Genomic DNA, 121,896 nt, shown 5'->3' on the forward strand with positions numbered 1-121,896 from the left:
TTTCCCTTAACCATTGAGGTCTGATGAACTCCCTCCTCTAGTGAAGGAAGGTAGTGAGACTGATTACCAAACACCTGGGCAGCTAGATGATGACTGGGTGGCTGGAATTGAGGACTGGATATAAGGCTGCCGACGCCCTTCTTCCTGGCTGGTGATTTTCCTGCTGGATTCTTGGAGACCAGTCTGATTCCTGCGTCTCAAAACTAAGTTTTTCTGCTCTGCTTTGTACTCTTCAGTTTTGTTTTTGTTTTGCCTTGTTTTTTGGGAGTTCTGCCATCCCCGGCCGGGGGTGAGCTGAATTCCATTTTTGTCTCTGATCTGTTGATCTTTTGCTCTGTCTTCAGAATATACCTGAGTGCTGATATGGAGGAAGAGAAAAAAGTGATCCAGCTGGAGACGGAGGCAGCTGCAATTTACAAAGCTTTATTGGACAACTTAAAAAATGTGTTGGTTCTGTAAAAATTTCTTATAGCAAACACCAAGCACACCAGTGAGGAGGATCAACGCGTTTCAACTAAAAAATAGTCTTAGTCATGATCTGACTAAGAATATACCTGAGTGCTGATATAGTCTTTTGAAGCCTAGCAACTTCAGGGCCTGTTTTTCCTATCAGTCGGTTGGCTCATTTTGATAGGGTTTTTGCGGATGGCAGACAGCAGCTTTCCTATCCTGTCCTATGTAGTTAGCTTGGGCCCCATCATTTGCTCAACCTATCTTTCTATCTGTGTTAGTGTTTTTTTATCTTCTTCACCGTCATTATATGTTGGGGGCTGCCTATTGCTTTGGGGTCTGCTCTGGGGCAGTTTAGTTTTTCCCCTTTCTGTCTTTAGGCTATGTAGTTCTCCGGCTGTGATCGAGGGGTCTAGGGCACCGTAGGAACCCCCCACGGCTACTGCTAGTTGTTGTGGATAGGTTCAGGGGTCTGCAATCCGATAGCTGCCAACCTCTCTGGTTTTTCTGGACTTAGCTGGTATTTTGTTTTTTCCTCCTTCGGTGACTCATCATAACAGTCTTCTTTCTTTTCTCCATGCTCAATGTGGTACACACAAGGACACAGGACAGAGGTTGAGTCAACTTTAATCCATGTCACCTGGCTGCAAGTGTGATTTAGTTATTGCCAACACCTGTTAGGTGCCACAGGTAAGTTACAGGTGCTGATAATTACACAAATTAGAGAAGCATCGCATGATTTTTCGAACAGTGCCAATACTTTTGTCCACCCTCTTTTTTATGTTTGGTGTGGAATTATATCCAATTTGGCTTTAGGACAATTCTTTCTGTGTTTTTTCATTTAAGACAAATTAAATGAAGATAATAATACCAAAGAATTTGTGTTTGCAATCATTTTCAGGAAGAAACTGAGTATTATCTGACAGAATTGCAGGGGTGTCAATACTTTTGGCCACAACTGTATATGTGAGAAAGAAAACGTTCCGTAATCTGGACAGAAAAACGGACGAGTGCTATGCGAATGCCATGCGGTTTTTTAACCACAACATCCGTTTAACATCACTATGTCATGCGTATGCAATCCGTATGTGATGCGTTCTTCTCAGGAGTTAAAAATGCCAAATTATCCTTGATTAGTAGGGAATTGCACTGTGCAATCTCTATATAAACCTCTTTAGCAACATGTGTGATACTGAGCACATCCATATTTTCTTCAGGATTGATTTTTGATCCCTCAAAAGGAATTATTGCTGCTAGGAATCTCAGTTTAAATACTACTGAGGTGCTTTTATTTAACGGGGTGTTATCCCGGGAATATGAGGTTGGCTATTCACCTGTTTTTGCTCCGAGTAGGCAGCAAAGATTTTGGGTACATCCACTACTCACCCTGCGCCCTGCCAGAGAGCATTTTGCAAGGCTCTATGAACATCTTTATTTTTTTCTTTATTTTTTTTATATAGCGCTAACATATTCCGCAGCGCTTTACAGTTTGCACATATTTTGAACACTGTCCCCGATGGGGCTCACAATCTATATTGCCTATCAGTATGTCTTTGGAGTGTGGGAGGAAACCGGAGTACCCGGGAGGAAACCCACGCAAACACGGGGAGAACATACAAACTCCTTGCAGATGTTGTACTTGGTGGGATTTGAACCAACTGAGCCACCGTGCTATCTAAGAGGTCATCCTGACAAATTTATGGCCTACACCAGAAGGTCACTGAAGATCTATGACGTATTACCCCGGAATACTGGGAGCGCATTGCAAATGGGATCTACCAGACATGTAATTTCCCAAATTGTCCGGGGGCTTTAGATGGTAAGCACATCCATGTCAAGAACCCGCCGAACTCAAGGTCCCAATGCTAATAAACATTTTTTTCGGTAGTGCTGTTGGCCTTAGTTGACAGCAGCTACAATTTTATAATTGTAGATATTGGGGCCTATGGAAGAATTGGAGATTGCAAGATCTTCATCGCTTCCTTAATGGGTCAGCGACTTCGGAACAAACAACTGGTTGAGCCAACCCCACAGAATCTTCCGGATTCAGCTGGTCAGCAATTGCCTTTCGTGATTATAGCTGATGCGGCATTTCAGTTGACACAATATGTCATGAGACCTTTTCCTTGGCGTATTCTTGACGTCAAATCTTTAATTACAGACCTACTCGGGCACGGCGTCTGGTAGAATGTACCTTTGGCCTTTTGATCTCCAAACGGAGGGTTCTGCTTAGTGCCCTCCAGTTAAGTGAACAAAATGTGAACTGTGTCATTAAGGCCTGTGTAATATTACACAATTTTACACGTAAGCACGATTCGCCTGTGTCAGTGGATGCTGAGGGAGGATTGGCTAACAATCCTGGTCCAATTTCACAGGTTTTGGAGAGAGAGAGAGAGAGAGAAAAAGAGAAAGAGAAATTTTTTTTTTTTTATCTGGCACTCAGAAAGAATTTCGGGTTAAATTAGTGTCTGGAGGATCCGCCAGAGAAAAAAACCTTACAAGCTCCGTTTTGAAATCTTTGAGGATTGTGACGGACAGCAACTTTTGGCAGATCCTCAAAAAAAACGGATGCAACGGACAGCAATCCGTCACAATCCGCCATTAATGCAAGTCAATGGGGAAAAAAACGGATCCTCAAAAGAAAATTGAGGATCCGTTTTTTTTCAAAACCTGGCGGATTGTGACTGATTGTAAAAAACTGAAGTGTGAAAGAGGCCTAACGGATTACTTTCTGACGCCTGAGGGATTCATACCCTGGCAAAAAAATCGTACCATCTGATGGGTAAAACATTCTTTGTGTTGATTGTTACTTTAATAGTTTAATTTATCAAGATATGTTTTATAATGTAAGGAATGCACACATTCTGAATTATTAAAGCAAAACTCACATGCTCTGTTGTTAACAAAATTTCACCTTTACTTTTGGCAATAAGTAATAAAGAACAAAAACATCCTTTTTTGGAACAATGGAAACATATTTGTCTTGGTATAACATATCAAAAACTTATAAATCTATAAAAGAATGTTGGGATGTGGAGGGGGAGGGTGGTGTATGGGATGTTTGGGTTTGTGAGGCTTGTTGTGCGGTTGAAGGCAAAGGGACATTGATTGCCTGGGTGGGTATATGAGGTGAGTTGATGGCTTCACGCTTCCGGTGGTCCATATGCCCAACCAGGAGCAGTTTCAGAATGCCAGGATGCTCTTGGTCTGCGATGGCCAAAAGGCCCTTGCTGTTGTGCTCTTTGATGCCAACCTTCACCATGGCTATAAACATCTGAAGAGCTTGTTTGGTGCCCATGGTAGTACCGATCACTCTAAAAATATCAGGGAGCAGATGATGGCTGCATTTGTGGGTATGTGGATGCATCGATATGTGCTGGCCATGGACTCGATGTTCAGGGGGTTGCGGATGGTCAAGGTTTGTGGGATGACCTCTGTGAATAGGTTGACCAATGGTTTAATTATGGTCTGTCTGAGTATGTTGCTCAGTTTATGAAGGAAGATGTAGGGAGGCTGCTGATAATGGATCTGGTGTGGAAACAGTGCTGTCTGATAATTGTGTAATATTTTGTGTTTGAGCACTTCTTACTATATAGTCAAAGATGTGTTGTGGGTTATTTGGCGGGATGGCAGCATGAATAAGGTGCAATATGGCAGCTTTAGTGGGCAGCTGTAATTGTTGAGGAATTTGCCTTAGGTGCTGCGCCAAACTTCGGCCAAATGCTTCCTCACCATCCTCAGATATTGTGCGGGAAATGTAGTCCAGAACGCGACTGTCAACCTGACGTCGGATAGCTACACTTTGTTGCTCTCTCCTTCTTCTTAATCGCCGCGGAATTGCTGTCGCTTGGGGGGAGATATCAAGGGCCAGGGTTGGGCTGCTGCTTCTTGCATGCTCCTCTTGATCGGTCAGAACTTGAGCTTGGGATACAGGAATAGGCTTCTCCTCTGCAGATGGGCTAGGAACATCGTCCTCTACTGTTACTGCTGCTTCGCGTTTGGACTGGCCAGGCTTGGCCTCAGAGGCTGGGTCACCTTCCGCTAAGTTAGATTCCGTTCTATAAAGCAGACACATATTACAAAATGTTTTGTATGGGCAAATTGGTTTAACTAAAATAAAATTTGACAAAGTCTTACGGTCTTAAATCCATGACTGGTGCCAAAAAATTCAGCTGGGACATATATATATATGGCCTTTTTTTGCCACCTCCTGCACCACTTTTCTGGTGAAGCTGCCGCTCCCTCCTGTACTGATCACGACAGCTTCGCCATCTGCGTTGCGCATCATTCACTAAAAACAAACAAAAAAAGGTAGGGACATATTCAAAATGCTAATGCCAAAATCCCAGACAACAAAAGAGCATACAAATTACGCACCAAATGACATTATAGAGAGCACTTGGCCAGACAATAAAATACATCACAGGATAACATTGCTAAAATCTTTAACATAAAACAACAGGACGACAAGAGTGTCCTGCCAGCAAACTAAGTTTGAATGATAAAATAGGGCAGGTACTAAAAGGTGGATGGTAACAATGGTACCAATAGCTTGCATTGAACATTCAAACAACAATGTATTAAAAAAAGGGCATATGTTGCGGCCCCCGTCGCGCACCCTCATGCTCACCGTCCAGCGCCGCAGCAGCTCTCCTTTCTCGTGGCTGGCTCTCCCTGTCTCTTCTTATGATCCGGCGGTGCCCTGACCCAGTAGCACCGCCGGACCAATGGGGGCCAGTCCTCGGGTATTTCAGGCCGCCCTCCCATAATGGAGGCGCCTGATAGTTGTTTGTGCTATCCGCACGCTAGGCCCCCGTGCCCCTGCCCTGTGCACTGCGCCGGTTCTCATACCTTCCTGTGCTTCTATTGCAGTTCTGCTCCGGTCCTATGTGCTCCTGCTCTGTCCTGCCTGCCCATGTCCTGATTCCTGCAGTCCTACTCTGGTCCTGTCTACCCGTGCCTGATTCCTGCAGCCTTACTCTGGTCCTGCCTGCCAGTGTCTTTGTTTCCTGCTGTCCTACTCCAGTCTCCATGCGAGGCCTACGCCTTTCCTGTGCTCGTGGTATCAGGTCCTCTGTCTCGCTCCAGGCCATTCCGAGCCGTCCCTCTTGGTACCGGCTGCCGTGGCATTCGAACCCCTGGGCCTGCTCCTAACGGTCCCTGTATAGGGGTCGGTTCCACCAGGTTGCTCGCCCGGGGCCCCTCGGTGCCACGGTCCAAAGGGTCCACTCCTGGAAGCCCGCTTGCCTAGCGTAACGCTAACAGTACGATCAGGCCATGGATCCCGCCGGTGCTTCTGCTCCCGCTCAAAAGGAGTTGCTCTTTTTGTGGGAGAACCAGGGGCGCATCATGTCCGTAATGAAATCCATGGAGACACGCTTGTCAGCTCTTCAGGCTACCGATCCGGGAAATGCTGCTCAACTGGCCAGTCTCAAACAGGAGCTGGGCCAGCAGTGTGACGCCCAGTCTCATATCTTGACTTATATGGCCTCTGTAGATAATCGTTTGGTGGCTCTCCAGTCCGCCGCCGCGGCATCTGCCGCTCCCCCCGGTCCCGCTTCTTTTCCCTCTCCTTGCCTTGCCAAACCACCCCGGTTCAATGGCGACCACAAACATTGCAGAGGGTTCTTAAACCAATGTAGCCTTCACTTCGAACTTCTACCTAACCAGTATCCCTCCGATAGGGCCAAAGTGACCTTTATCATGTCCCATCTGGAGGGGGAGGCCCTGTCTTGGCTAAACCCTCTCTGGGAGAGGGATGATCCTGTGGTTTCAAACATTCCGGTCTTTTTGGATACTTTTCGTAGGGTGTTTGATAAGCCAGGACGGGTAGCCTCTCTTACTGACTCTCTTTTCAACCTCCACCAGGGCGCCCTCATTGTTGGACAGTATGCCATCCGGTTCCGCACACTGTCTTCGGAATTGGGTTGGAATAATGTGGCACTGGTAGGAGCATTTTGCTGTGGGTTATCGGGCAGGATAAAGGATGAGTTGGCGGGTCGGGATACTCCCACCACTCTCGAGGATCTCATCTCCTTGGCCACTCGCATTGACCTCCGGTTTCAGGAGCGCGCGCGGGAGTCAGCTAGGGAGAGGAGACCCACCAGACCAACCCCATCCGCGAATCGGTCCTTTAGTCCACGACCAGCTGGGTCCACCCACACTCCTCCTCCCGAACCCATGCAGGTTGACCGTGTCAGGTTGGCTGAGTCACGTCACAGAGAGAGAGACGGGCGAAACGTCTATGTCTCTATTGTGGAGGAGCATCGCATTTCATCCGTTCTTGTCCTGAGAGACCGGGAAACTCCTCTCAACCCCTCACGATGTCTGCTCTTTTGCTTTCAGGGGAGAGACGTGGGTCCGAGGTGGCCTACGTGGATTCGGGCTCGGCAGGTAATTTCATCCGGCGTGAAGAGGTGGACAAGTACCGAATTCCCGTGGTTACCCTAAAGAATCCTCGATTAATTGCTTCAGTTGACGGCAAACCGCCACAAGAACCCATCACCATGGTCACTGAGGAGGTTGATTTGCAAGTCGGCGCTCTCCACCGTGAAAGAGTGGCTTTCTACGTGCTGCCTGATTTTTCTCACGCAATTCTGTTGGCCTTCCGTGGCTACGGACCCATCAGCCAGTCCTCGACTGGTCGTCCGGGGAGGTATTGCGCTGGGGACACTCGTGCCAAGGCCGGTGTCTGAACCCTATTCGTCCTGCTGCTCCCGCACGCCCACCTTTGGAGCTCTCGGGGATGCCCTCGGCCTATTGGTCCTACGCAGATGTCTTTGACAAGAAGGAGTTAATTCCCGGTTCCACCCTCCAAGGGGTAGAATTTACCCACTGTCTCCCGCAGAAACCTCAGCCATGTCCGAGTACGTCCAGGAGAACCTCGCCAAAGGATTTAAATGGAAGTCCTCCTCTCCCACAGGAGCCGGTTTCTTCTTCGTCAAAAAGAAGGACGGTTCGCTGCGCCCGTGTATTGACTGACTATAGGGGCTTGAACATCACTATCAAGAACAGGTACCCCCTTCCACTCATCCCGGAGTTGTTTGATCGTCTCAGAGGGGTGTGGATTTTCTCCAAGTTGGATCTCAGAGGAGCCTACAATCTTATCAGCATCCGTGCAGGCGATGAATGGAAGACCGTTTTTAACACCCGTGACGGTCACTATGAGCACCTGGTTATGCCCTTAGGTCTGTGCAACGCTCCCGCCGTGTTTCAGGAGTTCGTCAATGAGATCTTTCGGGACCTTTTGTACTCCTGTGTGGTAGTGTACTTGGATCACATCCTTGTCTTCTCCCCAGACCTTCCGTCTCATAAGAGGACTGTCCGCCTGGTTCTTCAGCGTCTTCGGGAGAATCGTTTGTACGCCAAAATGGAGAAATGCCTGTTTGAGCAAACTTCGCTACCATTTCTGGGCTACATCATCTCCGACGCCGGACTGCAGATGGATCCCGAGAAACTGTCCGCCATTCTCAAATGGCCCCGCCCCGTCGGCATAAGAGCTATCCAACGCTTTCTCGGATTCGCCAATTATTATAGGCAGTTTATTCCGCACTTTTCGTCACTTACCAAGCCGATCTCCGCCCTTACCCGTAAGGGGACGAGTCCAATTCCTGGACTCCAGAGGCTGAAGAGGCCTTCTAGTCACTAAAACGGGCATTTTCCATGGCTCCTGTGTTGTCCCGTCCTGAGAACAGCAAACCCTTTGCGCTGGAAGTGGACGCATCCTCGACAGGTGCCGGGGCTGTAGTATCTCAGAAAACCTCCTCTGGTCGCCTACGCCCTTGTGGATTCTTCTCCAAAGCCTTCTCCCCATCCGAGTGCAACTACTCGATTGGCGACCGTGAACTCTTGGCCATCAAATTGGCATTGGATGAGTAGCGTCACCTTCTGGTGGGAGCTGTCCACCCGTTTGTTATTTACTCGGACCACAAGAACCTTGCCTACCTTCAGTCCGCCCAGAGACTTAATCCTCGGCAGGCCAGGTGGTCCCTGTTTTTCGCTCGCTTTGATTTTGAGCTCCATTTTCGCCCTGGGGACAGAAACACCAAAGCCGATGCTCTATCCAGTCTTCCAACCGTCCGAGGTTGGGGAGAAACCATCTCACATCATCAAACCCACGAAGATTATTACCGTGGCACCACTGAATTTGCTTTCTCCACCCCCAGGCAAGACTATCGTGCCTGAGAATACCAAAGGAAGAGTTCTGCTTTGGGGGCATTCCTCCAAATTGGCAGGCCATGCCGGAATTCAGAAGACTCTTGTCCTCATATCTCGGCACTATTGGTGGCCAACTCTCCGCCAAGATGTGGCAGACTTCGTTGCCTCCTGTCCCTCATGCGCTAGGAATAAGATACCACGATTGGCCTGCTGCTCCCTTTGCCAGTTCCTACATTACCTTGGGAAAACATTGCCATGGACTTTATCACCGATTTGCTCCGCTCATCCGGTTGTACGGTGATTCTAGTGGTGGTGGACCGCTTTTCCAAAATGGCACATTTTATCCCTCTGAGCGGGCTTCCTTCTGCGCCCGGATTAGCTAAGATCTTTATCCATCAAATTTTTAGGCTTCACGGCCTACCTCAACGTATTGTATCTGACCGAGGAGTCCAATTTACTTCCAAGTTTGGAGAGCACTTTGCAGACTCCTGGATATATCCCTGGATTTCTCATCCACCTACCATCCGCAGACCAACGGGCAAGTAGAGCGAACTAACCAAACGTTGACTGGATATCTTCGTTATTTCTCCAACACCCACCAGAACGACTGGGTTGACCTGCTTCCCTGGGCGGAGTTCGCCTACAACAATCATACCGGCGAATCCTCGACCAAGTCGCCGTTCTTCGTGGTGTTTGGCAGACATCCCGGTATCCTTCTCTCTGTAGCTCCTGCCTCCGAGGTACCTGCAGGCCAACTCCTTGTCCCAAGAATTTTCTGAGATCTGGTCCGAGACCAACACGGCACTCAAGAAGGCCAGTGAGCAGATGAAGAATCACGCAGACAAAAGGAGATTAGCTCCTCCGCCGTTTCACATCGAGGATAAAATCTGGCTCTCATCCAAGTATATCCGGTTAAAATTACCCTCTTACAAGCTGGGCCCCCGGTACATCGGCCCCTTTGAGATCCTGGAACGTGTCAATGAAGTCACCTACAAGTTGAGGTTGCCTGCTTCGCTTCGAATCCCGAACACCTTCCAGTTCTCACTCCTGAAACCCGTGGTACTATATCGGTTCCATCCCTCACCCTGTTCCGCTCCTCAGCAGGTGGGCTCCGACAACACCTTCAAGGTAAGAGATATTCTCGCCATGAAGAGAGTCAGAGGGAGGACCTTTTGTCTTATTGACTGGAAGCGTTTTGGTCCTGAGGAGAGGTCCTGGGAACCCTGGGAAAATATCAACGCTCCCCGCATTATCGGGAGATTTTTTGCCAATCGCAGCAGGGGGCGGCTAAAGGGGGAGGGTACTGTTACGGCCCCCGTTGCACACCCTCATGCTCACCGTCCAGCGCCGCAGCAGCTCTCCTCTCTCCGTTGGCGGCGACGTCCTCCTCAGACCGGCCCGCGGCCTGTGAAGTCACTACAGGTCTTGCGCATGCGCCATAGGCCACGGCTGGCTCTCCGTCTCTTCTTATGATCCGGCGGTGCCCCGACCCAGTAGCACCGAAGGACCAATGGGGGCCGGTCCTCGGGTATTTCAGGCCGCCCTCCCATAATGGAGGCGCCTGATAGTTGTTTGTGCTATCCGCACGCTAGGCCCCCCGTGCCCCTGCCCTGTGCCGGTTCTCATACCTTCCTGTGCTTCTATTGCAGTCCTACTCCGGTCCTGTGTGTTCCTGCTCTGTCCTGCCTGCCCGTGTCCTGATTCCTGCAGTCCTACTCCGGTCCTGTCTACCCGTGCCTAATTCCTGCAGTCCTACTCCGGTCCTGTCTACCTGTGCCTGACTCCTGCAGCCTTACTCCGGTCCTGCATACCAGTGTCTTTGTTTCCTACTGTCCTACTCCAGTCTCCATCCGAGGCCTACGCCTTCCCTGTGCTCATGGTATCAGGTCCTCTGTCTGGCTCCAGGCCATTCCGAGCCGTCCCTCTTGGTACCGGCTGCCGTGGCATTCGAACCCCTGGGCCTGCTAACGGTCCCTGTATAGGGGTCGGTTCCACCAGGTTGCTCGCCCGGGGCCCCTCGGTGTCACGGTCCAGATGGTCCACTCCTGGAAGCCCGCTTTGCCTAGCGTAACGCTAACAGCATAATGGCAAATGTGGCAACAAGTACAGACTCAAAAGACTACAAATGACCCAACATGATATGAGGGTGCTTTTTTGAAGTTTTGTATGGGTGTAACAATAAACATTTTCTAGTACAGTTAAAAGTAATGGCACTTTAAGGCTGTATGCCCACGTGGCAGAAATGCTGTGGAATTGTCTGCAGCATTTCCACAACTCCCCGTCGCGGATAAAACACATGCGGAATTCGCATGCGGTTTCCTGCAAAACACAATCGTTTTGCAAGCGTTTTTAGCTTGCAGAATGCTTGCGCTTTTCCAAGCGATTTGACGCATCGCTTGAAAAATTGATTGACAGGTTGGTCACACTTATCAAGCATGGTGCTTGACAAGTGTGACCAACTTAGATAGAATGTTAAAAATAATAAAAAAATAGAGATATACTCACCCTCTGTCAGCCCCAGGAGTTCTCACACGACCGCTACGTCATCAGAGGTCATTCGCGCAATGCATCCCTGGGAACGGAAGTTGCTGGCAGCGCCGATGAGGGCCGGGAGGACTCCAGGGGCCGACAGAGGGTAAGTATATCCCTATTTTTTACAGGAATATAGTACCCAGGGCATAGAGGAAAGTATCCTCTCCTCCAGACCCTGGGTACCATCCACACATGAAGCGCTCACTTTATGCATGGTGGGCATAGCTACATGCGTAGAGTGAGCGTTTCAATGCAATCCTATGGCTGCCGAATCGCCGTGATTCCGCAGAATTAATGGACATGCTGCGGATTTTACCGCTAAGCGATTCCGCAGCGGAAACTTCCACACTATTGGCACAGCAACTGTGGAATCCCATAGGATTGCATGGGGCTGCGTTTTGTTAGCGTTTTTAAGCGTTTTCGCAGAGGCAAAAACGTGGCGGAAACGCTTAAAAAACCCAACGTAGGCACACAGCCTAAAGCTGCAAAGGGAACTTGTTTTCTGTGTTCAATCAAAATCTATACTAAAACAAGGCTCTTTTAAAAACATCTTCTACATATCTAAAATTGCTAATCGGCTCTGTCACAATCCACCGCGGCCAGAAGCTGTGACAAAACCGGCACCGCCATATTGGAACACCCAAGTTATGGGTATTCCGATATGGCGGCAGGGATTCAATGAGCGGTGCGGGATTCAAATCTCCCGCCCCACCGGCTGAGCCAATGAGCGGTGCTGCGCGGGATTTGATTCAAATCCCACGCAGCACCGCTCATTGGCACAGCCGGCGGGGGATTACATACTTACCTGACTGAGAGGAACGTTGCCATGGCGCTTCTCTTCTCACTGGAGACAGGGGCAGGAGTGCGGTGTCGGAATCGCGCATTTGCAATGTGCCTTCAGCAATATGGCACCGGACAGCGCGGTATGGGCATGCGGGTACTCGGGCGCCACACTCCTCCCCCGGCAGAACGTGACAGCGCTGGAGCACAGGGAAGAAAGGTGAGTATAAATGTTTTTTGTTTTTTTTGTATGTGTGCAGTTTAATAGGGGTGAGAAGACCATACATATCAGGATAAAGGGGTGAGAGGACCATACATATCAGGATAAAGGGGTGAGAGGACCATGCATACCAGGATAGGGGATGAGAGGACCATGCATACCAGGAAAGGGGATGAGAGGACCATGCATACCAGGAAAGGGGGGTGAGAGGACCATGCATACCAGGATAAAGGGGTGAGAGGACCATGCATATCAGGATAGGGGGTTCAGGGACCATGCATATCAGGATAAAGGGGTGAGAGGACCATGCATACCAGGATAGGGGATGAGAGGACCATGCATACCAGGAAAGGGGATGAGAGGACCATGCATACCAGGATAGGGGGTGAGGGGACCATGCATACCAGGATAGGGGGGTGAGGGGACCATGCATATCAGGATAGGGGGGGTGAGAGGACCATGCATACCAGGATAGGGGGGTGAGGGGACCATGCATATCAGGATAGGGGGGGTGAGGGGACCATGCATACCAGGATAGGGGGGTGAGGGGACCATGCATATCAGGATAGGGGGGGTGAGGGGACCATGCATACCAGGATAGGGGGGGTGAGGGGACCATGCATACCAGGATAGGGGGGGTGAGGGGACCATGCATATCAGGATAGGGGAGTGAGGGGCCATGCATACCAGGATAGGGGGGGTGCGGGGACCATGCATACTAGGAAACGGGGGTGAGAGGACCATGCATACCAGGATTAGGGGGGTGAGGGGACCATGCATACCAGGATAGGGGGTGACAGGACCATGCATAGCAGGATAGGGGGTGAGAGGACCATGCATACCAGGATAGGGGGGTGAGAGGGCCATGCATGCATTCAAATCCTGCGCGGCACCACTCATTGGCTGAGCCGCCCGCCAGAGGATGTTCATTTCACCGCACTCCTGATGCCATAGCATCGGGCCTATTTCTAGTAAGAAATAATAAAAATAACACTTACTCATTCCCAGCTGCACATCCGGGGCACTTTTGGCATAATTAGGAAACAATTTCCGACATATATATGTCCACGCTGCGTCTTTTACATTTCTGTTCGCATATCTGGCGTCTCGTGGATCCCACAGTTCAGGCCTCTGTTGGACGAGGATCATCAGCATTTCGACGTTAATTATACGTGACATGGCGAAAGCTTCACACCACTGAACTCCGCGGCGGTGGCGGCTCTCATGGAACGCTCTCAGACTGGATTTTAAACTGTCCCTCACAACACTTCCCTATGTGTCACTTCCTTGTCATGGGTTCAGTTTTGTGCTGTTTTTCATATTTTAGGTACCCCGATGAAAAAAGAAAGACGGACGGCGTACGTCACATGTGCACGGCGCTGCAACAACGACACTGCGCCAGGCTGGATAAACAAAAGAGGAGCCACCAACGCCGCCTGCGATCATCGGGGCGACTGTCCGGAGACCACAGATTACTGACCGGCGTCCCAGGCCCCGGACTTTCACACCAATAATAATTGTAAAACTAAAAATGGAAAACTGTTAAAAAATATATCTGTATATGTAGTGCTCAGCCCCCACTTTATTGGCAGTCACCTAATCTCCATCTATTGCAGTCGCCTCCATCTATCGCAGGTCTGTCATAGTCATAGTTTTTTTTCCATAGGGGCCCTAGAGAGCTCCGGGCCCGGGTGTGATTCCAGCCCCTGCACCCACGATGGTAACTGGCCGGCACAGTGTGTGTAGGGAAGGACTCGGGTGCCCGGGCGGGGGGCGGCGCTGGGCATGCCGGGAAAGCGGACGCCGCCATCTTCGTCTTCCTGTCAGCAGCTGAAGGAGACTGTGCGGTCATGAAGCTGATCAGCGGCGCCCGGTTCCTCTCGGTAAGGACGGGGCTCCGTGTTATCGGCCTGTACACACTGCGGCCATGGCAGCTGCTAGGCATATGTACTGGGGTGTAGGGGAGAAGGGCCGGTGGTCCCTCAGGCCGGCACCCCCGGTGTGTACGGGGAGCAGTGCCTGGTGACTCCCGGTGACAGGCGGCTCTGCGGCAGCTGCTGGGGGCTCCGTAGTCCCGTTCCTGTGTGTGACTGTGGCGGGGCCGGGGTGAAGGTGACCCTGCTGTCCTGTGTGACATTACATATGGCCTCCAGGAGAGCCGGGGGGGACTACTGCTCCCTGCGGAGCCGGGGAGGGGGAGACTACTGCTCCCTGCGGAGCCGGGGAGGGAGGGGGAGACTACTGCTCCCTGCGGAGCCGGGGAGGGAGGGGGAGACTACTGCTCCCTGCGGAGCCGGGGAGGGAGGGGGAGACTACTGCTCCCTGCGGAGCCGGGGAGGGAGGGGGAGACTACTGCTCCCTGCGGAGCCGGGGAGGGAGGGGGAGACTACTGCTCCCTGCGGAGCCGGGGAGGGAGGGGGAGACTACTGCTCCCTGCGGAGCCGGGGAGGGAGGGGGAGACTACTGCTCCCTGCGGAGCCGGGGAGGGGGGGGGACTACTGCTCCCTGCGGAGCCGGGGGGGGGGGGGTAACTACCCAGCAGCTGTTACTCCCAATCTGTATTGTTTTCACAACTTGTGATATTTTTTTCCCTTCTGCAGCAATAAAAGTGACTGCACTGATCCCTGATTACAGTCTGTGTGATGGCAGCAGCTGCATTAACAATGTTGCAGCCTCTGGAGCTGGAATCTCTCCTGAGTTCAGAATATTAGTGGCTTATCCTTAATATCAGATCTTGGCAGGTCCGCCAGGCAGTGGTCTTATCCGTGTTTAGCTGTGATATCGGTCACTCTTACTAACCAGATGACATGTAGGTGTACAAAGCCGGGAAGAGGTGGCCAGGACCCCTCACTCGCCTGATCGGGGGGGCACACTGGAAGTCCAGCAATATTATGTCAGACCTGTCGTCTGCTTAATCGGAGAGCTGCATAACATGGTGGCGGCCCCCCAGATTGTTGCAACAGTGTCACGTGTTAATATCATTTTTATAATAAAAGCTGCAGTGTACGGCCGGATTCACACCAGTGTATTTCCCAGGCCGTATACTGAGCACACAATGCCCGGCCTGGCATCAGTCTGTGGCGCTGTAAGGTCAGGAGACCTGCAGTCAATCTGGGCCTTGTGGTGTGTGTACGGCCCGGGAAATAGTGGTGTGAATCCTCCCAGTCTTCTGCATGAGCTCAGGCGTCTTCCATGTGTATAAATTGCAGGTAAGGCCTCTTTCACACTTCAGTTTTTTGTGTCAGTTAAAATGCGCCAAAAAGGTGGAAAAGCGGATCCGTTTGTAACTGATGTGAACGGATGCCACTGGATCTGTTTTTTGACGGATCCGCCGAATTTTAAAGGAACCGCTGCCCGGGAAGAGGGGAGAGAGAGAGATTTTTTTTTTCATCCGCCAGAAAGGATTTCAGGGTTAATTTTCTCCCTGACTTCCTTTCTCCAGGCATGCGCAATGGAAAATGCAGATCCGTCCAGGCATACCGGCGGACACAAAAAAATTTGGCGGATCCGCAAAAAAAGGATCCAACGGATGGCCATCCGTCAAGATCCACCGGTAATGCAACTCAATGGGGAAAAAAACGGATCCGCCAAAAAAAATGGCGGATCCGTTTTTTTCAAAAACTGGCGGATTTTGACTGATGGTCAAAAACGGAAGTGTGAAAGAGGCCTAACAATGAAGAATAAAACAACTTGGTTTATAATTCTTTTCTCTCACTTCAGTGGGGGGCACAGGAGACCATGAGTGTATGCTGCTGCCACTAGGCAAACTCTTTTTGATCCTATGTTTCCCCCTTGTAATAATACCTGTCCTCTGGTGCTGGTGTTGGTGGGGATCGGGACATTGTTACATCAGGTGATCCCTGCGGCTTCATTCTTCCCGTCTTCGGACAAATCCCAGGTATCCAGATCCATGAGCGCTGCTGCTCTCTCGCTTCCTCTTGGATGTATGTGACTTGTCCAAAGGCGGGGAGAGTTAAATGTATTATATTATAAAGAGATTTATTATTAAATGTAATATTACTTTCACACATTAGAAGCTTTCCAGCGACGCCAAGTAACTATCGCTGCTCTTTCTTCTAGAGACGGCTGTACTCTGCAACAGCAGCCGCAAAGTCAGAAGCTGCAGGAGGAGTGCGTCTTCTGCCCGAGGAGCTCGAGGTAAGTTCTTGGTGAGGACGTGTCGGAGTTTGACTGTTGGAATATGCTCTGTGTAGGGTCTCTGTAAATACCAGGCCTTCGAGTGTCCGCTGTTTGTGTTCCCACATACAGTAAATTGGTGTCTAGTCAGATCCCGAAGATTATTACGTATTCGCGTGTTATTGTGCTGCTTCTGTATAAAGTTGTCTGTTTTACTTGGGTTTTTACAGATCACAAAGTTGCCAAATGGGCTGGTAATTGCGTCTCTAGAAAACTACTCCCCGGCGTCTAAAATTGGAGTATTTGTGAAGGCTGGAAGCAGATATGAAAGTGGCAACAACTTGGGTGTTAATCACGTGCTCCGCCTGGCGTCAAGCCTGGTAAGGTTTACTTTAAATTGGCTTAGTGTGATTTAGGAACCATGCAAAAACATTTTGGCCTGCATACACTAAGATTTGTTTTATATTGCAATATGTGGAAGTATATACAGTGAAACCATAATGGGAAAAAAACATGTCAAGATGGAGTGAAAGGTCTTTTCCAGCTTAATCTCTTCCCCTGTGGGAAGGAGCAGTTTAATTGTGTTCTATTTTTTTTCCTCCTTACAGACTACAAAGGGAGCCTCTTCTTTTAAAATAATCCGAGGCATAGAAGCTGCAGGCGCAGGATTAAGGTTTGTATTCAGAATTTGTAGTTATTCCCCAAATTGAAATTTATCACCTCTCTTTTTTGAACCAAAGATTTTTTATTATATTCAAATGCCGTTTACATTACATGCAGGCAAAAGCCTATGCAAAATCCAGAACATATACAAAAAAAAATATACGACATTCGAGTTACCCCCCTCATAAGAAAGCCCCCCCCCTCCTCCCTCGCCCCCCCAGCCTAATTGCCATAAGACATTCTCAATAAGGTTGACTCTACTGCAACCACTTAGACCAAAGTTTTTCAAAATGCACCTCTTTGTGTCGTCGTCTATAAACTCTTCTAACCGAACTACATTGTTCACTCGTACAATAAATTCCCCAACCGTCGGGGGCTCGGCATCGATCCATTTTTGTGCGATCAGTTTACGGGCAACATATAAAAGTTTTGCTATAATTGGCTTATATGCATTTCCCACAGACACTTCCTCCACATACCCCAACACACACGTTATGGGGTCCCTTCCCACTCCACATTGGTATATCTTCTCAATTTGTTCAATAACCTCCCCCCAATATGAAGAGAGTCTTGGGCAGGACCAGAGCATGTGTAACATTCCCGCGGGCTCAACTCTACATCTTGGACATTCCGCATTGTCCCTCAGGCCCATTTTTTCCATAAGTTCCGGGGTTTTATACGTTCTATGTATGATGTACAGCTGCGATATCCTACCCGGTTCACTCAATGAAAGTTTGGGTATATATTCTAATATAGTGTCCCATATTTCATCTTCTATCTGTCCCACTTCCCTCTCCCATTTAGCTTTTGCCTTTAGGGGAAACCTAATCATGTGGGAGTACAATAGGTCCCGGTAAATGGTGGAAATAACTCCCCTCGTACCCCCAGACGCGCACACATAATCCAACACAACATCTTTTTGTACCGTCATATGTGTCATATGTTTCTGTGCCTGGAATGCATGCCTGAGACCGAGGTATCGAAACTCCCCGCTGCTCGAGAGCCCAAACTCCTCTTTTAATATAGAAAATGGCTTGATTTCCGTCCCCTCCAGTAACTGCCACATATATTGCAATCCTTTCCTCTCCCAATCACCAAAATCCTTCAATTTACACAGTTCTGATAGGCTTGCATTATCCCAAATAGGCGTGTATGTCGTCAATTCCCCAATTCCTCTGAGACTCTTAATATTTTGCCATATTTTATGCATTAACCTAAAAGTAGGTAGTCCTTTTCCATGACTCACAAAGCATCCCGCCTCCAGACTCTGTATTAATATTTTTTTATTGGTCAGTTGGGCCAAAATTTTTCCCATAACATTTAAATTTCCCTCCTCTTGCCAACCTCTGAAGTGCTGCCCTTGCGTTGCTATAAAGTATATCCATGGGTTTGGTGCCGCCAGCCCTCCTTCCTCCTTCCCCCTTTGGAGCACTTCCAGTTTAAGTTTTGCTTGTTTTTTCCCCCAAATTAGTTCCCTAAAAATAGTATTAATTTTATAAAATCTTCTCTTTGGGATCCACACCGGGGTATTATGGAGAATATACACCAACTGAGGCATCATTATCATTTTAAGTAGGTTCGTCCTCCCTACTATTGACAATACTAGTTTACACCATGCTGTCATCTTAGCTTTAAGTTTAACTAATAAAGGATCCAGGTTTAATTCGAGAAATCTAGATATAGGCATTGATACCCATATTCCGAGGTATTTAAATTCATTAACTACTTTCAGCTGTCCATCCACCCCACCTATATGTGGACATCCCAATTCCCGGTCAATCCCCATGATACATGATTTGTCCCAATTAATTCTCAATCCGGAAAAGGATCCAAATCTTTCTATAAGGGCCATAACCTTAGTCAACGAATCTCCCCCATCTTGCAGAAAAAGGAGTATGTCATCTGCATATAGGGCAATCGTTATCACCTCTCTAATAAGATAAATACTGTCTGATCAGTCAGTGTCTGACTTCTGGGACCCCCACCAATTCTGACGGGGCTCTGAAAAGTTCAGGCTACTTAAAGGCGGAGGGGGTTTCCCCAGTGTACAATTTGCACCGATCACAAAGCCATCATCAATCTTGCAGACAGGTGATGATGACCAATGTTGGGAGTAACCTTTACAGCTTTGATGCAGGGGGGAAAAATGTCTGTATGGTAAATATGAAGCAAGTTACCTGCAACAATTGTCGGGAGCCTTTCATATTCGTAATTGCTCCATGTTGTGAACTGCAGTTGACAAGTGTAAATCCTTATTTACACTTTTTTCCCTCTCTATTTTGTATCCCTGTGTCCATCCTTAAGTCAATGGGGATTCATTATTTTTTTTCCTTATGAAATAATAACTTTTATATAGCGCTACCATATTCCGCAGCGCTTTACAGTTTGCACACATTTTCATCTCTGTTCCTGATGGGGCTCACAATCTAAATTCCCTATCAGTATGTATTTGGAATGTGGGAGGAAACCCACGCAAACACTGGGAGAACATACAAACTCCTTGCAGATGTTGTCCTTGATGGGATTTGAACCCAGAACCCCAGCGCTGCAAGGCCACCGTGCTGCCCACTGAGCCACTGTGCTTATTGTTAGGCAATCCCTACATATGTTGTGGCTGTGGAACAGCCGTGAGACATGCAACCGCGGGGCCTCGTACATATTATTCAAAGACACTCGGTTAGCACGTGGGTACGCTCTGATAACACCTTATCCCAGCATGTTCGCTCATCACTGGTAATGAGGCTTCTGTAGAAGAAGCCATTACAACTAAGAAGAAAAAAAGCTATCACTTGGTGACAGGTCTTGATAGTGTTAGGAATCACAGAATAATTGTTTGGATGTCTATTTTGCAGTGTAACATCTACAAGGGAAAACATGGTGTACACCGTGGAGTGTCTGAGGGACTATGTGTAAGTATCTCTTCCGTTCTCTTTGCCATGCCCTCCTGACCCTCCTTTCAATGGTTCAGGGGAAGGGAGATGCATAGTAGGAAATTTTATCTAGATATTTTACTTAACATGTATTTTAAAATGCTCACACTTGACACACAGATGATTTGTATTTGGAATGAGTGTAAAATATTTGTCTTTATTTGCTCCAGTGATACCGTAATGGAATATCTGATTAATGTCACTACGGCCCCTGAATTTAGAAGATGGGAGGTGTCGGACCTTCAAGGCCGAGTAAAGAATGATAAACTTCTGGCTTATCAGAACCCTCAAGTCGGTGAGTAATTAGTCTGCCTCTAATTACAGAACATTTACCACAAGTGTTGTAACAATTTGACCTCATTAATGCATCCATTTTATTTCATATATGAGAAAAACGGACCAAATTTCATCAGCGTTTTGACAGTGTTAACTTTTTTTGACGAGAGAAAAAAAACAACTGATTCTCCACCTTCTATCTAACAGTCCATGAAAATTTGACTGCACTCAGATGGCATCTAAGTGCTGCTTGATTTTTATTTATTTTTTTCCACAGACCTATAAACTTGCAGATGATTTGATGATTTTGAACCCACAGTCAGATCAAAATCAGACATGTCTCCACGATTTTGCATTGATCATTTGGTCTGTGGAAAATTACAGACATGTGAATGACCCCATTCACTATTACGAGTACAAGTGCCATCCTAGAAAAATTTGAATAGCGCTCGTAAGCAAAAAAAAAAAAAAAAAAAGAGGCTTACACTGTTGTGGTCCGTCATAAAATTGGCACAACTCTATGTAAAAACATAGGAGACATTTTCTGTATGTTAAAACATGAAGAGTAAGACCTTTCGAACACTGAGGGCAATTGAACTTTGCTGTAATTCCCATGTATTTATTGCACGGACATACTTGTTCTGAATTTCTGAATACATTTATTCTCAGGTCTCTTGGAAAACCTTCATGCTGCATCTTACCGCAATACACTTGCTAACTCCTTGTTTTGTCCTGACTACAGAATTGGAAAAGTGTCGCCCGATGAGGTAATGAATGTCTGTTTATAAATGTTGTGAAGTTGGTGTGAAATGTATAAATAGATCGTGGCATCTAAGAACCCTAGAGATTTTTTTTTTTTTTTGTGACCTGAACCATTGATGTACGGTTGTTTTGTCTTTTGCAGCTGCATCAGTTTGTACAGAATCACTTTACAAGCGCAAGAATGGCCCTGGTTGGACTAGGTGTGTATTAATGGACGTATGGCACAAATCAGGTTATGGCTATGTTCACATCTCAGTTCTTGCTGCTGTATAAAGAATTTCCTCCCCTATACTTCTGACAGAAACCTAATGTACAACATGGATTACCATGGAAACAAAAAAATTATGTATGGCATGTGCTGCAAACTGCGCTTTTCTATACAGGGAGAAAAAGGTGTGTGGACCTCGCGTATACCGAAAAGTGCCTTGTTGGCTCATGTTAGTCAAACCAATACGTGAACAGAGTTCTATAAAAGTATTTTCCACATAAATGTGGAATCTGACAATATATCAACTTTTCCCCTCTTACACTAACATTGGATTAGATTGCATAAAAGAGTTTACGATTGCATTTGTCCCTCATTTTGCTAAGCGCCTCAACTTCTAAGACAGAGCAACACAGGAGTACCCAAAACAGCAGCAACGCATGACCAAGATAAACTCCTCAGTGCCCTGCGATCATGTCCCGGGAAGCCAATGGGAGCTGGTGACCGTGAGCATCAGTATCAGCTCTGTTTATACAGGAGCGATTGGAGCTTAGTTCTGGCACCTGCTGATACCATGTAACACAGCTCCTGGGCTCCCGCACTCATGGATACCATAGCACTGAAGTACCCACACAGGATTTTTTGCGTTAGTGGGTAAGCTTGGGACCTAAAGCAATATATCAATTCCTGAGGCGTCTGCCTTTAAAACAAAATCCATATGTTGCCACTTGAATCAATTAGAAATAATATGACCCATACGCAAAAAAGGCATCAAATAATTCAGCGAAAACTTACATTTTCTGCTGAGAAAAGGGCGACAAAACCTATAAAAAAAAATTTGTATGAACTTACTTTTACAGTGCAAAATTGATATTGTCCTGTTATAGGTGTCAGCCATTCGGTCCTGAAGCAAGTCGGAGAGCAGTTCTTGAACATCCGAAGTGGTGCTGGTGTTGCATCTGTGAAAGCTCAGTATCGTGGAGGTATGTGTTTGCCTGCTGATGATTTACACTTATTTTCTCACTCTTTGTTTAGTACTTGTTGAGTAATGCATTTTGCCACCCTTGGTATTTTGTCCGGAGCACTCTGCCTTATTGTCCATGTATGTATTCTCTAGAAGTGTCAAAATAAAGGACGAGTTTAGCCAGCACTTGTATAATATTTGGACCGGCATGAATACATCTGACAGTTTGAAGCAAGTGATAACTATGCCGATCATAAACCGTAAGCCCTCGTGGACATGTGGACTCTGTATACGACCTATGCTTACTGCTGCCATGCTCAGTTAGCTGCTGTATGTGGAGCTGTCTGCGACCAAGGAAGAATACTTTAAATATATGGCATCTGATGGAGCAAAGCTTTTGTTCTTTATCGTCTTATTGGGGGACACAGATTACCATGGGTGTATGCTGCTGCTGCTAGGAGGCTGACACTATGCAAAACATGAAAATTAGCTCCTCCCCGGCAGTATACACCCACCGACATGCACCAAGCACCTCAGTTTGTGCTTAGTGTCTGTAGGAGGCGGACCGGGATCTTCCCAGATCCGCTCTTAATAATACCCTTTTTTCTTTTAGGTTTTTAGTCGAACCTTTTAATCTTATCTCTTTATTTTTCAGGTTCTCCGTCGGGAAACAGGGTGTAGCTATCACCCTGATTTCCCATATCATGCGGCTGAGCGAGCAGTGTGGTTTCATCCACATCGCACCTCTCCGTACCGCAGGCAGGACTTTGGCCCTATCACCTTCCGGTGCTATTGGCTGTGGACAGGTGGCTGGTCCTTGCCAATCCCCCTCCTCACCCCTCTCTCTGGACAGGGCTGAGAGGAAGACGGCGGTCGCAGGAGGTCTACGCCGTCTTCTGCAAGATGTGGGCATAGAGGATTCTCTCCAGCGGCTTGCCTTATCTCCGTGGGCCCCTGTGACATCCTCTTCAGGGACGTCAGGTAAGTGCCTGTACGATCCCTTCAGCCCTGCATCATACCCAGAGATACATCGGCAGCATCTAGAGAACTTAAATCTCCCGCCTCTCTTCCCCTGCCTGCCGCGCGCCGACCTCTCAGTCGCGCGTCCCACTCTCTCTGCACTTTCAAGGGGACAGGTCATTGAACATAGGGGGAGTCGTCCTCCCTCAGCCATAGCAAGTATCCTACCGGCACTTATTTTGCGCTTTCCATCGGTACAGGCAGTACGGGGCTGCGTCGTCCTGGGTCCACTTTCACTTTCGTTCCGGCGCCCTCAGCGCGCTCCCTCCCCTGTTCTGAGCGCGCTTTCCTGCGCGCCTTTTTCTAGCCCATCACAGGGCTCCTTTCCTTTTGATATGCCAGCCTCCACCGCTTTTGTCCAATCGCAGCGCGGCCGCTAAGCTCCGCCCCCCCTCCCTTCCTTATCGGGTGTTTCCTGGATTCTCACTCCTCTTCCTGCGCTGCTTGGGGGACACTTCTGTGTTCGGCTGCTTAACTGAATCTGGGTAGGCTCTACACTGAGGCGCAAATTATCTCCCCTCTGCAGTTTCCTCACGATCTACTGCGGTCTCTCAGCGCAGTTTTACTTTTGCCCAATCCTTCAAGGGATATCTGCTTCAGGCCCACGGCTACTCATTACGCCTGTGCGCGCTGTAAAAAGAAGTGGGCTTCGGGTCGGCCGTCCCCCTTCTGCCCGTCCTGCAGTCCTTCCGCTATGTCTGCATCCCAGGAGCACGCAGAGTCCCTGGCTGAGGACGCTCCACCTCCCCCGGAGTGGGCCATTGTAATGTCTCGGACTGGACTAAGGTTTCTCAGTCTCTGGTCGAGGTCTTAGAACGACTTCCACAGCTATCTACTGCCACCTGCGCACCGACCGCCTCTCAGGGTGAGTTGTCCGCTCCTGACCGCGACCTTCCGAGAGACAGACAGGGCAGGAGCTCTAGGAAGCGGGCTCTGTCTACTTCGTCCTCTAGCTCGCAAGGTCCCTCTGAGTCTGCCAGGTTTCATTCTCCTTCCTCCGATGACGACCCTAGGTCTGGTGATGACTCGCAATCGGAATCGAGTTCAGAAGCAGACAACGTTTCTAAAACACGGGACATGGTCGATAGTCTCATTTCGGCTATTTTTCAAACCCTTAAAATTAAGCAAGATAAGGCTCCCCCTCAGGAATGCTCTGTACTCCTTAAACGAGCAAGACCTCCGTCTCGGACCTTTACCAATCACAAAGAGTTCGATACTACCTTGGCCAAACACTGGGAGCGCCCTGAGCAACGTTTCTCAGGCCGCAAGTACTTAGACGTGCTGTACCCTTTTGAGGCAGACCTGCTCACAAAATGGGCCAAGGCTCCCGAGGTGGATCCCCCAGTTTCCCGCATAGCCTCTAAAACGGTACTATCCCTACCATATGGGGCATCGCTTAAAGATCCTACGGACAGGCAGATCGAATCTCTGGCTAAGTAAATTTTTGAGTTATCCGGGGCCTCCCTCTGTCCTATTTTCGCATCCGCCTGGGTAGCGAAAGTCATATCCGCTTGGGCAAAAATCCTTTGCAGGGGCATATTGGCAACAGCTCCTCAGGACGAGTTGGCAGATCAGATTAACCATGCCGGTAAATACCTTTTGGACGCGGCCGTGTGCGTAGCCAGGGCTAATAGCAACATAGTAGCTATACGCCGAGTTCTTTGGCTAAAGTCATGGAATGCGGATACCTCTTCAAAAAAGTCCCTTACTAATCTGCCATTCCACGGTTCTAGGCTCTTTGGAGCCAAGCTGGACCAGCTAATCTCGGATGCCACTGGTGGTAAAAGCACTTCTCTTCCCCAGTCCCGACCAAGACGTTTCTTTAATAGAAAGGGTTTTCGGCCATTTAGGCCTTTTCGTCCCTTCTCGTCCACGGACAGATCTGCCCAGCAAGATCGCTCCTCTGCCACTAGAGAGCGAGAACAGAAAAAGCCATCTTACAAGCCAGCTCCCCGCTGGAGATCTAGAGGACAATACTCCAGTTCTTCAGGCGCCAGTTCTGGCAGGTTTTCTTCCAAGTGACCGGTCACCCCCACCTGGAAGTTCTTCCAGGGTGGGAGGCAGACTTTCCTTTTTCGTGGATGCTTGGCTGTCTGTTGACGACGCTTGGGTCAGAGAAATCATCTCATCCGGATACAAGATCGAATTTGCTTCCCCCCCCCCCCCCGAACAGACGCTTTTTCCGGTCTCAGCCTCTGCGACAGCGGTCCCAGACTCCGGGGTTTCTGCAGGCCATTTCCTCCCTTCTTTCCGCCGGAGTGGTTGTTCCCGTCCCCCCCAAACGAACGGTTTTCAGGGTTCTACTCAAATCTCTTCGTAGTCCCGAAGAAAGACGGCTCCCTTCGTCCAATTCTGGACCTCAAATTGCTCAATCGCCACATGAAGATTCTTCGTTTCAAAATGGAGTCTCTTCAGTCGGTGATAGCCTCCATGGAACCCGGGGAATTCCTCTGCTCTGTGGACATTCGGGACACCTATCTGCAAATTCCGGTTTGTGTGCAACATCAGAAGTATCTTTGATTTGCGATTCAGGGAGATCACTATCAGTTCACGGCTCTTCCTTTTGGCCTAGCTTCCGCTCCCCGTGTTTTCACGAAGGTGATGGCGACCTTCATGGCCATCCTTCGCTCCAGAGGGATCCTCATCATCCCTTATCTGGACGATCTTTTGATCAAAGGCTCGTCCCGTCAGGACTGCCTTCAGAGTCTTCAGATAACCCTGGACATTCTCTGCCGCCTCGGTTGGCTAGTCAACAAGGAGAAGTCCATTCTGATCCCCACTCAGCGTCTGACCTTTCTGGGCATGGAATTCGACACAAATCTAGCCCGGGTTTTTCTTCCGAGGGGAAAAATTTGCGGCTCTTTCCAAGGGCATCAGAATTCTCAAGCGACCTACCCCCATTCCCATTCGGTCCTGCATGAAGGTTCTGGGGAAGATGGTGGCTTCCATGGAAGCAGTATCCTTTGCGCAGTTTCATCTTCGCCCCCTCCAGCTGTCTCTGCTTTCAGCCTGGGACAAGACCACGATGTCCTTGGACCAGCCTATTCTGCTCCCTCTCAGAGTGAGGCAATCTCTCACTTGGTGGTTACTGCCAGTGTCAGTTCTCCAAGGGAGGTCCTTCCTTCCGCCTCCGTGGCAAGTCATCACCACCGATGCCAGCCTTTTAGGATGGGGAGCCGTGTTCCATCAGAAAGTGGCCCAAGGACGCTGGAATCCACAGGAGACTCTTCTCCCAATCAATCTTCTGGAGATCAGAGCAATTTTCCTGGCCCTTCTTCACTGGCAGCCTCTCCTCTCAGGCAAGCCGGTCCGTATTCAGTCGGACAACGCCACGGCTGTGGCGTACATAAACCATCAGGGGGGCACGCGCAGCAAGTAATGTCAGAAGTGGCCAAGATACTCCGCTGGGCAGAACGTTACGTTCCGGCAATCTCCGCCGTTCACATTCCAGGGGTGGAAAATTGGGCGGCTGACTTTCTGAGTCGTCAAGGCCTAGCGTCAGGTGAATGGTCCCTTCACCCCACAGTCTTCAATCAGATATGCCACCGTTGGGGCACCCCGGATGTCGATCTCATGGCATCTCGGATGAGCCACAAAGTGCCGCATTTCTTAGCCAGGTCCATGGACCCTCTAGCCGTCGCATGCGACGCTCTGGTAATTCCGTGGTCCCAGTTTCAACTTCCTTATCTGTTCCCGCCTCTGGCCTTGATCCCACGAGTAGTCAAAAAGATAAAATCAGAAGGCGTACCAGTGATTCTAGTCACTCCAGATTGGCCAAGACGGCCTTGGTACGCGGAACTGGTGAACATGCTCGCGGACGTTCCCTGGAGGCTTCCAGACCGTCCAGACCTTCTCTCGCAAGGCCCCCTTTACAACGAGAATTCTCAGTTTCTGAGTTTGACGGCATGGCCGTTGAGGCTGCGATCCTGAAGGAGTCAGGTCTGTCCAGTCAGGTTATTCAGACTATGATCAGAGCCAGAAAACCAGCCTCTTCCCACATTTACCATAGGTACTGGAAGGCTTTTTTCCATTGGTGCGATGATAAAAAAAGTCTTTCCAATGTCCTTCTCCATTCCATCTATACTTGGGTTTCTCCAGTCTGGTTTAGATGCGGGTCTGTCCCTCAGTACCCTCAAGGGCCAGGTCTCCGCTCTTTCTATCCTCTTCCAAAGAGAGCTCGCTTCCTTACCGCAGGTCAAAACCTTTCTCCAAGGGGTCTCCCATGTGGCTCCTCCTCATCATTCGCCGATAGACCCGTGGGATCTCAATCTCGTCCTTAGCAATCTCCAGAAGGCGCCGTTCGAGCCTATCCAGGACATTCCCTTGTCCCTTCTCTCGTGGAAGGTCACCTTTTTGATTGCCATTACATCCATCAGAAGAGTTTGAGTTGGCAGCCTTGTCATGTCGTTCCCCTTACCTGATTCTCCATCAGGATAAGGTCGTCCTCAGGCCCGTTCCTTCTTTTCTTCCAAAGGTGGTTTCCTCTTTCCACATCAATGAGGATATCGTTCTCCCATCTTTTTGTCCGGCTCCTTCTCACCCACTTGAGAAGTCTCTCCACAAACTGGACGTAGTTAGAGCCCTGCGTGTCTATCTCGCCAGGACCTCTTTTCGTCAATCCGATTCCTTGCTGGTTATCTCTGAAGGTCACCAGAAAGGACTTCCGGCATCCAAATCCACGATCGCTCGCTGGATTCGTTCTACCATTCTGGAAGCGTACCGACTTCAGGAAAAACTGCCCCCTCCGGGAGTAAGAGCTCACTCCACCCGGGCTGTGGCGGCTTCGTGGGCAGTTCGTCACCAGGCTTCGGCCTTGCAAATTTGCAAGGCCGCAACCTGGTCGTCCTTGCACACCTTTGCGAGGTTCTACAGGGTTCATACCCAGGCCTCGTCTGACGCAGTTGTTGGTAGGCAAGTTCTGCAGGCGGCGGTGGCTCACCGGCCGACCTAAGCCTTTCCGATTCTTTCGTTCCTTATTGCTGTTCCCGCCCTTGGGACTGCTTTGGAACGTCCCATGGTAATCTGTGTCCCCCAATAAGGCGATAAAGAAAGATGGATTTTTGGTTCTTACCGTAAAATCTCTTTCTTGGAGCCTTCATTGGGGGACACAGCACCCTCCCTGTTAAGTTGTACCGTGTTGGGTCTTGGAGTCCCTTGTTGGGTTGGTACATATGTTTAGAGTTTTCTTGTTGCTTCTCCTACTGCTTTCTCACCAACTGAGGTGCTTGGTGCATGTCAGTGGGTGTATACTGCCGGGGAGGAGCTAATTTTCTTGTTTTGCATAGTGTCAGCCTCCTAGCAGCATACACCCATGGTAATCTGTGTCCCCCAATGAAGGCTCCAAGAAAGAGATTTTACGGTAAGAACCAAAAATCCATCTTTGTTACTCTTAGGTCTGTGCAGAAGCTCTCCTATAACGTTAGCGTTGCCAGTGTTATGTGCACTAGACCTAAGGCCACTTTTACAACAAAGTATATTGCATTTTCTGTAGTTGTCAGCCATGACTAGGCGAAGAAGTTAAGCACAGGAAAACTTTAATGGAAACACTTGCACTTTTTCTGTATGTTAGACCTATTCCTGATTTTTGCTTGCAATGCTAAATACTGATGTTTTACAGAACCCTTAATCTGTGGCTGCAGGTCAAGAATATCGATCTGATCTTTTCCACCAGGTGAGATCCGAGAGCAGAATGGAAGTGATCTTGTCCACGCTGCTGTTGTTGTGGAAGGAGCAACTGTCGGCAGCCCTGAAGCCAATGCATTCAGTGTCCTGCAACAAGTCCTGGGTGCAGGACCCTACATCAAGCGGGGAAGCAACACCACCAGCAAACTGTCTCAAGCCGTATCCAAAGCTACTAATCAGCCTTTTGACGTAAGTATAAAACTAAAGACGTGGTGTTAGCTTTGTCATAATGAGTGATTTGCTTACTTTATTTTATTTTTACATCCTTTAACCCCTTCACTACCAAGGGTGGTTTGCACGTTAACTACCGGGCCAATTTTTACAATTCTGACCACTGTACCTTTATGAGGTCATAACTCTGGAACGCTTCTATGGATCCCGGTTATTCTGACATTGTTTTCTCGTGACATATTGTACTTCATGTTAGTGGTAAAATTGCATTCAAATAACTTGCGGTTATTTGTGAAAAAAACGGAAATTTGGCGAAAATTTTGAAAATTTCGCAATTTTCCAAATTTGAATTTTTATGCCCTTAAATCACAGCGATACGGCACACAAAAAACTTAATACATAACATTTCCCACATGTTTACTTTACATCAGCACAGTTTTGGAACCAAAATTTTTTTTTGTTAGGAAGTTATAAGGGTTAAAAATTGACCAGCGATTTCTCATTTTTGCAACACCATTTTATTTTTAGGGACCACTTCACATTTGAAGCCACTTTGAGGGGTCTATATGATAGAAAATACCCAAAAGTGACACCATTCTAAAAACTGCACCCCTTAAGGTGCTTAAAACCACATTCAAGAAGTTTATTAACCCTTTAGGTGCGTCACAGGAATTTTTTGAATATTAAAAAAAAAATGAACATTTAACTTTTTTTCACAAAAAAAATACTTCAGGTTCAATTTTCTTTATTTTACCAAGGGTAACAGGAGAAATTGGACTGCAAGACTTATTGTGCAATTTGTCCTGAGTACGCTGATACCTGATATGTGGGGGGGAACCACTGTTTCGGCGCATGGCAGAGCTCAGAATGGAAGGAGCGCCGTTTGACTTTTTCAATGCAAAATTGGCTGGAATTCAGATCGGACGCCATGTCACGTTTGGCGAGCCCCTGATGTACCTAAACAGTGGAAACCCCCCCAAGTGACCCCATTTTGGAAACTAGACCCCCCAAGGAACTTATCTAGATATGTGGTGAGAACTTTGAACCCACAAGGGCTTCACAGAAGTTTATAACGTACAGCGGTACAATTAAAAAATCATATTTTTTCCACAAAAATGATCTTTTCACCCCCAATTTTTAATTTTCCAAGGGTAACAGGACCCTAAAAGTTATTGTGCAATTTGTCCTGAGTACGCTGATACCCCATATGTGGGTGTAAATGACTATTTGGGCGCATAGCAGAGCTCGGAAGGGAAGCAGCGCCATTTGACTTTTTGGCTAGAATTGAGATCGGACACCATGTCGCGATTGGAAAACCCCTGATGTACCAAAACAGTGGAAACCCCCCAACAAATGACACCATTTTGGAATCTAGACCCCCAAGGAACTTATCTAGATGTGTGGTGAGAACTTTGAACCCCCAAGGGCTTCACAGAAGTTTATAACGTACAGCAGTACAATTAAAAAATCATATTTTTTCCACAAAAATGATCTTTTCACCCTCAATTCTTATTTTTCCAAAAGTAACAGGACCCTAAAAGATATTGTGCAATTTATCCTGAGTACGCTGATACACCACATGTGGGGGTAAACCACTATTTGGGCGTATGGCAGAGCTCGGAAGGGAAGCAGCGCCATTTGACTTTTTGGCTGGAATTGAGATCGGACACCATGTCGCGTTAGGAAAGCCCCTGATGTACCAAAACAGTAGAAACCCCCCACAAATGACACCATTTTGGAAACTAGACCCCCCAAGGAACTTATCTAGATGTGTGGTGAGCACTTTGAACCCCCCAGTGCTTCACTGAAGTTTATAACGTCCGGGCGTGAAAATAAAAAAATCGTATTTTTTCCACAAACATGATCTTTTAGTCCCCATTTTTTTATTTTCCCAAGGGTAACAGGAGAAATTGGACCCCAAAAGTTGTTGTCCAATTTGTCCTGAGTACGCTGATACCTCATATGTGGGAGAAAACTACTGTATGGGCACACGTCGGGGCTCGGAAGGGAAGTAGTGACGTTTTGGAATGCAGACTTTGATGGAATGGTCTGCGGGTGTCATGTTGCGTTTGGAGAGCCCCTGATGTACCTAAATAGTGGAAACCCCCCACAAGTGACCCCATTTTGGAAACTAGACCCCCTAATGAACTTATCTAGATGTGTGGTGAGCACTTTGAACCCCCCAGTGCTTCATAGAAGTTTATAACGACCGGGCGTGAAAATAAAAATATCGTATTTTTTCAACAAACATCATCTTTTAGTCCCCATTTTTTTTATTTTCCCAAGGGTAACAGGAGAAATTGGACCCCAAAAGTTGTTGTCCAATTTGTCCTGAGTACGCTGATACCTCATATGTGGGAGAAAACTACTGTATGGGCACACGTCGGGGCTCGGAAGGGAAGTAGTGACGTTTTGGAATGCAGACTTTGATGGATTGGTATGCGGGTGTCATATGCGTTTGGAGAGCCCCTAATGTACCTAAACTATTGAAACTCCCCACAAGTGACCCCATTTTGGAAACTAGACCCCCCACCGAGCTTATCTAGATGTGTGGAGAGCACTTTGAACCCCCAAGTGCTTCACAGAAGTTTATAACGCCTGGGCGTGAAAATAAAAAAAACATTTTTTTCCGCAAAATTATATTTTTGCCCCCAATTTTTTATTTTCCTAAGGGTAACAGGAGAAATTGGACCCCAAAAGTTGTTTTGTAATTTGTCCTGAGTAGGCTGATACCCTACATGTGGGGGTAAAACACTGTTTGGGCACATGGCAGAGCTTGGAAGGGAAGGAGCACCATTTGACTTTTTCAACGCAGAATTGGCTGGAATTGAGATCAGACGCCATGTTGCCTTTGGAGAGCACCTGATGTGCCCAAACAGTGGAAACCCCCAATTATAACTCCAACCCGAACCTCAACACACCCCTAACCCTAATCTGAGCCCTAGCCCTAACCCTAGCCCTAACCCTAGCCCTAACCCTAGCCCTACCCTAACCCTAGCGGGAAAATGGAAATAAATACATTTTCTTTTAGTTTTATTATTTTTCCCTAACTAAGGGGGTGATAACGGGGGGTTTGATTTACTATATATGGCGGTTTTTATGTTTGGCGGCTGTCGCACGCTAAAAGACGCTTTTTATTGTAAAAATAGTTTTTGCATCACCACATATTGTGAGCTATAATTTTTCCGTATTTTGACCCACCGAGTCATGTGAGGTCTTATTTTTTGCGGGACGAGTTGACGTTTTTATTGGTACCATTTTCGGGCACGTGACATTTTTTGATCGCTTTTTATTCCGATTTTTGGGACGCAGAATGAACAAAAACCAGCGTTTCATGAATTTCTTTTGGGGGGGTGCGTTTACACCGTTCCGCGTGCGGTAAAATTGATAAAGCGGTTTTATTCTTCGGGTCAGTACGGTTACAGCGATACCTCATTTAGGTCTTTTTTTATGTTTTGTCGGTTTTTTGCAATGAAAACTATTTTATATAAAAAATAATTATTTTTGTATCGCTTTATTCTGCGAGCTATAACTTTTTTATTTTTTTGCGGATGATGCTGTATGGCAGCTCGTTTTTTGCGGGACAAGATGACGTTTTCAGCGGTACCATGCATATTTATATGCGTCTTTTTGATCGCGCGTTATTGCACTTTTTGTTCGGTGGTATGATAATAAATCATTATTTTTTGCTTCGTTTTTTATTTTTATTTTTTAAGGGGTTCGCTAAAGGGGTTAACTAATGAGACAGTTTTATAGGGCAGGTCATTACGGACGCGGCGATACCAAATATGTGTACTTTTATTGTTTTTGGTTTTTTTTATTTTGAAAAAATGGATTTATTGGGGAATATTTTTTTTTTTTTTACTGATTTATTTAGCGATTTTTTTTTAATTATTTTTAACACTTTTTTTTTTTTTTTTTTTACTTTATTACCTTGTCCCAGGTGGGACATCACTGTCCTGTGACAGATCGCTGATCTGTCACATCACAGATCACTGTGACAGATCAGCGATCTGTCACAGGCACTGCTGCAGACTTCCTCATGCCTGCGCTTTGCAGGCAGTGAGGAAGTCAGCTCCCTGCAGGCCCCCGTCGCCATCTTGGATCCGGGGGCCTGTAGGGAAAGAGACCCCCGCAGCAGCGCTGCACATTGCGCTGCCGTGGGGGGCTCAGGGAAGCACGGAGGGAGCCCCCTCCCTGCCGATGCTTCCCTTTAACCCCCGGTACACCGCGATCGCGTTTGATCGCGGTGTGCAAGGGGTTAACGTGTCGGGGGCGGTCCGTGACCGCCCCTGACACATTGTGCCGGGTGTCAGCTATGATAATTAGCTGACACTCGGCCGCGATCAGCGGCGCTCACCACGTGGGCGCCGCTGATCGCGATGACGTAATATTCCGTCCATGGTAATTAGGTCCATGGTCACATGGACGGAATATTACGTCAATTGTAGGTAAGGGGTTAAAAGCTTAGAATTTTTTCATTATTGCTTTTGTCCGTTCGTCTCTGTTATGAGAGCCATAAGTTTTGTGTGTTTTTTTTTTTTTTTTTTTTTATATATATATATATTTCTGTCAACATAGATTTTTTTTTTTTTTTTTTTTTCTTTCTGTGCACTAGTTGTACTTTTGCATGACACCACTCATTTTACTATACAAAGGCTAGTTTCACACTAGCGTTTCCTGGAGCTGCGGAGGGATGTGCACGGCTGCCGTGAAGCTCCACCCACGTCCACACCTCCTCCGGTCAGCTCTGCCTATGGGCACATGACGCTGCATGCGACCTGCGTACACCCTATCTTTAGCATTGGGTGCGCAGGCCGTGCGCAGGTATGCGTTTGCTGGCGCATGCGTCGTTTTGACGGTGCGCCGATCGCACTAAAATGCAACACTGTGTGTTTGGCGCAGGTCGGCGCACCATCAAAAGGACGCATGCGCCGGCAAACGCATGCCTGTGTACCCAATGCTAAAGATAGGGTACGAAGGTCGCATGCAGCGTCATGTGCCCATAGGCGGAGCTGACTGGAGGAGGTGTGGCCGTGGGTGGAGCTTCATGGTGGCCGTGCGCATCCCTCCGCAGCTCCAGGAATCGCTAGTGTGAAACTAGCCTAAGTAATGGAAAATGGGAAAACCGTTCCAAGTGCAGTGAAATTGCAAAAAAATGCAATTTCACATTTTGCTTCTTGGGCTTTGTTTTTATCTTGTTTATTGTGTTGTGAAAATGACCTGACATCAGTTTTCATGGTTTTTCCACAATTCCAACTGTACAATTTCAGCTATACTAAACTCATCCGATTTATTTTGGTGGTGAGAAAAAAAAAGTTAAAAAATTGAAGGCAGATTCCTGATATTTAACATAACTAGCAATCTGCCTGGTATGAATCGGCCTCTGCTCCTGAGCTGTCTCCATATTTTCTTGCGCAATATATGATGAATATTTATGCCATGTGGCGTTAAGGCTTTAAACTGGAGTGGGAGATCTAGATACAATTTTGTTTTGTGAATCAATTAAGCTCATTTGTATTAGATTTAATTTCATTTTTTTTTTTCTGTAGGTTTCTGCATTTAATGCCAACTATTCCGATTCTGGACTTTTTGGAGTTTATGCTGTATCTCAGGCAGCCGCAACAACAGATGTAAGCAAAAAAACAAACATTAAGTGTTGTTGCTTAGTGGTTGTCCGGAAGTTTAACTTTGATCGTTTTGTTTTTTGGCATAAGTCATCAATGTCTGACCAGTGGGGGGGGGCGGATGTGCAGGACCCGGCTGCGGTCACTATACAGTCTGAGCTGTGCAGTGCAGCTCTGAAACTGAGTAGTTCTGGCCGACACCAGGAACAGCTTAATGGCGGGGATGCTAGGTGTCGCACCCCTATCGATTAGTGATGGGTGACTAGCAACACTGTTCGGGTCTCCCGAGTATTTTGGCGTGCTTGGAGAGTTAGTTTTCGTCGTCTCAGCTGCATGATTTGCGACATGTAGACAGGTTGAATATATGTAGGAATTTCCTAACAAACAGGCATTTCACACATGTATTCAAGCTGGGGAGACGATAACTAAATCTCCGAGCATGCCAAAATACTCGGAGACCACCTGAGCATGCTCGGGGAGACCCGAGCAACAAGTATACTCGCTCATCACTACTATCGATCAAACATTGACCTAACCTAAGGATAGGACGTAAGTAGAGTTGAGCGACTTTGGTCGGACCGGGTTTCATGAAACAAAATTTGTTTCAGATGAAACTGGTCCGACTAGGGCAAAAAAAGTCGGCGTTTCGTCCGAAACCCGACCCCATTGCAAGTCATTGGGAAATAAAAGTCTGCATTGAGTGGATGACATTCATCTGCTCAATGCCGACTTTTATTCCCCATTGACTTGCATTGGGGTCGGGTTTCGGACGAAACTCCCCGACTTTTTTTTGCCCTAGTCGGACCAGTTTCATCTGAAACAAATTTTGTTTCATGAAACCCGATCCGACCAAAGTCGCTCAACTCTAGACGTAAGTATTCAAGTCCCAGATAACATTAAAATGTTTTCTGTAAGGCCGCATTCCCATGATGAGAATTTGGAGAGTTTTCAGACCTTCTGCAGCATTTCTGCACGTACTAGGTAAATTAGATTAGCTTGCTTTTTCATTGCGTTTGATTACGTTTTTTTTTTTTACATGCGTTTTTATCACATTTCTGACCCTTTATTTTTTGTCTTTTCTCTATCGCTTCATTGGGGGACACAGAGACCATGGTGTATGCTGCTGACACTATGCAAATAAGAAAGTTAGCTCCTCCTCCGCAGTATACACCTCACCGACAGGAAGTAAGATATCCAGTTTAACTTAGTGTCAGTAGGAGGTGGACACGGGTCTTTCATTAGACCCATATCTACCTCGATGTGCGTCGTTTCTTTTAGGGTTTTCCGGAGGGATACAGAGTGAACAATCACATCTGTAGTCCCACAAAGACTGTGAGTACGGCGAGTACTGCCACCCCGTATCCTCACAGCTCTCCGCAGGAGGACCAGCAGCCTTCCAGGCGGACGCCAACACGAATACGTGTCAGCGATTCAGATGGTCCTTGTCGTCCGTCTCCCACCCACTCGCCTACCAGAGCCTGTCGGTTGGATGAGGAGCGGATATACTTCAATCCGGGACAAGCAAGGTACCTTAATTCAGCAGGTTACATTTGGGTCCGGGACAGGGTAAGTATTGGGCCCCATTCGCCTCAGACAGCACGGTCGCAGCTTCAGCGTTTTCTTTGAAGCGGGGCTGCGGTAGCGCTGCGGGCCTGAGCGGCCGTTCCGCGCCTCCAGGCAGCCACCGCATTTGCCCTACAGCCCGCTCCCTTCACCCCGGCCAGGATTCTCTCGGCAGCGTTCATGCTGCGTCACCTCCGCGCCGTCCCGTGCTGACAGGCGGCCGCCGCTATTAATTTAGGCCCCGACTTCGCTTTGGGCCTACTACAGCGTCACAGCCATGCCCCCCGCCGTCATTCTCAGGCGGGCTTCTCTCCTGCCCATCCTAGGCCCGCCCACCGCCTCTCCTGCTCCTAGCGCCCTGACTTATGCACAACGCAGCGCTCAGCCCACTTTTTCCAGCGGGCAGTACCTTTCTCAGCGCGGCCTGTTAGCTCCGCCCTTCGTCTTCTCTGAAAGAGCGCGCTTCTCCCTCAGTCTCCTCTGGCGGCCGCCATTTTCTCTGACCTGTCAGCCGGACACCGTCAGCCGGACTCTGCACACTGCTGCAACCCTGCAAATCTACAAGCTGCGCAGCATCGCTTGCTGGGGTTATCCACTGGACTATGGACCGTGAGTAGCTCTGCTTCTGCAGACTAACACCCCCCCTCCCTGTCCCCCAACCTTCCGGCACTCCTTCAGTGACTGTCCCTTCATTATGTCTTGCTCTGCCTCGACTGCAGCAATTCCATTCAACCCGCCGCCCAGGAGCCCCCTATGGCTACCCGTGAGAGTGAACCCCCCCCATTCCTGGATCTTACTAAGGTGTCTCAGTCCCTAGTTGCCGTTCTTGATAAGCTGCCCCTGGACACTTCTACAGTATCCAGCAGGGCACAAGAGGTTCCATCCAAGCCAGCCACCATGAGCCGCAAAGGCCCAGGCAGGATCTCCGTCCGTAATCCTCCCCTCGCCCCATCTCTCCTCATAGTCCTTCCCAGCAGTCTCCTTCCCATGCCTTCTCACCTGAATCAGGCGAGGCGTACTCTGATGCGCCATCCGAAGAGATTTTAGAGCTGGATTCGGACCAGGACGCGGACATGAAGATTACGGTACAGAACCTCATTGCTGCGACTTACCACACTTTCGAAATCACCGTCTCCCCTGCGAAACCCTCAGATCAGGAGGTTTCGTTCAGATGGGCAGAAACACCTTCCAGAGTCTTTGCCCCGCACTCTGAGTTTGGCAAGCTCTTTACCAGGGAAAGAGAAAATCCGACCAGGCGCTTTCAAAGAGGGAAGTGCCTCGACGTGCTGTATCCATTTTCTAAAGGAGCTCACCGACAATTGACGCTTCCGTGTCCAGACTATCTAACAACACGGTCATCCCGATTTCAGGTGTGGTGTCTCTGAAGGATTCTAACGATAGGATCATAGAATCCTTAGCAAAGTTAGCGTTCGAAGCGACGGCGCTGAGCCCTGCCTTCGCTTCAACTTGGGTAGCTAAAGCCATAGCTACTTGGGCGGTGGATCTCCGCCAGGGCATTTTAGATAAAGCCCAACCAGAGCGTTTGGCTGAGCTAGCCAACTAGATCTCCCATGCCGGGGATTATCTGGTCTCGGCCTCCTTGGTTGCTGCATCTAGCACAGCTCAAGCGTCCAGCAACGTGGTAGCAATCCGGCGTACATTTTGGCTCAAGGCTTGGCAGGCGGATTTGTCTTCAGAAAAGTCCCTTACCAAATCTGCTTTTTCAGGGAGCGCGTCTTTTCGGATCCCAGCTGGACCAGATTATTAAGGACGCCACTGGAGGCACAAGCTCTCTTCTCCCTCAGTCCAAGCCTTGTAGACCTCCTCCCAGGCATCAGTTTCGGCCCTTTCTGTCTTTCCGCTGCTTCGCGACGGCAGAAACCTTTTCCAGCTAACAAAGGCCGCAAGCACGCCAGGATAGCATGAAGGTCTCCTTTAGGCCCACTCCCTCCTGGCGATCTCACTCCTCCCAGGGCAGATCCTCCAGGTCTAGAACTGGACGGTCCACATCAGCATGACTATCAACGAAACCCCGAGGCGCCTTCACAACTGGGTGATCGACTCCTTTTCTTCAGAGAGCTTTCCTCAGTAGAAGACTCTTGAGTCAGGGAGGTTGTATCCTCAGGATAAAGATAGAGTTCGCCTCTCGGCCCCGGGATCGTTTCTTCGAGTCCTGACCTCAAAAAGACCCTGCCTTAGTTCCGGGTTTCTCTGCATCCATCGCCTCCCTCTTCAGTTCCGGGGTGATCATTCCCGTTCCCGAGTCAGAACGTTTCGCAGGGCTTTATTCAAACCTGTTTGTAGAACCAAAAAAAAAAAAAAAAGGGGGCGGCGTGGTCCGGCCCATCCTGGACCTCAAGTTACTGAACAAGAGGGTCCGCCTACGACATTTCAGGATGGAGTCACTTCGTTCAGTAATCGCTTCCATGGAAGCGCAGGAATTCATGTGCTCATTAGACATTCAACATGCCTATCTGCATGTGCCCATCCTTTCCGGGCATCAGAAATTCCTGCATTTCGCGTTTCACCAGGACCTCTACCAGTTTGTCGCCCTGCCGTTTGGTCTCGCCACCACACCCAGAGTATTTACAAAGATCATGGCGGCGTTGATCGCCTTGTTGAGGCTCAGAGGTCTCGCCCTCTTTCCGTACCTCGACGACATTCTAATCAAAGCTCCGTTTTTTCACCAGACTCGCCAAAGTCTTCCCATCATTCTCGACACCCTGTCCAATTTAGGGTGGCTCGTCGACAGACGATGTCCTGCCTTGTTCCGACACAACGTCTTGTGTTTCTAGGCCTATTGTTCGACACCCGTCGATCGAGGGTTTTTCTTCCACTAGTGAAAATGATCTCTCTGCGGCGAGATGTACGGTCACTGCAGAGCACACGGCTTCCATCTCTCCCATCAGCCATGAAAGTCTTGGGATAGATGGTGGCGACGGCCGAAGCGGTTCCCTTTGCTCAATTTCACTCAAGACCGCTTCAACAAGCCATCCTGTCTCGATAGAACAGGTCTATCCTTTCCCTGGATCGGCCAATTCACCTTTCGCCCCGGGTCAAACAATCCCTCAATTGGTGGCTGACGTCACCTCTCTTTTCTCTGGGCAGGTCATTCCTTCCGACTCACTAGCAGATTGTGACAACGGATGCCAGTCTTTTGGGCTGGGGTGCAGTGTTTCGCAATCACGCTGTTCAGGGTCGGTGGTCGACTCAATACACAACTCTGCCTATCAACGTCCTCAAGATACGGGCGATTTATCTGTCTCTCATTCACTGGGAAAAGCTCAGGGGTCTGCAATCCGAATTCAGACAGACAACGCCACAGCGGTGGCATATGTCAATCTCCAAGGGGGGACACGAAGTTCCTCAGCTCTAGCGGAAGTGTCCAAGATTCTTCACTGGGCAGAGGTATCAGTCCCAGCGATTTCCGCGGTGCACATTCCCGGCGTGGACAACTGGGCCGCCGTTTTTCTCAGCCGCGAGGTTTCGCAGCGGGAGAGTGGTCCTTATATCCGGACGTCTGTCTTCAGCTTTGCCGTCGTTGGGGGACTCCGGACGTAGATCTGCTGGCGTCTCGCCTAAACTGTAAAGTCCCACAGTTTGTAGCTAGGGCCCGAGATCCTCTCGCAGTGGGCGCTGATGCTCTGACCATTCCCTGGTCTCAGTTCGAGCTCCCCTACCTTTTCCCTCCCCTTCCTCTTCTTCCCAAGTTGTTGAAGAAAATCAAGGCGGTAGGAGTTCCAGTCATCATCATCGCTTCGGATTGGCCCAGAAAATCTTGGTTCGCAGACATCCTCAACCTGCTCACGGACGCCCCCTGGAAGCTTCCAGACAGAGCATATCTGCTGTCTCAGGGTCCGATTTGCCACCCTAATTCTCAGCCGCTCTATTTAACGGCGTGTCTGTTGAGACCGCGGTTCTTAAACGGTCAGGTTTTTCGGATCGGGTTATTCACACCATGATCCGGGCTAGAAAGCCTTCGTCTTCCAAAATGTATTATCGTACGTGGAAGGCCTATTTCACTTGGTGCGAGGCCAATAACATTCCACCAATGTCCTTTTTCATTCTCTTCTGTCCTGGCGTTCCTCCAGACAGGCCTTGATGCAGGCCTTGCCCTCAACTCTTTAAAAGGTCAAGTTTCGGCGTTTTCCATTCTGTTCCAGAAGACGTTGGCCTCCCATCCGCAGGTCAAGACCTTCCTTCAGGGGTGGCTCATGCGGCACCTCCGTACCGCGCGCCTGTGAATCCATGGGATCTTAATCTGGTTCTCGAAGTTCTGCAAGGTCCACCCTTCCATCCTCTCAGGGAAGTTTCCCTATCCCTTCTCTCCTGGAAAGTAGCCTTCCTGGTGGCCATCACCTCCATCCGGCGCGTGTCGGAATTGGCGGCCCTTTCTTGTCGCTGCCCTTTCTTGTCGCTCCCCTTTCTTGGTACCCCACCAGGATAAGGTAGTCCTACGGCCTCCACCCTCTTTCCTTCCTAAGGTGGTGTCCACTTTCCACCTGTATGAGGATATTGTTCTCCCGTCCTTTTGTCCAGGTCCAACTCATCCTCTTGAACGCTCCTTGAACAAGCTAGACCTGGTCAGGGCAATGAAACTCTACCTCTCTAGGACGACTCCCTTGCGGAAGACAGACTCTCTCTTCGTCATTCCAGATGATACGCGGAAAGGTCAGCCGGCCATCAAGGCTACTATTGCTCGCTGGATCAGATCGGCAATTTTGGAAGCCTACCGGGTCAAGCATCGAGTGGTCCTTCCTGGAATTAGAGCTCACTCTACCTGGTCAGTGAGTGCCTCCTAGGCGGTGCACCACACAGCTTCTGCTCTGCAGCTTTGCAAAGCTGCAACCTGGTCATCTGTTCACACGTTTGTGAAATTCTACAGGGTCCACACCTACGCTTTGGCGGATGCCAGCCTAGGAAGAAGGATCCTGCAGGCAGCGGTGGTGAGTCCGCTGGCCTGATGGAAGTTTGATTTCCCTCCCCAGGGACTGCTTTGGAACGTCCCATGGTCTCTGTGTCCCCCAATGAAGCGATAGAGAAAACAGGATTTTTGGGTTGCTTACCGTAAAATCTTTCTCGGAGCATTCATTGGGGGACACAGCACCCTCCCATGTTTTACAACTCCTGTTATTTGCTCTGTGTCTTATGGTTACAGTTGTCTGTTTATTCTCTATTCTGTTGCTTCTCCTACTGCTTTCTCACTAACTGGATATCTTCCTGTCGGTGAGGTGTATACTGCGGAGGAGGAGCTAACTTTCTTATTTGCATAGTGTCAGCCTCCTAGTGGCAGCAGCATACACCATGGTCTCTGTGACCCCAATGAAGGCTCCAAGAAACAGATTTTACGGTAAGCAACCCAAAAATCCTGTTTTTTGGGCATATCATGCTTTAAATATAACTGCTTTTGTTTTTGATACTTCCTAATATTTGACTTTGATAGTGATGTGCGGATTACATGCATATTTAGTATGCTTCCTCAGCGAGACCCACTAAAATCGCATGCATTTTTCACCTGTGCATTCTCTGCATCTAATGCAATGCATTGGAAAAATTCTGCACATAAAACTCAGTGTACTTTCAAAAGAAGTTAACATGTTGTGAATTTTAAAAACGCACCTCAGGTTAGTTTATTCTGTGTAGGAAAAAAAAAATAATCTCACAGTGGGCATAAGATTTCTATAAATCCCATCCACCTGCTGCCAATGTAATACGTTGCAATTTTTGTGGAGCGAAAAAAATCTTCTGTCTTGGGAATTCACCCAACATTCACCAATTTGTTTCCTCTGTACTTAAAAACCTGTATACGGTAGGAGGTAGGTCCAGATGGTGTTGGTTTTTTTTTTTTTTTTTTTTGTAATAATTAGTATATTCCCAAACTCCTATAACCTTCTCTTTTTTTAGGTGATTAAAGCTGCAGTGAATCAGGTGAAGGTTGTTGCACAAGGCAGTGTCACAGAAGCTGATATTACAAGGGCTAAGTAAGTAATAAGAGACCCCCTCTGGATTGCATTGGTGTAATATCAGATTCGTGAAGTGTAAATAAGATGGTATTTTGCATATTGGGCAATTCTAGAGGTTATCTTATAGAAGCTTCGTCTAAAATTTCTTAAAACATCCATTTATATTAAATTCTGATGTATATTTACAATGTGACTGATTTTAGGGCACCTTGACCCCCGTATCACAGCCACTGTGATTAGAGATGTGGGTGCACATGCATGACTCCCCATTCACTTCTGTGGGAGGTCTATTCTCCAATGCCATTCCATTCATACCTGCCACATGACAGGGGTTGAGGGGGTGACTGGTCACACACTGCCAAAACGTCTCCCACCCAATTAGGCCAAGGACAGTATGATTTTGAAGCAAAATCATTTGGCTATTGATCACTGCGGCTGGAGGGAATGTCAGCTACCTGCGTCCAGCCTCAACTTGTGGTTTCACCCTTGGACTTATCCTGTGGATGTGCTATAAGCGTCTGGTTTGGGAGTACCTTAGAGTTTGTGTAGGACTCGGTCCATCGGCCACGTCGGTAGGCTCTGACCGCTGGACCGAAGTCCCCCCCCCCCCCCGAGACCTGCCTCCTACCTCTCTGTATCTGCTGCTCGGCTGATAGGAAGAGCAGAGAGGTAAATGGCAGATCTCAGAGTGACCATGCAGCGATCAAGGCCTTCTGACGTGGTCGATGGACCGAGTCCTGTGTATTGGTTTGCACCAATTCTAGAGTGTAACCTTTTTAAAATGCTCCCGAGTGAAAGGATGTAAGAATGCCTAGGGCAGATTTCACCTGGATGTCATTTGCATGAGTATTTTTACACCAAAATCAGAAGTAGTACGTATATACTGAAAATGTGTAATCAGATGATTTGTATCTTTTTCCCGTGTTTTGGGTTAAGATGTGAGAAGGCCTCTGTGACGGTCCCTTACTGAAAGCGTAAAAAGCTTTGTTGATAAATCGTGTTTGCTCTTTATAGCAGAAACCAAAATCCCATCAGAAAGTGGTGTTTATTCAAGATAGTGAGAATAATGACCATTGTTGTTTCAGGAACCAGCTAAAAGCACATTACCTGCTGTCTGTGGAGAATTCCTGTGGGCTGTTTAATGAGATTGGCTCCCAGGCGTTGGCGTCCGGCTCTTACTCGTCACCAGCGGTTGTGATCCAAAACATAGATGCTGTCACCAGTGCCGATGTAGTAAATGTGAGTTTTGTGGGGGATTTTTTTTTCTTCCCTTTTATGAAATTAAAGAAAAAAATCTACCCTATATATAGTGTATGGGATGAAGATATTAATAGCCTGTAATGGGCAAATCATACTGGATTTAAAACTGTCTTTAGCCTACTTTTCTCCTTCGCCTCATTGGGGGACACAGGACCATGGGTGTGGTCATTCGGTAATGGGACTACTCATTTCCGTATCGGGAGATAAGTGGGGTCGGTGAATAAACGTCTACAGATATCTGTTGGCGCTAGTGCTCGAGCAGCAGGTATTGTTTACCTGTTTTTTTTGGAATCTGTGAGCCAGCAGCTATCTGTAGCCCAGATGTCACTTGCCCCGCCAACTTTCCTATGTGAAGATTGTATTCAAACTTATTTTTTGGAGGACTTGATATCTTATTTGTGGTATGAAATTAAGCTTAAAATGATATATTAAAATATAATATATTTTAAAATTTGTTTCTTTAATAATTCTAGGCTGCAAAGAAGTTTGTCTCTGGAAAGAAATCTTTAGCCGCTTCAGGAAACTTGGAAAATACTCCTTTTGCTTCTGATTTGTAATGTCTGAGAAAGTCACCTGTGGGGAAGCCAGATCTCTTGCTAAGAATGACAAGTGGACCCTTTGAGTAGATTCCTTTGATCCACACCACGTCACTCAACTTATTTATGACATTAAGCCATACATGTAAAATGCTGACGTGGAATCAACAAAAGCTTCAGATCATAATACATTGGGGGATGAGCTCACATGTCTGTGTTTGCAGCATAACATACAATAAAAGATTTACTATTTCTATCATTTTGATGAATTATGTTGATATCTTGTGTACGATGAGCCCTCTACAATGAGAAGCCTTATCTTACATAAGGTACCTGCGGTAAGACAACACGGCACTGCCCAGATGTATTGAGGAGGGAGGTTTCCAGTCTAGGCTGAAGTATGGGTGAAATTAAAACTGTTCAGAAATTTGCCTAAATATTTTGTGTAAATTTTTTTTAGATGGGGCAAGTGAGGAACTTTTTAGGTTTGCCAAGAAATGGACATTTAGAGCCTGTGAAAAATGTCTTCCATACTCTTACATGGAACGGTTATGGTGGCTTTTTAAGCTTAACCAAGGTGAGTAGGGATCATGGATAAAGTGTTTAGCAAATTAGTTTTGTCCACTGGAAACCTGATCAATGGACTCCTAACGTGGGGTCATTATTACCACTTGCTAGATTGTCTTTCACAACAGCAGCCTATTCAATACAAACAATCCTGTATCACGGTATGGGACATATTCTCTTTTTTTTTTTGGTTGGAAGTGCGCTCACACAATAACTTAATCACAATGTCTCCTGAAGATACACTAATCTGTGAGGGATCCTGGCAGCGCACCTACTGCGGAAATCGCACCTTACATGCTGCCCAATGAAATCAATGGTGTTCAGTTTTGTTTTTGTTTTTTTTTGTTTTTTAGGCTCACAAATCTGAAGAGTTTTTCAGGGCTTTTTTTTTTTTTTTGCTTCCTGTAGAGGTTTTTGAAAGACTTTTTTTTTTTTTTTCTGTGGCATTTGTTTTCATATTGGCTATGTGCACCGAGTCTTTTTGGAAACTGTGCAGAGACTGAAAGGAATCTCTCCAAATCCTCTTCAAAAACTAGGGAGCTTCAGCTTCAAAATCTGCTCGAAAAACTCTTGTGTGAGCATAGCCATTAACTTCTATTAACAACAAAGTGGAATAGGAAGAGTTTTGGTGGCAGACCCGCTTAAAAAAAAAAAAAAATCATAAAAACTGTGTGAACTAAACATAGCCTAAGGGTCCCTGCACGTGAGATGGAGATGCTGAATCTTGTGTGTCCTGGTTTGTGCTCGGGACGTTTCAGGGGCTTATGTTTACAGGTAAGGCTTTTTTCACATTAGCGTTGAAACAACGCTGCGCACTGCGTCGGTAAGCCCCGCCCCGATCCAGCTCCCTGCCCGCCCCATCCGGGATCACCGCCTACTATCGCATTTGCACGCATGCGATCGGCGCACCCTATCTTTAGCATAGGGTGCGCAGATCATGCGCTGCCAGTGTGAAAGTAGCGTGCTGCGCACTTTTGACAGTGCGCCGTGCGCGCCGAAATGCGACATGCTGCATTTCGGCGCGCACGGCGCACCGTCAAAAGTGCGCAGCACGCTACTTTCACACTGGCAGCGCATGATCTGCGCACCCTATGCTAAAGATAGGGTGCGCCGATCGCATGCGTGCAAATGCGATAGTAGGCGGTGATCCCGGATGGGGCGGGCAGGGAGCCGGATCGGGGCGGGGCTTACCGACGCAGTGCGCAGCGTTGTTTCAACGCTAATGTGAAACCAGCCTAAATGATTTTTCCATTTTTAGTGGAAAATTTCTTGCTTTAGCTGCTGATTATGAAAAAAAACAGTTTGCTTGATTATCGATTTATCTTAAAATTCATTGAATAGGAAGTTACTGCCAATTAATAAACTTATTGACTGACGGTTGTTTGACCAAAGTAAGTGATTCGCACTGAGCAGTCTACACTAAATCGTGCATTTCCCCCCAGGATCATATACCGCCAAGAACTATTTTTTTTTCTGTGTTGAATGAAAAGTCATCTCGCCCGATGAAAGAGCATTTTACTTGTTCATGGGGTGATTGGCAGCCTTTTTTTTACAAGGCAAGATAATTGTTTAAACCGGCGTATTTTACAAAGCTTATTCATGATTACATTGGAGTGTAAATGCCCCTCAATGGGCCCATTATCACAGGACATATATATACAGTACAGACCAAAAGTTTGGACACACCTTCTCATTCAAAGAGTTTTCTTTATTTTCATGACTATGAAAATTGTAGATTCACTCTGAAGGCATCAAAACTATGAAGTAACACATGTGGAATTATAGAATTAACAAAAAAGTGTGAAACAACTGAAAATATGTCTTATATTCTAGGTTCTTCAAAGTAGCCACCTTTTGCTTTGATTACTGCTTTGCACACTCTTGGCATTCTCTTGATGAGCTTCAAGAGGTAGTCACCGGAAATGGTCTTCCAACAGTCTTGAAGCAGTTCCCAGAGATGCTTAGCACTTGTTGGCCCTTTTGCCTTCACTCTGCGGTCCAGCTCACCCCAAACCATCTCGATTGGGTTCCGGTCTGGTGCCTGTGGAGGCCAGGTCATCTGGCGTAGCACCCCATCACTGTCCCTCTTGGTCAAATAGCCCTTACACAGCCTGGAGGTGTGTTTTGGGTTATTGTCCTGTTGAAAAATAAATGATGGTCCAACTAAATGCAAACTGGATGTAATAGCATGCTGCTGCAAGATGCTGTGGTAGCCATGCTGGTTCAGTATGCTTTCAACTTTGAATAAATCCCCAACAGTGTCACCAGCAAAGCACCACCACACCTCCTCCTCCATGCTTCACCGTGGGAACCAGGCATGTAGAGTCCATCCATTCACCTTTTCTGCGTCGCACAAAGACACGGTGGTTGGAACCAAAGATCTCAAATTTGGACTCATCAGACCAAAGCACAGATTTCCACTGGTCTAATGTCCATTCCTTGTGTTCTTAAGCCCAAACAAGTCTCTTCTGCTTGTTGCCGGTCCTTAGCAGTGGTTTCCTAGCAGCTATTTTACCATGAAGGCCTGCTGCACAAAGTCTCCTCTTAACAGTTGTAGAGATGTGTCTGCTGCTAGAACTCTGTTGTGTGGCATTGACCTGGTCTCTAATCTGAGCTGCTGTTAACCTGCGATTTCTGAGGCTTGTGACTCGGATGAACTTATCCTCCGCAGCAGAGGTGACTCTTGGTCCTTTCCTGGGCCGGTCCTCATGTGAGCCAGTTTCTTTGTAGCGCTTGATGGTTTTTGCCACTGTACTTGGGGACATGTTTAAAGTTTTCCAATTTTTCGGACTGACTGACCTTCATTTCTTAAAGTAATGATGGCCACTCGTTTTTCTTTGCTTAGCTGCTTTTTTCTTGCCATAATACAAATTCTAACAGTCTATTCAGTAGGACTATTAGCTGTGTATCCACCAGACTTCTGCACAACACAACTGATGGTCCCAACCCCATTTAGAAGGCAAGAAATCCCACTTATTAAACCTGACAGGGCACACCTTTGAAGTGAAAACCATTTCCGGTGACTACCTCTTGAAGCTCATCAAGAGAATGCCGAGAGTGTGCAAAGCAGTAATCAAAGCAAAAGGTGGCTACTTTGAAGAACCTAGAATATAAGACATATTTTCAGTTGTTTCACACTTTTTTGTTAATTCTATAATTCCACATGTGTCAGTTCATAGTTTTGATGCCTTCAGAGTGAATCTACAATTTTCATAGTCATGAAAATAAAGAAAACTCTTTGAGAAGGTGTGTCCAAACTTTTGGACTGCACTGTATGCAGTGGACTTTCTGCTTTAGCAGCATTATAGGTGACCTTTCCACAATCGATACATGAGAACATACCCTAACTGCATTTACTCTGGCCAATTATCGTGAACCTTCGTTCCTAGGAATGCTCGTTTCCCGATAATTGCGCAGTTTATACGGACTGTCAATTGTCAAATGCTCATTCATTGGGTAAAATTACTTGTAAGTCTTCATTTTTGGCAGCACATCATGATTTGAGAACAATGCCAGTCTATGCACACGGGACGATCTGTTACCAACTGTTGTGTGCACATTATGAGCATGGGTGGTGTGATAAATTTTCTGCAATCAAGTGTCCGAGGTGTCCAGAAATCGCCAACACAACTGGAAATGTTATTGGGTATATTTTGTTAGTCCAGTAGGTGGCAGCACTTCTTGACTTTTCTAATAGTACTGACCCCCCTCACCCCACTTTTAAAGAAAAAAAAAAAAAAGCTGATGACGAAGTCCCTACAAATCACTGAAACGCAGATGCAGAATTGTTCTGCTGTGGTCAGCCTTGCATTGGATCTCATTTGTATGAGTCCATAGTCCAGCTCTGACACATCCCTGTGCCTAGAACACCTAACTTAATCTTCTGGAGAAGAGCGACAGCTGTTTTTGTGTTTTTTTTTTAATTCATTCCAATGTAGCTAAGAAAAAGGCAGATAAGTATCAAACTCTACTCAGACTAAGCTCACTGACTTATTCTCAGTTGACTCATTCTGTAGTCAACAACAGAGAGAGCAACATAGACTTTATGATAGTTAAATAGTGGAACATTTTTAACAAAAAATATCCCAAATTATTTTTTTTTACTCCCAATTACTTGCAGCTAAATTTAAAAAAAAAAAAGTCTCCAAAGGTCACCAACCCCTTTTAATGAAAATTACTGCAGTCTATGACTCAAAGAAAAAGCGATCGTCACATTTGTAATAAAGCAGGGTGAAATTCCCAGCCATATCCGCAAGTAACACATGCAGGTTTCCTATGGATTTTTGACCTGATGTTTGCTGCAGCGTGTGAATGTGGCGTTAATGAGAAGTGGTTTCCTCTGCAAAAATTGGACATGAACAGAACTCTGAGATCTGCAGTAGGTTTAATACACTATACCTATGGCAATATGATCAATACCCATCAACTGTGAGGTAGTGCAATGCTTGTCGGCTTCCCCGTCGCATCACAGGCTCCCACAGAGTAGAAAGAAGAAACTTGGCTTTACTCACTGTTCCCTGTTCTAGCACCGGATTTTCACCTCTGGGCCAGTCTTTGGTGACATTATGTCAGCAGCACTGCAGCCAATCAATAAGATCAGCAACTCATGCCTTCTCTGTTGGCAGAGTGACTGAATATACTGATTAGCTGACTTCACTATCTGCAGTCACACCCCCAGGTGTGTTTGATATTCCTTTGACTTAAAGTGGTTTTCCCCTGCTCAGACAACCCCTTGTTAATCAGCATGTTTGCCCCCAGTAAAAAAAAAACAAAAAACATACTCTCCTCCGGCGCCAGTGCTGTTCCAGCACGGTCTCTCCTGTGAAAGCGCAGCAGCTCTCACTTCTTCGGATGTCTGATTTTTCTTGAAAGCGGTGAGAGTGAAGCGGGCTGCTGACTAGCCACAGAGATAGTGTGACATAATGTCATGTGAGTCCTGGGAGAGACGGTGCTGTCACCGCTGGAACAGCATCAGAGGCAAGTATGTGTTATTTTATTAGGGGCAAACATACAGATTGAGAAGTGGACAACCTCTTTAAGGGACATTTACAATGCCCGATCATCGGGAATGATTGTCGTTAAAAACACTCGTTTCACGATTACCTTTTGTGAGAACAGCTTGCCAATCACTGGATGAGCATAAAAACTCTTCGTCCTGTGTAAACAGGGCTAGCCAAGCCAAGAACTATGGCCTATGAGCACAGAACAACCTAGTACAGATCACTCCATGCGCATTGTTTACTTTGGTCTGATGTATAAACAGGCAGTCAAACAATCGCTGGTCATATCGTGCCGCCTGTCGCTGTGTACATGGACCCTTAGGCTGGGATCACACTACCATGTGTGATGCGAGAAACTCTCACGAGTCTCTCGCATCAACACCAGGCACTCAGGACCAGAGCTATGGCTGCATAGAAGTACAAGCAGCCGTGGCTCTCCGGTCCTGAGTGTCGGGTGTTGATGCGAGAGACTCGTGAGAGTTTCTCGCATCACACATGGTAGTGTGATCCCAGCCTTAGACAGCGAAGACATGGATTAGAGTAGGAATTGTCAATCACATCCAGGGAAGAGTGACTGCAGCCACAGAACCCGGACTCGTCTTGGTGAGTTAATGCGTTGCCAGATTAGTCTGGTCTTTGGTTATGGTAAGTGGCCCCATAATAAAGGTCATTTTTCACAAACGTGTATTCACTCTTTACTGGAATGCCGGGATAAGGTTCTAAAATGTCACGAGGTGGTTAAAATGTGTAAGGCCTCTTTCACACATCAGGTTTTCGCCGTCAGGCGCGATCCGGCGCTTTTGACAAAAAACAGATCCGGCGAAATGCAATGCCGGATACGGTTTCCCCCCCATTGACTTGCATTTGCGCCGGATCGCGCCGGATGGCCATGCGTTTCATCCGGTTTTCGCCGGATCCGGCATTATGTCTCAATCCGGCGTCTGGAAAAAACGGCTACTGTAACGTTTTTTGTCTCCGGCGAAAAAGCCGGACACGCCGGATCCGGCGCGTCCGGCTTTTTCACACAATGAAAGCCTATGAGCGCCGCAATGCGCCGGATCCGGTATTTTTGGTCTGAGCATGCTCAGTAGCTCTGCCCACAAGACACATATATAAAAGCAAGACAGTGGGACCCTCAGCCACACCCAACATGGCACCCAAGACAGCAACCAGGTGCAGGACAAGGCAGGAGACATCTGCAGCAGCACCATCAGCACCACCACCACCCCAAATGGAGCAGCATGCTGAACAACGGGAGGGGAGTCCAGCAGCAGATGAGAGACGGTAATTATCAAATCCCCCATTCCTCCAAACTAGGGCCATGGAATATCAAGATATTCATTGCCCCTTTGTTTCTCTTTATTCAACAGCCGCCCAAGAGATGCAGCAGCAGCAACAGTGGCAGCACTGGCAGCAGCAGTAACACCACCCACAGGCATGGAGTCTGGCCAGCAGGAAGACAGCACATCTTCTTCTGGGAGCCCTCCCTTGCATCGTCAGCGTTTGACGGTAAGTTTTTATTTCCAAAATCCATCATCTCTGTAATATATGTCTATTCATTGCCTTTTATTTCAAAACAGGAATCACAAGATGAAGAGGAGCTCCCAGAAGAAGAAGGAAGGGGTGGACAGACACCTGGAGTTGGCTCACAATTGGTAAGTTTTTGGCATCAAACGCAGAAACACAACATCACACTACACACAACACATAGAAAACAATGTTCTGCAGACCACACACAGCAAACAAATGCCTACATCCAAAGACATAACATTTTTTGTTTTATTCTCTAGTCTTCCCAATCTGGTGCTCTGCCAAGAGGTCCTCGCAGTGCCTCCCAGGGTCGTCGGCGACAGCAACGCGGCGGTCACCAGCGTGTAAGTATAAATATTTTTGCTTTGTTTTTTTGCACTTTTTATTTCATTTCTTTTGTGGAGGCTAATTGTTATTTTTGTCTTTTTCTTTAACAGCCTTCACAGCGTGCTCCCGACTCTGACGGTGAGGATGGAGGACTCGATGTGGACCACCTCATCGATCTCGTCAGAGAAAGGGAGCCGCTCTGGAATATGGCTGACCGCCGCCACGCTGACCTTATCGTTACCCGACGACTCTGGGAGGAAATCTGTTCGCTCCTTGTGGACCGCTGGGAGGACCTCGATGCTCGGGCCCAGATTAAAGAGCGCAAGTATATACAGTACCGGTTGCTTGATGTAAACCAGTGTTTCCCGAACAACAGTCCTCGTGGTCCCCACGGATCATGTGTTCAGGATTTCTATTTACTATGGAAATCCTGAAAACATGACCCCTGGGGACCATGAGGACTGGAGTTTGGGAAACACTGATGTTGTATACTAACCACTCCTTTCTCGTTTCAGGGGACAGAATTGTGAAGCGGTGGCGGTCTGTGAGGGATCGTTTCAAGAAGGAGTTCAATAAAGAGATGCGGGCCCCGAGTGGATCTGGAGGACGCAGGAGCAAGTACAAGTACGCACAAGCCCTGTCGTTCCTCCGGGAAACAATGGTCACTAGAAGGTAAATATTACACACCACATGTGAAAAAAAATGTTAGATGTAACTTTTTTTTTTCAGCCAGGGCCATACCATGTCAGTATTTTAATTGTTTTTTTTTCTCTTTATTCCACAGCACGGTGAGCAGCACTCGGGAGCCTGCACGATTGGACCCTTCTGAGGCGATCCCTGAGGAGACCGGCACCGAGGGACACTTCGACCGCCCCGGTACATCTGCACCTTCCCAGCCTTCCCACACATTCGACCCATCTGTCCCATCCACCAGCACAGGAGCATCGTGGCCGCCTACATTACATTAAGCTGCTGGTGAGGAGATCGATTTCCCTTTACCCCACCCTTCTGCCCCTGCCACCTCTAGTACACCTGGGGGGACTGGGCTGCAGAGGGGTCAGGAAAAGACTTATGCGCCAGAGTTCTTGCATCTGAATGCATCTTTCCAGAACTGTCTTAAAGTCTTGTCAGAGCAAATCTCCGCAGGCTTTCAGCAGATCAACTCCAGCATTCTGGAGGTGAAGACACTTCTGCAAACCATGCATTCAGAAGCAAGATCTTCGCCAAACCACACCTTTTTCAGGTCTGTTGTGGAGCGCATGGAAACGCTATCTCCTACCCAGCAGATGCATGTAATGCATTCATGCCACGGTGCTCTCCAGCACGTTACCTCCCAACCTCCTCCTCCCACCACAGTAGTTCCTCCACCTGCACCCCCTCCAGCCACTTTCCATCCTCCCCCTCCTATTACATACCATCCACCTCCCCAGTACCAGCAACCTCCCCAGTACCAGACATCTCCCCACTTCCAGCAACCTGCCCCGTACCAAACTCCTTCCCCGTACCAAACTCCTTCTCCATACAACTTGCCATCAACATCATCTGCTCCTACAGTCCCTGCCCAACCCTCCACTCCACCGCCCACCACCTCTTCTGCCTCCCACATGTCCACCCATTCTGTAGCTTTTTCCACACCATCACCTCTAACTGTTCCTTCCCCACCACGATCCCAGTCCTCTCTCCACACACCCAGTGTCCAAGTGTCCCGCAGCCCCTCCAGCAGTATTTCCACCCCACACTACACAGATTTATGATGTGTTTTGTAATAAAAATGCCCAGTTGGTTTCAAACCTTTATTAAAAAAGTTTTTTTAACTTTAAAAACAGTTTACAAAAAAAAAAATATTTTAAATAAAAGTTAAATTGTTTACACTGGTTGTCTGTCATTTCTTTCTGCGGCGAAATATGTTTAAAAAAAAAAGGTTAAATACAGGGTATTTAAAAGGTAAAAAGGTATTCAAAACCAGGTATATAACTGTGGGTAAATTTTAGCTTTTTGCCACAGTTGTGTTCCTGGTTGTGTTTGAAGCAAAGTATTTCACCTAAAAAGTTGTGTTTATTGTTGGTGATTTCCTAACAATGTACACAACTTTTGTTACAAGGTGAAATACTTTGCATAAAACACAACCAGGTACACACCTGTGGCCTAAAGCTAAAAATAGAGACCATGACAAGATAGCCAACTTTGGTTGGCAAAGGTATATACTGTTGGTCCAGAAGGTACACAAGTTTGGTTAGGGCACAAATCTTTCACACTCTGTCATCCTGCCAGTGTACTCTGCCTTGAGGTGACATAAAGTATAGTGCAAAATTGTCCCTCATTACTGAAACCGTCACAGAACTTCTAGTGGTAATGTCATGGTAATCTTGCAAGGTGGTTTCTTCAGAGGTGTCCTCAATGGAAATGGGTTCCTTGCAGATAACAAAATTGTGGAGTACCACGCACGCTTTGATCACCTCGTCCACAGTTTCTGTCTTGAGGTTGATCGCAGTCAATAGGACCCGCCATTTGGCTGTCAGAATACCAAAGGTACATTCAACCATTCTTCTTGCTCTTGTGAGGCGGTAATTAAAAATGCGTTTTGTTCTTGTCAATCCTCTGCTAGAGTACGGTTTCAAAAGGTGTTCGGACAGCTGGAAGGCTTCATCCCCTACACAGACAAATGGCATAGGTGGACCAGATGTTTGCGGCAGCTGTCTAGGGGGTGGGAACTGGAAGGTGTTTCCATACAGTTTACGCCCCATGGCAGACAGTTTGAAAACTTGAGAGTCATTGGAGCGGCCATAGGCCCCAATATCAACCGCAATAAATTTGTATTCCGCGTCAGCGATGGCCATGAGGACAATTGAAAAATATTTCTTGTAATTTAAATATCCCGATCCGGCTGGCTTTACAATGCGGATATGTTTCCCGTCCACAGCGCCCAAGCAGTTGGGAAACTGACATATCTGTTGAAACTTTTCTGAAATTTCAATCCACCTCTCTGTTGTGGGCTCTGGTAAAAACTCTTCAGCTAAGGAGTCCCACAGTGCACGGCATGTGTACTTCACTATTCCAGATATGGTGGAAATCCCGAGTCTGTACTGGAAATGCAGTGACGAAAGGGATTCTCCAGTTGCAAGAAATCTGTGGGGAATTAAAAAACAATCAATTAGTTTTAAATCACAGCATTACATACCAAAACTCAGCTATAACACTTGGAGATACAAACTACCACCAACGGGGGCGTGGCCTGGATCTCACACAGGGAGGACGTGTTTTATGGCAGCTCCCGCTCCTAGCCACAACATTGCCTTATTTGGCCTGGATAAAAGCGGCAAAAAGGATTTTTAGAGTGCCCCGGGCTTGGAGAAGAAGGTGAGGGGTGGTGTGGAGACGTGGCACCGGAGCGCTGAGCGGCCTCGTGGAGGGTGCTGCGGCGCTGGAGGGAGACGGGCGCCATCTTTATATATCCCCCTGAGCACAAGACCTGGAGATCCGGACCGCAGGAGGCCCTTGGTAGAGGTGTGAGACCACGGAACAGGGAGCGGTCTCGCCCGTTGGAACACAAGACGGTGAGAGGAAACCCCCGGTGAGCTGTCTGCGGGGATTGCTGTCGCTGCATGCGGTGGAGGAGGGTGCTGGCTCTGGGCCAGACAGGTTGTTGACGGCCCCCGGTTTTGCTGAGACTTTCTGCAAGGCCTGAGTTGTTTTTGGAACGGGGGATATCGCTCCCCCCACATAGAAGTGCTGCTGTCTGCTGATTTATGAGACCCTGGTGAGGAGAACATTGTGTCTTTTCTGAAACGCAGCAGTGGAGAGTTGCTGCTACCCTGTCTCTACCGGCTCCAGCAGATCCCCGCGGATGTTTCCAGTTATTAACCCCTCGCCCTCCAAGTTACATGGGGTTATTTTTATATAGAAAAATGCTGTACTAGACTTTTGACGTACGGGTGGTAAATTTTAGGCACGCTTCAACTGAGCAAAATGGTCAAAACTAATAAAGAGCGTGCAAAACCGCTGGCTGCGGAGGTGTATCGAAGCAAACAGGGTGAAATGGATAAATTTTTGAAAAACAAATCTGCTACGTCTAAGCCTAATGCTAAAAGGCTCCCTGTAGAAGTTGTGGAGGAGGAGCATGCCGAGGACTCAGACTCCAGTGACGATGCTTCTGGCAGCGATGTCACTCAATCAGACTCTGGGAAACTTTCTAGATTGTTTTTTAAAAAATTATTAGCACAGGCTATGAAACCATTGGTTAATGAAATATCTGGTATGAGAGCGGACTTGTTACACATTGGTAATAGAGTGGAGTCTTTGGAGTCCTCTCAGTCCTCTATCATTAGCCACTCCAATGCCATGAGAGAGCATCTAGATTACCACAGAGTACAGCTTAACAACTCTTTTCTGGCCCTTGAGGATCAGGAAAATCGGAGTCGCAGAAAGAACATACGGATAAAAGGCTTGCCTGAAAGTGTTTCCACAGAGATATTAGAAAAAGCTACTAAAGAGATCTTTGCCCTCTTAATCCCACAAGAAACATGTGACCGAATTGTAATAGAAAGGGTGCATAGATCGCTTAGACCAAAGCCGAAACCAACGGAACCTCCGAGGGATGTGATTTGCGGCCTATTGAGCTATTTGGATACCAATGCTATTTTGTCTGCTTCAAGAGACATTAAAAATCTTTCTTATGAGGGATCTGCTATTCATCTTTATCAGGACGTTGCGCCGTCGACCCTTGCAAAAAGAAGAGTCCTAAGGCCCCTCCTGGAGGTGTTACGCTCGCGTAAAATCTTATATAAATGGCTGTTTCCGTTTGGTATATCTATACAAGGAGATGGTAGGCAAATAATGGTTCGGACCCCTGAAGATTTATTCAAAATATGGGACGCTTTTGGCATTGCCCCTATGGACATTCCTTCCTGGCTACCTCTAGACATGGATCATCGCACACCTCCCCCTGTCCATGCTTTTACTGGAGGACAGGGGGACTGGGTCTTGGGAAAGAGACGCTTGACTCCCAAAAGAGGGAAATCTGGAACGGAAAAGGAGATACCCCCTTGAGCTTTCTTGTGATTCTCCCGGTTGTATTTGTTTTTTCCATACTGGAGCCGGACCCCTCGGCCCGTTCAGACATGCTCTATCTTATTTTAGCTTGCTAAGTTTGACATTTACTCAGGTGTTGATATCATTCAATTGCCGTATAAGTTAACATATGCCACTCGTGTGTCAGAAATGTTTTTTCCTGTTCTGTTATGGGAGGTATTTTTGACCCCCTGCCTCTGCCACAGACAGGTAGTTGGTTCTTGTTGTATTTCTCATGTTTTATCTTAATAATTTTTAGGTTTTTTGTTATTTTTCTCATTTTTTTGTTTTTTTCTTTTAATTTCTGTGGTTTGATGACGGAGGAATCCTTTTTATTACTTTCTTCAACAAACTATGGGTGATAAGGTGAACCTAGCCACTATAACTGTGGCCTCGTATAATGTAAAGGGCTTACGCTCTCCGAATAAGAGAAGCCAAGTGATGAATCTTTTGCACTCAAAGAAGTCTAGTATAGTTTTCATGCAGGAGACACATTTTAAAAAAGGGAGAGTCCCAGATATGTCTAGATCTCGCTACCCGACTTGGTATCACAGTACGGGCGGTTCAGCGTCGGGTGGAGTGAGTATTGCTATAAAGAAAAATGTTCCCTTTATTTTGAGCGATTGTTTATCGGATTCAGAAGGCAGGTACATTATAATTAAGGGCTTTTTGGCTAACACTAAGATTACCCTGTGTAACTTATATGCCCCAAATAGGAACCAGATAGGTTGGCTGTGTAAAACATTGAATGTTCTAGAACTTTTTACTGAGGATCTGTTGTTGGTGGGAGGGGATTTTAATGTATCTTTGAACCCAGCCTTAGATACTTCGACGGGCAGATCGGCTCTTTCTCAGAGGGCGCTGAGACGATTACACCTTTCATTACAAAAATTGCATCTGATAGACCCTTGGAGAACGCTTTTTCCTTCGGGCAGAGATTACACTTTTTATTCCCATCCGAATAATAGCTATCACAGAATTGATTACCTACTGATACAAACAGCTAATCTCCAATTAGTTAGGAAAGCTAATATAGATATCATTTCTCTCTCAGACCACGCTCCCATTTTTCTTGACATAGAGATAAAAACTCTACCACGGCCGGCTGGGTCGTGGTCACTGAATGAGACTCTTTTGGACTCGGATTCTCACATTGAAAAACTGACAAGCACTCTTGACTTCTTTTTTCAAAATAATTTGCACTCAGGCCCGCCCTTGCCTATGGTATGGGAATCTCATAAAGCAGTAATGAGAGGGGAATTTATAGCCCTAGGCTCCTGTTTGAAAAAAGAGCGAACAAAAAAGGTTGTGTCTATTCTACATCAAATTAGTTCCTTCGAGAGACTACATAAGAGATCTCAGGTAAATAAAATATTGTCGGAACTGACAGATCTGAGAACCTCATTAAAAAACCTTTTAAACATTCAATCAGCAAAAATTTATATGAGAAGTAGACAGGAGTTTTATCTCCATGGCAATAAAAGTAGTAAGCTTATGACATCCCTACTTAAGAAACGAAAGGAAAAGACGTTTATTAGACAACTTAGAGCTTTAGATGGCTCTTCAATTCTTGGGACTGCAGATATTGCCAGGGAGTTTAAAACCTTTTATGAAAATTTATACAATTTAAATACACCTCATAGCATGCAGGAGCCAGTCACAGCCTTAGCAAAAATAAAAGAATTCTTGACCTCGTTACATCTCCCTAAAATAACTCTTGAAGGTCAGTCCTTGTTCACTGCCCCAGTTACCCCTACGGAGATCTTAGACACTCTTTCTACTATTCCGAACGGAAAGGCACCGGGCCCAGATGGTCTTCCCATTATCTATTATAAAAAGTTTATAAAACCACTGTTACCTCACCTAGTGTCTTTGTTTAATTCCTATTTAGCAGGCCAGCTCCCCCCTAGACAATCCTTGGAGGCATACATCACAGTCCTCCCTAAGGAGGGTAAAGATCCCAATCTGTGCACTAGCTACAGACCAATATCACTGCTTAATGCAGATATCAAGATGTGGGCTAAAATATTAGCGGGCAGATTAAGCAATTTCTTACCTAAGCTAATTCATGCAGATCAAGTAGGCTTTGTAAGAGGCAGGGAGGGGAAGGATAATTCTACTAAAGTCATTCAGTCTATAATGTTTGCTAAGACTCGGGGTATGCCCTTGATGCTCTTGTCGACGGATGCTGAGAAGGCTTTCGATAGAGTGAGCTGGAGGTTTATGGAACAAGTAATGATTAAGTTTGGCTTCCCTCCTCAATATATAACAGCAGTCCTCTCGCTTTATTCTCAACCGACGGCCAAGGTCAGAGTCAACGGCACCCTGTCAGATAGTTTTGGGATTAGCAACGGGACTAGACAGGGTTGCCCCTTGTCGCCTTCTTTGTTCATTTTAGTTATAGAAACTTTGATACAAAGCATCAGACAAGACCAACGTATAGAGGGGTTGACGGTGGGTCGGAGGTCACTTAAAACTCTAGCTTTCGCAGACGATTTGCTTTTCCTTATCTCCAATCCATCCCAGGCCTTTCCAATTATCCTTCAGGCCTTTCATCATTTTGGTCTCCTTTCTAATTTTAAAATCAATTTGTCAAAATCTGAAGTGCTAAACATTGGTCTCCCTCACTCTCAGACCTCCACCATTCGTACGCAGATTCCATTCTCTTGGGCCACTAATTCTATTAGATATTTGGGAATAATGATAACTAGAGACCCCACCAACCTATTCCATGACAATTACACTCCTTTAATTCAAAAGGTCAAAAACCTGATACAGAAGTATAGCTTACCCACTTTATCCTGGATGGGTCGTATTAATGTGTTTAAGGCATATATAATGCCTATTATACTATATACCATGAACATGGTTCCGATTCGGATTCCCCTGACATTTTTTGGAACATTAAAATCCCTTATCGGAAAATGTATTTGGAAAGATAAAAGGGCTAGGTTACCATATAAGTTTCTTTCTCGCCCTATCTCTTTTGGAGGGTTGGGGGTTCCAGACCTTCTTTTATATTATAAGGCTATTCATCTCAGTAGATGGTTAAAGGTGGTGTCCTGTGCTGAAAAGGAGGAGGGGGATAGTGTTGACTGGGCTTTATTGGGCCCGAGAGGTTTGCCGTATCTCTGGACTAGGGCTAAACCGCCGGCCTCTCTTAGGTTGGATGACGTAACTGCAACTACGTTGCGTATTAAAAGATTGGTAATGGGAGAGTTCCCGGAAGATACTTTCCCCTCCACATTGACACCGATTGGCTCAATTCCCTATTTGTTAGAGTTAGACTTTCAAGATCCATACAATTTATGGTCCAACCTCCCTAGAGAAACGTTAAATAGTTTTTATGGTAATAACACCTTGCGGGAGGGGTCTTGGCCACAGGGGGCATCGACCCAACCAACAAATTTTCTCCAGAAACAACACATCAAACGCATACTTTTACAGTTTGGACGGAGATTCCCGTCTAAATCTAATTGGTCCTGGTTAGATATTATGATTAAACTTCCATCCCCACGGCTGAAAATTATATCCCGCATTTACTCACATCTCATCTCTCCGAATGTACATTCTAAACCCTCATTTATACACTCGTGGGAAATTGAACTTAATATCACGTTTACAGAGGATCAAATATCTAAAATGCTGTCAAATGCTCGGGGTTTTTCCAGATGTGTACTTTTGCAGGAGAATTCTTATAAAATATTAACTAGGTGGCATTTAACTCCAGCTAAGTTCCAGTTAGGCCTCGTGGATAATGATGATTGTTGGCGATGCCTCAATCCTAGAGGACATCATACGCATATATTCTGGGAATGTCCTAGATTGCGAGTTTTTTGGGAGGGAGTTGAGCAAGTTCTCAAAAAATTAGGATTAATAAAGGTTGATCTTAGAGCCACGGAAGCTCTCCTTTCATGCCCGTCAAAAGATTTTTTACCAAAAAAACATGGGCTTCTTCCACTGATGTTGAGTGCGGCGAGACAGTTGATAGCTACCCATTGGAAGGATGTAGCTCCTCCCACGTTGGGAGAATGGTATGCGAAAATAAATCAGATTTATCGTTTAGAGGAGCTGTCTAGCTGGGAAATTTATAATCATAGAGCTTTCGTGTCGACTTGGGCCCCTTGGAATAGATACTTAGAAGACAACCCTCTTTAGGAACATTTTAGAGTTTTTTGTTTTGTTAAGTTCTACTGAATTAGGTGGCTTCTGTTTTTGGGGCTCCTAGCCTCACTACCCCATATTAGATAGCCCAATTGTAATACTTGGAGATGCGTTATTTTCTGAAGTGCACCCATTCAATGATTGTGCTCATGTTGTCAACCACATGTTGTTATTGTTAATGTTGTTGATATTGTATATGAATATGTACCCTTTTCCCCTTCCCTTTCTTTTTTCCTTTCCTCCCCTACCTATTTTTTCCTTATTTTCTCCTCCCTTCTCGCCCTAAACCAGACACTATTTAATATGTCGCCAACTGTACCTGAGAATTGGTGTTGTGTTTAATGGTGATGTTCAAAAACTTCAAAAATTTTAAAATAAAGAATTTACAAACTACCACCAACAAGATTGCAGTGAAAGTGTGCTCTGATGCGATCACATCCAATAAATGTGGCTTACCTTAAAGTCACCATCAGACGCTCTGCGGGTGAAACAGAGAAGCGGCAATAGGTGTCTGCTTTTCTTATGAGGTGTGCAATGCGCTCCACCAAGTAATCAAAATTCTCCATTTTCATCCTAACATATCCAAAATTTTATCCGGGTTTCGTCGAAGGTCCATGCAGAGTGTAGAATAGACCCCACGCGTCCTTCTCTTGGCTGTGATGGGGTGGATCCACAAACGTCGTCTACGATGCCTGATGCGCTGCTGTCTCGCTCTCTCCTTCTCCAGAACAATCACCCTCAAACGATTCGCCTCCGCTGTAAAATCCGCCAAATTCTTCAAAATATTTCCAATGACAACATCCATCTTCGCCAGTAACTTGCTCTTCTCTCCAACCTGCACTTTCTCCTCTACAACCTGTCAAAGAAGGGCTGTAGGAACACGCTATATATAGTTTTCCAGTAGCCAATCCCGTTCGGAAGGCCACAAGGGGTGTTTTTAAAAACCGGATCCGGCGTAATCCGTCGAAAAACGGATGAACCGGATGAGACGGATCCGGTTTTGTCTGTCAAGAACAAGACGGATCCGGCAGAAAACCGGATCCGTCACATCCGGTTTTACAAAACATTTGCCGGATCCGGCGTTCCGGCACGACGCCGGATCGCGCCTGACGCCGAAAATCTGATGTGTGAAAGTAGCCTTAGTGAACCTGTCCAGTTTCTTTTAAAGTGTGACAATTGGTATCAGCGCGCCGATACAGTTAATCTCTGCGACAGAGAAGGGAGACACGATCCCCTCTGTACTGCCATGCAGCTCCGGTTCCAGGCCCCCCACCCATCACCGCATGGATACCAATACAGTTGAAAGCAATGATGAAAGAAGGAACGTCAGCTGATGCTTTCTCCTCCATCATTCTTCCTCAGTGTCTGAAGTCTCAGATGAGATGTGCGGTGCTTCGTATGAACGCTCGTTGCACAGACTGGCGCAGCCGGGGAATGAGGACGAGGGGTGAGGATTGTGTTTTGTTTTTGTTCAAGTCAGTGAAAAAATTGTAGTGGCCAGAATACTGTATAGAGGACTAGGGGGAGTGCATTATACTGTATAGAGGACTAGGGGGAGTGCATTATACTGTATGGAAGACTAGGGGGAGAGCATTATACCGTATGGTGGACTATGGGTTGCATTATACAATATCGAAGGCTATGTGGGTCTACTATAATATTTGGAGTGCAATGTGGCAGCCTTTATACAGTATGCATGCAATTATACAGTGTCAATGTTTGTGTGAGGTCCATCTTACTGTGTGGAGGCCATTATACAGGGTGGAGAGGTTTGTGGCCACTACACTGCATGGAGGACTGTGTGTGGGTCACAGTTGGAGGGGGATCATACTTTTCCGGGGGGAATTGAGGGGTGGGGTACAGTAGGGTCATTGAGCAATTATCTCAAAAGCTTGTTAGTGGGAAGCATGGTCTATTTGGAATCTGTTGCTGTGAACCCACAACATGAAGTCAAAAGAGCTCTCAATACAAGAGAAAATGACCAGCATTAGACTGAAAAAAAAGAAATCCATTAAAGAGCAGAGATTAAACCAAATCAGCAGTTTAGTACATTCTGCAAAAAAAAGTGCACTGGTGAACTTGAGACCTCAAAAAGGCCTGGACGTCCATGGAAGGCAACAGTGCTGGATGATCAGAGTGCTTTCTGTGGTAAAGAAAAACCCTTTCACAACATTCATCCAAGTCAGCTGCAGTAAAGTTTGTCAAAGCATTCCAAAAGTTGAAGACGCAACGACCTTGGCTTCCAGACTTCAGTCAATCATTGCCTGCAAAAGATTCTCAACACAATATAAAAAAATATCTCCCGGCAGCATTCGGTATCAGTCACGGGGGGCGGAGTGGGTTCAGTCATCAGTCTGAGTACAGAGAACAGCGAACCGCACCACCAGAACTGACTGACGCTTGTTCTGCATTGGGGTCCGGCTGTCAGTCAGGGCCGGGGGCTTTACAGCCGCCGCTCTATAGACCTAGGCCAGGATCACACATGGGAGGAATTATTATTATTTATTTATAAAGCACCATTGATTCCATGGTGCTGTACATGAGAAGGGGTTACATACAAATTACAGATATCACTTACAGTAAACAAACTAACAATGACAGACTGATACAGAGGGGAGAGGACCCTGCCCTTTCGGGCTTACATGCTACAGGATGGTGGGGAAGGAGACAGTAGGTTGGGGGGTTGCAGCAGTTCCGGTGTTGGTTGAGGTGATATCTCCGGTAGTGGTGAGGAGGTAGTGGGGTCATTGCAGGCTGTAGGCTTTCTTGAAGAGGTGGGTTTTCAGGTTCTGTCTGAAGGATCCGAATGTGATTGATAGTCGGACATGTTGGAGCAAAGAATTCCAGAGGATGGGGGCTATTCGGGAGAAGTCTTAGAGGCGGTTGGGTGAGGAGCGAATAAGTGTGGAGAGAAGGAGGTCTTGGGAGGACCGGAGATTACGTGAGGGAAGGTATCGGGAAATTAGTTCAGAGACATATGGAGGAGACAGGTTATAGATGGCCTTGTAGGTCAGTATTAGTAATTTGAACTGGATACGCTGAGGGAATGGGAGCCAGTGAAGAGATTTGCAGAGGGGAGTAGCGAGGAGAGATGGATTAGTCGGGCAGCAGAGTTACGGATGGACTGGAGAGGTGCGAGGGTGTTAGCAGGGAGACCACAGAAAAGGATGTTGCAGTAGTCAAGGCGGGAGATGATGAGAGCGTGCACAAGCATTTTAGTAGCGTGAGAGTTGATGAAGGGACGGATTCTGGAAATATTTTTGAGCTGGAGGTGACAGGAGGTAGAAAGAGCTTGGATGTGTGGTTTGAAGGACAGGGCAGAATCAACGGTTACTCTGAGGCAGCGGCCCTCCGGTACTGGGAAAAGTGTGATGTCATTAATTGTTAGAGCTAGGTCGGCTAAGGAAGATCTATGAGATGGAGGAAAGATGATGAGTTCAGATTTGTCCACATTGAGCTTGAAGAAGCGAGAGGAGGAGGATATGGCTGATAGACATTCTGGGCAGCAGTGAGGTGACGTCTGGGCCAGAGAGGTAGATCTGGGTATCATCGGCATAAAGGTGGTACCGGAATCCATGGGACTTTATGAGTTGACCCAGGCCAAGGGTATAAATTGAGAAGAGTAGGGGTCCTAGAACAGAGCCTTGGGGGACTCCAACAGAGAGAGGGTGGGATGAGGAGGTAGTGTGGGAGTGGGAGACGCTGAATGTGCGATTGGAAAGGTATGAGGAGATCCAGGATAGGGTGAGGTCTTTGATGCCAAAGGAGGAGAGGATCTGTAGTAGGAGGCAGTGGTCAACTGTGTCGAATGCAGAGGACAGGTCAAGAAGGAGGAGTATAGAGTATTGTCCGTTTGCTTTGGCTGTAAGTAGGTCGTTAGTAATTTTGGTCAGGGCTGTCTCAGTGGAGTGATGGGGGATACGGCAGAGTCTCCAATGTTAATACCTGGCACTGCCATCGGCACTCAGGAGCGGAGTGTGCGGCTCCATACATTATAATGCAGGCGACGTTCTGCTCCCAAGTGCCGGGTATTAACATGCGAGACTCAGCTGTATTCCTCACATGTGTGATCCCGGCCTTAAGGTACTGTCACACTTAGTGATGTACCAGCGATCCTGACCAGCGATATGACGCGGTCAGGATCACTGGTACATCGCTAAGTGGTCGCTAATGAGCTGCCACACAGGCAGATCTCACCAGCGACATCGCAGGGGTCGGGGGTCGCTACTTACCTGTCAGACGAGGCGATGAAGACGTCCTCCCGCCCGGCTCCACGCGTCGGCGCCACAGGAAGCTGACGATGAGAAACGGTCCAGGACGTTCTCGAGCGATCAGCGATAACCAGCGGGGGAGCGGTCGGAGGTAAGTATCACATGTAGCGATATCGATAGCAATATCGCTGCTGCATCACAAAAACCAGTGACGTTATAGCGACATCGCTTAGTGTGACAGGCCCTTTAGAGCGATGACTGAACCAGCGCCGCCCCCGTGACTGAAACTGGAACACTGCTGGGGGCGAATTAAGTGACTTTTCTCCCTGCAGTGTTCCTCTACATGTGAGCACCGGACAGGTTAGTAACACTATTAACCTGCAAATTAACCCCACAGCTTCAGGTTAACAGCGTTTTTCTGGTGACAGGTTCCCTTTAAGATGTCCAGTTACTTTTGAGCCTCTGTAATGAGGCGGCTTTGTAGAAAAAATGTTTGAAGTTCCTTAACGTCTCGCAGGATCCTTTGGCTCAACCCCTTTATCCCACTGACCTGCCCCCTAGGTTACATACTGAATATAATCTGTATTGAAAAGGGGGGAAAAAATCATTGAGCAGCGCCTGCCGCCCTGACACCGGCTGTAGGTTACGCCGAACACATGACAATAGAAGGGCGGAATTGAGAAAGTAAAAAAACCTTCATTTTAAAAGCAGATGTATTTTTTTAATTTATGCTACAGAAAAAAAATTGATGACACAAATTGGTGTGAATGTGCAGACATTAAAAAAATCAGCCTATTAGATGTCAGTTCTCACTTTTCAAAGGCTATTGGGAAAATGAGAGCAGCAGCCTGATTGGTTACTACAGACAGCTCCTCCCCGTTCCCTTGGTGTTACTATGTGAGTGATCACACACGTCCCAGCAGCACCGTGCAGCCAATCCCCCTGTGTCACGTGACCTGATGCTTGTTGCTAGGGAGAGGTTGTCCTCCGCCAGCTTCCGTAGTAACAAGGTGAGGGCGGAGCGGTCAGTATCGGTGGGAGGAACGCTGCCCGCTGTTTACTTCCGGGCGTCTCAGGAGAGGGGGGGGTTTGAGTTCCGGGGCAGAATCCGGCCCGGTCTCAGCGCTGGGTTGGTGGTTAGCACGGAGGGATCGCCCCCCTCCGTCTGAGAGGGGAGCGGGCACCGGGAGGCCCAGCGGCGGCGGGGGGGAAAGATATGGATAAACTGACCATCATCTCAGGATGTCTGTTTCTGGCTGCGGATATCTTTGCCATCGCCAGCATCGCCAACCCGGACTGGATAAACACCGGGGAGTCCGCGGGTGAGTGTGGGGGCTGGAGGGCAGGGCACCAGGTGAGAGGAGGCTGCGGGGTCTCCAGCTGCTGAGCCGGGCTCCTCCATCGCTGCTGCGGATCAGGGGGTCCCGCACACGGGGGCAGAGCCGGGCGCGGACTGAGCTGTGCCGGGAACTCCTGGAGGAAATCTCCCTGGAATTGTATCATTAGGGCAGAGGGCCAACTCTGAAATATGCCTCCGCCCAGCAAGGATCAGAGATCTGGACAGGTCACCCCTGACCCATGGCAGGAGAGGACCGAGGAGACGACGTGGTGGAGATGTAGGGGACGGCTGCAGGTGATGACATGGAGATGTAGGGGGCGAGGTGGTGGAGATGTAGGGGATGGCTGCAGGTGATGACATGGAGATGTAGGGGGCGACATGGTGGAGATGTAGGGGACGGCTGCAGGTGATGACATGGAGATGTAGGGGGCGACATGGTGGAGATGTAGGGGACGGCTGCAGGTGATGACATGGTGATGTAGGGGGCGAGGTGGTGGAGATGTAGGGGACGGCTGCAGGTGATGACATGGAGATGTAGGGGACGGCTGCAGGTGATGACATGGAGATGTAGGGGGCGAGGTGGTGGAGATGTAGGGGATGGCTGCAGGTGATGACATGGAGATGTAGGGGGCGAGGTGGTGGAGATGTAGGGTACGGCTGCAGGTGATGACATGGAGATGTAGGGGACGACGTGGAGATGTAGGGGATGACTGCAGGTGATGACATGGAGATGTAGGGGGCGAGGTGGTGGCGATGTAGGGGATGGCTGCAGGTGATGACATGGAGATGTAGGGGATGACGTGGTGGAGATGTAGGGGATGGCTGCAGGTGATGACATGGAGATGTAGGGGGCGAGGTGGTGGAGATGTAGGGGACGGCTGCAGGTGATGACATGGAGACGTAGGGGATGACGTGGTGGAGATGTAGGGGATGGCTGCAGGTGATGACATGTAGATGTAGGGGACGACGTGGTGGAGATGTAGGGGACGGCTGCAGGTGATGACGTGGAGATGTAGGGGATGGCTGCAGGTGATGACATGGTGATGTAGGGGGTGAGGTGGTGGTGATGTAGGGGACGGCTGCAGGTGATGACATGGAGATGTAGGGGATGACGTGGTGGAGATGTAGGGGATGGCTGCAGGTGATGACATGGAGATGTAGGGGGCGAGGTGGTGGCGATGTAGGGGATGGCTGCAGGTGATGACATGGAGATGTAGGGGATGATGTGGTGGAGATGTAGGGGATGGCTGCAGGTGATGACATGGAGATGTAGGGGGCGAGGTGGTGGAGATGTAGGGGACGGCTGCAGGTGATGACATGGAGATGTAGGGGATGACGTGGTGGAGATGTAGGGGATGGCTGCAGGTGATGTCATGGAGATGTAGGGGACGACGTGGTGGAGATGTAGGGGACGGCTGCAGGTGATGACATGGAGATGTAGGGGATGACGTGGTGGAGATGTAGGGGATGGCTGCAGGGGATGACGTGGTGGAGATGTAGGGGATGACGTGGTGGAGATGTAGGGGATGGCTGCAGGTGATGACAGGTAGATGTAGGGGACGACGTGGTGGAGATGTAGGGGACGGCTGCAGGTGATGACATGGAGATGTAGGGGATGGCTGCAGGTGATGACATGGAGATGTAGGGGATGACGTGGTGGAGATGTAGGGGATGGCTGCAGGTGATGACATGGAGATGTAGGGGAAGACGTGGTGGAGATGTAGGGGACGGCTGCAGGTGATGACATGGAGATGTAGGGGACGACGTGGTGGAGATGTAGGGGACGGCTGCAGGTGATGACATGGAGATGTAGGGGACGACGTGGTGGAGATGTAGGGGACGGCTGCAGGTGATGACATGGAGATGTAGGGGACGACGTGGAGATGTAGGGGATGGCTGCAGGTGATGACATGGAGATGTAGGCGACGACGTGGTGGAGATGTAGGGGACGGCTGCAGGTGATGACATGGAGATGTAGGGGACGACGTGGTGGAGATGTAGGGGACGGCTGCAGTTGATGACATGGAGATGTAGGGGACGGCTGCAGGTGATGACATGGAGATGTAGGGGACGGCTGCAGGTGATGACATGGAGATGTAGGGGACGACGTGGTGGAGATGTAGGGGATGGCTGCAGGTGATGACATGGAGATGTAGGGGACGACGTGGTGGAGATGTAGGGGACGGATGCAGGTTTCAACATGATGGCGATATAGGAGGCGGCTGTAAGTGACGACTTGGTGGAGACGTAGAGGGCGGTTGTAGGCGACGACGTGGAGGAGATGTGGATATGGGGATGGCTGCAGGTGACGACAAGGTGGAAATGTAGGGAACGGCTGCAGGTGACAGCATGGTGGAGATGTAGGGGACGGCTGCAGGTGACAGCATGGTGGAGATGTAGGGGACGGCTGCAGGTGACAGCATGGTGGAGATGTAGGGGACGGCTGCAGGTGACAGCATGGTGGAGAAGTAGGGGACGGCTGCAGGTGACAGCATGGTGGAGAAGTAGGGGACGGCTGCAGGTGACAGCATGGTGGAGAAGTAGGGGACGGCTGCAGGTGACAGCATGGTGGAGAAGTAGGGGACGGCTGCAGGTGACAGCGTGGTGGAGAAGTAGGGGACGGCTGCAGGTGACAGCGTGGTGGAGAAGTAGGGGACGGCTGCAGGTGACAGCGTGGTGGAGAAGTAGGGGACGGCTGCAGGTGACAGCATGGTGGAGAAGTAGGGGACGGCTGCAGGTGACAGCATGGTGGAGAAGTAGGGGACGGCTGCAGGTGACAGCATGGTGGAGAAGTAGGGGACGGCTGCAGGTGACAGCATGGTGGAGAAGTAGGGGACGGCTGCAGGTGACAGCATGGTGGAGAAGTAGGGGACGGCTGCAGGTGACAGCATGGTGGAGAAGTAGGGGACGGCTGCAGGTGACAGCATGGTGGAGAAGTAGGGGACGGCTGCAGGTGACAGCATGGTGGAGAAGTAGGGGACGGCTGCAGGTGACAGCATGGTGGAGAAGTAGGGGACGGCTGCAGGTGACAGCATGGTGGAGAAGTAGGGGACAGCATGGTGGAGATGTAGGGGGCGACTGCAGGGGACGACGTGGGAGTGGCTGTAGGCGACAACGTGGTGGACATGTAGGGGTGGCTGTAGGTTACATGGTGGAGATGTAGGGAATGGCTGTAGGCGACGACATGGTATAGTAAGGAATGGCAGCAGGTGGCATAATAGGGGATGGCTGCAGGTCACGACATGGTGGAGATGTTATGGGATGGCTGCAGGTGACATGGTGGAGATGTTACAGGACAGCAGTAGGGGACGACGTGGTGGAGATGTAGGGGATGGCTGCAGGCTACAGCATGGTGGAGACATAGGAAGCTGCTGTAGGTGATGACGTGGTGGAGACTTAGGGGGCAGCGGTAGGTGACGCCGTGGAGAGATGGGGATGGCTGTAGGCGACGACATGGTGGAAACGTAGGGGGGGCGGTTGTAGGCGATGATGTGGTGGAGACGTAGGGGACGGCTGCAAGTGAAAAGGTGATGTAGGGGGGCTGCTGTAGGCGATGACGTGGAGGAGATGTAGGTGGTGGCGGTAGGTTACAACATGATGGAGATGTAGGAGTTGGCTGTAGGTGACAAAATGGAGATGTAGGGGGATGGCTGTAGGTGACGACATGGTGGCATAGTAGGAGATGGCTGGAGGTCACGACATGGTGGAGATGTTACGGGATGGCGTTGGGGACGGCTGTAGGGGATGACATGGTGGAGATGTAGGGAATGGTTGCAGGTGACGATATGGTGGAGATGTAGGGTCGGCTGTAGGCATCGACATGGTGGAGATGTAGGGGCGGCTGTAGGCATCGACATGGTGATGTAGGGGCGGATGTAGGCGACGACATGGTGGAGATGTAGGGGCGGCTGTAGGCGACGACATGGAGATGTAGGGGGCGGATGTAGGCGACGACATGGTGGAGATGTAGGGGCGGCTGTAGGCGACGACATGGAGATGTAGGGGGCGGCTGTAGGCGACGACATGGTGGAGATGTAGGGGCGGCTGTAGGTGACGACATGGAGCTGTAGGGGATGGCTGTAGGCGACGACATGGTGGAGTTGTAGGGGATGGCTGTAGGCGACGACATGGTGGAGTTGTAGGGGTTGGCTGTAGGCGACGACATGGTGGAGTTGTAGGGGATGGCTGTAGGCGACGACATGGTGGAGATGTAGGGGCGGCTGTAGGCGACGACATGGTGGAGATGTAGGGGCGGCTGTAGGCGACGACATGGTGGAGATGTAGGGGCGGCTGTAGGCGACAACATGGTGGAGATGTAGGGGTTGGCTGTAGGCGACGACATGGTGGAGTTGTAGGGGATGGCTGTAGGCGACGACATGGTGGAGATGTAGGGGCGGCTGTAGGCGACGACATGGTGGAGGTGTAAGGGACGGCTGTAGGCAACGACATGGTGGAGGTGTAGGGGATGGCTGTAGGCGACGACATGGTGAAGGTGTAGGGGACGGCTGTAGGCGACGACATGATGGAGGTGTAGGGGCGGCTGTAGACGACATGATGGAGGTGTAGGGGCGGCTGTAGGCGACGACATGGTGGAGGTGTAGGGGACGGCTGTAGGCGACGACATGGTGGAGGTGTAGGGGACGGCTGTAGGCGACGACATGGTGGAGGTGTAGGGGACGGCTGTAGGCGACGACATGGTGGAGGTGTAAGGGACGGCTGTAGGCGACGACATGGTGGAGGTGTAGGGGACGGCTGTAGGCGACGACATGATGGAGATGTAGGGGCGGCTGTAGACGACGACATGATGGGGATGTAGGGGCGGCTGTAGGCGACGACACGGTTCCCGCTTTGAGTGATTGTTATGGCCAAAATTTCCAGAAGGGCAAGTTGTTGTAGCATTTTTGGAGGTAGCGTATGGTGGCACCTACTGCCTGCACACCGTGATGACATCTGATGGATGCCTGTATATTACAGCACGGTTGTCGGCAGTTTATACTCTACAGTGAGTTTTTTTTTTTCCCTTCCAAGCAGCCATAATTAGAAATGAGGTGGTCTACGCAGCGCTGGCAGGGACCACCGCCTGCTCTCGCATCATTCATGGCTGCAGTCTATGTGCGCTGCTTTTCCAGAGAGGTTTTTTTCTTTGTTGTAACCAAAGAATTAAAATTGATTTTGTATAGGAACTGAGTTATTTTGTTTGTTTCTTGGGCTTTGTATCGACCGGCCGGCTGCACCATTAGTGGATTATTTAGACGTTTCCTTTATAAATGGAGATGGGAATTGTGCCTGACTTTAGAATGTGGTTGATTTCCGAGTGAATGTCCGTACTTGATTTTTGCACGTGTTCCTATGTAACCTGCTGGTGATACAGTCTGTGTGGCCTTAGCAGAAGGGGCCGGGGCCACTAGGATTCCTATCAGAGATTGGTGTTAATAATTGTGCTGGCCTCGGCTTATCTTAGACTCGATCTGTCGAAATAAGAAGAATTTTTAACAGTTTTATTTTTGGGGTCAACACTGTTATGGCCAGATGTTACCATTACTGAGATAAAAAAAACTAAACCTGTCCATGGGATTGTCGCTCATTTCCATTACAAAAAAAAAATATTGTACTAATATTGTACTTTTTTTTTAGGAGAGGCAGGGGTAGTGCCTTTCTCCCTTTATTTTGGATTGCAACTTTTTACAAATCCCTATGAACTATATACCCTAAGCAAGAATAAGAGACCCAATGGAGGCGTTTTCCTGATCACCATCCTCATTATTTTGAGAGGGTTTCAATAGCTCTTTTCACATGTAACAGCAAACTTCTATGTGGACTGTTGGTGCTGCTGCAGAAATGGGTAGCCTGCTATGTACTTCTGCAGGTTCTGCATGGAAAAGCAGAGGATTAAAGGGAATCTGTCACCAGGTTGATCTGAGACCAGCGTGATGTTGGTGCTGAGACACTGATTCCAGCGATGTATCAAATTAGGACTTTTTAGGACTTGGCCTTAGATGTCTAATTTAATTAGCTAAATCGGTTTCCATTTATTCCTCTATGAACTGATCTCGGTGCATTGAAAATAATGTAATAAATCAGAATTGTCCAGTCCAGCCGTATCCGCTCGACAACTGCAGGAGCCTCTGTAGCAGTAATTGGATCAGCCAGGTCTGCCTGGCACCTCCAGCCTGACCAGAGGAACTCGGGGCATTGATCAAAAGACTGGAAAACGTCCAGATCTCCCAACATTACAGATTGATTGTATTTTTTGTCTAGGCCATTTTAATTAATAGTCGTTTTGTGGGCGATGTATCTTGTCTTAATATCGAAATTATGCTTGCTGTTTAGAGGTGCCGGGTGGGAGTCAGGAACGTCAACCCATCTGGGTCCAAGCAGATAAATGTTTCCATAGCCGAACCTATTAAACCACAGAAATGCACATTTTTCAAAGATCAAAACTCTTGTTCTTTTGGCAATCTCGACATGTTTATTATCTCGGCACATCAGAAGGAACATGAACTGGGGCTCTTGTGCGAGGAAGATAGCCATTGTTTTACAGATTTGCAGTCCTGTTGCTCTTCTAATATGTCATAGATGATCCCATTGATGGCAGGCCATCACTACTTTCCAACATGAACTGAATCGCTTCTATTCTTTTAACACTGCTAAATGAGTTCTATAACTAGAGATTAAACCCAACATTGCATCCCTGTTATTTTAGAACAAGTTGTCATGTGTAGATGTAGGGAAATAACACTACTTGTGGCCATTATAAGACTTGTATCCTTCATTTTTTTTAAGATTTTTTATTAGTAGTTGTCTCTGAGCTAGTGGGTTAAGACTCTTATGAGATCTGTCTCTGAGCTAGTGGGTTAAGACACTCTGCTATGAGATCTGTCTCTGAGCTAGTGGGTTAAGACTCTGCTATGAGATCTTTGTGTCTGAGCTAGTGGATTAAGACCCTCTGCTATGAGATCTGTCTCTGAGCTAGTGGGTTAAGACTCTGCTATGAGATCTTTGTGTCTGAGCTAGTGGATTAAGACCCTCTGCGATGAGATCTTTGTGTCTGAGCTAGTGGATTAAGATTTTCTGCTATGAGATCTGTCTCTGAGCTAGTGGGTTAAGACCCTCTGCTATGAGATCTTTGTGTCTGAGCTAGTGGATTAAGACCCTCTGCTATGAGATCTTTGTGTCTGAGCTAGTGGATTAAGACCCTCTGCGATGAGATCTTTGTGTCTGAGCTAGTGGATTAAGATTTTCTGCTATGAGATCTGTCTCTGAGCTAGTGGGTTAAGACTCTGCTATGAGATCTTTGTGTCTGAGCTAGTGGATTAAGACCCTCTGCTATGAGATCTTTGTGTCTGAGCTAGTGGATTAAGACCCTCTGCTATGAGATCTTTGTGTCTGGGCTAGTGGATTAAGACCCTCTGCTATGAGATCTTTGTGTCTGAGCTAGTGGATTAAGACTCTCTGCTATGAGATCACCCATATACAGGACTCGCATACCTGAGGGTTTTCTTGCTTTCCTGTCTTTATGTAGCATGTGTTCAGCAGCAGTATGGGGGATATTATGCAACAGTACTGAGCAGTGCGGCTGTGAATCCACTTCTGGTGTTAGAAGAGAAGCTTGCTAGAAAGAAGTTGTACAATTTGTGAGTCTATGCCTCTTTCACGAAGCTCCTTCCAGAACAATGGTAGTATAAGAAGGACACCTGTAAAGTCTAGAGCAGGTGAGCACGCCTGGTGAAATCGCTTGCCAGTTTCTGTCCACCCACTTTATTCTGGAATTGGGGTGGGCAGTTTGCGTTTATGACTAGCTCAATTACAACAAAGGCCTTTTGTGGTCCTCAGCCTTAGAAGAAAGTCTGCAGATTCAGGTCGGACTGGTTGAACATCAGATATATATGGGGGCTTCCCTACTCTCCTTTGAGGGATGATATGGGGGTGGGGTGGTCAAGCAGTTGAAATGTAAGCCTTTTTGGTATCTAAACGAATGTTTCAAATCTGACCTGTTCCTTTGTATGATCCTAAGGGGTAACATTTTTCCCTGTGGAGAGTGACGAGCCAGGCCTGGCATGTCGGAGTGACGAGACTTTTACACCATGTATACTCCCCTGGCTCTGAAGAGGCAGTTTGTATACTTTGTATGATAAAATTTCATGACACGTTGCACTTTTGCTAGTTGTAGATGTAGGCTGCCATGTTCTGCATCTGTTTATGAAAGTCTTGGAAATTTGAAGAACATTTTGAAAAATTAACAATTTAAAACTCTGTACTCTTAATCCAGATCGTGATACTAAATGATAAAAGTATTTCTACTTTACATCGACATCATTCTTCTAATGTCTTTTTATTTTGTTATGATATTAGAAGGTTTAAAAGTTTAGCATCAACTTTGAATGAAACATTTTTTTTTCTTAAAGAAATTTACAAAACCTATATCTTTTTTCAGAGGTCTCCTCCGCCGTTTCAGTTGCTTCACTAGAATTAACGCAAAGTGGAATAAATCCGATCAACACGTTTTTATTCTTTCCGCCAACATCCTAATGGTGCAGTCAAACGACCGTGTATTAAATCGGAGCAAAATCGGAACGCAGTGCGTGGACTGGCCGGCGGCTCTCTTTACCCGAGCGCGACAGCTCTATAGAAACACATCAAGCTGTGATGCTTGGGTCAGGAGAGCTGCCGGCCAGTCCATGCACTGCGTTCCGATTTATGTTGCCATCTGACTGCCCTAACAGGACATCATAGCTGGTAGACCCCCGGGAAGCATTTCGGAAATCACGATCTGGTGGTAGTGGTGGGGTTAATTAGGGAGCTGTGCTGCCCCATCTAGATGCAGATGTTGCTGTCAGTAGCAACATCTATGTGCTTAAACAGCCATGATCGGTGCCAGCACTGATCGTGACAGCGGCCGTGCGGTGTCGGCTGTTTAATGCGGGGCGGCCGCGCGGTGTGGGCTGTTTAATGCGGGGTGGCCGCGCAGTGTCGGCTGTTTAATGTGGGTGTCGGCTGTTTAATGCAGGGTGGTGTCGGCTGTTTAATGCGGGGCGGCCGCGCGGTGTCGGCTGTTTAATGCGGGGCGGCCGCGCGGTGTCGGCTGTTTAATGCGGGGCAGCCACGCGGTGTCGGCTGTTTAATGTGGGTGTCGGCTGTTTAATGCGGGGCGGCCGCGCGGTGTCGGCTGTTTAATGTGGGTGTCGGCTGTTTAATGTGGGGCGGCCGCGTGGTGTCGGCTGTTTAATGCAGGGTGGTGTCGGCTGTTTAATGTGGGGCGGCCGCGCGGTGTCGGCTTTTTAATGCGGGGCGGCCGCGCCGTGTTGGCTGTTTAATGTGGGTGTCGGCTGTTTAATGCGGGGCGGCCGCGCGGTGTCGGCTGTTTAATGTGGGTGTCGGCTGTTTAATATGGGTGTCGGCTGTTTAATGTGGGTGTCGGCTGTTTAATGCGGGGCGGCCACGCGGTGTCGGCTGTTTAATGTGGGTGTCGGCTGTTTAATGCGGGGCGGCCGCGCGGTGTCGGCTGTTTAATGTGGGTGTCGGCTGTTTAATGCGGGGCGGCCGCGCGGTGTCGGCTGTTTAATGTGGGTGTCGGCTGTTTAATGCGGAGCGACCGCGCGGTGTCGGCTGTTTAATGCGGGGCGGCCGCGCGGTGTCGGCTGTTTAATGTGGGTGTCGGCTGTTTAATGCGGGACGGCCGCGCGGTGTCGGCTGTTTAATGTGGGTGTCGGCTGTTTAATGTGGGGCGGTGTCGGCTGTTTAATGTGGGTGTCGGCTGTTTAATGTGGGGCGGTGTTGGCTGTTTAATGTGGGTGTCGGCTGTTTAATGCGGGGCGGCCGCGCGGTGTCGGCTGTTTAATGCGGGGCGGCCGCGCGGTGTCGGCTGTTTAATGCGGGGCAGCCACGCGGTGTCGGCTGTTTAATGTGGGTGTCGGCTGTTTAATGCGGGGCGGCCGCGCGGTGTCGGCTGTTTAATGTGGGTGTCGGCTGTTTAATGCGGGGCGGCCGCGCGGTGTCGGCTGTTTAATGTGGGTGTCGGCTGTTTAATATGGGTGTCGGCTGTTTAATGTGGGTGTCGGCTGTTTAATGCGGGGCGGCCACGCGGTGTCGGCTGTTTAATGTGGGTGTCGGCTGTTTAATGCGGGGCGGCCGCGCGGTGTCGGCTGTTTAATGTGGGTGTCGGCTGTTTAATGCGGGGCGGCCGCGTGGTGTCGGCTGTTTAATGCAGGGTGGTGTCGGCTGTTTAATGTGGGGCGGCCGCGCGGTGTCGGCTTTTTAATGCGGGGCGGCCGCGCCGTGTTGGCTGTTTAATGCAGGGTGGTGTCGGCTGTTTAATGCGGGGCGGCCGCGCCGTGTTGGCTGTTTAATGCAGGGTGGTGTCGGCTGTTTAATGTGGGGCGGCCGCGCTGTGTTGGCTGTTTAATGTGGGTGTCGGCTGTTTAATGCGGGGCAGCCGCGCGGTGTCGGCTGTTTAATGTGGGTGTCGGCTGTTTAATGCGGGGCAGCCGCGCGGTGTCGGCTGTTTAATGTGGGTGTCGGCTGTTTAATATGGGTGTCGGCTGTTTAATGCGGGGCAGCCGCGCGGTGTCGGCTGTTTAATGTGGGTGTCGGCTGTTTAATGCGGGGCGGCCGCGCGGTGTCGGCTGTTTAATGTGGGTGTCGGCTGTTTAATATGGGTGTCGGCTGTTTAATGTGGGTGTCGGCTGTTTAATGCGGGGCGGCCACGCGGTGTCGGCTGTTTAATGTGGGTGTCGGCTGTTTAATGCGGGGCGGCCACGCGGTGTCGGCTGTTTAATGTGGGTGTCGGCTGTTTAATGCGGGGCGGCCGCGCGGTGTCGGCTGTTTAATGTGGGTGTCGGCTGTTTAATGCGGGGCGGCCGCGTGGTGTCGGCTGTTTAATGCAGGGTGGTGTCGGCTGTTTAATGTGGGGCGGCCGCGCGGTGTCGGCTTTTTAATGCGGGGCGGCCGCGCCGTGTTGGCTGTTTAATGCAGGGTGGTGTCGGCTGTTTAATGCGGGGCGGCCGCGCCGTGTTGGCTGTTTAATGCAGGGTGGTGTCGGCTGTTTAATGTGGGGCGGCCGCGCTGTGTTGGCTGTTTAATGTGGGTGTCGGCTGTTTAATGCGGGGCAGCCGCGCGGTGTCGGCTGTTTAATGTGGGTGTCGGCTGTTTAATGCGGGGCAGCCGCGCGGTGTCGGCTGTTTAATGTGGGTGTCGGCTGTTTAATATGGGTGTCGGCTGTTTAATGCGGGGCAGCCGCGCGGTGTCGGCTGTTTAATGTGGGTGTCGGCTGTTTAATGCGGGGCGGCCGCGCGGTGTCGGCTGTTTAATGTGGGTGTCGGCTGTTTAATATGGGTGTCGGCTGTTTAATGTGGGTGTCGGCTGTTTAATGCGGGGCGGCCACGCGGTGTCGGCTGTTTAATGTGGGTGTCGGCTGTTTAATGCGGGGCGGCCGCGCGGTGTCGGCTGTTTAATGTGGGTGTCGGCTGTTTAATGCGGGGCGGCCGCGCGGTGTCGGCTGTTTAATGTGGGTGTCGGCTGTTTAATGCGGAGCGACCGCGCGGTGTCGGCTGTTTAATGCGGGGCGGCCGCGCGGTGTCGGCTGTTTAATGTGGGTGTCGGCTGTTTAATGCGGGACGGCCGCGCGGTGTCGGCTGTTTAATGTGGGTGTCGGCTGTTTAATGTGGGGCGGTGTCGGCTGTTTAATGTGGGTGTCGGCTGTTTAATGTGGGGCGGTGTCGGCTGTTTAATGTGGGTGTCGGCTGTTTAATGCGGGGCGGCCGCGCGGTGTCGGCTGTTTAATGCGGGGCGGCCGCGCGGTGTCGGCTGTTTAATGCGGGGCAGCCACGCGGTGTCGGCTGTTTAATGTGGGTGTCGGCTGTTTAATGCGGGGCGGCCGCGCGGTGTCGGCTGTTTAATGTGGGTGTCGGCTGTTTAATGCGGGGCGGCCGCGCGGTGTCGGCTGTTTAATGTGGGTGTCGGCTGTTTAATATGGGTGTCGGCTGTTTAATGTGGGTGTCGGCTGTTTAATGCGGGGCGGCCACGCGGTGTCGGCTGTTTAATGTGGGTGTCGGCTGTTTAATGCGGGGCGGCCGCGCGGTGTCGGCTGTTTAATGTGGGTGTCGGCTGTTTAATGCGGGGCGGCCGCGCGGTGTCGGCTGTTTAATGTGGGTGTCGGCTGTTTAATGCGGAGCGACCGCGCGGTGTCGGCTGTTTAATGCGGGGCGGCCGCGCGGTGTCGGCTGTTTAATGTGGGTGTCGGCTGTTTAATGCGGGGCGGCCGCGCGGTGTCGGCTGTTTAATGTGGGTGTCGGCTGTTTAATGCGGGGCGGCCGCGCGGTGTCGGCTGTTTAATGTGGGTGTCGGCTGTTTAATATGGGTGTCGGCTGTTTAATGTGGGTGTCGGCTGTTTAATGCGGGGCGGCCACGCGGTGTCGGCTGTTTAATGTGGGTGTCGGCTGTTTAATGCGGGGCGGCCGCGCGGTGTCGGCTGTTTAATGTGGGTGTCGGCTGTTTAATGCGGGGCGGCCGCGCGGTGTCGGCTGTTTAATGTGGGTGTCGGCTGTTTAATGCGGAGCGACCGCGCGGTGTCGGCTGTTTAATGCGGGGCGGCCGCGCGGTGTCGGCTGTTTAATGTGGGTGTCGGCTGTTTAATGCGGGACGGCCGCGCGGTGTCGGCTGTTTAATGTGGGTGTCGGCTGTTTAATGTGGGGCGGTGTCGGCTGTTTAATGTGGGTGTCGGCTGTTTAATGTGGGGCGGTGTCGGCTGTTTAATGCGGGGCGGCCGCGCGGTGTCGGCTGTTTAATGCGGGGCGGCCGCGCGGTGTCGGCTGTTTAATGCGGGGCAGCCACGCGGTGTCGGCTGTTTAATGTGGGTGTCGGCTGTTTAATGCGGGGCGGCCGCGCGGTGTCGGCTGTTTAATGTGGGTGTCGGCTGTTTAATGCGGGGCGGCCGCGCGGTGTCGGCTGTTTAATGTGGGTGTCGGCTGTTTAATGCGGGGCGGCCGCGTGGTGTCGGCTGTTTAATGCAGGGTGGTGTCGGCTGTTTAATGCGGGGCAGCCGCGCGGTGTCGGCTGTTTAATGTGGGTGTCGGCTGTTTAATGCGGGGCGGCCGCGCGGTGTCGGCTGTTTAAGGCTGAGTGCACACGGTGCGGATTCTGTGCATGCGTTTTTTGTGCACAGATCACGAAATCCGTAGGTCAAATGACTTGCATTTTTCCTGCGGATTTCTTCCTTTTTCTTTGCAGATTTACTGCGGTTTTTGTGCGGTTTTCCCCTGCGGATTTGGAGAATGGAGCAGGTGGAAAACTGCACAAAAGAAGTCACATGCAGTTGATTGAAAACCGCAGCAAATCCGCACTCCGTTTTCCGCAGCGTCTGCACAGCTTTTTTTTTTTCCATTGATTCATATGGAACTGTAAATCACAGTGCGGATCCGCAGTGTTTCTGCGCGGAAAAATCCGCTGCGGATCCGCACTAAATCTGCACATAGCCTAATGCTTGGCGGCCACGCGGTGTTGGCTGTATTGCGGAGCGAGCGCTGCATTTTCATCCATTGGGGATACTGGAATTTTATTTACAGTAATTAAAAAGGTGTATTGGCGGTCATTATGGGGTTAAACACCCGATCCTTTTGCTTGCAGGGGAGAGATGAGCGTCTCCTTCCCCTCTGCTTATTGAAGCCACATGAACGCTCGGCTGAGCTGATCATGCATGTGTATGGGGGACTCAGGGGAGATTATTGGATGGCAGCAGATCTTTTCTGTCTATGGCAGCTTTTGGGCTTTCTCCAATAGAGGGGGGCTAAGGCTTTGTGATGAGGAGCCCATGCTGGCGTGGTTTTGGCTGGCACTGCTTCTATCGATTCCCTGTTTGTTTTTGCCTTTTTGTTCATTTTGCACATTTTCTCAAGGAAGCAGCAGAGAGCGTGAATCTCATACGCGATCACAAACACTTTGGGATTAAAAAAAAAATCTTTGAAAGGCTTCCCCGGAGGACGACACCGGCAGGATTAACACTTTGTCTTTCTAGTGTTATTACCGTTAGATTTATCATCGGGGAATCCAATTAAGCTTCAGAGAAAAGGAGGCCAGAGGTAATTTTTAGCCCGGCTTCCTGGAAACAGCTGGAATATGGATGGTGGAGCGAGGCGAAACGCCGGAGAAGAGCGCCCCCCCTCATCTGCCACAGGTTTCCTAATAGGCAGGATAGCGGCAGTTTTAATGAAAGCCTCCATACTTCTCTGTATTCACCGCCTGCCTCACCGCTATCTGTAGGAAACGGGCAACCCGGCATCAGAGTAAGATAACGGGCAGCGGAGCAGGATCCATTGGAAGTGAAATATTAATGCGGGGAACACATTGATAAAATCTGAATTATTAGAACAGAAATTAAGCATTTATTGCATATTGGCCGCTAATGTGTGTGGGTTTTTTTGGGGGGGGCTTCCAAACAGCAAATTCTAAGCATTAAAGGAATATCCAATCTTTACCATATGCTGTCACTTAAAGGGAGCCTGCTGCCCCAAAAATGCACATTAAGCTACAGTGTGGGAGGAAAGTACTGTTAATGAGGAGGCTTCCATGCACCATTACATCGCCTCGAGTGTTTTGGGGACTTGCCTCATTTCAGATTAGTAAATGTTCTCGGGAATTCTCCTACTAACGTGCAACGATTCTTTTTTTTTTTTTTTTATCGGGGCGGTCTCGCTCAGCTAGTTTATTATTTATTTTGGGCTGTGGCACTCTCCCTTTAATGATTGCCAATCATCAAACCGCTTGGGACTCCATTGATTGTGAGAATGAAAGGGTCAACCATTGCTGTATTGGCATCTTTGCACGGCTTCGCCTACACAGGGGCAATTCAGACCACCCATCTGTCTAAGTGAATGAGTCCTATTGTTGCTCCCTGCACAGACGAGGAGGCCTTCCGTCCAGGGGGAAAAACACTATGATGGTGACATTGTAAGGTAACCCGTATGTATCGCTGTGGAATGATCCCGCAGTCGTTCCTCCTTACATCTGTCTCTCAATTTTTGTAAATAATGGTAAAGATACCAGATGAAGGGCGCTCCCACAATCACAGATGTATTAAAAAAGTGATAGAAAAATAAAATAAAAATGTATTTAAGAGCACAACGCATTTCTTCTGTATGCAGGCTTCTTCAGGGGTCCAAACACCTGAAGAAGGCTGGATACAGCTGAAACGTTTTTTAATTCTATTATTTCTTTTGCAATAGTTGGATGACCTTTTACCCGGTATCTTCTTTATTATAAATTACTATGCTCAGAAAGCCCCATTTTCTCTCTTGTTTGTTTCCCATAAGGGGTTTCCACTGTTGGTATAAGTTTTTGTAATACACATTTGAAAATTTGCAAAAAGTAGGTGAGAGCTTGCTGCTCCTGCTGTACTCTCTTATCCGTCTACTCAGCGTTTGTTTGTAGTCTGTTACCATGGAGATGCATAGACCTTCATGGGAGCTGTAGATTAAAAACTTAGAAAAATGGCTTCCTTTTAGATGCGCTACAGCAGTGAAATAATTTACTAAGGTGGTCCGCCACCTGCAAAATGACTGACTCCCCAGGAATTGGCTTAAAACGACAGTCCTATGCGAGAACGTTATGTTATGCGGTGCCAAGTGCCACAGGTCTACCTTAAGGGACTGTGCCTGATGCATATGTATGAGTGCCATTTCCATACCGCCGTGTCACTAGCACACAATGAAACTGTGCGCGCTCAGCTCGCCTAGAAAGGGAATGTCATTTGTAGCCCTTCAGAATTTGAGCAAGGAGACGCCGAAAATGGCAAATGCAGATTGTGTTGCTGATTTTTGTCTGCAGAGCGAAGTGCAATGACTTGGGGCTATTAGTTCTGCTGGTTTCTGTGCTGCTCTGTTTTAACCCAATATGTGCAGACACCCGAAATATTGGGCGTAGGGGCCAGCTTGGGACAAGAGTACGACGGGCACATGTGTGCAGCCGTAGTCTCGGCCTGATATGAGCTTACTCACCCAAACCCGCTCCTTTGCAGTGGAATCGGTGGGCAACATGTCTCCACCTTCCACTTGGACCAGTTTTCCTATGGGTAAAGCTGTTCAGATCACTGCCAAGACCATCCCTATCCTAATAAAAGAGAAAGCTGCCGAGTTAGTCAGTGCTTATCCACACACACACACACACACACATAAAAAAAAAAGATCTGTGGGGGTCTCAGATGTCTGACCCCCACCTTTAATATTGATCGCCCTCCTTTATTGTATAGGTGGCCATACTCATTAGATTCAATGCTGAATGAATCGTCTCCTATCGTACGTTGTGAGATTTCACCCGACGAACAATCGTTACGGTTGAAATCGCCCATTTGGATGTAATGTCTGAGGCCTATAGACTTTTAGAGGGTGCAATTAATTTCCTAAAATGCAACCCAACTCCGATATTTACTTGGCAGGTTTTTTTCTTTTTACTTGTAGCGCGGCCATGTCACATTCCAGCGTTGCATCTTTCTTTGCGGTTAGAACTGAAGACATATAATGAATTTCTTTGTGTCTGCGAATTAATAGGAAGCTCTTTATTCTGCCGACTGAGGAGCGATCACTAGCTACCAGCTCCATGCAAAATTCAGATCCTCTAATATTTTATATTCTGCACAGTGTCGTCTTTGTCGTCTTAATAGTGTCTGGGGATTTAGGGGGAAAAAAAATGGTTTGGCACAATTCATCAAAACAGCGTTGATACTGAACTGCAGCACCGTGGGCTTTCCTGAAGGGCAGATGCTGATATGTGCCGCCTGTGACGGGGATGCAGACGTCGGTTTATAGGTTTGTACGAGCAGAGAGGAAAGTAGAATATGCACATTCGATGCATCGGATCATCCATACGACTCGCTGAATAGACCCTTTAGAATTGTTCATCTTTCTACATAAATTACATCCGATTTTCATTCAAGTCCTAAATATAAAAAAAGGTAAAAAAAAAATAAAAAAATCCTACAAATGAGTCGAAAATATGTCTGGTCATCACAACAAGTTTGGGAAGGTACAGGTGCATCTCACAAAATTAGAATGTTATCAAAAATTTAATTTACCATATTTTTCGGACCATAAGACACCCTTTTTTTTCCAAAAAAATGTTGGGGGAAAATGGGGGTGCGTCTTATATTCGGAATGTACTTACAAATCCGGTGGTGGAGGTGGTTCCGATGCAGCCTACCTTCCCAGGCTGGTGCGGCGGTGGCGGTGCTCTGTGGCCTCCGCCGGCATTTCGTGAAAGCCCCGCAGCTCCGTTGCTATGATGTTTTGCGGTGGCCTCCGGGAATATGGCCGCCAGGGTTGGCGCATGCTCAAATTCAGATCTCGTCCCGAGATTTCGGGACAAGATTTTGTTGCCGAGATCTGAATCTGAGCATGCACCACCCCGGCGGCCATATTCCCAGAGCCATCGTATCACAGCAACGGAGCTGCGGGGCTTTGACAGAATGCCGGCCCTGCCTCAGCACAGAGCACCGCCACCACACCAGCCTGGGAAGGGATTTCCCAAAGGCCACCACACCAGCCTGGATCACCGAACGACCCCTGTGACCACTCCTCCACCTGTGCCAATCCTTTCCCTGGTAAGCTGAATTCAGACTGTAAGACGGACCCCCTATTTAACACATTAATTTTTTTCCCCCATTTTCCTTCTGAATATTTGGGGTGCTTTCTTATAGTCTGAAAGATACAGTATTTCAGTTCTTCAATACAAAAAGTGAAACTCATATATAGAGTCATTACACACAAAGTGATCTATTTCACGTGTTTATTTCTGTTAATGCTGATGATTATGGCTTACAGCCAATGAAAACCCAAAAGTCATTATCTCAGTAAATTAGAATACTTTATAACACCAGCTTGAAAAAATGATTTTAAAATCTGAAATGTTGTCCTACTGAAATGTATGTTCAGTAAATGCACTCAATACTTGGTCGGGGCTCCTTTGGCATCAATTACTGCATCAATATGGTGTGTCATGGAGGCGATCAGCCTGTGGCACTGCTGAGGTGTTATAGAAGCCCAGGTTACTTTGATAGCAGCCTTCAGCTCCTCTGCATTGTTTGGTCTGGTGTCTCTCATCTTCCTCTTGACAATACCTCATAGATTCTCTATGGGGTTAAGGTCAGGCGAGTTTGCTGGCCAATCAAGCACAGTGATACTGTTTTTACACCACGTATTGGTACTTTTGGCAGTGTGGACAGGTGCCAAGTCCTGCTGGAGAATGAAATTTCCATCTCCAAAAAGCTTATCGGCAGAGGGAAGCATGAAGTGCTCTAAAATTTCCTGATAGACGCCTGCGCTGACTTTGGTCTTGATAAAACACGGTGGACCTACACCAGCAGATGACATGGCTCCCCAAACCATCAATGATTGTGGATTCTTCACACTAGACCTTGGAAATCAAGGTCCCAGAGTCTGGAGGAAGAGTGGAGAGTCCACAATTCAAGCAGCTTCAGGTCTTACTGCCAATGGGTTTTCATTGGCTGTAAGCCATAATCCTCAACATTAACAGAAATAAACACGTAAAATAGATCACTCTGTGTGTAATGACTCTATATAATATGTGAGTTTAACTTTTTCTATTGAAGAACTGAAATAAATTAACTTAGTTTTGATGATATTCTAATTTTGTGAGATGCACCTGTATATTATGGTAGGAACAAAGGAGAAGTAGAATTGTTGATGCTCGTAAACCCGAAGACGTTTACAAGCCAAAAAGAGTTTGGGCTCCACCAACCCACAGTCGGAGGGAAAATAATAATAATGGTCTTGAATCTCTGCTTAAGTGTAGTCAACCAGCAAAGCTCACTCTAAGACCAAGGTTTATAGTGGTCTGCAAGGTCACAAAGAAACCCAAGGAAAACTCTAAGCAACTAAAGGCCCTTCAAATTGTCATGTTAAAGGGATCCTGTCACATTATACATGCAGCGTGATCTGTGGACAGCAATGTATAGAGAAGGAGAAGCTGAGCAGTATGATGTGTAGGTTTGTTGGAAAAGATTCAGCCTGACTCTTTTTTTTTTTTTTTTTTTTTTTTTTTTTGTTCATTGAAATCCCTGGTGTTTGTATCCAGGAGTCCAGCGGGCGGTCCTAGTCAGTGATTTGATAGCTATTTCTATATGCACTGTCATACAAGAGACTGTCAGTCACTAAATAGGACTGCCCACTGGACTCCTATGCATCCAAACACCAAGGAGTTCTTTGAATAAAATACTAGGATTTCTACTACAATAATGTATTTCGATCTGATCAGCTGCCCCTGCTCTGAAAGATAATTCCTGCCGATCAGATACCATGTCCAATATGAATTCTTTGTGGAAAATGCACCAAATTTGACAATTTGGTTTTGATGAGGATTTTTTATTTATTTATTTTTTTAACCAGGATCTGAGGCCAAAAACTCTGTGGACATACCCTGAGGCCTCCTTTACATGTCCGTGTTTAAACACATACGTGAAAAAACGATACCGGTGCCCTCAGCGGTTTCCATCCATGTGCCGGTTTTTACCATCAGTGGTTTTCCGGTGTGGTTATAAAATGAAATTACAAAGCTTCTCCAATACTTTCCAATATCAAGCACGTACAGCACACGCATGCCGTCCGTGTGTACATTTCTTTCACAGACCCAGGGCTGTGGAGTCGGAGTCGTGGAGTTGGAGTCGGTGCTCATTTTGGTGGAGTCGGTATAAAATGGTCCGACTCCTAAAATATATAAGGCTGTGTGCACACGCTGCGGATTCCGCTGCGTTTCCGCAGCGGTTTTGGCCGCTGCGGACACGCAGCAGTTTTAGCTGTGGTGTACAGTACCATTCATTTGAATGGAAAAACAAAAAACGCTGTGCCGACGCTGCGGAAAAAACCGAGCGGATTTGCTGCGGTTTTGAATCCGCAGAAAGAATTGCATGTCAATTCTTTCTGCGGAAACCGCTGCGGGTTCCTATCTCCACCATTGTTGAGATAGTGAATCCGCAGGACCAAACCGCAGGCAAAACCGCAGATAATCCGCAGGTCTTTGGACCTGCGGATTATCTGCGGTTTTTGCAAAATCCGTGCGGATTAATCCGCAGCGGAATCCGCAGCGTGTGCACACAGCCTTATAAATTGGGTACAGTAGTTCAATGCAGGATGTGCTGAATATTTTTTCATAGGAATTTGGGAAAGTTATGAAATGTCCTATAAATGACTGTTCTATTCCTGATCTAAGGCTACATTCACACAGCGTTTTTCCTGCGTTTTTTGAGGATACGTTTTTCAGTTGCAAAAGCAGATCAGCTTTTTAAAAAACTGCATCACCTGAAAGGTTTTTGAGCTCATAGTTGTTTTCAATAGCAAAAGCAGATTAGAAATCTTCTCTATCCATTTATCCATATCTGTCTATCCATATCATATCTGTACCAAAAAGAATGAAAGCCGGATAGCACACAGACTAAACACCCATTTATTTTTTTTTTAGCACCAGTCAGGTACACCACATAGCTGCCCAAAAGGATGCCCAGGACAGGCATTGCTCGTCTTCAGTAACATCAACATCAACTGATAGTTGGAATAAATAGACTGCACTCATCACCACATCTTCTTAAGGTGCAGGCTTTATTTTCAAGTGTAGGGGTGTGCAGTATGAGGTTCTGCAGCAGCTGAGGTGTGCAGTATGAAATTCTGCGGAACAGTATGAGGTTCTGCCCCCCCCCAAGTTTAATCCTGGCTACGCCCATAGTGTGAATGTAGCCTGAGGATCTAGGCTTTATCTTAGCCGAGATAAGTCATAGTGTGTGTGTATGTATGTGTGTTTTTTTGTGTGTGTGTGTGTGTATATATATATATATATATATATATATATATATATATATATATATACACATACACACACACACACACAGTACAGACCAAAAGTTTGGACACCTTCTCAATCAAGCGTTTTCTTTATTTTCATGACTATGAACATTGTAGATTCACTCTGAAGGCATCAAAACTATGAATTAACACATGTGGAATTATATAATTAACAAAAAAGTGTGAAACAACTGAAAATACTGTATGTCTTATATTCTAGGTTCTTCAAAGTAGCCACCTTTTGCTTTAATTTCTGCTTTGCACACTCTTGGCATTCTCTTGATGAGCTTCAAGAGGTAGTCACCGGAAATGGTTTTCACTTCACAGGTGTGCCCTGTCAGGTTTAATAAGTGGGATTTCTAGCCTTATAAATGAGGTTGGGACCATCAGTTGTGTTGTGCAGACGTCTGGTGGATACACAGGTGATAGTCCTACTGAACAGACTGTTAGAATTCGTATTATGGCAAGAAAAAAGCAGCTAAGCAAAGAAAAACGAGTGGCCATCATTACTTTAAGAAATGAAGGTTAGTCAGTCCGAAAAATTTGAAAAACTTTGAAAGTGTCCCCAAGTGCATTGGCAAAAACCATCAAGCGCTACAAAGAAACTGGCTCACATGAGGACCGCCCCAGGAAAGGAAGACCAAGAGTCACCTGTGCTGCGGAGGATAAGTTCATCCGAGTCACCAGCCTCAGGAATCGCAGGTTAACAGCAGCTTTGAATAGAGACCAGATCAATGCCACACAGAGTTCTAGCAGCAGACACATCTCTACAACAACTGTTAAGAGGAAACTTTGTGCAGCAGGCCTTCATGGTAAAATAGCTGCTAGGAAACCACTGCTAAGGACAGGCAACAAGCAGAAGAGACTTGTTTGGGCTAAAGAAGACAAGGAATGGACATTAGACCAGTGGAAATCTGTGCTTTGGTCTGATGAGTCCAAATTTGAGATCTTTGGTTCCAACCACCATGTCTTTGTGCGACGCAGAAAAGGTGAGCAGATGGACTCTACAGGTTCCCACCGTGAAGCATGGAGGAGGAGGTGTGATGATGAGGGGGTGCTTTGCTGGTGACACTGTTGGGGATTTTTTCAAAATTGAAGGCATACTGAACCAGCATGGCTACCACAGAATCTTGCAGCGGCATGCTATTCCATCCGGTTTGTGTTTAGTTGGACCATCATTTATTTTTCAACAGGACAATGGCCTCAAACTCACCTCCAGGCTGTGTAAGGGCTATTTGACCAAGAAGGAGAGTGATGGAGTGCTACACCAGATGACCTGGCCTCCACAGTCACCAGACCTGAACCCAATCGAGATGGTTTGGGGTGAGCTGGACCGCAGAGTGAAGGCGAAAGGGCCAACAAGTGCTAAGCATCTCTGGGAACTCCTTCAAGACTGTTGGAAGACCATTTCTGGTGACTACCTCTTGAAGCTCATCAAGAGAATGCCAAGAGTGTGCAAAGCAGTAATCAAAGCAAAAGGTGGCTACTTTGAAGAACCTAGAATATAAGACATATTTTCAGTTGTTTCACACTTTTTTGTTAAATCTATAATTCCACATGTGTCAATTCATAGTTTTGATGCCTTCAGAATGAATCTACAATTTTCATAGTCATGAAAATAAAGAAAACTCTTTGAATGAGAAGGTGTGTCCAAACTTTGGTCTGTACCGTATACATGTACATGTATACAGTGTATTACATATTTACAATTTATTACAGTTTTTTGTGTTCTAAAGTTGTATTCCAATAAATAGATATTATGTTCTATCTAAATATCTTGCTTATTGGATCATAGAAATGATTAAATGTCTGATGATCACATTGTATTACAATAAATTTTTCACTTAAATATAAACAATATATGTGGGAGTCGGAATCGGAGTCGTGGAGTCGGTGTAAGGGAAATTGAGGAGTCGGAGTCGCAGGTTTGGCTTACCGACTCCACAGCCCTGCACGGACCCATAGACTAGTATTGACCCTTGTCATCAAAAAACTGTCAACTTATCACCCGGTGACAAGTCATCTTTAACCCCTTCATGACCCAGCCTATTTTGACCTTAATGACCTGGCCATTTTTGGCAATATTGACCAGTGTCCCTTTATGAGGTAATAACTCAGGAACGCTTCAACGGATCCTAGCGATTCTGAGATTGTTTTTTCGTGACATATTTGGCTTCATGTTAGTGGTAAACTTAGGTCAATAATGTTTTCATTTATTTGTGAAAAAAACGGAAATTTGGCGAAAATTTTGAAAATTTCGCAATTTTCACATTTTTTATTTTTATTCCGTTAAACCAGAGAGTTATGTGACACAAAATAGTTAATAAATAACATTTCCCACATGTCTACTTTACATCAGCACAACTTTGGAAACAAAATTTTTTTTTGTTGGGAAGTTATAAGGGTTAAAAGTTGACCAGCGATTTCTCATTTTTACAACAAAATTTACAAAACCATTTTTTTTAGGGACCACCTCACATTTGAAGTCACTTTGAGGGGTCTATATGGCAGAAAATACCCCAAAGTGACACCATTCTAAAAACTGCACCCCTCAAGCTACTCAAAACTATATTCAAGAAGATTATTAACCCTTCAGGTGCTTCACAGCAACTAAAGCAATGTGGAAGGAAAAAATGAACATTTTAATTTTTCCAATAAAAAATTTCTTTTAGCATCAATTTTTTCATTTTCACATGGGCAACAGGATAAAATGGATCCTAAAATTTGTTGGGCAATTTCTCCTGAGTACACCGATACCTCATATGTGGTCATAAACCACTATTTGGGCGCACGGCAGGGCTCAGAAGGGAAGGAGCGCCATTTGACTTTTTGAATGGAAAATATGCTGGAATATTTAGCGGTTGCCATGTCGCGTTTGGAGAGTCCCTGTGCGCCTAAACATTGGAGCTACCCCACAAGTGACCCCATTTTGGAAACTAGACTCTCCAAGGAACTTATTTAGATGCATAGTGCGCACTTTGAACCGCCAGGTGCTTCACAAATTGATCCATAAAAAAAAGGACTTTTTTTTCACACAAATTTTCTTTTAGCCTCAGTTTTTTCATTTTCACATGGGCAATGGGATAAAATGGATCCTAAAATTTGTTGGGCAATTTCTCCTGAGTGCACAGATACCTCATATGTGCTCATAAACCACTGTTTGGGCACACGGCAGGGTCCCGAAGGGAACGAGCACCATTTGACTTTTTGAATGGAAAATTAGCTCCAATCGTTAGTGGACACCATGTCGTGTTTGGAGAGCCCCTGTGTGCCTAAACATTAGAGCTCCCCCACAAGTGACCCCATTTTGGAAACTAGACCACCCAAGGAACTTTTCTAGATGTGTGGTGAGGACTTTGAACCCACAAGTGCTTCACAGAAGTTTATGACGCAGAAAAGTGAAAATAAAAAAATAATTTTTTTTCCTCAAAAATGATTTTTTAGCCCACTATTTTTTATTTTCACAAGGCTAACAGGAGAAATTGGACCACAAAAGTTGTTGTGTAATTTGTCCTGAGTACACCGATACCCCATATGTCAGGGGAAACCACTGTTTGGGCGCATGGGAGAGCTCAGAAGGGAAGGAGCGCAATTTTGGAATGCAGACTGATGGGATGTTCTGCGGGCATCATGTTGCGTTTGCAGAGCCCCTGATGTGCCTAAACAGTAGAAACCCCCCACAAGTGACCCCATTTTGGAAACTAGACCCCCCAAGGAGCTTATCTAGATGTGTAGTGAGCACTTTGAACCCCCAAGTGCTTCACAGAAGTTTATAATCGCAGAGCCATGAAAATAAAAAATCATTTTTTTTCCTCAAAAATGATTTTTTAGCCCGCTATTTTTTATTTTCACAAGGGTAACAGGATAAATTGGACCCCTAAAGTTGCTGTTCAGTTTGTCCTGAGTACGGTGGCACCCCATATGTGGGAGGGACCACTGTTTGGGCACACATCGGGGCTCGGAAGGGAAGTAGTGACGTTTTGAAATACCGACTTGATGGAATGGTCTGCGGGCGTCATGTTACGTTTGCAGAGCCCCTGATGTGCCTAAACAGTGGAAACCCCCCACAAGTGACCCCATTTTGGAAACTAGACCCCCCAAGCAACTTATCTAGATGTTTGATGAGCACTTTGAACCCCCAAGTGCTTCACCGAAGTTTATAACTCAGAGCCGTGAAAACAACAAAATTCATTTTTTTTCACAAAAATCATTGTTTTAGCCCCCAATTTTTTATTTTCCCAAGGGTAACAGGAGAAATTAGACCCCCAAAGTTGTTGTGCAATTTTTCCTGAGTACGCTGATACCCCATATGTGGGGGTAAACCACTGTTTGGGCACACGTCGGGGCTCGGAATGGAGAGAGTGCTGTTTGACATTTTGAACGCAAAATTGGCTGGAATAAATCGTGGCGCCATGTCGCGCTCGGAGACCCCGTGATGTGCCTAAACAGTGGAAACCCCTCAATTCTAACTCCAACCCTAACCCCAACACACCCCTAACCCTAATCCCACCCTAATAATAACCCTAACCACAGCCCTAACGCCAACACACCCCTAACCCTAATCCCAACTCTAACCCTAACTACAAGCCTAACCCTAATCCCAACCCAGCCCTAACCCTAATTCCAGCCCTAACCCTAATTCCAGCCCTAACCCTAATTCCAGCCCTAACCCTAATTCCAGCCCTAACCCTAATTCCAGCCCTAACCCTAATTCCAGCCCTAACCCTAATTCCAGCCCTAACCCTAATTCCAGCCCTAACCCTAATTCCAGCCCCAACCCTAATTCCAGCCCTTATTCCAACCCTAATTCCAGCCCTTATTCCAACCCTAACCCTAGTTCGAACCCTAAATGGAAAGAAAAATATTTTTTTTATTTTATTATTTGCGCCTGGCTATGGGGGTGATAAAAGGGGGGTGTATTTACTTTTTTTTTCATTTTGATCACTGTGAGAGTGTATCACAGTGATCAAAATGAAAAATGAACGGGCAACCGGCAAATTCATGGGCGCCGCCATCTTGGACAATGGCAGGCGCACTGCGCATGCGCCCGCCAATTTGTAAGATGGCGGCGCCCATGATCCGGACGCCGGGAGCCACGGCGGGACACCGGGAGCACGATCGGAGGTCCTGGGGGGATCGGAAGGTGGGAGGGGGAGCAGATGATGACGGCGGCGAACGATCGCCGCCGTCCATCGGTGGCGGGGGCCGATCGGCCCCGCCAGTCGGTGTGTGGGGGGGTCGGGGGTCGGTGTCCAGCCATGTCCAATGCTATTGCAGCATCGGCCATGGCTGGATTGTAATATTTCACCAAATTTCATTGGTGAAATATTACAAATCGCTCTGATTGGCTGTTTCACTTTTAACAGCCAATCAGAGCGATCGTAGGCACGTGGGGGCTAAGCCACGCCCCCAGGGATTAACTGTAGAGTGTCCTTTGTGTGCGGGTCGGGTGACCTTTCAGTGACCCCGGTCACCCGACCCGCAGGGGGGCTATTTATAGCATGACGCCTACGTAGGCGTCATAGGTCGTTTGGGCACGACTTTTCATGACGCCTACGTAGGCGTCATGGGTCGTGAAGGGGTTAATAACAATCCCATAGTGGCTGGAGACTGTGCCGGTCAGTGATCTTTTGAGATAAATCAGGTGAGTGACAAACTATAGAAAGTTATAATATATGGTTGGGGTACAAGTAAGTTTCCATATTTACTAAATAATCTGATTTCTCTGTATTTGCTTGCTTTCTCTGTGATGTCACCACATTGTGACGTCACTGCTGCCAGTTCTGAAGGTTCTGAGCCACCGAGGTTCTTCCGTCACTTTCTGCACAGCGAGTGGTTTGGTTGGTTGGATCGTGCAACTGACTGCGTTTATTGGATTACATTTTGGATAAAAAAATGTTCTGGCTGAAAAGGTTTATCCTAAAGTCAGCTGCTGACATTTCTTCAGAATATATTTTGATGAATCTGAAAAGCCTCATTAATAACCAGGAAAATAGAAAGTAAAGAGGCGCAGAGAAGAATATAACATAGAGAACGGATTCCTGGAAGTCCTCAGTGATGCGACCTGCATGGACAGTGACGTGAGAGCAGCTCTTCATGTATTATTTCGTCTGAGAAATTACAGGTTTCATCACCATCCACCAAAGTGAGGAAGACGACTTCTCCAAGTGCCCTAAACAACTGCGAGAAATCCCACCAGTCGTTATGACAGGACCTTGTGGGGCAGAAATACCGCAGTTGTCCTGACCATAATCATCAGACACCAGCCTAACAAAACATCTCCCATCTGCCAGCAACTACGCCGAGTACCGGCTCCTCTTCATGCCATGAGATGAAGAGGATGCCAGCGAGTCCCCAGCACGGATGTGGCCGAGGCGCCAGCGAGCCCCCAGCACGGATGTGGGCGAGGCGCCAGGTACAGGTGATACTGTGAGTTACCTACAATGATAAATACCAGTTACCCTGCTGAGAAGACAACTCCTTTCCTGGTCTTGTACTGGTGAAGCTTACCGGGAAGACCTCACCATGTCGTGGAATATTCCTCACCAGGACCCTTATTCAGCAATGTGTGTGGTCTACAATGATTTAACAGTTTTTGGAGTAAATAAAATAATGATAGATTCCAGTCCGGCTTCCTGCGTCATTTCTACTGTCGTCACACATTACAGGGGAGACATCATAGAAATCTTTTACTTGAACGTGCTGCCAGTAAGAAATGGACATGACTGTGTGATTTACGGACTGTGTAACGACACATGGACTGGTGAGCGGTCCCATAGGTTATAATGGGTGCGTGTGGTTTCTGTGAAAGAAATCAATACAACACGAACCGGAGACCCTTAGAAGCCTTAGTCTTTCTTTGGCTGTGTTGGGCCAGGCACACATGCACGTTTTGTAGTACCGGGTCTGAGCGATGCCGGCTGACCTGTGTATGTTTATGTACAGGCGGTGGGTGTGTGCACATACTGCATTTAATGCAGATTTACCCCTCACCATGAAAAAAATCTCCCTGCGGGAAACATACTTCCATCATTGTATTCCTAATACCCCCTTAATCGCCGCCTCTCAAAATTTATTGATCTTTTATGGTACCTGCAAGGAACACTTTGTTATATATTCCTACTGGGCTTGGCTGAGCATGCATGTATTCCCAGTGTGAAGAGGACAACAGGACGATGCCAGGCAAAAGGATAAGGCATGTTATAGACCTACAGCCAGAGCCTTCATTCCTCAGTTTGCTAGAAAACTAGACATCCAGGTACAGATTGTATAGTCGTTACATCCATTACACCATTAATTCCACAGTAGTTTACAGGCATGGTCATCACTGTCCCAATTGGGGCTCACAATCTACATTCTCTATCAGTATGTCTTTGGAGGGTGGGAGGAAACCAGAGAACCAGGAGGAAACCCACGCAAACACGGGAGAACATACAAACTCCTGCCAGATGTCGTCCTTGGTGGGATTTGAACCCAGGACCTCAGCACTGCAAGGCTGCAGTGCTATCCACTGAGCCACCGTGCTAACCACTGAGTCACCGTGCTGCCCAATTACATGTTGATGTTTCTCAGTGTATGGCTACTATAGGATGAAAATTAATTCATCTTATCAGCAGTAGATATAGACCAAATTTTGACAGTCTGGCAGTATGGGTGTGTGTGACCATTACGCATGGGATTTACTAAGCTAAATGCACCAGCATTCAGGGTCAATTTACCCCAAAAAAAGAAACTGGTCTACCTGCCTTGCCCGTAACGTATGTGTTTGACTCTGCACTTAGTTGTCAAACTAGCTGACAAATTTTTCCAAAATTTTGTTACAAAAATATTGGTCCAAAGTCAGTCAACAGCCCAAAGAAAAGTGGCTAACGTCTATTATGATGCCCCAGATCGACCTCTGGTCCTTTAATACTGCTTTTACCCGGACTAGTTTTATGCCTGGATGAGAAATGGGCTGTGCCAGCAAATGGGCGCAATAGGGTGTTATCCGGATAACGGCGTAAAGTGAGAGGTGGTGCTGCCCAAATTCCATCTGCTGCAGCCCCGCAAGTTGGCAAGACCAACGCAATTCAGGTATTTAGGGTTTGCCGGTAACCTATGCTGCTGGTAGTGAATCCAATCCCAGATAGAGGGTAACAGTGCAGTTTATTCTCAACGCATTTCGAGATGCTCTCACTTGTTCATCATGAGATTGGAGGTTTCCCGCAAATCGTAAATGCCTGGATGGGCACACATGAGTTTATACCCCTATCACTGAAAGCCCCAGGCGCCCTGTGATACTCGCTTTATAAGGTCTGTCCAGTTCTCCCAGAGGTGACCCTTGCAGAGCTCGTACGCTACCGTAACCTGCACCCCGGAACTTATTCCGTATTTTTGTTGTATTTCGGCTTGTTATTCTGCGGAGATGTAAGGACTTTGCTGTCGGTTTCAGATTGATCTGTCTCTTGGCTCGTCTGCTTACGTTGCACTTAAGAATCAGAATAATGTGATTTATGAGGGCTGTGACACCTGAGCGTGCGATCACCCAGCGGGCAGGAGGCCAGTGCTTTTAGAGAATTAAAACCTACCACTGTGTCGGGGCTGATGTCATGGTGTGGACAGTCTTGTGGCTTTTTTGTGTTTTTTAGGGAAATTATTTTTCTTCAAGTTTTACAGTAGTGGGCTGTGTGAGTGTTTTAATAACCTAAATCTCTAAATGGCAGAAGATCAAAATGTGGAAGTGTTAGAGGATGCCTCTCCTTTCACATAAAGAATGTTCTTGCTGCCCTCATCCGCCACAACTAATTAATACTAGTCATATCTGTCTAGGAATTCTCCATCTCTGTAACTTGGCAAATTTCTGTTAAATGAGAGGTTCCTTTTCCTCTGCATTCTTTCAGCACACTGAGAGCTGGAACATTCTTTGCCTCAATGTCCAGCATGCATTGTGCCTGCTATTGTCCAATGGCGTGCTGACCTGAACCGAAAGACTGACAGCTTTATGCCGTTTCCCAGACAGGAGCAGAGACACAAAGACCCTTCCCCACTACTTGCAGTCCATTTTAACCTCTCTGCTGCTAGGGAAGGATTACTCTTGACAACAGGCAGTGGACAGCAAGTTGGAAGGGAAACACTTAATGGCCGGCAACTTGAAGTGTTTTGGGTTTTTTTAGGTGGGGGGCGATAAGACAAACGTTAAAATAAAGTAATTTGCAGATTGTGTAGCAATCTGTCAATTGAGTTCTTGTGGAAAAGACGGTCCAGCTCAAAAGGGTAAAATCCAAAACATTTAGATATCCATAAAATAGGTATGCAAAATACAAGAATGCATAAACCCGACCGGAAAACCGGTGGGAAGGTTGAGGAGACACTGTACGTGTTTTAAACGAAAAGTTCTTAAACTCAGTATAGCTCCAAGGGAAGGGGTGTGAGAATATAACTAGTACACACAGGTGACACTAATTAACATGTGATGCACATTTAAAACCATCAAATGAAACTAACACAATCAATAATGCAACATGAGTTCTTTCCGTAAATTCAATCCAGTGGGAACACATGCATCTAGGAGAAGAATCCATAAGGCTTCTTTGTCCCGTAGTTGTTCTTCTCTATTTCCTCCACGAATGTGTCTCTTTACCTGTTCAATGGCAAAAACATTGAAAAACGACTAATCTCTATTGTGTGACATAATACAGTGTTTGGAAGCATTAGGTATGCTGCGCACCGTAGGGTTAATGACGACATAGATGTGTTCTCGGACATGTTCCTTTAATTTTCTGATGGTGGAACCTACATATTGTAAATGGCATTGTTTGCATTCTATGATATACACTACATGGTCTGTGTTACAATTCAAGTAATCATTCATAAAAAAAACTTTGTTGGTTAAACAATTAGAAAAAGACAGCGTTTTAGTCGAGTGTGAACAGGTTTTACGTGGAAAAAAGCCGCCTCTGAAAAAACCCTTGGTTGTCAGCCAATTTGTTTTAGTGCGCTTATCGGATCTGAGGAGACAGAAAATTACCGAGTATGGGGGCCCTTCTGGAAACAATTTGAATCCCATTTGCTAGAATTTTGTCCGTAGTGTCATCACTTCTGAGTAATTTCAGATTGCGAGATACTATATCTGAGATGGACTTAAAAAAAGTGCTGTAGGTAAGCACTAGAGTGGGGCTGTTATTCTTAGACCTAGAGTTAGATCCAGAGTCAGATCTGTTTCCTTCATTAGACAAAGATGCAGCATGTGAACTTGGTTCAACAAGTAAAAGAGAATCACAGGGTTTTTTTCCCACAATTTTGTGCACTCTATGAAGAGACCGTTTGGGATAATTGCGATTCCTCAGTCTGTTCTGAATACAGACACTTTCCTCTTCATAGGAGAGAGAGTTGCTGGAATTGCGTTTTGCTCGAATGAGCTCACCGACAGGGATTGATTTAATAGTGTGAACAGGGTGGAAACTGTCTGAATGCAGAATGGGGTTTCCTGCAGTTTTTTTTTTGATAAGTAGAACTGGCAATAGTACAAGAAGGTGTTCCTACTAAACACAGATCCAAAAAACACATAGTTTTGCTGTCAGACGAAAACGTAAATTTTAAATTGAAAGGATTAGAATTTAAGTAATCCATGAAAAAATGTATGTGATTCACGTCTAGTATTGCTAATATTAAGCTTTTTTTACAGAATTCAGGTGTTTCCATGGGGGTGAAATTCTCCCCTTCTGTCGCAAACCTTGTCATGTCGTGGTGGGAGGAGCTGTACATTTATAATACTAGCAATCCTTTTACAGATACATTACACTGCAGTATAGATGGTCCTTTTCCATAGATCCAAAATGTAGCATGTTGTAAGGAATCTGCTTGTCCAATAAAAAAATCAAAATATGAGGCAGAAGAGCTCCCCTCCTATAACTTCATTCTTAAGATAAGGCACCCACATGGCTTATTTTTACACCACGAGTTTGATTGCCGTAAAATCTGAATCTGATCACGAGAGATTTGATTTGGAAATTTGAGAGAAACGGCTGTAGATCGGCCCGTAACACATGAATTTTGCAAGAAATTCCAAAACTGCACCACGTGTGGCCTCACCCTAATGTCTGACTAGGGGTGAGATGTGTTGCCGTAAACACTGAGCGTCTCCCGAACCTTCTCCGCGACACTTGCGCCTTGTAAAGCAGGTGTCGATCACCGCCAGTACCGAGCGCTGACCACCTGCGGTAATTTTTTGCTGCTCCTCCGCAGTATACAGATATACTTCAGTCATCTCTTCCCTGGTGGTGCACACGCTTTTTATATTCCATTAGTAATTATGAAAGTGTCAGGCTCCACAATGAAAGTCATTGAGCGGACTATTATGTAACGGCAGGCGCTCTGGGGTGATTGACGCTGCAGTTAAGTGGCGCTCGTGTTTTTCTTCTCGCCGCCGGGACGCCTCATGTATTCTAATTGGCCTGTGACCGTTTTCTATACAGATGAAAGGGAACTGCGTTAGTAAAAATCCCAACAATAGAACGTGCTGAACACCCACCGCCACTTCTGCCGCCCTACAGCCGACAGGCTGAAATTTAATGGGGCTTATTGTATGGCAGTAGGTAAGCGACAGCTGTCTATTATTATACTATGGAAATGACGACGCTTCTCTATTCCGGCAGCGTCTGAGAACTTCCGTCCAACGGGGGGAGAGGGGTACCAGATGTCACAGATACTGACCATCTAGCCTAAGGATAGGCAGGTCATCAAAAAAAAAAAAAAAAGTAGTGTCCCCCCTCCTTTAATAAAATGTTTAGGATCCTTAACCGTTGGGGCCCCATTACATCCATAGGTGCCGTGTCTGCACCGTACATTATTTTCCAACACACCTATGCTACATGTATACAGCTTCATTGATTTAATACTTGTCAGCAGCCAAAGTGCTCTGTAATCCTGATAATGTCACAGGGTGATCTCACTGATTCTATCGAACTCTTAAAACAAACCTCATGTGATCATGAGCCTTTTAAAGATTGGACCACTATTGCATCCATTAGGACAATTGCAGCAAGAGACGGCAGGGAAAGAAGTGCAGCTTTGTAAATGGCTTTACAATTTATGAACGCCTGTGTATGTAAATTAATGCTTTTTTGGCAACAAAACGATAATTTGTAATAGGGTTTTGACAATGGTTGGAAAGTTTGGCTTTTGCAGCCTCTATGTATCATAGTACATAAAGTATGGAGTGAGCTAAACGAGTTGTCACCTCTTCTTTCTTCAGGAGCACACCGCTTCTCTGCCTCCTGGCTTTATTGTCGTAGGGGCGGTAAGTACCTGATTGATTGACGGTTCAGACTAGCAGCACGGCTGCACTGCTGGCCCAAACTGTGCGCTCTCCAATGCTGCAAGCAGAGGCAGCTTTGCCACTCCAGCTCTGTAGCAAATAGCTTGTAAGTGCTGCGATCATTGCCTAGGAAACTGGCTACTGCTGATGGACTGCAGCGGTGACTGGTAACATAGGCAACTGGTTGGAAATGGTAACATTAAAAATCTCTCCGTTCTTGACAACAGTGAGAATTTTTAATAAGTAAGTTTGAAGTTTTGCTTTTCAATTTTTTTCCCATTATAAGGTGACACAAACACTCAAACCGCAAATTTGTCATTGTCAGAAACCCTTAAACTCTTGTCTTCTGAACTCTTCTATGGTGACGAAAGCTTCATCTGGTCCTAAATCAGATAATTTATACACCTTACTTATTAAAATTATATCACTGAATGATGCACTGGTAATGAAGCTGCCCATACACATTGCTCTGCAGTCAGATGTTCAGTCGATGATTACCACTCTCAGGTCCCCCATACACGGGCACGGTCAGACGAGCTCTCCTGTGTAACTGAGCTCTCCTCTGGCAGTGGCTTAAATACCAGAGAACAAAAGGATCAGCCAACGGAAATGGGACACGCCGGATCATTTTCTCCCCCTGACACCATCTCTCGGGTCAGAGCCCGGAGACCCCAATACACGTTACTGTTGGCCAATGTTGATACTTTCACTGACCAAAGCCCAATGTACATGGAGGCCTTTATTCTGCAGACTGCTGTGTACGGGCAGCACGGTGTCTCAGTGGTTAGCGCTGCAGTGCTCGGGTCCTGGGTTCGAATCCCACCAAGGACAACATCTGCAAGGAGTTTGCTATGTTCTCCCCGTGTTTGCATGGGTTTCCTCCGGGTACTCCGGTTTCCTCCCACACTCCAAAGACATACTGATAGGGAATTTAAATTGTGAGCCCCATCGGGGACAGTGATGATGATGATGTGTGCAAACTGTAAAGCGCTGCAGAATATGTTAGAGCTATATAAAAATAAAGATTACTGTGGTACATGGAGGGTGTTGGGTAGAACCTTGTGAGTAAAACCAGACTGCAAACAATGCTTTATAGCCAAAAATATCCACAGAGTGTCTAGGTTTTTTTAAAATTTAAAACCTTCCCTACTAGTGTAAGGTCATATTCAGATGTATGTAAAACGTGGTCAGTGTACGGACTGTACCGTGGGTGTCCAGACCTCAACTCAACAGCCTCCTACTGTCTGAGCTGGTGTATTACAAGTCAGGAGACCTGCGGCCATTCTGGATATCACGTTTTACGGATGTCTGAATTTGGCCTAAGTTACAAACTGTTTTCTTTCCTCCTTCCACCTGTTTGACAGGTGCGTGATTATAACATATTGGCATTACCCAAAGTACACAGATCTTTTCGGGCAGTTTACAAATTCCTAGTATATAACCTACTATCTGCCATTGTTTCCCATCAGTGGTGTCTGATCACTCATTGGTGGCTTAATCTTTTACGACTCCATCTTCCTGTTCGGTCTTAGGCCAACCATACACAATAGATGCTTCGGCCTATCTTTCGGCCAGCAGCTGACTGCCATACACAGGAACGCTCGTTCGGCCAAGGTTCCGTGTTCTTTTTTGATCTCTTGAAGAACAATGCTATTGGCTGTCCGACATTGGACATGTGCGATCAACATCTCCCCTGGAGCCCCCATACACATCAGACTGTTGGCCAAACCAGTGAATATCGACAGGTGCCGCCAACATTAGTCTGTGGATGAGGGACATGTTGCTGTTGAATAATATGTGCTGTCTACCTGTTTGCTTGCCCTAGTCCTCCTATATCTTCAATAACCTCACTGGGCCAAAACTGCAATTATCCTGCCCTTCTAGGAACTTGTCTGAATCTGTTCCTCGAGCCTGGAGCAATCCATTATTGATGAACGCCTGAATCGCTTGCTTTTATATTGAAAGAAAACTTGTATAGTGGATGGATCCAGGTTTACAGTAAAGGGTGTTAAAAAGAAAAACAGCAGTAGTCTAATTCAAATGGGGGCTTTAGTGGCCCACCACAATCGCAACGCTCAATGCCGAAGGCTTGTCCTTGTTCACAGCAGCGATGTCAACACCTTCCTCGTGCAGGAAATCTTTTTTTCGGTTCCCCTTCTTCCAAGAACAGACCATTTTTTTTTACTGCTCCGTTGATATACCCATATGAGGGCTTTCTTTTTTTTGTTTTTTTTTTGACAGAGCCATTCTAGTTTGGAACAAATTAATTCATTTAACCATACAATAAAAAAATTCCAAATGGCGCAAAATGTTAAAAATAAACACAATCTTTACATAGTTTGAGTTTGTTTTATAGTGTCTTTTTTTTTTTTTTTTTTTAATTGGGGAAAGAATAAAATATATGTCATTCTTAAAAAATAAGAAGAAAATGTATAAAAAAAATGTTTGGTTTGTCATCATTATTTGTGGACACTTTACTTTTTTTTTTTCTTCCTCTTTATGGACTGGTTTGAAAAATTTGTATCTTGAGGTGTGAAATGACTTTGCTCACTACTTTAAAATTGAAAACTTATCCAGTTGATTTTGCCATCAATATCAAATCGGTCTGACACCCCGCACCTCCACTGATCAGCTGTTTTAAGCTACAGCTGCGGCCAGACGTGAAGTGCGCGGAGCGGAACTGCAGAGCTCTGTACGCCGTGGTTTAGTGGCCGGAGCGGAACTGCAGAGCTCTGTACGCCGTGGTTTAGTGGCCGGAGCGGAACTGCAGAGCTCTGTACGCCGTGGTTTAGTGGCCGGAGCGGAACTGCAGAGCTCTGTACGTTGTGATTTAGTGGCCGGAGCGGAACTGCAGAGCTCTGTACGCCGTGGTTTAGTGGCCGGAGCGGAACTGCAGAGCTCTGTACGCCGTGGTTTAGTGGCCGGAGCGGAACTGCAGAGCTCTGTACGTTGTGGTTTAGTGGCCGGAGCGGAACTGCAGAGCTCTGTACGTTGTGGTTTAGTGGCCGGAGCGGAACTGCAGAGCTCTGTACGTTGTGGTTTAGAGGCCGGAGCGGAACTGCAGAGCTCTGTACGTTGTGGTTTAGAGGCCGGAGCGGAACTGCAGAGCTCTGTACGTTGTGGTTTAGTGATCGGAACGGAACTGCAGAGCTCTGTACGTTGTGGTTTAGTGGCCAGAACGGAACTGCAGAGCTCTGTACGTTGTGGTTTAGTGGCCGGAGCGGAACTGCAGATCTCTGTACATCGTGGTTTAGTGGCCGGAGCGGAACTGCAGAGCTCTGTACGTCGTGGTTTAGTTTCCGGAGTGGAACTGCAGAGCTCTGTACGTTGTGGTTTAGTGACCGGAGCGGAACTGCAGAGCTCTGTACGTCGTGGTTTAGTGGCCGTAGCGGAACTGCAGAGCTCCGTACGTCGTGGTTTAGTGACCTCTCAAAGGTCCTGCAGATCGGCTCCTTTAAATCTGCGGAGAGAAACTATGGATACCTAAGCTACTGCAATGCTCCGCACATGGGGGGGGGGGGGGGGGGTAAGCGGCGTAGCTAATCAGAAGAATCCTACTATGTTTCTAATAAGAGGTATTTGCTAATATTATTACACCTACTACATATTGAGATAGGATCTTGGAGATGGGAATACCCCTTTAATTTTCTAGCGTATTGTATAGCGCAGGCCCACACAGTTGCTTTCCGTTTGCGGTAGGATCCTATTTTTTTTTTTTTGTTTGTTTCATGTAGTTTTTGTCTAAAGTTCACCACTTAACAATCTCGGTGTCTGTTCTTTGTAAAATGAGCCTTTTGTTTCCTGTAAGGAACGTGGAAGGCGAAGAATGGCTCCTATTAATTTAGATGAGCCGCGAGTTCAGATGAGGACAGTACCCTTTTATTAAATATGAATGCTGTTTTAAAAGGAGAAGGTTAATTAGAATAATTGTGACTCCGCTCATAGTCGCTACGTGTCTTTCCTTCCAAGGGTTTTTTATTGTGTGTTTAATTAAACATTCATTAAGTAGCGTAGTCGCCGGCTCGTCTTGTAGGTCACAGGGCTCGGACGGCAATGAAGCGTGCCGCTTAAATCTACGCAAATGCAGGTGTTTTGCTTTTCTTTTTCTTCCTTTTCCTACTTTTTTTTTTTTTTCCTGATCCTTTTCTACTTTCTAAGACCTATTCATACCTCTTTCATGGGAGGTATACATTCTACATCAGAAACATTGGCCAGCACATTACCATGGAAGGTGGCAAGGCTAAAAAAATCAAATCCAGTATATGTTCTTTGAGGCAGCACCCCGATTACACCTGCCCAGAGGCTAAAAGGGAGTCTCTGTTCAGTTTAGGGCCCGGGAGCTTTCCCAGTGCGTATACTGAACATGTTCACAGAGTGAGATGTCAGAGGAGTGGATGGCGATTGTGGGGGCTCTGCTGGTGGTCATACTGCCAGGACAAAGCTGAGCCAGAACATTAACCTACAATTTGTCACTTGTGGGTATGTATAATCTGTACAATACTGTACAATGGTTTTGTGCCAGTGTGGGGAAAAAATAGCGTTACCGCCCTTTGCCTTTTTGAAGGCATCAAAGCATCAATTCTTCTAGATACTTGCACACTGTTTGAGAAGGAACTTGTCAGGAGGTTGTTCCAAACATCTTGGTGAACCGACCACAGATCTTCTGTGGATGTCGCTTGTGCAAATCCTTCTGTGTCTTCTTGTAATCCTAGACAGACTGGATAATGTTGAGATCAGGGCTCTGTGGAGGCCATATCATCACTGCAATGACCTCTACTGTCCATGCACGTTTCTTGTAGGTCCACTTCACTCTTATGAAGTGAATAGGGATGATCTCAAAGACTTCTCGACCATAGGGGGCTGCTGAGTACTTCACTTGGCTTTTCCCGCAGCCCCATAGAAAATGAATGGAGCGGCACTCAGACACCCAATGATCAGCAAGTTGTCGCCTAGCCCTGTGATTGGTGATGAAGGGGTTATCTGTTGAAAATTAGTTAAGTAAGTAAAGTTTAGGTGTTTGTGGAACATAAGACAAGCCCTCACTTCTTGGGAGGCTTGTCTGAGCAGGCCCTTAGCAGTAGACACCATCCCTACCTTTTTGTTGCAGTCACTATGATATTGACCATTGCCCAGATGTTTTGGAGCTACTCATCACATAGCCAGATTTTGGGCGCGGTGAGACCTAACCAGAAGATTTGGCTACTTTCTGATTCCACAAAGTGCATGGCCTCCTTACATTCCCTTTAAAAAGCAGTTGTCTTACCTCGTTGTTATTATTCCAAGACGATGAACTGTTTTATTCATCCCAGTCTCGCATTCATCTAATCTGGACAAGTCTAGGCTTGCTGCTTCTTCTGCGCACCCGAGCCTTTAACTGGCCCGTCGTGAGCTGGTTTTTACGGCTTTTGATCACCCACTGTTAATGATCATTCAGAATTGCAAAATATCAACGTGCCTATAGCCACTTAGTATGAGAAATTATATAATGACGCATGAGATTAGAAAAGCATGGATGCTTTCTTCCATCCCATTCCTGTCCGTGGGCTTTGTGCTATTGCATCACCGCTCCATTGAAGTGATTAAACCGAGCTGGAACATCCGCTTCAGCCCATAAATGAGGATGGTGCTGGTTCTGGCAGAAAGTCATGTTCCTAATCTCATACAACACATATTGATGGGCTAGCTGCACCAACTATCTCATACTGATCAGACTGCTCATCTACCCTGATCGTCAATGTATCTTTTTTTTTTATGAGCTTGTGTTTTGGAGAACACTACTGAGGGTTGATGTAAGATATCATCCCATTTTAATAAAAAACTGTGTGATTTGCACCAAATCTTTATCATACTCTGTTCAGCTCCGCCACTCAACATGGATCAGATGTTGAAACTTAAAAGAAGTTGTCCACTACTTGGACAACTTCTTGTGATGCTCCTTGCTTGGCCCCGATAAAATAATAAAGCCTATACTCCCCTCCCGTTCTGGCGCCGTTCCCGCTGTGTCGGCACGTGCTCTCCCCGGGGCTCTCGTGCCGTGTTGTGACATGTGACACTCGTGCCCAATCAGCGTTGGCGTCATTGTCTCTGCCTTCGGACAAATCGAACATAAAGAGAAAGTCGGGGATCAGCTGCAGCCCGGACTACTTCTTCATGATCGATTCGTCCAAAGGCGGAGACAATGACGCCAGTGCTGATTGGGTGCCGGTATCACACGTCACAACACCACATCCCAGTCTCGGGGTTCCTGTTGGTTTAGCCTGCCTATCCGTCATCTTATGTCTGAGCTCTGTAAGGTGGTAACACTAATTAGATAATTATCAACTACACCAAAAAAAATGTGCTCGTTTGGTTTACCCAGATCTGTGTATTTAAGTTCCATAGGGAGAAGGGCATAACCTGCTTCTGGACTCTGACCATGGCTTAACAAATGGTGGGGCATGTTAGTGGTCCAGCATGTCTGATCCTTCAGCCCTCTCCTTTTGAGGACGAGCCAAAACGATTCCATACACATCAGATACATGACTTTTTGAACTGAAAATTGACTTGCAGAAGTTAATGGTCACCATACCCATTAGATGAGACGCTGGGAAAGATCGCACTGGCCATTCTCCCAAACATGGCGATAAATCTAGTACTCTTCTATTCAGTATGAACACTTTGTGGTTTCTTTTTTTCTTCTGAATTTATAAGAACGTCTACATTAAGTGACATGTCGCACTGGGGAACTATTGTGTGCTTTTGTTTTTTGTTTGTGTCTTTTTTTTTTTTTTCCATCACTTTCTCATCCGGTTTTCTTACTATTGTGTCGTCTTGCTGAGTTTATGGCTGATTTTCTGTTCTCTCCCGTGTTAATGCCATCTCTGTTGTCCGCAGGTGCTCTCACAGTCGGCCTTGTCAGGCAATGTCAGACCATCCATGGACGTGACAGGACCTGCATTCCTCCGCGGCTCCCTCCGGAGTGGGTTACTACACTGTTTTTCATCATTATGGGAATTATATCATTGACTGTTACGTGCGGTTTGCTAGTGGCTTCCCACTGGAGAAGAGAAGCTACAAAATATGCCCGCTGGATAGCATTCACTGGCAGTAAGTGTTAATGCGGATTCAGAGGGTACTTGCTGTAGATCCTTACTTTACTGGATGGCGCCACTTCTGAAATCATTGGCCTAGTGTTCACCGCCGGCCATTGTATGTATTATTATAACCATATTACAGTAAAAGAAGTATAGATCATCAACTCCGTATACACTAGAGAGGACCACCAGCCTGTAACTTAATAGCACAAACGCAGATATATCCAGGTCAGGGATCATAAATATTATATTAGTGGGGTGTGTATAAAGTAGATCATGTCCTCCTAAGATCACCGTGAAGAGCATTGCATTAAGTACCTGATGAAGACCCTTGCTTAGAGTCAAAACGTATTTATTAATACACTTAAAGACTAAACCTGAAGCTCTGTATTCCTGAGATCTGTCAAAGGCATTGCTCGGAATAGTGTTTTGGTGTATTTTTGTTACCTTTAGGCTGGTGGTACATTATGTAAAACCACCCCAGCCTTAACATAAAAACACTATTCAGAGCAATGCCTTTGACGGCTGTGATTTTTTTTTTTTTTTTTTTTTCCCGTTTATACATTTTAGATTTTTTATACCTATAATAAAAAGCTGAGAAATTTCATTTATATGATTAGAGGCCAAGACTACTCTACTGCGTAAGACATAGGATTGTCCTGGAGATCATGTTTCTTTGCTAGGCTTTTAGTAGAGGTTGACATGGCGATAGAATATTTTAGGATGCCTAGCCGTATACCCCATATTAAAACCCAAAGGTATGAACTGGGATATAAAGTGGTGTGCATGCAGCATGTAAGCGCACGTTCACCCTTGGCCACTGAACAGAAAAAAAAAAACAAAGGTAGAAACATAATGATTGAATACCCTGCAGTAAATGAATAAATAGCACAGTGCTTGAAAGTTACCGTAATATACAGTACTTAGTTAACATGTTTTTTGATCAAAAATATGCGGAAGCCATTACACGTTGGGCTCAGTTTGTCTCAGCCCTTATCCACATGCATGTCAATTGACGAACGGTAAGGTTTTTAATATTGAGAGTTAGGACTGTTCCAATTATGGTCACAGTGAAGAGGTGGGATGACTTTCACATTTTTGGGGATAAAAAAACATGTTAACTAAGTAGGGTATTTATTTATTTATTCATTATGTTTCTGTCTTTGGTTAAGAACATATTGAGTACTTGAAAGTTAATTATTTTTTTTTTTTATATGGCCACCCTAGAGAAAATGGGACAAGACTATACAGTAACGTCATATATATGGTACATGGTTACGTTTTACGTAGCCGACAAATTTCTTAGTAAAGTAAAATATAATCTTTTTTTTTTTTTTTCCTTTCTTGCAGTGATCCTCTTCTGTATGGCAGCATTAATATTCCCCATAGGATTTTACATCAATGAAGTTGGTGGACAGCCCTACAAATTACCCAACAATACTGTAGTTGGGTCATCCTATGTACTTTTTGTCTTATCCATTTTCTTTACTATAGTGGGACTATTATTTGCAGGCAAAGTGTGTTTACCTGGCTGATATAAAGGGGAGAACGACGAGACTATATTTTATTTTTTCTCCTTGGAATGGATAATATAAATTCGTTGGGAAGGGTGGTGGGGGAAAAAGAGGGTTCCTTGAATATCTCTGAAGACCTCGCCTTCTCGGGAGACTACCTGAAAGGGACAAAAGAACTGAGAAGCTAAAAGACATTGACTTGTTCTCACTATGCACTTTGGATCAAATGGAGAGCCTTTCTTTCCACAACCAAATACAAATATCATTGACTGATCTCCTGAGCATATTCATGCCGTCAGGTCTGCACTGTGACGTGGACTCGTGAAGAACGACGCTTTACACTGACAAGCAAAACTGACCTTCATTACTGTACCCAAATCCCATTTCATTGTCTACTAACATAGGAACTGAAGAGGAAACGAATCTCAAAGAGTATTTATGAATTTTTGCATATGACCTAGGATCCTTTCAAGGCCGAGTGAGGCTGGCCTCACTTAGGAGACGAAAAATTGGAGCAATCGCGGACTGAAAATTCTCCAAGCGAAGGAGCAAAGAAATCAACCCCTATGACGCCCTCCAGCTCAAAACTTGGTTTTGTGTCCTCCTGACAGCTTAGTATGTCTGTGGGTTCGTTGTTGGTGGACCCTTGATTATCTAGGAGGAAGGGCACAGCAATGGACGGTCGTATTATTAAAAAAGAAAAAAATTAAAAGAAAAACTAATCAGAATGGTGCTTTGCTGATATGAGGGGAATATTGTATTCCTTTTCGAAGCACACAGGATACTGGAAACACTAATCCTATCCCCTCTTTACTGGGCCATTAGAAGAACACGTTTTAGGACGGGGTTGTCTTTTTTCATTTATATTTATATGAATATATATATATTTTTTGCTGACGCAGTATACAGTGTTATATACAGGCAGTTCTGGGAAAAGAAGGCTACAAATGCTTTGCTAGCGAAATCACTGTGGCGCGCAAACTGGAACCGGTAGATAACTAAAGCCATTTCCCTGAAGACTGCATAGTGAATAGTCTTCAGTTTACCTCATACGTTGTAGCAGCCCTCCGTTTTTGTTTTTAATGGTAGAAACATTTCATACAGCTTATTTTTTATTATTTTTAAAGGAATTTAATTCATCTTGAGGTTGACTTCTGTGATATATTGAATTCCACGGTGATTAAGGGCATTTGATCCTATTCGATCCTACGATGGACCCCCTCCCACTTTAAATTAGGGTATGTCTTCTAGAAGAGGCAATAATAGGGGTAAGATAGTTGGTTTCTTTTTTTTTTACCCAATACATGGCCTCTCTATTCCGGATAACTAATGGTGTATGACCCTGACGCTAAATGTGGCCATAAACCTGAGAGAGTAATGGAAATCCTCTGATGAACGATGTCCTGCCCATACAAGTTTTAGTCCATGTAGGACTGAAATCTTTCTGGGAACATTCTTTCTTGGAAAGATCTTTCATGATCTAGTGACCAATCGACTAAAATTTTAAACACGACCAACTTCGTTCCAGACGATGACGGTCTCATCTGTCCGCTAAAATGATTGTTTTGAAACTGGCTCTTTTGGTTTTAGAGGGAATCTGTAGTAGGATCAACCCTCCTAAGTCATCTATATGGGCATGCAGGTCATAAAAAGTTTAATAAAATAATACCATGATATCTGCGTTCAGAGCTCTTATTCTAGAGATTTCCACATTTTTCATATGTAAATGAGCTTTTAAGATCTCTGGGTCGGACATAGGTCTATCTGAGATTCTGCCTCGAGATTAGGGGGAGTTACCAGTGTGAGACATGTAATGACTGACAATCTGCGCTCAGATTATCACTGCAGAGCTATTTGTGATTACAAACAACACAGTACAGCAGAGCTGAAATTTGTCTCATTACAAACACATTTGCAGCTTCTTCTGTCTGCTCAGTTGCAGAGCTGTGCCTGACTGACACTAACACTTCTTCGGTTTCCATCTCACACCACCAGTGTCGGTAGAGGGCAGTATAGAAGAGCTAACAGTACTATGAGAGGAGAGCTACAACTGCAGATGTGTTTGTAATGAGACAAAGATTAGTTCTGCCGAGTGTGATTTGTAACTGTCACTCATTACATGTCTCCCATTAGTAACTCCCCATTTCATTTAAAATAAGCCCTGGAGGCAGATTCTCAGGGAGATCTATGTCCGGCCCATAGATCTAACAGCTCATTTACATATTTATAAAAATGTTGAATTCTCTGGAATAAGACATCAGTTCGTAGATATCAAGGTATCATTTTATTCAACTTTTTATACCTGCCTGTCCAGATAAATGGCTCAGAAGGGTTGTTCTTACTGACAGTTTCCTTTTAATGTGTATGGCCTCGCCTCCCAGATTAGAAAAAAAAAACCTCATACTCTTTCCTTCTCCATAAAATAATTTTAAGATTATGTGCACATGACGTCTTAAGTCAGAGGTTTTCCTAGGCAAAACCGCTTCAAGAAAATGCCAGCAGGTTTTTTTTGTTTGTTTGTTTTTGTGCTTTCCTGAAGTGGCTTCTGGTAGTTTTGCTGTCATTTTTTTGTCTTTTTTTTTTTTTTTTTTTTTTTTTTTTTTTTTTTAACAATTACATTTTTATCCTGATTAGACAATTAAAAATAAAAATTAAAGAAATACATGTGGCAGATCTGCGGGCACAGTCCTGTTCATCAAACCGAAAACCAGAAAAGCCTTTACATTGCGATGTATAGAAAGAGAGTTTCTGTATCCAATCTCCCCCTATGGTCCATTTTATAGATGCCCTAATTTAAAGGGGAATTCCATATTTGACCCCATAAATCATCACCATATTTACTGTCCCCTAATTGTGTTTTCCCCACATTGGATTTGTTTCCCATTAAGTATTTGTTTCCCCCTTCTTTTGCGTTCTCTGATCTCATCCGCTACGTGTAGCTGCATTTTTACCAGCGATTACTCCCAAGCACAGCTATAGACTGTAAAACAAAAAGTATGCTACAGGAGACGTCACTACTAGGTCAACATGATGTAAATACCTTCGTTCTGTAATGTGTGTTACTTGTTATGACTAATTTATTATCAGTCAGATGGACATCCTTAAATTATTTTGTGAGATTTTTCTTTTTTTTTTTTTTTTAATCTTTACTTTACCCTCCATCCCTCGCACCATTTTGTTTTCTCATGACATTTGCATTCTGTAGATAACTATTTCATTGTCACATGATTATATGGAAATATTTGCAGAAAAAATACATATAAACGGGAATACAAAAAAGAAACTTTATTCAGTTGTTTTTTTGTCCTTTTTAATTTTTTTTTTGTTCCTTGTGTCCACAGTTAATTATAAAGAAAGTCAAGACTAAAAAGTTCAAAAGCTTCAGTTATCTGTAACATTGTTTGGATATTGACAAGCTCTAAAGAAAAAAAAAAAAAGCCACTTGCGTATTTTTTGGGGGAGTTCTAACCAAATCCTTACCTTTTGTATAACCTAACCATTTTGTAACATTAGTTCAGTAAGTTGCATCAAAATCTTAAAGTAACAGTTTGAAAAAAATAAATAAATATAATATATATATATATATATATATATATATATATATTTATATTTATATTATATATATATATATACACACACACACACTCGGTGTTCAGATCCCTTTAAGTTTTTCGCTTTGTTTCATTGCAGCCATTTTGTAAGAAAAAGTTCATTTTTTTTTCTCATTAATGTACTCTCTGCACCCCATCTTGACTGAAAAAAAAAAAATGTAGAAATTTTTGAAAATTTATTAAAAAAGAAAAACTGAAATCACATGGTCATAAGTATTCAGACCCTTTGCTCAATATTGAGTAGAAGCATCCTTTTGCGCTAGTACAGCCATGAGTCGTCTTGGGAGCGATGCAACAAGTTTTTCCCACCTGGATTTGGGGATCCTCTGCCATTCTTCCTTGCAGATCCTCTCCAGTTCTGTCAGGTTGGATGGTGAACGTTGGTGGACAGCAATTTTCTGGTCTGGCCAGAGATGCTCAATTGAGTTTAGGTCAGGGCTCTGGCTGGGCCAGTCAAGAATGGTCAGAGTTGTTCCGAAGCCACTCCTTTGTTATTTTGGCTGTGTGCTTAGGGTCATTGTCTTGTTGGAAGGTGAACCTTTGGCCAAATCTGAGGTCCAGAGCACTCTGGAAGAGGTTTTCATCCAGGATATCTCTGTACTTGGCCGCATTCATTCCCTGCAGCTGAAAAACACCTTCATAGCATAATGTGCCACCACTATGTTTCACTGTTGGGATTGTATTGGGCAGGTGATGAGCAGTGCCTGATTTTCTCCACACATACTGCTTAGAATTATCACCAAAAAGTTCTATCTTTGTCTCATCAGGCCAGAGAATCTTAATTCTCATAGTCTGGGAGTCCTTCATGTGTTTTAGTGAACTCTATATAGGCTTTCTTATGTCTGGCACTGAGGAGAGGCTTCCGTCGCGCCTCTCTGCCATAAAGGCCCGACTGGTGGAGGGCTGTTGACTTTGTAGAACTTTCTCCCGTCTCCCCTGCATCTGTGGAGCTCAGCAACAGTGATCTTGGTGTTCTTCTTTACCTCTCTCACCAAGGCTCTTCTCCCACGATTGCTCAGTTTGGCTGGACGGCCAGGTCTAGGAAGACTTCTGGAGGCCCCAAACTTCTTCCATTTAATGATTATGGAGGCCACTGTGCTCTTAGGAACCTTGAGTAGTGCAGAAATTATTTTGTAACCTTGGCCAGATCTGTGCCTTGCCACAATTTTGTCTCTGAGCTCCTTGGCCAGTTCCTTTTGACCTCATGATTCTCATTTGGTCTGACATGCACTGTGAGCTGTGAGGTCTTATATAGACAGGTGTGTGCCTTTACAAATCAAATCCTATCAGTTTAATTAAACACAGCTGGACTCCAATGAAGGAGTAGAACCATCTCACGGAGGATCACAAGGAAATGGACATCATGTGATGTAAATATGAGTGTCTGAGCAAAGGGTCTGAATACTTATGACCGTGATATTTCAGTATTTCAGGTTTTCTTTTTTAATTTGCAAAAATCTCTACATTTCTGTTTTTTTTTTCCGTCAAGATGGGGTGCAGAGTGTACATTAATGATAAAAAATGAACTTTTTATAATGTACCAAATGGCTGCAATGAAGCAAAGAGTGAAAAATTTAAAGGGGTCTGAATACTTTCTGTACCCGCTGTATAAATGTGTGTGTGTATATAATATATATACACCCTGTATGTTTTCATGTGCGGTGGGGAAGGTGGAGTTGTCTTGGCCAGCGGTACTTTCATATACTTCTAAACATCCAGAAAACAAGATTCTAGAATTCAAGTTAAAATGTGTGGCTAGTTAACAGCAGCCCAACCTGGGTTTCGCCTGCTTTCTAGGCTTCTTCTGAGTTTGTTCAGCATGTGATATCTAACCTCTTAAACATTAGGCCTGTACATTTTCTTTTCTTGAAGGTAAGGTCTCATTCACACACGAGTGTTTAAACACATACGTTAAACAATGGTATCAGTGTACGGTCCATAGGTCCATTTTTTACCCTCAGTGTTTTTTCTCGGATAAAGTACAGCTCTTCTCCTATCCTTCTCAGTGTTCAGTATGGATGGCACACGGAAGTCATTGACGTGCTGGACGTGTTTTTCATAGACTTGCATTCGACCTTTTCATTCATGATACTGCAGGCAGACGGACACATCTGTATGGTCCGTGAGAACACACATGTCAACAGTCTCATAGGTTATAATGGGTACGTGTTCTATCCATGCAAAAACAGAACAAGGACATAGAAGACAAGAGAAGACTGAGAGGAGACTTAATAGCTGTCTACAAATATCTCAAGGGCTGTCACATTGTAGAAGGATCATCTTTATTCTCATTTGCACAAGGAAAGACTAGAAGCAATGGGATGAAACTGAATGGGAGGAGACACAGATTAGATATTAGAAAAAACTTTTTGACAGTGATCAATGAGTGGAACAGGCTGCCACGAGAAGTGGTGAGTTCTCCTTCAATGGAAGTCTTCAAACAGAGGCTGGACAGACATCTGACTGGGATGATTTAGCGAATCCTGCTTTGAGCAGGGGGTTGGACCAGATGGCCCAGGAGGTCCCTTCCAACTGTACGATTCTATGATTCATAGAACTCGGACATGTGACTGACGCCTAAAATAAATGGAGCCTTTACAGTTTAATTTAGAATCTCATAGAAGAGTGAATGAAAATGAGTTTTCTAAATTATACAGCCCTCTGTAAAACACCTCTTATCGAGGCTGCCGTAACGTGCATGCACACAGCTGCGCTGCACAGTGTCTACCACCATGGGACCCTCAGGACAGTTAGTGAAGCTACAAAATTAAAAGCTGCAGAAAAAAAACCTCCGAAATATTGTTTTAAATTAGGTTTTGTGAAGTTTGTTTTTTTTTCTCCCTTTTCTTCAAAATTTGACTCTTGTTTTAATCTACATTCACCATTTAAAGGGAGCCTGACATGTCCACCATGTCCCCCAGATTACCATCATTTGTATACTCCTTTCGAAATTCCCTGCCTAATAAGAATTTATTACTGGTTAACACCTTAACAAATCTTTGGAAAAAGTATTTCTAAAGTCTGTTTTTAATATGCAAGTTTAAGCTTTTGAGTAGTCCATCAGAGGTCTGTTTCCCTAGACGAGTCTGTCCCACTTAGCATTTTACCAAGCCACTGTGGGATTGATAACATGATTTGCAAGAGGCGGCGTCATCGCCAGCGGCATAACTACCTCTCACATGTGCATGACTATCTTTCATACACGTCTTTGCGCCTTTAAAGCCGGGTATACACTTTCTGGCTTCAGAGGCGGTCTGGACATTGTCCGGATGCAAAGAAGACCCTTGATCCTTGGCTCCTCAATTGACGTCCTGCTTCTCCTCTACTTTCAGACATGCGGAGTGCGCCTCTGATGCCAGGAAGCATACACCCGACTTCAGAGGATGTGTATGTAGGTTTTACAGAGAGCTGGCGACAACCTGCTCTAACCTCGCCCTGGCACTGACTGAAAGCCCCACGTTACAGTGGAGCAGTGCTGAGCTGGCTGTCAGTCAGTGCCGAGACGTGTTATAGCCGCCACTCGTTATGTACCGAGTGATAACTGAAGCTGTGCCAGCTGTTTCTTAGACTGAAGCCCAAGGCTGCCTGGCGGAATAAAGTTAATTTCCTACCGGTTCCCTTTTAGCCTGCTTCATACACATTACACTGTCGTCCAAACCTGATATCAATTGGTTCGATCAAAAGTTTAATGTGGCCCCGAACCAGGGGCGGACATACCATTGGTGCAACCTGTGCAGTCGGCGAAGGACCCAAGAAGTAAGAGCGCTAATTTCCACCTCCAAAGCGTGTAGCTGCTTTTGTCCCAGCCTCCTAAATGGGAGCATTATGATGATCTCTTGGATTACAAAGGGCCCATATACTGTTCTTGCGCAGGGGCCTCTCCTGTCTGTATCGGCCCCTGTCCCTGGACAATTGACTATCAATCCTTTTGTTCTTCTGGAGGTAAGCCGCCATCAGAGATGTCTGGCCTGGACTCTCTCCAAGCACTCGGCAGAACGAGTGCCTATGTGTATGGGAAAGATGGTTTGTCTGCCAGCCATCTAATGTGCATGTGTACGTTAGCTTAAAAAAAAAGAATAATAATAATTTTAAGAACCACTTACACATTTCTAATAGCCTATTCCATAAAAAGCATGTCGCCACACACAACATAAAATCTTGGGAAGCCGAGGATTGCATTTTCTTGTCAAGCTTCAATGCTTAGAAGTGTCCTGTAGCTATACCAAGCACATGTATCTAATGAAAGAGCTCTGTATTGCGCTGTCTCAGGAGTGCTGAATAATGGGATTACGGTCCTGAGTCCACAATGGTGTGAATGCAATTTAGCTGGAGAAGATAAATTGACTTTGGATCCTCACTCTGTTATATGAGGGCCTTTTCTTTTTCTTCTCTCCCCCTCTTCCACTTACTTTGAAACCTATCCACAAAGCCATCATTAGACTATTTCTGCTTATCAGAATTGAAATATGATTATTCCATTTTAAGTTAAATTATCATCTGCCAAGCATCTAACGTCCTGGGAGACAAGGTCAGAATTCTCCATTAGCACTTAATGAGATTTGTGTTAGATGAGAGCTAATCTATTTACCCAACAGTAACCGTTTATATTGATGGAACGTAACTCGCGCCAATCTGACACACGCAGTTGCGAATCCACGTTGTGTTCTAAATCTGGATTAGAAAATTGTGACCTCAAGGGGAACATGCTAAAATAGTAACTGCTATTGCCATCAATGCAAAGTTAAAATAAGGGTTGTTTTTTAGTAATGCATTGGTTAAAAAGAGATTAAACTCTGATGGAACACAGAAGCTCAACGTCATCCATGTCTTATACAGATCTCTACTTATTTTAATGGCTGATTCTGATCTGCAAAACGGTTGAGAACAAGACATGGTCTGAGCCTCATGAACCAGAGCCACAAATCTATTTTTAAAACTGATGTGTGCATGGATCTACTTCTTCCCCTGAATCAGGTTGACCAATGACAAGCAGGCAGCAACATACTGGGGAGAAAAAAAAAAACATGCCCCCCACAATAGCTTAGGTAAGTTTCTCAGTATGAGACATGAAATGATAGTCTGCTCTCCTCACTGATCTCCCTACAGAGATGTGTATGTTTATAAATGTCTTTCATTTCACCACAGTCAGTGAGGATGCAGTACAGCAGAGGTGAGCTGTGTCTTATTACAGTCCAGCACTTCAGCTCTTCTCTCACAGCGCTGTCAGCTCATCAGTACTCCCTTTCCCCACACTACCTCTGTGAGATAACAACTGGAGTATTAGCAATCTGCTCTTCTCCTGGCACTTGTAATCACCCACACCTCTACAGTGACATCAGTGAGGAGAGCAGACTTTATCATTATATGTCTCATACTGAGAAACCTCCTCTAACCCTCCGTCTGTGCGGTATTCTTCCCCACAGTATGTTGCTGCCGATTGGTCAACTTCATGCAGGCGAAGAAATACACAGTCCCAGTGAAAACATTTTTGGGCGTGAGTCCAAGAAATGTAACATCAATTACAATGTAAACTTCACAAGCTAATCTCTCCACAAAAGGAAAAAAAAATGAACAGTACATAAAAATCGTATGCTGTATGTATCCCAAAAATGTAAGAAAGATTTAACTTGCCACATAAAAAAACAAGCACATGCCCAGCTCCATCAAAGGAAAAACGAAAACTTTTTTTTTATATATTTCCAAAATTCTTAACACTTAACTAACAAAACTTTCTTAACACTTAAATAACAAAAAAAAGTTACAAGTTTTGTATTGCCGTAATTGCACTGACCTAAACTCATTTTTCCAGGTTATTTTTACCGCTTCATGAACAAATCCAATGAACATCGGAATTTGGATTTTTTTTTTCCCTCATTTTCCAGTAGATTGGATGGTAAAGTTAATAGCCAGATCCGTCTTGCATGATGATGACGTTGCAGACTGTAGTGCTTCATTTAAATAGCCCACCAAGACTTGTACAAGTCAGTAATTATGTTCTTAAATGGTTTAGCCACAGGAAGCAGTTTGAATAAAATAATTACTTCTATAAACCTATTAAGCATTAGTTAGTTTAGCCATAGGCTATAAAAAATTCCCTTTAATAATATATATATTAATTTTTTTTTTTTTTAAATATACGGTACATCATTGTTTAATCGGTGGGGTACTGGTCCCCAGGACCTTCATGATAATAATGAAGATACAGGTCCACATGTGATACAACAAAAAACAGACAGTGATAACACTGAGTACTGCTATTGTAGTATTAAGTATTATAAAAGTATTTCACAAGAATACAGGATGTACACAAATTATACAACACACCAAAGTAGGACTCCTGTTTTTTTTCCTTCCACCCAAAGTTCAAACCCAAGTACAAAGCTCCTAACATAAATACAGATGTAGCAATCCCTAACTTGTCAGATGAACAATATTAACAGACCTGTAGTGTCATCATGAAAACTTACTATACATTGCTATATAATCAGTACATGAATACAGCACCAGAAAGAACATCAGTACATGAATACATCACCAGGCTTAATACAGCGATCAGTTGCAATGTCAGCTCCCAACATATATTGCACATTTTTACCTTATGAACCTATAACTGCCAGTATGACCTTAACAATAGTAAGGAAATGCTAGGAGTTATTGTTACAAACCATCATCAGACCGGGGATCATACAGAAACTAGAGTACTGATTAGACCTAAATCTGCAGCACTATTAAACATTGAAAGAATAAATTAACTTTAACTTGATTTTTATGTTTTAGCCAGGAATGTAATGACTGTAGGCGCAGGTCGTGCAGGTGGGAGCCCGTGTGGTTGAGCGGTCCGCCGACAGTAGCAGAAACTTCAACTGGATGTGCGGCAATACACGCTGCTGGCTAATCAGAGGCCCGCAGCCGACGTTGGTTTGCACGTGACTGGGGGTGTCATGGCGTCGCTTGCACTTGGAAGTCAGCTGCTGGCTTAAGAGGTTGCGTGGAGGGAAGGTGAGTATAATGGGTTTTTATTTCTATGCTTTAAAGAACAGTGGAAGAATGGGGCCTAGGATAAGGGGCATATACCTGGATGGGGACATATTACCAGGATGGGGCCCAGGAAAAGGGACATATATCAATATGGGGGATATACACTACTCAAAAAATAAAGAGAACACTAAAATACCACATCCTAGATATCACTAAATTAAATATTCCAGTTGCAAATCTTTATTCATTACATAGTGGAATGCGTTGAGAACAATAAAACATAAAAATGATCAATGTAAATCAAAATTAATATCCCATGGAGGTCTGGATTTGGAATGATGCTCAAAATCAAAGTGGAAAATCAAATTACAGGCTGATCCAACTTCAGTGGAAATGCCTCAAGACAAGGAAATGATGCTCAGTAATGTGTGTGGCCTCTACGTGCCTGTATTATCTCCCTACATGGGCATGGTCCTGATGAGGCAGAGGATGTTCTCCTGAGGGATCTCCTCCCTGATCTGGATTATAGCATCTGTCAACTCCTGGACAGTCTGTGGCGTTGGTGGATGGAACGAGTCGTGATGTGCTCGATTGGATTCAGGTCTGGGGAACAGGCAGGCCAATTCATAACATCAATGCCTTTATAATTCAGGAACTGCTGACACACTTCAGCCACATGAGGCCTAGCATTGTCATGCATTAGAAGGAACCCAGGGCCCACTGCACATCGTCTCACAATGGGTCTGAGGATCTCATCCCGGTACGTAATGGCAGTCAGGGTGCCTCTAATTAGCACATGGAGGGCTTGTGTGGCCCTTCAAACAAATGCCTCCCCACTTCATTACAGACCCACTGCCAAACCGGTCATGTTATCCATGGCATCTTCAGACTCTGTTACTTCTGTCATGTGTTCAGTGTGAACCTGCTCTGAAAAGCACAGAGTGCCAGTGTCAAATCTGCCAATCTTGGTGTTTTTTTAGCAAATGCCAATCGCCCAGGACGGTGTTGAGCTGTAAGCACAACACCAACTTGTGGACTTTGGGCCCTCATACCACCCTCATGGAGTCTGTTTCTAACAGCAAATAATTAAACAGTATTTATGAAAGTACTTGGATAAGAATACAGTAGTTAACCAGAGTCGGCATGGATTTGTAGCGAACAAGTAGACTAATCTAATTCCCTTATGGTGGAATCACTGATTGAGTGGATCAGGGAAATGTGGTAGATATAGTATATCTCGACTTCAGCAAAGCATTTGATAAAGTATCTCATACTATCCTTATTGAAAGTGACCAGAAAGGGTGGAGAATGTCAGCTCACCTCAAGAGTTAGGAGACCGATTGAATGGAGACGTGTAATATTGCAAGATCCTAGCAGAAGTAATGTCCAGCAAAAGGATCCTTAAAAAAATCACTTTTAGGCTTTATTCGCACATCAGTATTTTTAATCAGTATTTGTTTGCCAAAACCAGTAGTGTCTCTAAAATATAGAAAAGGTGTAAATCTTCGAATTATAGTTTTTCTCTGTCAGTTCCCCTCCTGGTTTTAGAATACATATACTGACAATATTCTGATGTGTGAATAAGCCCTTATTGTAGCATGTGAAAATGCATCCAACACCATAGGAAAAGCAGATGAATTTGATACACAGTCTTTAATAATTGCCTTATACCTACTTGATGTAAGGCAATGACTAAAGACTTTGTCGGAAACGCTTTTCCTATGGTGTTGGGTAGATTTTTCCCATATGGATGTTCACATGGAAAATAAAAGTGATTTTTTTTTTTTTTTTTTAAATGATCCTTTTGCTGCACATTACTTCTTCTTGGACCTTGCTATACAAAGTTACAGCTTTGACTCAGCTGGTTATAGGTACCATTAGAGAATTGTAATATAGCATAAACTAACAGTATGCATGCACGATGAGTTTCTCAACCAGCCGGAGAGCTGCTTGTAAAATATCAGCCATCCAGGACTGATAAATTGGGTTAATAGATTCTATGGACCACTGGATCTTTTAATTCTACTTATTTAGGTTACTAGTTCATCCCCAGCTAGCTACAGTGCTCTGAGATAGGCGAGTACAGTATTTACATGGATCTCTCATAGCACGAAACATATGAGTTTTCCATCTAGAAAAACAAGAACCAAACTCAACTTTATCTTAGTCGTCATTTATATATTAGTGTTTTACACAACAGCATGTAAATGTATATTTTACCCCAAGGCTATGTTCACACGTTGCGTTTCTGCTACGTTTTTTATGCAAATTTTAAGCTGTGTTTTACTGTACCAGCTTTGATATTTCAGAAATCTCATGCCACACAGCTTAGGGGTTTTTTTTTCCTGACTTATTTGGAAAACGGTTGCGTTTTTGCAAATTGAAGCATGTCATTTCTTTCAACTTTTTTCACCCATAGAAAGAAATGGGTAAGTGCAAAAACGCATCAAAAGTCACAGGTATCAGTTTTTGCTGCATTTTTGGTGCCAGAACCTTAAAGGGAATCTGTCACCCCATTTTTGGCCTATAAGCTGCGGCCACCGCCATTAGTAGCTTATCTACAGCATTCTGTAATGCATTCTGTAATGCTGTAGATAAGCCCCTGATGTAATCTGAAAGAGAAGAAAAAAGAGATTATACTCACCCCGGCGTCCGGTCCGATGGGTGTCGCGGTCCGGTCCGATGGGTGTCGCGGTCCGGTCCGATGGGTGTCGGTGTCTGGTCCGATGGGTGTCGGTGTCTGGTCCGGCGCCTCCCATCTTCTAGAGATGACGTCCTCCTTCTTCTTCTGCGGCTCCTGCGCTGGCGTACTTTCTCTGCCATGTTAAGGGCAGAGTAAAGTGCGGCAGTGCGCAGGCGCCGGATCTCTCTGACCTTTCCCGGTGCCTGCGCACTGCAGTACTTTACTCTGCCCTCGACAGGGCAGAGAAAGTACGCCTGCGCAGGAGCCAAAGCAGAAGTAAGAAGGAGGACATCATCGCTAGAAGATGGGAAGCGCCGGACTGGACCGCGACACCCACCACTCCCGCCCCCCGGTGAGTTTAATCTAACTCGTTTTTCTTATCTTTCAGGTTATATCGGGGGCTTATCTACAGCATTACAGAATGCTGTACATAAGCCCCTGATGGCTGTGGCCGCAGCTCATAGGCCGAAAATGGGGTGACAGATTCCCTTTAAGGAAATTGCATCTTTTTTTTTTCAGAAGGGGGGGCACTAAACTTTATCAGAATGCACAAGCTACAATAAAAAACACATCAAAAACTCAGCAAAACCTGCTTTTTTCAAGCTGATTCTTTACTGCCAAGATAGCATGTTTTGCCTGCAGAAAAAAAAAAGCAGCAAAAATGTGGCGTGTGAACATAGCCTTGAGGATAATAAAATGCAGTTACGTTATGGTATGCTTTTTCTCACATGCCAAAATTGTGACAATCTTGTGCCGTGTTTTGGATCCGAAATGTTCGTCAGTTTTTGCCATCAGTGATTTTCTC

At 46.4% G+C, this 121,896-nt stretch overlaps 3 protein-coding genes across 3 annotated transcripts; 2 read left to right on the plus strand and 1 right to left on the minus strand.

Moving 5' to 3' along the window:
- Positions 1–3,344: 3,344 nt before the first annotated feature.
- LOC141047725 (uncharacterized) lies at positions 3,345–13,318 on the minus strand. Its single transcript, XM_073542974.1, has 3 exons — positions 13,138–13,318; positions 4,588–4,741; positions 3,345–4,508 (listed from the first exon to the last, which is right to left on the minus strand). The coding sequence occupies exons 1-3, from the start codon at positions 13,316–13,318 to the stop codon at positions 3,941–3,943; spliced, it is 903 nt and encodes a 300-aa protein (XP_073399075.1). The 3' UTR covers positions 3,345–3,940.
- Positions 13,319–13,888: 570 nt separating this feature from the next.
- UQCRC2 (ubiquinol-cytochrome c reductase core protein 2) lies at positions 13,889–44,157 on the plus strand. The gene is made up of 14 exons (XM_073542973.1): positions 13,889–14,022; positions 16,220–16,297; positions 16,507–16,656; positions 16,885–16,949; positions 19,792–19,848; positions 20,040–20,164; positions 20,815–20,912; positions 21,050–21,107; positions 22,000–22,095; positions 28,768–28,967; positions 34,502–34,582; positions 42,044–42,120; positions 43,188–43,341; positions 43,836–44,157. Exons 1-14 carry the CDS (start codon positions 13,990–13,992, stop codon positions 43,917–43,919), a joined length of 1,356 nt encoding a protein of 451 aa, XP_073399074.1. The 5' UTR covers positions 13,889–13,989; the 3' UTR covers positions 43,920–44,157.
- Positions 44,158–65,840: 21,683 nt separating this feature from the next.
- MOSMO (modulator of smoothened) lies at positions 65,841–111,107 on the plus strand. The gene is made up of 3 exons (XM_073542975.1): positions 65,841–66,086; positions 106,106–106,318; positions 107,656–111,107. The coding sequence occupies exons 1-3, from the start codon at positions 65,981–65,983 to the stop codon at positions 107,838–107,840; spliced, it is 504 nt and encodes a 167-aa protein (XP_073399076.1). The 5' UTR covers positions 65,841–65,980; the 3' UTR covers positions 107,841–111,107.
- Positions 111,108–121,896: the final 10,789 nt, after the last annotated feature.

Source organism: Dendrobates tinctorius, unplaced genomic scaffold (genome assembly GCF_039654945.1).
Source record: "Dendrobates tinctorius isolate UK_male_01 unplaced genomic scaffold, ASM3965494v1 ptg000129l, whole genome shotgun sequence".
Lineage (NCBI taxonomy): Eukaryota > Metazoa > Chordata > Amphibia > Anura > Dendrobatidae > Dendrobates > Dendrobates tinctorius.

Coding starts and splice junctions, on each gene's coding strand:
- UQCRC2 (XM_073542973.1), top strand. CDS start 13,990: ATGAAGCTGATCAGCGGCGCCCGGTTCCTCTCG. Junction 16,298..16,506: donor TTCTGCCCGAGGAGCTCGAG/GTAAGTTCTTGG, acceptor GGGTTTTTACAG/ATCACAAAGTTGCCAAATGG. Junction 22,096..28,767: donor GAAAGCTCAGTATCGTGGAG/GTATGTGTTTGC, acceptor CTTTTCCACCAG/GTGAGATCCGAGAGCAGAAT.
- MOSMO (XM_073542975.1), top strand. CDS start 65,981: ATGGATAAACTGACCATCATCTCAGGATGTCTGTTTCTGGCTGCGGAT. Junction 66,087..106,105: donor AAACACCGGGGAGTCCGCGG/GTGAGTGTGGGG, acceptor TGTTGTCCGCAG/GTGCTCTCACAGTCGGCCTT. Junction 106,319..107,655: donor CTGGATAGCATTCACTGGCA/GTAAGTGTTAAT, acceptor CCTTTCTTGCAG/TGATCCTCTTCTGTATGGCA.
- LOC141047725 (XM_073542974.1), bottom strand. CDS start 13,318: ATGTCACGTATAATTAACGTCGAAATGCTGATGATCCTCGTCCAACAG. Junction 4,742..13,137: donor GGATGTGCAGCTGGGAATGA/GTAAGTGTTATT, acceptor GTTTGTTTTTAG/TGAATGATGCGCAACGCAGA. Junction 4,509..4,587: donor CCAGTCATGGATTTAAGACC/GTAAGACTTTGT, acceptor TCTGCTTTATAG/AACGGAATCTAACTTAGCGG.